Source organism: Carassius gibelio, chromosome B16 (genome assembly GCF_023724105.1).
Source record: "Carassius gibelio isolate Cgi1373 ecotype wild population from Czech Republic chromosome B16, carGib1.2-hapl.c, whole genome shotgun sequence".
NCBI lineage: Eukaryota > Metazoa > Chordata > Actinopteri > Cypriniformes > Cyprinidae > Carassius > Carassius gibelio.
Window position 1 is genome coordinate 6,990,002 of NC_068411.1, and position 126,514 is coordinate 7,116,515.

Sequence of the window (126,514 nt, forward strand, 5' to 3'; positions counted from 1 at the left end):
CTCCCAAAAAAGGAAAAGAAAATATTGTACCCGACCCGCTTCCTGACCGCATTTTTTAGAAGTAAATGCTCATCATAGCGTCATTTGGCCATAGACATAGTCAATATGCTCATAATTTGTTCTAAAATAGTCTAGTCTGGCTATGTCTATTTTGATGTTTCTGTTCAGCAGACAGTGAGGTTCCGTTTGTTCTGATCAGAGCTCGTGAGCGGAGACTGGATTTCTCCAGATATGCTCCACTCACTCATTCCGTGGGGTCTCGCTCAACCCAGAATGGCCTACTGGTTCGAAAATATGCAAGGAGACATTTAATTGTTTAGTAATAAACTGGTGCAAAGATGAAGTTGACCATGCAGACTCGCCACGCCAGAGAGAAATGCACATTTCATATGGATTACATAATCAGAGAGTTATTTTGGTTTTAATATATTTTTTTAAAGTAGACATTTCAAGCTTTCTGTAATATATAGCCTATATTTCTCAAATCTGAGAGGCACAAGCTGAGTTTCGGCGCCCTCCAGTTCACATGCAATGCAAGTGATCCTGCCGGCGCCTTATTACATTGTCTGCTATATATTTGCTTCTTATTTATAAAATAATTGATTGATAAAACATTGATCAAAATTAAGATACAATTTATACAAAAGAAAATCTTTTTAAAAGAGTTTTCTATAAAACAAAACTTAATGAAGTCGTCAAAATCATGTTTTACCAAAAACAGCGTCTTCACCTTTTCTCTTTCCGCCTCCATCTGTACCTGCAGACTGAGCTTGTGCATCATCTTCGCACCAGTTATTCAGCCAATAAAGTGTAGGCCTGTGTATTTCAAAATTGTGTCTAGTACTATATTAATTACAAAGGTTTAATTGGCATCTTCATTTCAAACGACCCGACCGTCCGCGACCCGAATATCATTTAAAATATTTTTGATGACTCGTAACCGCGGGCAACCGCAGGTGACCGCAGGCACCCACTCATTTTGGATCAACCCACGCATCACTGATTGTTACTAGTAAAAATGCAATTATGACGAGTAATGCTTGGGATATTTTAAGATAAAACGGCTTGCCATACAACACCCTAGCACTGTGTCTGTAGGTTTTTAGTTTTTGTTGTTGTTGTTGTTGTTGTTTGTTTGTTTTTTACGGTGAAGAGCTAAAAAACGTAAAAAAGTAAAATCAAGATTTGCTGTATGCATGCAGTTAATTTTTAAATAGCAAATATGAAAATTCATCACAGTTCTGATATTCAAATTTTAAGCTTATTGGTTTTCTTTTAGATAAATGTAGTTAAAAATGTATAAGCTTTTGTCCTGGTGATCAAAAGCATCCAACTCCTTTCTTCAGTTTCTGCTGAAAACGTTTGTGCACAAAGCCACCTCCTGTTGAAAAGAGAGATGAGAAATGATGTTCTCTTCCAGGCAAATGAAAATGACTCCACCTGAAGTGAGAATGTTTAGGCTGCCCTTTGATCAGCTTGAAACGCTGCCATTTATGTGACATCCACAAGCACTAAATGACAGTGACAAATGAGACATACAGATAAAAAGGTGGTGGATGATTGCCATGCTTGCAGAGAGACGATAATAGTATGTCATTTCAACATGCTCTTTACATCAAAGAAGACGAAAAGTACACTGGATATTGAATTCTGCGGCCCAATAAATTGAATGAATTACAGCTCTCTTGGTGGCTTAGGCTGTTTTCTTAACTGAGTAGTCTTCAGTATCAATAAATTATTTTAGGTGAACACAGTAATGCGATGTTGCCTTTAGCCGTGCACATTATATTGCAGAAAATGAGATATGCTCCGACACTTTCGGTTCCTTTATTTCATCGGTTCTTTTAGCGTCTGAATTGAGGAAGACTTGTCACTTCTAATGACTGTCAATAAATGTTATCTTTCACTTGTGCAAAGACTACACACGATATTCATCCATCTCAGCAGACTGCTACTGATAATTTCATAGTAAACCTCTCCTATTGTTCTCTCCTATTCCAAATTCATGCTGGGAATAGAGGAAAGATGCGGGGTAATGGCTTCTCATCACTCATGTATATGAACTTGGGATTCCCATGATGGTTCTTCTGATTGTTCCCTACGAAGCAGTGTGTTTCAGCCCAACACACTGCCCAACTGTGCTAAACAACTGAAATAGGCTTACATTTTAGAGGGTGTTGTTCACTATACATGACGTCCATTCTTACACACCATGACTAAGGTTGTTGATTCAACTCAAGAAAGAGTTAGTATGGAGTATAAACGTGAATTTGAAGACTGCTCAGATGCTTCTTTGTGAGGTTCTGGTCACAGCCGTAATTTCAAACGCTCACAGCAGAAGAGAATTTTCATTATGAACTTCCAAGAATTCAGACAGGACTGGATTTGAATCGCCAGGAGCTCATTGCTAGTTCTCTAACATGCTAATTTCATGTACAGTACACAACTGCTGACCTATTTCAGAGCACCAATAACCCCGACTGATGCTGAGGCATACTGTATGTGAGAAACCTGCTTATTTCACAAAGTCACAAGCACCTCAAAATATAAAGGAATATTTCACACCAAAACTTGTGAACTTGCAAAGGAAAGCAATGGTCGCTGCCGCAATTTTACTGTAAAACTGCTTAAATATTCGGGAGGGGGGGGGGGGTTCTCGGGTTGACTGGGCACTTAAATGATGATCAGCAAGCTGCATGGTAATAGGATCAATCTTCTTTTAATTAATTAAAATTTTCCAGGTATTATCAACAGGCTGGAGTTTTGTGACCTTCATGATCATACAGGCTTACAGCATGTTAAGTACAGATGAGACAGACTATATGCAGCTTATTAACAGCATCTGTCTATAGTTAAAGCAACAGTTCACCCAAACATTTTAATTCTGTTAGCATTTACTCACCTTCAAGTTGTTCCAAACCTGAGTTTCATACTTCTGCTGAACGTAAAAGAAGACATTTTGAATATATTTTGTCAATGACCAAGCACAGTGTGAAAAAAGTACAAGAAAAACAAAAATGCTATCAAAGTCACTTGCAACTATTTAGTTGCCATCAGAGTTCCTGTGAAATCAAACAGCGGTTCAGAGGAAATGATGAATCACCAAGGCAGCGGCAGTTTGCAAAGGTTAAGTGGATTTCATTTATTTGCCATATAGTCCGTTAAAGATTGTGGGAAAATTTGATCTCCATGATCTCCAAAATCAACATAGAGTACAGCACAGGAACCAATAGTAACATCATTTTCGCTTTATGAGATTAAATTAATTTCAGGTGAAAAATGATAATGACCTGTATACTGCAGTGCCATTGAATTTATCAGGACACATTTTTCTTATTTAATATGAACTTCAGAAAATCTTAGTACCATGTCCCAGCTACTAGGGTTGCATAAATCTTTCAATTACTGACATGAATTAGTGGGAATCATGGTGGCTATAACAGTTTTTTGCAATATTTACTTATACTTTTATTTTGACATCATGTTACTAATTAGTTTACCATCACAAGTTCAAGATTAATTACATAAACCTGGGTTCTTACACAAACAGACTCATTCTCACACACTATGGAGAACTGAGAAACTGGTAAATAAATGTAAAACTAGTTTGCCAAACTGAACCAACAGAAAAAAGAGGTGGAATGGGAATTGGAAAACCACACTACAAGTGTACACATTGCAGTAACAAAAACTTTAGCTTTTAACTTTTTGTTTAGAACCTCTTGAAGATTCACTCTTAAAAATAAAGGTTCTTTATTGGAACTGATGGTTCCACCCAAAGTTCACCCAAAAAGGAAAATGATGTCATTAATAACTCACTCTCATGTCGTTCCAAACATGTAAGACCTCCTTTTATCTTCAGAACACAGTTTAAGATATTTTAGATTAAGTCCGAGAGCTCTCAGTCCCTCCATTGAAGCTGTGTGTCCGGTCTACTGTCCATGTCCAGAAAGGTAGAAAAACATCATCAAAGTAGTCCATGTGACATCAGAGGGTCCGTTAGAATATTTTGAAGCATCGAAAATACATTTTGGTCCAAAAATAACAAAAACGACGACTTTATTCAGCATTGTCTTCTCTTCAGGTCTGTTGTGAGCACGTTCACTGCAGTGTGTAGTGATATCTGGTTCGCGAACGAATCACTCAATGTTATTGGATCTTTTTTAACAAGTTCACTAAATCAAACTGAATAGTTTGAAACTTGTTTAAAAAACCTTTTTAATAAAGGTTCTTTGGGGAACCCAAAATGTTTCTAATATTGCATCGCTGCACAGTAAAAATTAGTAGCCTTCAACTGTTACCTTGAAAAGGTTATTTCTACCCCCAAAATTGAATAAAACCAGATGCTAACATTTTTAGGTTACCATTTTTTTTTTTTTTTTTTTTGTGCAAAAATGCTATTTTGGAATCTTTATTTTTAGCTTATTGTTCCAGGGCTTCAAAATAAGGCTATTTAGATTGCAGGAGACAAACCCCAGCCACCAGTCGACCCTTGTCAAGGTCATCGCCTGATGCACAGCCTGCTGCACACAGTAATGACCATCTCAGCTGAGAATGAGATGCCTACGCTGACTTTTCTTGCATGGCATGATCATGATTCTATGCAGCATGATATAACCTGCTGCTTACAGGACTCAGATTCCAATCTGTCGATCAAACCATGTGGACAGAACACACCTGAACCCAACAGCGGCTCATCAGAGTGAGTCGCACCAGTCCCAACGACTGTCCAATGCTGGTTTCTGCAACGACAATCTCGGTACAGCAAGCACTCATGATAACAATATCTCCAGTGTCTGTTTCCATGACAACCGATTAGCATCAGCACTGACATACCTGCCTGCACCTGTTCGCTGTGCACTTTCACATCACACATGATCCGTGATCAACCTCTCTCCAGCACATGATATCTCTGTTGAGTCCACATTAAGCTACCGTAGTTGGATTATTTTCGATACTCAGTTCATTTCAATGTGTGACTAAGAAGGCTACAGTGGCAACCTTGTTCTTGTTTTAGCTGCTAACAGGTTTGAACACAAACGTGATTCTGAAAGATACCTCTGATAATGAAGACACAGAAGGAACTACTGATGATTATTGACCAATGGGGCCAGTTTAATTTAGCGTCTCTTAATTAGTTTTCAGTGGCATTTTGTACAGAAGCAACGGTGTGTAATTTTAATATACATTCTGATTGGTCAGTTTAATAAGGATAGGTGGTTCCTGTTAGATTGCTCTTGTGAACTGATTAAAACTCAAGACTTTATTTATTTCAAGTTTTTGATGTTTCACTATTGGTCATTTATTGGTCTAAACGGCTGATTTTACTTCAGGTTTTAAGCATGAAACCATAAAACAATACACCTTTACAAGACTAGTGAACTGAAATGAAATGATCAGCTGCACACACATCTGCTGTGACTTGAACCGTGGTCTCGCGCTGATGACATAACATCCAGGTACACAGAAGGTTATGATCGGTCGATCAACAGGCTCAAATCTGACTGGCTAAGAGTGTCCCGCATGGGATGAGTTCACTGCCAGGAAAGTCCAAAAAATTTACACACAAATCAAAGGTGATTCACACATTCACAGTCCATGAAGAACTCCTGAATTTTTTTTTTTTTTTTATGTTTGTACACAGTACATCTGTGAACTGTGGAATGATATTCTAATTGAGTTGTATCTGGATATTGATGATTGATTTTACAGTTTTAGGAGTTACAGTTTTAGACAAACAGACTCACCATCAGATTCTGTTCCCCCTATGTTTCATTCATGAAATTATTATTACATTATTATACATTATTATTACATTATAATGTTTATTATATATTTAGGTATTGATCAAAGGATAGATTGAAGATTTAGTTGTTTTGGCCAAAGTTCTGTGTATGCATGAAATATGAATTTAAATAAATATAAAATGTTTATATCTATGTGTTTCTGTGTTGTGTGTGAGTGTGTCCTTTTCAATTTATTGGCATGACTGTTTACATACATAATGTGTGTGTGTGTGTGTGTGTATGTGTGTGTGTGTGTGTGTGGCTCTGCACACTCTCTGCGTTGCAGGAAGGCTAAACTAACTGAAAACATAGGAACAGACTTCGACACAACACCTGCATATAAAAACGTGTTACAGATTATGTTTAGCTGGACAATAAGTTATTGGATTTATGTGATGGTACAATGTTTAGAAATGCCAGATCAACCGTTTTGCTAGGCCTAGCTAGCTATTGTTGTCCTCAACAGAGTTTATATAGTCAGAGCAATGTTTTGTCACTGAGACCAAGACAAATTGGCATTTTATCTGGCATTATAGATTTTATTTTCAGGGATGCAAGAAACCTGGTAAGCAACACTACAACTTGTGTATACTGGAATAAGATGGAATGAAGATAATGAACATTTGAAGAGGATAAATGGTTAAAATCGTTAAACCTCATTGACCATATAGTCATTGTTGTTGTTGTTTTTTCTGTATTTCTCCAGTTTTAAGTAAAACATCCTTACTTCTGGTAGTTTAATTAAATAGCCTATACTGATTTAAGAAGGATATGTAAAAAAAAAAAAAATAATAAAAATAATAATAGGAAACAGTATCCGGTGCATTTGATCATATTGAGAATTGTGTACAAACAGCACATTTCAGCAGTTTGCTCAGTTTTCACGCTGCAGAAATAGTGTGAGCACTGTGTTATTTTGGACAGCTCTGTTCAGTTATGAAGAGCAACACAAGCTGTTTAAGATAACTTATGGATCATAGCCAGGTTTGGATCATATGCTTTTACTGCCCTCTTGTGTTCATTATAATAGAGGAAGCACCTCTGTAAAAATGCATATAGTGTTGGTGTGATGGGGGTTTTATGTTATTGGGAATGCATTTCATTTATCATATTATCAACTTTTAATGTCAGGCTTAAAAAACCTGAATGTAATCATACTGTGTGTGAGATTTTGTGAATGCAAAACATCATAAGAGCATAGTTAATAGTTAGTTGGCCTGTTAATCATGGATCAGAAAGTTAATTCTGAGAAGAAAAAAAAACTCTAGGTTCATTTTGATTTTATATGTTACATCTAATGTAGTGACAAGCAGAGTGTAACAATGGCTACTTGTGATTAGTTTACTTCAAGGTTCTGCTGACTTTCTCCTGATGGAGCAAACGCTGCAGGTCCAGCCTCTCCTCGGATGTCTCTGTGTGCCGGCGGGGGTCAGCGGGGAAACTCATCTCTGTTTGCTGTAGCTCATTGCCCCGCTGTAATATCAGCGCCGGTGACACCTGGGCCCGCTGACACAGGACCTCAGAGAGAGCAGTGGACTGGCAACCCCCAGTGATTGCTTTCTCCAGCATCCGGAACTGCTCTCAGTACACACCATTAACCTGTGGCTCACGGAGCAGGGCATATTAGTAACCTCACTCATAATAACTTCCGCAACGAGTCAGTAAAGCACAGAAAAAGAAAAAGGCACTGATTTTTTTTTTTTTTTTTGCTTTGTCTTGGAGCAACCAAGTGGAGCTAATCGCCAATGTAACATTGGTGACAATAAAATAATGGCAAGGCATTGCATTGCACGTGTTAAAAGGGTGCTAAAGTTTTATGATTCATTTTCTTTATAGGTCTCTATAATGGGGTGTATGTAAACAACAACATGTATCAGTCAATAATGAAACAAAACGATGGTATGCACATTATATACAATACCATACAATTAATCATAAATGCTTACTCTGATTAAACCAGATTACATAAAAAAAAAATATTATGAAAATAATAATTAAATAAATCAATAAATAAAAGTATTAAGCAGTAATAATTGCACAGTTCGTTAAAATAATCTGTATACCCAGAATCAATGCATGTGTAAAACACAAAACATTACAGGTTAAGACCACTGAGGGAAAACCTATGAGACAGGAGAAAACCCTTACGTAAGCATTCCTTTTTCTGTATTTTGATACTTATCACTCTTTCTTCAATTGCTTTCATAAAGAACATTATGTAATAATCATAAAATATGATATACTGTATGTTCATAAAAACACCTCCCACATTTCTTTTAGACTTGTTTCGCAACCATAAATGTAAATTCATCACCCATTTATGAATGAAATTATGCAATGAGAGGTTGGAAAAGACTTTGATGTGCTTATTTCAAGTAGTTACTTTTATTACTTATTTGTTAATTGTCAGTTGGTTATCAGTATGGAACATCATATATTTTTTGCTTTTTGTCTTTGATGTGAATATGCAGTTTATGTTATATCCTGGTAAATTCCCAACAACATCAATAATTATAATAATAATAAGTCTTGCCTAAAAATACAATGTTAAAGTACTGAGAATCTAATCTTATCTGATCTTATCTAATATGTTATATTTAATATATATATTTATATCATGGTAATTTACAGTATGAGGGGAAATGTGCTTTACTATCATGAAATAAAACAAAAACACAAACCTTTGTTTTCTAATCAGTACTAATAGTGCCAAAAGGACAAAACAATATAATACAAAATAGACAATAGGAAGTGAATAAGGTGCTGGAAACAGAAATACGGGAACTGAAAATATGAAAATGAAAATGAAATTTAAACAAATATATGTATATATGTTTAAAAGGAAATGAATTAAAAATATGAATATTAAAATAACAATGTGGCCGTTTGTTAGTATTGACTGGAAGAGTCTCTCGCTCGCTCTCTTCCGGGAGAGAAACAGGTCGAGTTACCTGGATCAGGAAGTAGAAGAGGAAAGGTGTTACATTAAAACACGTCACACCACACAAGATCACTACTTTCTAGAAAACACACACACACACACTCACACACGCGCGCGCGTTACAGATCACCGGACTCATCATTGAGAGAATATGGTAGGTCGAAGTTATTCTGTTTTATTCTGTTAACGTTTGTATAAAACGTTTATTGTGGAACAGCTGAGACAGGCATTTACACTCTGTCAGTATTTTATATTAGAGTAACGCTTTATCATTATTACTTCAGAACTACAACTGGTTTGTAAGTTTCTCTAGTACTTTAGCCGGGGTCCACAGGACTGAGGCTCAGTGGAGGTCAAGGCTGTAACGTTACACTTTATAGAGTTTAGTCGTGTAGTTTGGATTCTAGCCCTGTGTCTGTAGGAGTTTAAATACACTCTATATGCTATCTTATGCAATCAGTGAATCAGGAACTTTTCGTGGAAAGTGTTGTAAAAGCAGGGGAAGTGTATGTGTCATTTATTAACCATGTAATTTAACCAATGACACCTGGAATGTACTATTTAAAAACACAGATGCTCACTACTTCGTGAGTAAAAAGAATTACATTGAATGCCTTTAATGTAAATATTGCAGCAATTAGTAAAAGCAAATGCAAATTAGTAGAACATCAATAAAGATTAAAACTAAGGCTGGTATAAACCTTTATAGACTGATTTTGTTTATCAAATACATTGGAGTACATGTTGCAATTATTTAAAAATGATGCTAGGCCACTTGGACAGTCTGAAAACGGATTTAAAGCCATTACCAACTTATTTTTGTAAAATAGCAAGTCATTGCTGGGTTCATCTCTATGTATATTTTGCATGCACTGGACCATTTTCACATGCCTAAAAAAAAGTCCTTTACCCTCAGATAAATAATTCGGACACTACTGCAAATAAATATCAACCTTCAGAGTCAACTCAGAAACAACACAAAAACATATGTAACCTCTGAAGGACAGATAACCCTTTATATTTACTGTATTCTGATATGTATTCTAAATTACAAAACAAAAACGTTATTATTGTTATTAGTTTTTTTTTTTTCTTTTTTTTTTGGCAATATCCTTGCTTGTAATTGTTTATTATTTTTGGGAGGAGGTTGGTGGAGAATTGAATTGCACTTATTCATAAATGATATTGTCACTGTAATTGTGTTGTTCGTGAATGAATGAATGATTGAATGTATGAAGATCAAATCATGTAATGCATAAAATGTGTATGGGTAAAGATATTACTGTAAAAAGTATAACCTTGTTGTACTGTTTACATTTTATGTATTATGTTTTTTTAAGGTAAATCTAAAAAATGTAATTGCACTTTCTAACTTGCATTGTTATGGCTTGTGTTTTATTTACTATTTATCTGTCTATGTTTCAGCCTTATTCAGAAGCAAGAGCAACATGTCAGAGCAGCATATGGACGACACAGCAGCTCTTGCACTGAAAACCCCGAGAACATCAAACATCCAACATACGGCGGGATGCAGTCCAGGTGTTACCATCAACCCGCTGGCCTGGGCCAAGATGGACCTGACCACCATGACCTGCAGATGAAGGTCGACTTCTTTCGTAAGCTGGGATACTCTCCACAAGAGGTGAAGGCCGCCCTGAGGAAGCTCGGCATGGGGACGGACACTAACGCGGTGCTGGGGGAGCTGGTGCGTTCAGGGGCCAAGGCTGTGCCCTCCTCTAGCTCTGACAGCGATGATGGTGGGTTCAGTTTGTCCCATCGGGGAGGAAGCTCATCTAGGACACAGGGCTCAACGCTGGAGGACACCTCTGAACCAGAAAGTGACCTGAAGCCTATTGTTATTGATGGGAGCAACGTGGCCATGAGGTGAGGTCTTGGTACTACTGGCTTAGTTCTCCTTATGTGATTCTTCAATGGAAAGATAATGGTGATTGAAAAATATGCTGGAGTTTTGAGTCTTTGCCAGATTAACAAGTGTCAACAAGTTGCCGTTACAAGGGGGAATTCATGACAGCTGTGCTCTACTTTGTGAATAAACTCTTCCCAAATTATACAAGGCTTTTAATAATGGCACAAATACAGATTTGTTGATCGCTCTTTATTTGGAAGAAACATCAATTGATTAATAATTAATTAATTAATTTTCAAGTGGTAACTAGTGCATTCAGTGGAATATTGCTTACCGTTTCCCATAGTGAATTGCTCATATTGCCTTTGGGCTTAAACTTAGACCTGGTTCTTTTGAAAAGGTTTGTACTTCCCCTTTTGTCCATGCTTCTCTGTTCTCCAATATGCAAATAACATACACTGTTTAAACCATTTCGTTTCCAAGAGACCAAGACCTCATGTTCAACACACTCCGCAACATTTCTGGTCATGCATAGGGAATTCTGAGAAAGACATTCTTCCTTGAAAGGAAGGGTTTAGAAGTAGTCTAAGAGAGTTAGTCACAACACTTAACACTCATTGTGTGTGAAAGCCAAATGATGCATTTATATTTGCGATGACGTCATGGAAATGGCTGTTGTTCTTTCGTGTGTTTTGTTGGATGTAGCTTCCCAGTAGTGCTGTAGCTTATCAATTCTTTTGGTAATCGAGTATTCTACAGATTATTCCATCTATTAATCGAGCAATCGAATAAGAAGTTATTTTTCATTGTTAAAGAGCAATACTAAATATCCAAAAGATAAATAGATAGATCTCTTAAAATAAACAACTAATTTGTTTTCTTTTTAGAAAAAATAAGATTTTTGTATTGCTGAAATTGCATACATTAATAACCAAACCTGTTTTACAAAGCAAACAATTCTGTCATCATTTCTGTCTCTCATTTCTTTGTTTTATTTATTTATAAAAAAAATTATCAGTAATACTATAAACATGTCTGAAATGCATCTTTCAACAACTACAGTTTACATTCCAGTTGTTTTGCTGTTATGCATATCAGGTTGCGTTTTAGCATGCCTTTTAGTAGCATTATTGCTATAAATGAATCCAAGTTCCACATGTGAAAAAAGCTATAATAATTGCGATGGATCAAATTTTAGTTTTGGGTTCTGAATCAAACCTTGGAATTCAATATACTTAAAAAAAATGTAAGAATTAATAATTTGACATGTGGCATGCCATTAAGGAACATTACATTAATGGCGTAAGATGCTGAAAAAGCGACATAACCACCGAAGGCTTAACATTTATATGGACCAGTGGTTTTTGGCATGCACATTCACTGATTTACTCATTTGCCAAACTAATTTCTCTCTCTTTTTTAATGTCTCTCTTGTTCTCTTTCAGTCATGGGAACAAGGAAGTGTTTTCTTGCCGTGGGATTGAGCTGGCAGTTAATTACTTCCTTGACCGAGGACACAGAAATATCACTGTGTTTGTGCCTTCCTGGAGAAAAGAGCAGCCCAGGCCTGACGTACCTATTTCAGGTAGAGACACTCCCTCAGCACTTTTGGTAAAAATGAGTCATCACAGACAGGTTTGTCTGAAAAGTGAGAACGCCCATCTGACTGCACAAACGCAGATAAGCCTATACTTCACCCTGCAAAGAAATCCTTTTCTTCAGCACTATTTTTGTCAGGCTTTTCAGTAAACTCACACTACTGTTCAAAAGTTTGGGGTCAGTAAGATTTTATTTTAAGAAACAAATGCTTTTGTTCGGCAAGGACGCAGTTTATCAAAAGAGACAGTGAAGACATTTATATGGTTACAAAAGATGTACATTTTAAATGTATGTTCTATTGATCAAAGAATAATAAAAAAAAAAAAAGATGTAAAGAAAATTTAAAAAATATGAAGCAGCAGTTTTCAACAATGATAATAAAATAAAAATGTTTACTGGTTTCTGAAGGGTCATGTGACACCAAAGACTAGAGTAATGATGCTGAAAATTCAGCTTTGGATTGCAGGAATTAGATTTAAAAATCTATTTAAAACAAAGAAAACTTATTTTGAATGGTCATATTAAAAAACATTACACCTTTCACTGAATTTTTGGTTAAATAAATGCAGTCATGGTGCAAAACCATTGAAGAAATCTTACTAACATCAATACATTAATGAAAAGCTTTAGACTCATGCATTACACAAAATATTGTGTTTTCACTTTCCAATAATTGACAGGGTCTTTGAAATTGAAACGGTTTAATTAAAAAATGTAACTGTTTGCTATTCATTAGTTTGTGGTTGCAAAACAGTCCCTATGTGCTGGTACTAGTACAACATTACCTTTGTTTCAGGACTTCAGAAACATTCAGGTTCAGTGATTTGGAGATAAAATCTCAGTTGTTTATGTCCCTGGACTGTGTCTCTTTTGTTGTTAACACCCCTGCTCAGATTCCTCAAATCAATTCGAGCAAGAACAGTAATAACAAAACATGAAGAATAAGGAAGAGTTAAGTTTCCTGCAGGTCTCACTGGGAATTCCCCACCAGGAAGTTCAAGAGTTTCCTTATCACCTACAGTTTCCCTGTGAATCTTTAATCGAGTCTGGTGCGGTGTCATAAATTATTGCCTCTTTCCTGTTTCACAGATGACGGTTTGGGTTCTTTGGAATCTTTTCGTTTACCACCTGCCCAAAGAAGCATTTGGTGGATATTAAATGCTAATTTGGGAGAAAACCATTTGTTTTGTATAGAGGTCGAACGATATAGAATTTTGACAATACCGATAGCTAGGTTGGACCACACTGGCCGATACCAATTAATTAACTGATAGTTTTTTAAAATGGAGATTGAAAAAAATAAATAAATAGTGCTTTATTTACAAAAAAAAATAATAATAATTGTACTGAACCATACTAATAGTAGTAGTAGTAATAAAAGTAATAATAACATTAAAAGTACTATTACATTTTGAAATTACCACACTCTAATAGGGCCCTATGAAATCGGTTTAATTTTTTCCTAAATTCCATTTTATTAATTTCCAAATTTCCCTTTATTTAATTTTTCTGGATTATTATTTTTTTTATTTTTTTTACTCCACTCCTTTTTAATAGTTAAACTAAACTTTATTAATAATAAAGCAAGTCTAATTAATTAAAATCATGAAACGTATACATTTTCAAATCAATTTAATAAAAGTTTACCAAAAATTACATGATTAGGGCTTCATGAAACGTTTTATTTTTCTCACCATATTTTTATTGTTACCAAAATTCTGTTTTAGCATTGATGATTGAAACATTAATTTTATTTGTCCTTTAATTACTTAAAATTAAGCAAACTTTTTCGGCAATCAAAGGGGATTTACTATTCAAAATCAAACATGGAAGAAATGTTGTGTGAATAATTGCTAAAAAATGATGATGGTTTCATTATAGTAGTAGCAGGCTATGTACATTCTACTGAAAAATAGACTTCAAAACCGGACTTTTAATTTGACAGTGTTCTGTGCATGTGATATGATGCTTTTGCTCAAATCAAACAGTCAGAATCAGATGCTCATGAAGTGACTCTCACAGCAGTCTGGAGATGTTCTTCATGTGTTTTCATCCTCATTTAGTTAGATGGCAGACGCTGAAGTCACCGCGAGTGTAAAAAAACGGAGCAAACGGAAAGATCTATCTATATGATAGCTCTATAAATGAAGCATACAGACTTTATTAGAGCCACAGAAAGACAAACGTTACATTCAAAATGCTCCATATACAATTTATTTTGTACATTACCAACGATTCGTGGCGAATATAATGTAATTTATTGGAGAACTTGCATGGAGCGGCAAGATTTTCTGTCTGAAGTTTCTTGCTCTTCAGCGTGCAGCGTCATGTGTCTGAACAAACAGCATGTGCTGTCAGTGATTTCAGCCTCTTTCGTGCTGTACAATGAAAACAGAGCCTGTCTCAGCCATTCCAGCAATGGACACAAGCCAGAAAACTATCAGCCGCTCCAGCGAGGGACGAAACATGGAAAAACTATCGGCATGGATTTTGCCAATAACCGATTGTTCCAGCAATCAGCTATCGGTGCCAATTAATCGGCAAAACCGATAAATCTGTCGACCTCTAGTTTTGTATATGTAATGTAAAAAAACACGGGTAATTGCTTAAAACATTAGTTAAGCTTAAAGATGTTGTTCTATAATAATTGTCAAATTATTTAAATTTGATATCTGTCATGGTCCATTTATTCTATCAGCAATTGGTAAATAATGTCTCATGGCAATAAGAAAGACTTCATTCCAAACTCATGCTAAAAATTAACAAACAATGAAAAATAAAAAAAATGTTTGTCTTTGTTTCCAGATCAGCATATTTTGGAAGAGCTGGAAAGGAAGAAGATTCTTGTGTTTACACCTTCACGAAGGGTCGGAGGAAAGCGTGTAGTTTGCTATGATGATCGCTTTATTGTCAAATTAGCTCATGATCTGGATGGCATTATAGTGTCCAACGACACATATCGTGACCTGCAAAGTGAACGTCCGGAGTGGAAGCGTTGCATTGAGGAGAGATTGCTCATGTACTCCTTTGTTAATGACAAGTACGTTTTTACAACCACTCTTTAGGAGCTGTTAATGCCTTTTGAAATGCCTGTTCTTATTCCTATTCATTTAACTAACCATCAACATGACCCTCTTCGACAGGTTCATGCCACCCGATGACCCTCTCGGCCGTCATGGACCTAATTTAGATAATTTTCTTCGTAAAAAAGCGATGTTGCCTGACCACAAGCGACAACTCTGTCCATATGGTAAGTACTTATCAGTTTATATCACTGTATGCCATATAAGCCTCAAACTAATTGAAATACATTTCTAGGACTACCAATTTAACGTGTTAATTCATTGCAATTAATTACAAAAATGTAGCCCAATAAAAAAAATGGACCTCATTATAATGTCCAATGACTGATTTCGTAATAATGGATTTCCCTGCCATCAGAGACACTCACAGCCAGAAATAACACACTGTAGGCCAATGATAAGCTCATGGTCAATAACAAGAAAACAAAACAAAAATGTATTATGACTTCTCAAACAACTGTAAAGTCTGCTTTCAACTGACACATTAATTGTTTAATGTCTTTACATTTTCTAAGCAAACACTGATATATGTGATTTGATGGTAATTAAATTGATTGAGGTTTCCCATATTATGCTAATTTACAATTTCATAAATGTAATTTTTTGGGTCTTCTAGAAAATGGTTACATAATTTAAAGTTAAAAAAGCACATTATTTTACTAATACTGCACATTGCAGCAACTCTTTTCAACCTATGCCTGAAATGTTTTTTTGAAGGATGTCTTTCTGAAACTGGCCCAGTCTGTTGTGATTAGTCAGCCATTTAAAGAGTGTAACAAAAATGTAACGCCCCTTACCGTAATTGGGTTTCAGACTCAACCGTAATCAAACAGTCCTGAAAAAGCTAATCAAGATTACAAGGTTAAGTCAAGGTTTACTAGAAAGCTACAGCTGAGATTTTATCAAGGTTGGAGCGAAACTATGCAGGATTGTGGTTCTCCAGGACACCTCTGAAGTAGACCAAAGATCTGGCAAATCTGGTCTTGGAAGGCACCTGTCCTGCAGAATTTAGTTAGATCCCTAATCAAACACACCTGAAAAATCTAGCCTATGTGTCCAGGCTTGCTAAAAATGGACAGACCGGTGTTATAGATGGAACTAAACTCAGTACCACAACCATCTAGGACCGATGTTTCACATCCCTGAAGTATACCTTTATAACACATTTGTCTTTTTTACTCTTCAGGAAAAAAGTGCACATATGGGATCAAGTGTAAGTTCTACCACCCAGAGCGCACAAACCAGTCACAGCGTTCTCTAGCCGATGAGCTTCGAGAGAATGCCAGACTGTCTGGTTCAAAAGGGGAAAGCAGAGTAACTGGGCCACTAAGGGGCATGTATCAAAGAAATGACCCTGGTTTTGGGTCCAACTCACCCTCCTTGGAGCAAGAACTGGAACAAAAGCTTAACTTGGATCCCAAGAGCTCTGACAGCAGGGATGTTATGTTCCAGTACTGGGATGACATTTTGTCCACCAAAAAGCCCTTAAATTCAACCACAGTGGAACAACGCAGTGCTTTGGTAGACAGAGCCAGTCTGCAAGCACCTTACCCAACAAACCCTTCATCCATTTTCAGTTATGACTCAGGGCTTGGATCCTACCAAAGCCAGTTTTCAGACCCATCCCAGAGCATTGATGATTTACACAGGATGAGATCCAATCATCCACCAATGTCTGGTAACCCTGGTGTACCTACAGGTGGCCAGCACTACTATGACAACATGAGTTCTTTATCTAACTATCAGCCAAACTTTGGTGCCTACAACTCCCTTCCTGTGCCCAACACCGTCCAGCGGTACAGTCTTCCTGCTTACGGTGCCTGGTCTTACCCTTACTTCTTACCACAAGCAACCAGTTTACCTGAACCTTTACCCTGTCCTAGCTCACACAGGTCTCCTGATGTCTACGGAAACCAGCAGCACTTAGCCATGCCACAGTCAAATGCTTTCCAGGAAGAAAGAGAGGAGGTCAGGAAGAAGCTTCATGCGATTTTTAACCCGCATCATGTAAACAAAGTTATGGAAATGTTCCCACAGCTGAAAGATGCGCAGCAGCTGGCGGCAGAGATTCTCAAACTCAAGTCCAGAGGAGAGTTCTTCTAATTCGTGAACCTTTGGGACAATGGCATGCCAAGTTTCTCAAAAGAAATGAGCTCTACACTCTCAGAAAAAAAAATTGCAAACATTGTACCTTTGGGGGTACTTTTTTACCCTTAAAAAGTTTGTAGTAGTGCTTTAAAAGTACCCATTTCCCCTTTTAGGGGGAGATAAGGTACAAACTTTTCGAATTAGGGTACAACAATAGCTCCCTGAACTTTGTACCTTTTTACCCTTAAAAATTTCATAGTGGTATTTCAAAGGTACCTATTACTAAGATGCACCTTCGAGGGGTAGATAAGGTACAATCTTGTCCTTTTAAGGGTGCTGCCCCATTGACACGCTTTTGTACCTCTAAAGCAATGCAATTGTATTTTTTTTTTCTTTCCTTTGTAGCTCTTTTCTGTCTTGTGCTCTTTAAAGTCTCAGAAACCTGAATGACTTATCACATAGTACATGTGGTAACTATGTATGACTGCAAAGTCAATTGTGTGTCAAGTTGTTTTTTAAGGGGTTGATGCACATTGCATCAATGGTTGCTCCTAACGTGTAGCAAACTGTACAGTACCTTGGCTCGAAGACTAAAGATTTGGTTTTGGACAGAAGCTTAAATGTAATTTTGAGTGTTCAAATTATAGTTGTAATTGCTGTCATTAAGGAACCACCCTGTTTTCAATGTTCAGAGTAATTTTCTAGTTAGTGCGTCTGCTGCTAATTGTTCATTCAAATCCGCTCCACCACAGAATGACTTCAAATAGTAGAAGGCGTGATTCCTTGTGTCTTGCAGTCTTTTTGTTGTATTTCTTTGTTTCAATTATTGTGGGTGGCAATACAAATGTTTTATTTTAAGTATATATATATATATATTACGTCAATTACTGTAATTAGCATTTTTGAAACTTACCACAGTACTGTAAATCATATTTAATTGTGCTTCAATGTTACATGTTTCATATCAGGTTGGTTCTGCTGTGTAACTCCGAGCTTGTTGATTTTGACGATATGAATGTACAAAGGACATCTCACATCTTTTCTTTTATGCAAAATTGATTTGCGCCATCTCATTGTTCGGACATCTGCTCTCAAACAAGAGAAGAGCAAATTCTTTGCACTAAGAAGTTATGATTTGCGTGTCAAAGTATGTCAAAGAGTTGACATAATGGTGTATATTATACAATGAATATCACAAAAAAATTGTAAGCTTTAGATGAAAGTTTTTATTATAATATATTATGCTGATGTTTTATCCACTGTTTTCAAATGAGCATATAGGTATTTGTGTTATCACAACCCACTTGTATGTCTTCTAATATCTATATTAATGTGAACAAATTCAAAGACACCGTAAGTGAGTATGAGTTTGTACAGTTTGATGTTTTCTCTTTAGAGGAGACAGTCTTAGCAGATTTTTAATTATAGCATCTGTTTGCAAAGATGTTCCATAGACATTATATTTTAAGCTTTTGCCGTTGTTATTTTTCAGTTCTTAAGATGTTATAAAATCAGCCATACAATTAAAGCCTTTATGTATAATACATTAAAGGTATTCATAATGTAAATTGTAATGCATTGTTTTTCAGAAAAATAATTGTAACCAATTTAAAAAGCATTGTGATATTTATGTTTGTCTTGTGTTTGAATGCATTATACTTTCTAAACATGCAACAGCGAGTTTTTAAGTAATATGATGTATTATAACTGTGGTAAGTCTGGTAACAATTATTCATTTGTTCATACAATTCATTATAAAGTGTATTACAAGACATAATTATAACTACTTTTAATGCATTATATATAAAGGCTTTAAGTAAAGTGTTACTAAATGATCTGCTTTAACATAGTTAGGTTCGTTAGTTCATGGTGTCCAAGTAGCAACTTGCAACATGTTTATATCCTGCCAGTGCATTATAATCATTAATGTGAACAGGAAATAAGTTCTCAATGTTGTATTGGCAAATGCAATGAAAAAGAAAAGACCTTCTTTCTCTTTGTCCTTTAAACGGTAATAAAAAAAAATAATAAAAAAGATAAATGTGGATGTGGCAGTTTTTTGTGTCTCAATACCCTCACTAATTAAAATGCTATAATTAAAGGTAAAATAATTAATAAAATTGAAAATGACAATAATAACAGAACCACAGTAAGTAGTAAAAAAGCTCAACATTTTTGAAGCTGTGAAAAATAGTGTGTTGGTATACATACAGAGACTTTTCCCATGAAACCAGTGGGCACCATAATTAATATCTGACAAACACAACCTTCACAAGTTTTTTATAAACATAGTATAATATAATATAATATAAATGGATACACATATTTCTTTTCGGTTTTATTATAACTTGTAAAGTTGAAATAATCCTGCATTCAGTATTTTGCAATCCTGTTTTTAAATAAACAAATGGTCTCTTGATTAATATCTGAACAACTGGCATCTGAAACTACAGTGCATTACTTCAACATTCAACACAAAATCTTCTGTGCTATTTATTACTTTATTAAATTGTATTAATATAACTATTGCTTTTCAAAGAACTGTTTATCTTTTTTCCATTTGTTAATGTTATTTTTGCTTTTACTGCTAAGAAGCCGGTTGCAATGAGAGATTATGAAGCTCTGTTATATAAATATAATAACTAAACATTTTGTGACATGAACAGTTTTACATAGAATGACCTATGTCCAGTATTTACAAAAGGATGTAGAGTATGACAGTTTTTATTATTTGAATAGTAAATCTGGGGAGATTTTGTGTCATCATTCAGTTTCCAATTATGTATACATTTCTCTCTCTTTCTTTCTCTCTCTCTGTCCTTCCCTCCCTTTTTGACAATAAATTTATCTGTTTAAATCTACAAGGAAGAAGGAAGCACCAAAAAAGACTCATGAAAATGCAAAACAGCTCCCAGTAATTCATGTGATCATTGTTTATTTCCTTGTCTTAATCCATAGGAATGTGATTTGCTTTCTTTGTAAGAGGAAGTTCAGTGAAAAAAAAAAGCCCCAGCAAACATTTAGCTTAAGACGTGTGTAACATTATTACATTTGGTAAAATGAGCATTATCATTTCTCTTTGAGAAGTCTGTGGGTTAACATGTTCGATACAAAAAAATCATCTTAATTTCCATGAATGGGGTATAACTTTGTCATGCACTGGTCCAGTCTCTTTCCTGAAACATCAGAACACATCCTTCAGTAAACAGGGAAAATCTTTTTATAAGTGCATCTGGAGAACACACCTGGCCTCTTGGGAATATTTTGGACCTTATCCTGAATAGGTGACTGGTTTCTACCTCAGATCGCTGTTTAAAAATCCTCTTTATCCATATTCAATAGAGTGTATCCTTCATTTGCATTAACGGATATTGGCAATAAGCAGACATGCATGGAATGCGTCAACAGAATTCCACAGAATTTGACCAGCCATCATCACTCTTTTACACAACTTTTCCTTGTATGGAAATATTTTGGATAATTTGATCGGTTTAACCGACTGATATGAGTATTTCTATCTCAAATGTGCTGATATTTTAGTATATATTTGAAATGCAGAATTTCCCCAACAGTCATAAATAAATATGAAAAAGTGTAGATTCCAAAACAATCTCATGACAATACCTAAGGCTACGTCCACACGAAGCCAGAGCTTTCCCTATCCAATCTTTTTTTTTTGGACTATGCGCTTAAACCTTGCACACAGTTTACAAACCAACATGTAACAAAACATTTATTAATCTTGAGTTAATATCAGTTAATAAAAAGACAATTTTTCAGTGTTTGTTCATGTTTTTATTTCTGTTACGTGACGGTGTCTGACTAGGGGTGAGCCGTGGGCTGATGATGTCATTGTTTCATAAAATATATGGATCCGCTGTCCAGACGAAAGCACAAGGGGGGCATTTTGTGATTTATCCAGTCTGGGACCCGATTTCAAAAAATGTCAGTTTCACTCCCAAAACGCCTACATGATACAAAATTTACGCGTATACTGCTAAACTCGTCTCTGTGTGGACGGGGCCTAACTAAATTTACATTTATATCTACATACATGCAGAATTGATTGCTAATTTGTCATTTGTTTGTACGATCTGTTTATGTCCCTTTGAGGTTAGGGTTAGGGTGTACCTTCATGCTTACTTATTGTCTGAAAAATCATGTTTTCAGACAAATCACATGATCACGTGTGATTTCTTGGTAAAAATGACAGATTATTAACAGACAGAGACACCAAGTAGCTAATACATTCATTGGTTGATGCCACTTTCAAAACATAGCTATACCATATTCATCCAATGGTACAATATTGGGGTGAGATTAATTGTTTTTGCCTTTACATTTGGTGTCACTAGTGGCGCAGAAATCACCCTTTTCACCTTTATGGTAACATATAAGGTCACCTGTCTGCCAGTTATTGTTCTACTATAGTAGAGTTATACTATACACAAATAGTCCTGCAGGCATGATGTGTTTTTGTAGGCCAAACCTGGAAAAAGTTTATTTTAGCCCCTCCGGTTCCATCGTCCTAAAGATTTTTATTTTATTTTTTTGAATGGTTTTTTGGTTAAATGCCTAAAGTGGTGAACACAGGCCATTCTATGACCCCTGAGTGTTTGTTGCTTTTGCTTGAACTGATAAAGGCAGTTGCTAACAAGTAACTAAATGGGACTACAGAGGTTATGGGACATTAAATGTGTTCAGACTGAACAGGTAAACTCATCTACTCATTAACCAGTTTCACAGCCTCATTGTGTTTATAACCATGCTATTGCATACTATTAAAACTCCAACTTTCATGGAAAATTTATTAAATAATATTTTTGATAAGTAATATTGGTGACATTGAAGTCATGTGACCATGTTTACTTAGCTTTTTACTATTTTTGCATAATTTCTGCAATAATCCAAAAGCCTGTTGTGTTTTTGGTGTAGGGAATGTTAACTTCTGGGTTGGCCTATAAAAATACTTCATCATTGCTGCGCTCAGATCTATCCAACAAACTGTTCCAAGAGTGCCTTTGAGTGGCCTGAAGAGTCTTCACTTCAGTGTTCCAAAAAGAGCATCTACTCCCAAGCCATTAACAATTTACTGAATGTTACAAACGCGCCACGTCCAGGGTCACTGAAGAGAAAGAGGAAATTAAAAAAGAATTATCAGAATGTCTGAAGAGCATTGAAAATAATGTATTTCCAAAACAATATTACTCAAAATGCAGCAGTCACATGGATGTGAAAAGGCTGATTCAATGATTGTGTCACCTTGTCAGCTGTGATACCTTCATCAACTTGAAGGCAGCGCTGATGTATCTTTCACTGACTTTTATATCCCACTATGCCGTGCATTTTCTGTGACAGCTAAACTAATGCTGGCACCTGAAAGTTTTGTTTGGTGGTCACTTTTTCCACTTTTGATGTCATTTCTAGCAAGAATTAAATAAGCATTGTGGTAATTAAATATTTGCTTAGTTATCACCAAAGTTTTCTCTATTTTGTTGTAGATCACTTAACTTTTATGCTGCCTCAGAAGTCTGTGTGAAATCAGTTTGGGAAGGTTCACAAATGCTGCCTGCAAAGTCATTGTCTGATTGGGCATCAAGGCAACAAGTCAGCTGCATATGCTTTCAGACACAGCCAGTATCACTGACATTAATGGGTCCTACTTGTTTTCGATACGACCTGTTGCACCATCCTTATCTGATGTAGACAAGGTGTTAAACCTGCCTGTTTACACCAATGCGACTAGACGAGATGGTTTTTCATTTCCAAGTAACACTTTACTTAAGTGTTTGTTTCTGTAGCCCAAGACACAGAATCCAGACACATATCAAAACTGATATCCCTAAACAAACCAGAAATTTAAGATACATCCTTTGGCTTTTATCCTTACTCTTGTTTTCCATTGTAAAAATAATATTTATAGGGTCTGTGTTTGCTGATATACTGTTCCTTCTGATAAATATATATATATATATTTTTATAATGATAAAATTCCCATTGTCCAGTCAAATAAAATGTGTTATTTGCCATTGAATGACACACTTCTTTAGTGATTAAAGGGACTGTGGAGATTCTTATCTGGTCTTTCTATGAAGGTTTAATCTGAAAAATGATCATACCAGTGAAAGTAGCGCTGTCCTTCATGGGTGCCGTCATGCTGTCCATTATCAGCCAGCTCCAGTTCTACGCCAAGATGGTATTCGGGAGAGTTTTGAATGTTGCCCAGGTAGCGTAAGGTACCGGTGCTGATCCGTCCAGAGGGTAACATGATTCGGACCCTGTGCCCAATCTTCAGGTCCATGGGGGAGTGGGGCACAAACACTCGATGAGGTCCCCCTCCACTCCACCAAGACCTCACACTGAACAAAGAGGTAATACAAGCACAAGTCTGGTGTTTAGATTGGACATGAAGTTTAAGTTTGGAATTGTAATGTAACACAAACTGTAACACTTTATGAAAATATACTCATATGAAAATAGAAATGATTTGATGATTTATTCATTTTTAAACAGCCCTCTGGAATATGTGTTTCTGATTGCTCAGTACACTGCATTCCACAGTCAGATTTGTCTGTTTATAACCCAGTTCTCTGGAAAACTGTATTGTGACAGCACTTTCCAGTGACAGGAGCAGGGCATGCATGAACATGTCCAGCTTGAAACCCTGTCAGTGATACCTGATGTTAGACATGACAGAAGTGGCTCTGGAGTCGGATGGGCAGCAGCTTGGACTGCCACCATCTCCTTTTTGCTGGTGTCTGAGTCCACCTGTGCAAAGTTGAAAGAGATGAACTCATTTTTTCAAATATATTTAATTTCAATTATGCTCAGACGAGGGCAGTTTTGCCATCCAGCCAGTCCACCAAAGGAAGCTCTTACTAGAACATTCCTGCTCCTTCTCCTCAGGATTAGGTCCATTCTCCAAGCCAGACTCTAGAAAGACTTCATTTGCGTCTTCTGAATCAGTATCTCTGTACAGTGTTCCAGTCCTTACCAGAATCTCAGACGTCAGCTGAAAAGATCACGCAATTCAGCCCATTGCAACATCTGGGTGGGGAAATCTTTCACCTTCACATAAAAATTCTTCAAATCTTTAAGGTGCAAAACTGATGCTATGAAACTGAGCTTATCTGCCATGATAGACACTAGTGGCATTTAGTGATAAACTGAGATGCCACCGAGTCATTACACCGAGCATTGTTTAATACTGCAACCCATAAGCATTGCTAATCCTAAATAATCAAGCAAAAAAAGCATGCATACATTTTGTATTTAGAAAAAGAGCCAGGCAGTCACAGCAGCGATGCAGAAGAAGCAATAGTGTAAAAGGTTTATTATAATGAATTTATGAGTTTCATTTCTGAAATATTATTAGACCCGCATACCTGTTCTCTTAGATTGTGTTGTCTCTTTTGCAGCTCCACAAACCGCATCTCCCATGATGCTCTCTGATTGGCGATCTCTATCTTCAGTTCTTGAATCTCCCCCTCAGCCTTCAGCAGTCTCTTGAACAGACCACTTGTGCGTTCAGGCTGAACACAGGTTTCTGCTTTGACCTTCTTCTCTGAGTCTGCATTTACATCTGTCTTTGCCAGATGCTTGACATCCTGGACAACTGCAGATTTATAAAAGACTTTAGTATTAAAACTTTGGCAAGTGCTGATGCTGTTTTGATATGGATAATGGAGTACACTTAATAAGACTGTATAAGTTGACCCAAAAAGGAAAAATATTAATAAAGATTTTGTGTGACATTAGGGTGTCTAATCAATGAAAGATTGTCAATTTTTGATAAAAAAAAAAAAAAAATCAAATTAATAAAACCGATATAAACTATATTGCTCTAGTTTAAAAAGGTTCTTAATTTGGAGGTTTAAGCAAGTTGCAATTGTGAGACTGACAGACTATTTCTTATTTCACAAAACTAGCCTGCCATCTATTGGACAGGTATGAACATCACATTTACATCGAAATTGAAAGACGGTCCACAAACATTGCTTCCTTTGCATAATAATTGATAATTGAGTTTACCTGGGGACAGTTGGGATGGTAATTTATGCTCAGTGTCAGCTGCATGCTGTTTTAATGGTGCAGATTTTAGAGCACAATATGGGCTGACCTATAATATAAATAAATAATATTTGATTTGATTAATCAGTGATTTGTATAGCGATACGGTAAAACTTGAATATATTGATTGAATGTATTAACATGAAGAGGACATAATTACCCAGAAAAACCTCCATGTGCACAACAGGCCCTTGAGAGTCCAGACAACTGCTGACCACAGTACATAAGTAGCCATTTTATGAAGATTTCACATGGTGCTCTATTGCCTGCAACATATACTGTAAGTGAAATACAAGAGATTTAAGACTCAGCACCAGAGTAGCAACCGCTGTGGCTTTGAGAGAAAGAGCAATCTATAATGCTATATTTATTTTCTTAAAAACATTTGAAACAGGTAAATACCTTGACACACTGACTGGTTGAATGCTTCAATAGCCGAATCCAGAGCCTTGTTGAACTTCAGTGGCTAAGAATTAACCTGTTGGTTTGTTTCTCTTCGCTTGGTTATCCGATGGCATGTTCACAGACCAACCTGTTCCTACCAAACCTGCTGAAGACGCTTCGAGCGTCCAGAGACATAATCCTGTCTAATCTCATTAGTGACTGGGTTACATTGCGCCCCGTCACATACTAATTCTGGTACCTGATCCTATTTTTCCCAAGTAGTGATCAGGGACGAAACATACTCAGATTCCTCTAAAACAAGCCAAATCTAGCAAGATGTTTGTATTTTTCGAAAAAAACAATCGCATCCCTCAACAAGTATCAAGTGTTTTAATATGTCATTTGCAACAAACTACACAACCGTATATTGATTATAGATGACTATTTAAAGATGTATAACTACTAATTCATTCATAAAATAAACTGTTAACTATTTTTTCTAAATTACAAGATAAGAGAATACACAATAGACTAAATATGTGTGTCTAGATTATTATAGCCATAAATGATTTAGATTTCAGTGGATGTATGAGGTTCTCCTCAATCTCATTCACTACAGTATATGAACATGTTCTACTGAAGGTTGACAACCTCTTTAATGCAGTGACATACAGACATTTTTTGAGTCTGGTCGAGTGTTTTTGGGGCAGATGCCTCAGTCCTGCCACTAGGTGGCAGAAGTATCTATTTCTTGATTTTAAACTAAAAATAGTAATGAGCTCTGATATTCACAAGATGTCCACTTTTTTTTCAGATGCTGTCTTTATCACAGTTTCCGTTAATAAACAGATACATGGGAATCATGGAATGATAATGGATGTATGGATTAAATATATGGTATTCTCAAAGACAAGTTGTTTGTGTTAAGCAGGTCCTTTTTGGTAATAGTAATATGTTACTGTAATTTAAGAATATATTTCTATATCAGCATACTTTTACAAATACACACTGATCAAGTTCAGACAATTAAACTTTACTTATTATAAGTATTTAGAAAAGAAACAGTTGAAATACCATATTTTTGTATTATACAAATTGCCTGATTTCACCAACTCATACAGGAAAATAGTTAAAAAATAAAAAAGTGGAAAATTTACTCACCCTCAGGCCATCCATGATGTAGGCCTTAATCAGATTTGAAGAAATGTGGCATTACAGCTTGCTCAACAATGGATCCTGTCAGAATATAATAATAATTTAAAAACCATTACCTCTCGTTCATAATAACACTTATTTCTATGAAAAAGTCCATCCCTTGTTGTCCTCTAACATCACAATCCACCCACATTCTTGTTTTGAAATATTTTGGCTTGTAAACAAGTTTTTTTCCCAGGAGAAATCAATAGCTGAAAAAAGAGAGTCTTAATGATGGATTTGTTTTTTTACAAACACACAGGTTTTGGCTTCACAAGATGTTAACTGATGGACTGGAGTCGTATGGATATCTTGTGGATTATTGTGATGTTTTTATCAGTTTGGACTCTCATTCTGACGGCACCTATTCACTGCAGAGCATCCATTGGTGAACAAGTGATAGAATGCTACAGTTCTCCAAATCTGATTAAAAAAAAAAAATGTAAGCTTTGAAGGAATGACTGATCCAAACCAACGTATAAAGAGTTACAGTAGTCTAGTCTAGATGTTATAAAAGCATGAATTACACTTTCAAACTCCTTACCTGGCAGGTAGGGCTTGACTTAAGCCAACAGTTTCAGTTGAAAGAAATTGGCTTTTACAACAGAACTAATCTGTTTTTCAAATTTAAAAGCACTGTCAAAAATCACACAGAGATTCTTGGTAAATGGACGAACATACAAACCTAAATTACCAAGTGCATCTACACTTAAATCCCTAGGATGACCAAACACAACAATCTGAGTCTTATTTTAATTAAGACAAAGAAAGTTCTGATACAGCCATATTTTTAAATCTCTCAGGCAATTAAGTAGACAGAAATGAAACTGTAATTTGTTTTGACAGAAAAATAAATTTGTACATCATCTGCAGAACAGTGGAAGGAGATATTGTGCTTTCTAAAAATATACCCCAAGGTGCAGCATATACAAAGAAAACAACATAGGGCCCAATACTGACCCTTGGGGGATGCCACAAAAAAGAGGGGCAGCAGATGATGAAAATTCACCAAGGTGAACAGAAAAACTTCTGTCTGTCAAATATGATTGAAACCATTTAAGGTCTATGCCCTTAATGCCGACACACTGTTTAAGTCTAGATAAAAGAATAGGGTGGTTGACCGTATCAAAGGCCGCAGTCAAACCAAACTGACCCAGCTCTCTGTTCCTAGCTCTATCTGTCAGTGGATCACCAGCTTTCTGAAAGATAGGCAACAGTTAGTGAGACTGGGGAAATTCACATCAAACAGGTGCTCCACCAACACTGGTGCCCCTCAGGGATGTGTTCTCTCCCCTCTGCTCTTCTCCCTGTACACCAACGACTGCACCTCTAAAGACCCCTCTGTCAAGCTCCTAAAGTTTGCAGACGACACTACAGTCATCGGCCTCATCCAGGACGGTGATGAGTCTGCTTACAGACAAGAGGTTGAGCAGCTGGCTGTCTGGTGCAGTCTTAACAACCTGGAGCTGAACACGCTCAAAACAGTGGAGATGATCGTGGACTTCAGGAGAAACCCCCCTGCACTTTCCCCACTCACCATCATGAACAGCCCTGTGACTGCAGTGGAGTCATTCAGATTCCTGGGAACCACCATCTCTCAGGACCTGAAGTGGGACATTCACATTGACTCCATTGTTAAAAAGGCCCAGCAAAGGTTGTATTTCCTTCGCCAGCTGAGGAAGTTTGACCTGCCACAGGAGCTGCTGAAACAGTTCTACTCAGCCGTCATTGAGTCTGTCCTCTGTACTTCAATAACTGTCTGGTTTGGTTCAGCAACAAAATCAGACATCAGAAGACTACAGAGAACTGTTCGGACTGCTGAAAGGATTATTGGTGCTCCCCTGCCCACCCTTCAAGAACTGTATACATCCAGAGTGAGGAAAAGGGCTCAGAAAATCACTCTGGATCCCTCACATCCAAGTCACCCCATCTTTGAACTTTTGCCATCTGGCCGGCGCCTCAGAGCCGCAAACACCAGAACAGCAAGGCACAAGAACAGTTTCTTCCCCCAGGCAATCTACCTCATGAACAGTTAAATGTTCCCTACTTATGATAATAAACGTGCAATATCCTTATATTTATTTGTTAACCCTCCATCCTAGAACATTCCCGCATCTCACTCAATCCTATTCCATTATCATTTATAGCACAATTGTTTATACACTTATTTATTTGTCAATTTGTAAATCTCTTTTTTCTTTTTTTTTTTTTCTTTTTTTTTTCTTTTTCTGTGTGTTGTTGTCTCTGTGTACTGGAAGCTTATGTCACTAAAACAAATTCCTTGTATGCGTAAGCATACTTGCCAATAAAGCTCTTTCTGATTCTGATTCTGATTCTGAAATCCAAAAGGACTAAAACAGTTACTAGAGTCCACAGTTAAAAGAAGATCATTAGAAACTGTTGAACAGTTTCTGTATTGTGAGTGGGCTGAGGGTTAGTTATTTTCTGAAAATGTTAATTTTTGGGTGAACTATATCTATAATAAAAACTGTACATTTATGTCTGTGCTATTGTTAATTATGTCACAATTATGTCACTTCTTAATGTCACTTACCAAAACTTTTGACACGGTCAGTCAGAGAAAATGATTCTAGCAAAAGCCTATTGGAAAAGCTCCAGGTGAGATGAAAGCTGCCAAACGTTTGACTGATGACAGTTATTTCCAAGCATGCAAATTACTCGTCTGCTAGTGATGTTCACATTTTGAATTGAAAATATGTCCGTTAGAGTATGTGATTCCTAATGTAGTTTATAGTAGTGACTATAAAAAGTAAAGACAACAAACAAAAACATTAGCTGAATAGTTTTCAGCACATTTACAATACATTTGAGAGTTTATAACATCATTACAGCCTTAAGTTAAACAAATATTACAGAAGTCTAAAAGGATGGAAAATAATATTAAGGAAAGAAAGAACCTAAATAATTTTTTTGTATTATTATTATTATTATTATTATTATTATATTAAACATAATAAGACAAATAATAAAAACATGATAATCCAGTACAGCATACTCATATTTTCCACTGAAAATGTAATATAGGACCCACTCAGTTATGTTTCCTTTAGAATTTCATTGTCCCAAATATCTCAGCTTTGGTTTCATAGCTTGTTTGTCTGCGAGTATTTCATCCATCATTCCAGACACATTAGTTTGTCCATGGTAAAATACAAAGTGCGTCGTGATTTAACTTTTGTTTGAACATATCCGATAGCATGTCGCAAAGAAAGGCTAATTTTCCATTCAGTGTGAATTCTAATGTTGATCCGGAGCTTTCAAATGAAATCTGAGCTTAATATGACGGCGGCTGATTGTTCTGTGTCAATAGTCAGCTGTGTATTTTTGGATTGTCAGAGTTATGTGACGGATGGAAAATTGTGGCCTGGTGTAAACAGCAGTTTAATGTTACCATAAAAACACTTATCTGTCTTAAAGACACAGTTCACCCGAAAAAGAACATTTCATGCCGTTTCAAACTCACATTATTTTCCTACATTTGTGGAACACAAAATATGCATTTTTGAAGATTATCTGTCAAGCTCCACGATTATCAGTAAATAACTGCATATTTTAGTCTGTCAGACATGTGCACTTAACCTAAAAATAGTCACATCTAAATAAACTGCTTTTATTCAAGTCAGAAATATTAGACTATTTAACATGACTGAATCAACCCAAATAATCTTCTTTAGGTTGTCCTTCAGTATTTCACCTTTTCGGTTCCACAAAGTAAACTAGCTCCGAATTCTTCAAAATCTGGCCTGTAAATCGCTGTGCTTTCATAATGTATCTGATTTTAAAGTGCTGTTAGCTGTCGAGCAGCATCTGGACTCTCGTGGGTTTCATTAGCACGCTCTCCGAGCACCTGTCCACTGAGAAAACAACAGGCCATACAGCTTTCTGAATTCAGATGCAAGCATCTTAATGAGGGTTCTTACCGGGTCACGTCCCCCCATTCACTTCACTTATCAATTACCTGCATTTATAGTTAGAGTTATAAATGACGGGGCATTTCCATTCATTTCTTTCAAAGCTATTTACAGTGTTTGTACAGTGTTGTTTCCCTGTCTGCCAGTAAAACATTTCAGTAGTGGCCGTACCATGGTATCAGATACTGTATTTTCTTGTAAAACCCACTCCAAGAAAAATTAATAAAACATTTTTTTTACAGTGCACTTAACATGAATGCAATGTCCAGTAAAGTGCTTTATGTTAAATGAAAATATACATTTACAGTTACTATCCATTTTCATTTTTTGTTGCTATATTTATTTAATGAACAACGTATCGAATAAAGTTAGATGGAAAATGATTTGCCTGTGTCTTGGACATGACCTTATCATTTGATTATAGTTTTACTTCAGCTCAACAGCATGCATTTGTCCCAAACTCAAGTGTGGTAATTATGAAAATGAGACGTGCGATGCAAACACGTCCCCTGGTCGCGAATGGAAATGCAAAGCCACATATTTGAGAACAAAATTGAACAGATGACAGAAACATTCTTTTTCCTCCTGCTTACTACGAAGGTTCCCTGCTCTTGGAACTATTGTTTCTTCTGTTGATCTTTAATATTTGATAAAGTGCTTGACAAAATAATATGTATGTATTTATTTGGGAGGAATCCAGAATGACTTTTTAATTTTTTATGTTTAATATGCATAAAATGTGCCATAACTGTGTATTTTCTGTGCTGCTTTTTTACAATATGTATTGTGAAAAGCACTATAGGCTACAAACACACACACACAAAAATAATAATTCCCCCAAATTGAGTAGACCTGATTTGAAGTGAACTGAATAATGTTTTCCTCTAGTCAGGGAGAAAAGAGGCACAAATGAATCCACTTAATTTGATTCCATGATGCCTTCAATCAATTAATCTCAGTAAAGTCATGACTACATTCTTCAAGCAGGTCAGTATAATAGAGTTCTGATAAAGAGATATGTTAAATGCTTATCATTTTTAAGAGGGGTAACATCTGTTTTATCCTGTGACTGGCACTATATATTAAAAAAATATGTATGTCTGCTTACAATGGGAAAAAAATCTGCAATGCCAAACTGTAATGAATTTAACTAAAATCAAACAAGAAAAATCCATCATAAAGCACGTTTAATCATGCTTAATCTTGTTTAATATTAAGAATATTTTAGTGTACTGACACAGTTTAGGTTTGCCATAGCTATGATAAAGTCTTGGTATAAAAGTTAAATAAAGTTTACAAAAAGATCCTTAATCGGGCTAAGATAAGAATTTATTACTGTATTGTTATGTTGCTTCATCCAAATTCTTAAAAAATAAAAATAAATTTAAAAAAAAGAATCCTTGATAATTTACTTTAGCAAATAAGTTTCTCTCTAAGAAATTTGACCTTCGTTTCACACTTTGTCGACAAGAAACATTTCCTGGTTTTGAATGCAAAACTCAGTCTCTATAATTTGTTAAGCAACTTGCACTGTTTACCCAGAAGCATCTGGCATTCTGCACCCAGAGCTTTGGAGAGAAAAAATTAATAATTAATGGCCAGTCTTTTTATAGATACATGATATGCACAGGATACAGTTATACATTTGATTTGACATACAACTCATTGCAACTGTCTGTAAGGCATAAAAGCATAAAAACCATTGCTAAAAGAAGTATAATGACAGATGTCATTGCTCCTGTAAAGTACTTTGACACATCTGAAGAAAAATGGTGTTTTGTTTGCAATAGAAGTGAAAGAGTATACGACCCTGGAGACGACTCATTTGTTTTGGGTCTCGTCTATGGTCTCCTCTGCTGACACATCTGCTTCCCCTTCTGTGGTGAGCATCATTGCACTCAATGGACGAGGAGTTGCAGGAACTGATGGATCTTGTAGCGTAACTGAATGCAAATAATGAAAGCCTGTGTCAACCTTCAAGTAGCTCTACAAACACCATCTGTGACACCTGAAGCAGTTGGTGTTGGTGCTCCTCTGACTGAATGATTTGTTTGTTGTTTTGTGCCAAGGAAATGAAGCTGCCCGAAGTTTAACCTCAAGGGTCTGAGCTGGGTGAGCTTGAGGGAAACTTTTGCAGGGAATGTGACGGCAACCTGCCTCCTGTCATCTTCCTCTATTTCAGTTCCACTTTCAGCTGGGGACAGGCATCTCATCCAAACCGCAGATCAGACAGCTAGTCTTTATCAGACTGCAGAGCCACTATGTGTTGGCTCAGGTGTGGTTCTGTATTTCGGTTAATATCTCCTGAATGTCTCCTAGTCATCGTGATTGGTGGAATTCAAGAGCCTTGCTTGTCACACACAGCTACATTGTATCTTCTTTTACAGAGAGCTATCCTTTAGCTCAGGGGTGTCAAAACCTGTTCCTGGAGGGCCACTGTCTTTAGCCCCAACCCTAATTAAACACTCCTGACCCAAAGTAAGGGTTAAGGTCTTCAGACTCACTAGAAACTTCCAGGTTAATGTGTTAGGGTTACTGAAGCTAAACTCTGGCCCTCCAGGAGCAGGATTGGACACCCCTGCTCTAGCTCAAATCCTAAATATCGCACCTGAGTAAGCTTATCAAAGCCTTCGGGATAACTTTAAACTTTGGTTGTGTGTTGGGGCAGGCTGGAGCTGAAGCCTGCAGGACATTGTCTCTCCAGGAGCAGGACTGGACACCCCTGGGTCATATGATGTCAAGCTTGATGGTTGGTTGTCAAAGACAGTCTTGGTGGGTTATGTGCTTAAGTCCCTAGTGTCTTGGGGTTTGGGGGCCCTTAATGAGCTGGCAATCCTTCTACAGTGGTGTCTGAACTTGTAGCCCCAAGATAGGGGTTTCCAGTCCTGCTCCTGGAGAGACAATGTCCTGCAAGTTTAGCTCCAACTCTCCTCCCCTCTTCTCTTAAACTTAGAGGCTCATCGTAAAGGACATGTACCAAATGGCACACTTTATGCGCTCTTGCAGCCTTGCAGATGTACAATAGCCGCCACGTGGGTGTGTCCGTTAAGTCCATGAGACCACAGGGTGACCCATTTGTCGTTTTAGCTTCCGGAAAGGTGCTTGTGAGTGTGCCCTTTGTCAGTGAAGTCTTATACTGCTTCTCTTGTTGCCCTCCGACTCAAAATTACAAGCAAACGTCACACAATCCTATCAGTATTTTATTTTCTGAGTTGTGTATTCTGGGTTGTGTAGCGGTAAAAAGTGCCATTAGCTCGCCGAGTGCAAACATTTGACGTCATCAACACAGAATCTGCTGTGCACATAAAATAATGGCGCCCCCCATAGTTTAAAAACTATGATTTTTTAGAAACAGATTTTCTAAATAACATAAAACTATGATTAAAAAAAAAATAAGATTTTTTAAATAACATCTTTCATGGGTTTTCTACTACATTTTTCAATAAGAGACATCATTTATGTTGTATTAAGCTATACGTGTCTTAATACCCAGGGATCCCTTTAAAGCATTCAAGTGCAAAAAGATGTGAAAGTATTTAATTCAGTACTAGCATACTGTGTTCTGTGTGCCTACAGATAGCCACGTCTCGCAGCCTGCCACCACAGAATCTCTTCTGTGTCTATATATAAATATAAATATAAAGTGTTTTGCCATTGTTTTGTCCATTTATTCTGTCCCTGATGCTCCTACAGAGAACATGGACAAGGTCCTTGTGGTTTGAGGTCCCTGATGTCTCCACTCAGAGCAGAGTTGGAGCTTTAGATCATCTTCAATCTAACATCTTTGCAGCTTTTTAATGAACTCTGGTGATATCACAACCATCTGTCTGGCCACGGCAGATGCAACAGCTACTGTATCTACAGGTATCTTCTGATACCGTGCAAATCCTTATCAAGGGACAGACAAGTCTGCATGTTGTCTACTGTTTGGCCAACAGCAGGGATTAGAATTAATACTTCAATCGACAGATAATATATATTTTTTTAAATTGTATTTTTCTTTTTTCTTCTTCTTTTTTTATAGAAATTAGAACAGCAACCTTTTCATTTAGTTTCATTAAAATGTTTTTCTACTTCCCGTTGCCTGAATCTTTTAAAACATGTCAAATCAAGTCAAGTCACCTTCATTTATATAGTGCTTTTTACGATACAGATTGTGTCAAAGCAGCTTTAAAGTATTAAACAGGAAAATAGTGTGCCGATAATGCAAAAGGACAGTAAGAAAAACTCAATTTTCAAATTAAAGTCAGATCGTCGTTGATTCATATGTACAACATAATCAAATAATCAAAAGACTAATAACCATCAGACTTCAAAATAATCTTTGAACTGTGCAGCTAACATTCAGACTCGTCTTGACCAAGTTTCAGTTTTGATTTGTTTTGATTTGGTAGTTTAATAGTCGAACACCAGTTTTGCATATAGACCATGCCAACCAGTCAAATTTGTTTTAACTTGAATATATTGTTTTCATAGAGCTTGAATCATACAGGACATCTAGTGCTAAGACCTGACTCTCTTTCCGTTCACCATCAGTTGTGCTTTCAAAGAAACATTTGCATTTCATTTTCAGCATAAGTACTTGCAAAGTTAACTCTTTCTATTTCAAATCATCCATACCCATAAAACACTGTCCAGTGTAGCATGGGTTAAGAAAAAATAGTTTAGAAGAGTGTATAAATTCTGAAAGATTATAGTATTAGGAAGTCCAGACATCCATGTTTGTCATCTGAGCACCCACAATCCTTCAGAGTGGCGGAGCTGGTGCTGCATTTTTGTGATACACACCACTACAATGGGGTAATTGTTGAGGGAAAGTCTTGATTTCACCGGCTGAAATCACCTTCAAAGTCCATCTTACTGCAGTGTGACATGCCACAGTTTCTGCTTCTCTCAACTTGCCCTAAATAGGATCTCCAGACCTTTTCAAGCATGCAGCGAGTTTCTGTTCATTCTGTCAATTCTGTTTCCATGCTTGTGTTCATGATGTCGCATTGTGGTGCCTGTAATAAAAAAAGTATTCATTAGTTCCAGGGAACTATGGCTGTATCAGTTAATAAAAAATAACTGTGATTTGACTATTTAATTTAAATCAATTTTATTTGAACTGTTTTTCTATTCTGCTTGCACTGTTATAGCAATAGATGATCTTTCAACCAACTTCCTGCATTCTGTGATGCATTTTTAATTATTAAATAAAGGAGTCTTCATGCGAGTCGTTTTTAATGTCAACACTCTTTTTTAAATTAAACGTTAGTTTTATTTTATATTATTTATGTACATATCTTTTATTATTATTATTATTATTATTATTATTACATTTTTATTTATTTATTTACATTTTTTGCCAAACATTTTAACTTCTCGTAAACATAGCTCATAATATCAATAGAGAGTTGAATGCATCATTCCAATAAGACATACCCCTTCATTCTAGTTTAAGCACACAATCAGCAGACCAATCCCATCAGAGTTCTCACTAATTAGGAAAACTTCCCTCTGATGTCACCACACTGGAGAAACAAATAGCAACAGAGAGGGAGAGAGAAAGAGAGAGAGGAAGGGATACTTCATCCACAGCTGTTAAAACTCCAGTCCAATCTGTGCTTTCTCACTGCATGGCCAAGGTAAGCAATATTTCCCAATATGCCGTATTAAGATGTTGCAACTGTATAAATAGACTTCTGGGTCCAGCTGTGGGCTATAGGTGTAACTGGACAGATTTTCGCAAGAGATGCTGTTGCGTAGAGAGGATCGTGTTTTCAAGCAGGTGATACAGAGAGTATAGAAAAGACCCGAGATGCTGCATACGGCAGATGCTAAATATTGCATGTGTGTATTTATTGGACTGATATTAATGTCTTTTGTGATTTATTGCTTCATGAATGAGAATGGGAATAAAAACTATGTATTATTTCTTATATATAATTTATAAAAAATATCTTTACAAATATTATAAAGGTTAGTGAGTAATGCCCATTGGATACTATCTAAACAAATAACAATATCAAATCATTAGTAAATGCAGGACATCGTCATCAGTATATTATATATATATATATGTGTGTGTGTGTGTGTGTGTGTGTGTGTGTGTGTGTGTTTGTTTATTTGTAGAAAAAAATGTTGCAGTTTCTTTGCAATTATTTTTGAAATTTACTAGTAATTTCTCAGTGAAAATTGTAAATGCATCACACTTCTGGTTTCTCTTCGGTGCATCTAAGAAAAAACGATGTTTTCATACAAGCCATGGTTTCCATGGTAGTTTCCTGATGGTGTTGATCACCGCCTCATGAGGAAAGGGGTAACAAGCTGTGCTTTGCACTTACGCCCATGGGATTCGCAGAGAACAAACAAGTTGTTAATTGTGTGTGGGCAAGTAGCCTCATAGCAAGGGAACTTTTGTAACTATGAACCGGTGTGTCTGCCAGAGAAATTTAAATGAAGATTCTATTTCTGTGATGTAACATTATTGCAACGTTGATGGCCACACAGAGATGCCGCCTGTTTCAAATTCAAATATATGCGGCGGTGGAAACTGAATCAATGTGGCTCTGTTTCAGCCACACAATTGACATCTATTAGAAGAAATCGTCTCTGATGACATGCTCGACTGCAGATCAAAGCAGAATATCATGCTCAGAGGTCACGAGAGGTTAGGCATGTTCCGCAGTGCCAATTATGACAGGTCAGGTTTGCATAGCTCTCGGTGAAAGTTTGTCTCCAACGTCATGGATGCAAACCACCATTAGAGAATAATTCACAGGCAAAGGGATTTTTCTGATACTGATACATGTCTTGCTTTATATAAATCAGCAATCAAGCTCACCATTAACATTAATAAATGTCAATATTCTTCCTGTTTTTCATCATTATTTCGTGCTTTCAGATGGCGTTGGGAGAAATATGTTTCACTATCGATATAAGCAAGACTCGGAGGTCTTCAAAAACAGGTTTGAAATTGTACCTTTGAATTTTGTTTACAAAAAAAAAATAAAAATAAAAAAAGTATAAAAAATTAAATGGATAGTTCACCCCCCAAAAAATTACAATTCTGTCATCATTTACTCACTCTCATGTCATTTCAGACCTTTCTTTTGTGTAACATAAAATTAAGTAATTAGAAGACTGTTGGTACAAAGATGGTTTAGTTACCAGTGACTTACATTGCATGAACAAAAATACTGAGATGTATCTCAAATTATATGATATGAATTTTATGTGCCATAGTTTGTGTTAGGCCGTTGTAGCATTAATCTTAATGTGTAGCTTAATTAATTTTATATTGAATTAAATAAATATTTATTTCTAATAATACAGTTTGTAATGTCTACTTTATACTGTCTCATGTCAACACAAAAATTGCTTTAAATAATATTTTCTGGGTATTTTCACAGTCAAATTTATTTTGTGATTAATAAAATTAATCAAACTATCATGTAATTAATTCAATTAAAATTGGTCAGACAGACCTAATATACAGTAAATATTAATTTATACCAACAAAACTAATATTTACGAGTGTAAATAGCTCTTTATGGTAACAATTGCAGATTACAACCTTTAACAGAGTGAAGCAGAGGGAACTCTGTGTAAATTGCATGTAAAAAATTATTTGCGTGTAAAGAAATGAATTACAATTTTAATTTGAAATTCTTTCTGCTCGTTTTTCTTGTGTGCATGTTTTTCCATGCATTTCTCAACTGTCCAAGTTACATTTAACCAGGTGCAAATACAGTAAATGACCTAGTTGTCACAGACTTTTGCTGTCATTTATCTGTCTTTCCAACAGGCATCCTGTTTTTTCTTTTATTGCAAATGAGTCTGCTCTCAAAAGTATGGACAACTACCACAATGACTAGTCCAGCAAGCACTCTGACAACAGATGCCATGTCGTCTACAACGTCAGAACTTGTTAGCCACATTTCGACAACTCAATCTGTGGTTTCAGTAAGCGTGCCCTCCTCCATTTCAACTAATCAGACGGCCACATCAGGCTCTACAGTGACAGGAGCTTCATCCACCTTAATGCAGATCACTTCCTCTAACAATGCTACTGTGACCTTTACAGGTATTAAAAAAAGATGAAAAAAAATATTTATTCTTTCTGTATGCCTATATATATATATATATATATATATATATATATATATATATAGATATGTATGTATATATATATATATATCTATATATATATATATATATATATATATATATATATATATATATATATATATAGATATATAGATATATATATATATAGATATATATATATAGATATATTGTTTTTTGTTTGTTTGTTTTTTGAGTGGTTGTGATGTCTATTGACACGTTTCCACCGAAATTACCCGGAACATTTGTACCAGGAACTTTTTCTCCAGCAAGTTTACCCCCTGAGATGTTGCTTTCTGTGTTTCCACCGCGGTGTAAAGTACCGGGAAGATTAGACTGGTGACGTAGGTCTGCGGGCGTTTCTCAATATGCTGATTTTGGATGTGTATCCTCGGTAGTTCAGACTTTGTGCATTCGACTCGGGAGTGTGATGTCCGCGACGACACAAATCCAGTAAATCCGCAAACAGCAGCATACTTAATAACTTCAGTCAGCTGACCAATGCTACTGCAATTTTCCTGACTGAATATATTTACAATAAAACGAAATAGGATATCATAAAACAATAACACTTCCTCCTTTCGTTTTCATTTTTCGTTTTTAATAACAGCTGCAGAAATGTACTTAGTTCAGGGATATGTGTGTTGCCATTACAATGAAACGAAATATTATATAAATTTGCCTTTTTATTTTCATTTTAACATATAGATAAATTGAATACAGACCAAAGATAACCTGTTAGATTTACCCAAAATGAATTATATTTTATATTTAACCACTAAAGAGACATTAGAGCCAGTGGCACACATCAGAAGGTCTAGCCGAGGTGAGGCTGCTCTCAGCGGCTGATCGCGTGGAGATCACCGTCTCCGAAATCGGCAAAACACAATTTTAAATAGGCGCTGTCTTTATAAATAAACCACAGATTTTATTTTTAAACAACTACATTCTAGCCTGAAATACATTTTAAATTATATTTCATGACACAATAACAGTAATATTTTGAAAATGATCAGAATAAATGGTGGTTAAAGTCAACCAATGCGGTGTGAAGTCAACCAATCAGTATGTTTAACGCCCAAGTCCCACCCCCCGAAAGTTCCGGAACTTTGAATAAGTACCATCTTGCCAGCAGGGACTTTCTGAGGGGCATTTTTTTAACTGGAACTTTATTTAGTTCCTGGTTCCTGCGGTGGAAACACACCGAGTACCAGGCCAAAGTCCCTAGTTCCTGGGTAAAGTTCCTGCGATGGAAACGCGGCATAATATGAAGTTCCCATTTACATGCATTTAATCATAACAATAATGGAATAGAATAGAACAGAACAAGAATAGAAAATAATAGAACAGATCGTTATTGTTACTGATTCAAAACCAACAAAAGATGTTTCGCAACAATGGAGAATTGGCAAAATAGAAATAGAATAGACATATAATGAAGAAAGAGATATTATAAACAATAAAGAACAGTAAGCTATTTGTGGCGAGTGGGGCGTGGCCGAGGGATGTGGGAACAAGGAGTGAGGCCGGGGGAATGATTGGGAAATCAGCGACACCTGCGCCCCACTGCCGGTCTCGAGTCCCACGTAGGATATGGAAGGATATAAAACTGGAGCGATGATAGTGAAGGACGGGAGAGGACCAGGCCTGGGATTTTAGTTTATGGTTTGCTTATTATTTATGCTCATCAGTTGTCCGTGAGGGGCTGGTGCACTGTTTTGTTTATTTTGGATTATTAAAGTTTGTCCTGGGGAATGTCCTGGGTGAGATTGGTCTTTGAGGATTTTTTGAGCTTTCATGACGCAGCGAGAACTGTGTAACTCTTCCATAGAGGGGAAGGCACAACCGAATACCTTCTGGGCTGTGGTGATGATCCTCTGGAGTGCTTTCCTTTCTGCAGCAGTGCAGCTGGAAAACCACACACAGATGCAGTTTGTAAAAATGCTCTCAAAAGAACATTGGTAAAAGGACACCAACAGGTTTTGCGCGAACTGGTAATCCCTGAGTATTCGCAGGAAGTGCAGTCTCTGCTGTGCCTTCTTAAAGATAGAAGTGGTGTTGACACTCCAGGTCTAATTGTCCTCTATATGAATGCCCAGAAGTCCGAGACCATCTCCACACAATCACCACTGATGAAAAGAGGCTTAATGTCTTTTTTCCCTTCTATATTAAAATGTACGATTAGCTCCTTAGTATTGGTGGTGTTTAAGATCAAGTTGTTTTCTGTACGCCATACGCCACAATTACACCATAATTATGGTGTTACTGGAGTAGGGGACTCAGCACACAGCCTTAAGGAGAGCCGGTACTGAGGCTGAGGACTGTGGAAATACGAGAACCTATCCTTACCCTCTGTGAGCAATCAGTAAGGAAGTTCTTGATCCAAAGACAAATGGAGTGAGATATTCCCAGATCAGATATTTTAGACACTATTTTGTTGGGGAGGATGGTGTTAAACATAGAGCTAAAGTCTACAAATAACAACCTAGCGTAGCTCCCCTGTAGGTCCAGATGAGACAGAGCAGTGTGGAAGGCCATTGCTATTGCATCCTCTGTGGACCTATAAACACTTTAGGCAAGCTGATATGGGCCGATTCTAGGTAGGAGATTTGAGATGATGTGAGTCTGAACCAGTCTCTCGAAGCACTCATAATAACAGGTGTCAGTGCTATTTGGCGGTAATCATTTAGGCTGCCGATGACAGTCTTCTTCTGAAGTGGGACCATTGTATCAGACTTCAGGCAGAGTGGTACAGCTTCCTGGGACAGGGACTGGTTAAATATCATGGTAAAGGCCCTAACCAGCTGATATGTGTATTCCCTCAGCACCCATCCAGGGATGCCATCGGGTCCCTCAACTTTCACATGTGGCCTCACCTCATGCTCCTGCACTGTGAGGATGTGACTGCTGTGTGCTAGTGAATGAAGTGTGGTATTCTCCGGTGACACCACCTCGAAACGGGTTAAAAAAATGGTCAGCTCCTCTGCTAGCGACAGATCACCACCATCAGCTAAGAGTTTGCTGGGTTTGTAGTTGGTAATATGCCGGACCCCCTTCCACATCTGCCTATAGTTGTTGTTCTGGAAACAACCTTCAATCTTTCCTCTGTGTGCAGCCTAAGCTACTTTGATTCCTCTCTTCAGGTTAGCTCTGGCCACATTATACAACTCCTCATCACCAGCCTTGAATGCAGCGTTCCTCTCCCTGAGCAGGCACTGCACATCTTTTGTCATCCAAGGTTTCTTGTTAGGATCAACCCAGATGCATTTATCCACTGTAACAGAGGCCATGCAGTACCAAATGTACAGCTGTTGTATACAGCTCCAAATCCATGTTCTGGCAGTTCTAAATGTGGTAGGAACACTTTCTCTTAGTGGGTATTAGATGAAGTTAAGAGCAGGGACATGTGGTCTGACTGGCCCGTATGTGGTAGTTGGTTAGCCCTAAAGCCCAGCTTAATGTTAGTGTAGGTATTATCCAATGTGTTTGCTAATATTTCTAGTAGCACATTTAATGTGCTGATGGAATTTAGGGACCACTACCTTTAAATCTGTATGATTAAAGTCCCCTGCAACAATATGAAAAACCTCAGTATACATACTCTGCTGGCTGATAAAGTTGTCATGTGTCCAAGAGCTGAGCTAGCATTAGCATCAAGTGGTATATACACAACAGTTATCAAACAACAGTTAATTCCAGAGGAAGATATATTGGCCTGCATGTAACAGTCATAAACTCCAGGGAGCAGTGGCTGTTTACATTCTTGGTAATAGTACACCAGTTGTTGTACACCGGTGTCTGGTCCTGTCGTAGCAATGCACTGTGTGGCCTTGCTAGCTCGGCCTAGCTCGATAGCGGTATCTGGATTAGATGAATGAAGCCAGGTCAGGAGCAGATATTATTCGACGCACCCTATAGTTTCAGTTCAACCATCTTGTTAGCAAGGGATCTTGCATTGGTAAGGAAAATATTTGGAAGCGGTGGTTTGAGTGCCCACTTCCATAGCCTCATTAGCACGCCGACTCTGCAACTTTGCTTTTGTCTCCTCTCCCTGCACCGCCTTCATCAACTCCCTATGGGGACGGTAATACACGGAATACCCCGGAAGCCTAGCGATATCCACCAGGATATCGTAAGAGCTGAGAAACTAAGTGATCCTATTTCCAGAATATTGTGTTGACTGTAAATGTTATTCACTCAGCATGAAAATGTCAGGACAGATAACACTATAAACAGAAACAACTTAATAGAGCACCGAAAAAGAGAGCACTTAGCTGCTGCTCCTGTGCGTGCCTCCATCTCATACTGAGAGAAAAAAATACCTATAAATGTTCACAGTTTTAATTTGACAATAACTGAATTTTATTTATTTATTTTGTATTATTTATTATTGTCCTGATTGTCTGTTGTTACAGCAAATACATCTTCATCAGAAAATTACACGGCGGTAAGTGATGGGCAAGTACACAAAAAAATAGTGTAGGATTTATTTTGAAACAATTTTCAATCGGAAATTGCTATTAAAGTTCACAGTTAACTGCAAAGAAATGGCAAGTAACACTGAATTATATATGAAATTCTGAAATTCTGAATATATAAATTCCTCCAAAACCTACAACAAAAAGCTTTGATTTATAAATAAGTACATCTTTTCTACTGTAATATATGTGTAACTAGTATTGAACTGCAACTGCTTTTTCCCCCAAAAGCTATCCTGTCCATCATTTGCTTGCACAAAAGATTGTTATGACCAGTTCATGAATACGATGGCGAAGCTCTGCCAATCCAGTGAATATTTCTGTAAGGTCAGTCTGCCGTGCTCCGCTTTCAGATGGGAACCTCCAGTGGAAAGTTATCCATGCAAATAATGTACTGATGCAGGCTTGATTTAAAGAGTTACATCTTGCTCTGTTATGCTCCAGATAATGAAAGAGGACCAAGGTTACTCTGTCAGCTGCAGTGCCTCATGTGGCATGCCCTGTGAGAATGGGACTCTTAGTAATTGCTCTGTCAACTGTTGCAACACAACCAACTGCCTCAACAACACTCTGCTTGCCTTGTTCAATTCACTCAATACCACAGGTAACCTCCAACTCTTTCTCGTATTATCTCTAACATATGTGAGTGGTTATTTTTGAATATTGACCTTTTTATTACTTTATTATCTTGTCATTTGTAGCTACAACAAATCCAACTACTACAACCACAACCACAAAGATCCCAGTTACAACCATCCCAGCAACCAATGTAAGAACGTAAAAAGCTATTTTTCTCTTTTGGACAAAAATGAACATTTTCTTCCTCCTTCTGACCTTTTTTTTCTTACTCCCAAAAGGGCAAGAAGTGTCAAAATTTCAAGTGTGAAGGAACATCGTGTTACAAAACCGCTAGTGTCGCCAGTAATGTCACGCCGTGTCCAGTTGGTCTGGACTACTGCATGGTAAAGTAAAAAAAAAATCTAACATTTATTTGATAATTTAAATCATCTTTTTATTTTTTTTATAAGTGCATTTTTTAGACATTATAATGTTTTTTTTTTTTTTTTTTTTTTATGGGGGCTCGTCCGGGATAATGTCACTTGGGTCTTATGCATATACAATGAAAAAAAAGAAAGGATCAAATTTTTCTGAAAGAAATGGTAAATTTCACAAACAATTACAAAGAAATAGAAAATAACACATAATTAAAGGTGAAAAAATCTTAAAAACACTCCAATTATCTTTGTTTTACAACTTACTATACATAATACTGTACTTACGACTTTTACACAAATAAATCCCCATAATCAGAATCAGAATCAGAAAGCTTTATTACCAGTAAGTTTACACACACAAGGAATTTAACTTGACGACAGGAGCTTCCAGTGCAAAAGATAGTACGGACATACATAGGAATAACAGAGTAGGGATGGAATATAACACTAATATAAGAAGTATAAAAAAAAAAATTTTTTAATTAATGTACAAATATGTTATAAGGGCCAGATATGTTATTTACAAAGTGTGCAGTTTACAATTGTACACATTTTGTATTCTGTGTATAAATATGTCAGTTGTGATGGGCGGTGTATGAGTATGAAAGTTTAATTGTTCAGGCTGAATATAGCCTGTGGATAAAGAAACTGTTCTTGTGCCTGGCTGTTCTGGTTGTCGGTGCTCTGTAGTGCTGACCAGAAGGCAACAGTTCAAGGAGAGAGTGGGCTTGGTGTGAGGGGTTCAAGGTCATTTTCATTAATCTGGAGATGTAAAGATTTTGGAAGCTGGGCAGAGGGGCACTCTTAATCCTCTCAGCAGTCCTGACTGCCAATCTCTTGATGTCTGAATTGTTATCTGAACCAAACCAGACAGTTATGGATGAACACAGTGCGAGCCAGGCCTTAAAATGGGCTGGGTGGGGCTAATAGGTTCGGGCCAGTAGCACAGAGGCCAATAGCTTTGGCCCAAGGTTTTCGTTGGGCCAAAAAAACCTGGCCGTTGGCCCGAGGAAGCACAGACAAGGCACGATCAACCACCGGAAGTCCCAAGAATCTGAATGACTCCACTGCAGCCACAGTGCTATCCATGATGGTGAGTGGAGGGAGTGCAGGGGGGTTTCTCCTGAAATCTATGATCATCTCCACCGTTTTGAGCGTGTTGAGCTCCAGGTTGTTGTGACTGCACCAGACAACCAGCTCTTGAACCTCCTGTCTGTAAGCAGACTCTTCTCTGTCCTTGATGAGGCCAATGACTGTATTGTTGTCCACAAACTTTAAGAGCTTGACAGAGGGGTCCTTTGAAGTGCAGTCATTTGTGTAGAGGGAGAAGAGCAGTTGGGAGAGAATGCAGCCCTGAGGGACGCCAGTGCTGATGGTGATAGGCCTTGATGTGAGTTTGCCCAGCCTCACTAGCTGCTGCCCATCTGTCAGAAAGCTGGTGATCCACTGACAGACAGAGGTGGGAACAGAGAGCTGTGTCAGTTTGTCTGAGGGAAGGTCAGGCCATGTTAAAACAGGCTTGTAAATGCCGCTCTGCTTCAATAGTCCACCTTAAAACAGGTTTAGCTAATTTCAGTTTCTGCCTGTAGGCTGGTATAAGGGTGTTCTCACACTAGGCACGGTTGCCATGAACCGGGCCCGAGTACGATTGTCCCCCCTCCCCACTCCCCCTCTGGCCTGCACTCACATATAGGGTTTCAGCATTCGTGCCGGAGCACGCTTACGTCATTATGGTGCGACGGTTTCGGGATAAACAGGAAGAGCGGCGCTCTCTGAACACAATGGAGTGCATCGCTCTGTTTTCTTTGTGGATAATTTTGTGTTGTTTGGTCCACAGCCTGTTGTTAAACAGATGTGTCGCCTTAGTGGCGCGAAAATGTTCACGTAATCGTGCTGCTCGTATGAGGATGTTTGCAAGGTACCAGCTGAAGTGCAGCAAGGACTTTGCAGTTTTTAGTTTTTATGCGTTTTGCACCTCTGCCGTAGACCAAAGCGACCCTTTCCCTGCCATGTTGGTTTTGGAGTGTCGCAAAACCGTTACGCAACGCGTCCTTTTCCGTGCTCAGGCACGGTTAGCGCTCACACTGCATGCGAACCGCGCCTGAGTCCAACTGAACCGTGCCCTGGCCCACCTCTTCCAAGCGGGCCAGGGCCGGCTAATCGAGCCGCGCCCCGGCACGGGTCGGAGCACTCACACTAGTCAAACGAACCGCGCTTTGGTGGTCAAACGCACTCGGGCACGGTTCAAACTGGCTAGTGTGAGTACACCCTAAGATGTACCAAACAGTGATAAGAGAGCCCCAAAGCTGCTCATGGGACAGAGTGATATGCATCCTTTATTGTGGTGTAACAGTAATCCAATATATTACTCTGGTGGGACATGTAATATGCTGCTTGTATGTTGGCAGTTCACAGGAGAGATTTGATGTGTTAAAATATCAAAGGATGAATAAAATATAGTTTGGGTACGTTTGCTCCATTTCAGTTATTTATTCGGCCAGCTGTTGCATCGCCGTGCTCACGCACGCGTCCAGAGAAATGTACACATTCACAAAAGTGAAAGAGGAAAACTCCCATGGCAAGTGGAAAGGTTTAAGGTTTATGAAGAATGCCTCTTAATTTATTACAGAATAGCTTTTACGATATTGTTATATCTGAACACCAACTTTCATTGATGTAGAAACCCAATCCACCACCTCTCTCTCTGAACAGCTGGTAGCCCGGCAGATGCACTATATTAATGATAAATATTAAATGAAAGCAAATCATTGTCTCAATTTCTAGCTACAAAAGACAACATCTGGCACCACGGAGAATTGGCATGCGGGTTGCAGTACAGATTGCAGAAAGATGACAGTTTGTTCAAGCACCAGTACTGCCTGTTACTTGGAGTGCTGCAATGCCACCACCACCACCTCATGCCTCAAACTGACAGGTGAAGTGAACATGCCCAGCTCCGCCACCAGGGGTCCACACTGTCCCACACTGCTCATGGGCTGTCTGCTGCTCTTCTGGATAGTCAAAGTCTTAAACTGAGCATAACAAAGTCACATTTAATATGCAATTCATTCTGTTAGGAGAGTGTATGCGTGTTTTAAACCTGATTGTACTTCTTTTACTGTCACTTTTACATTCTTTGTGATGTAAGCAAATCAAGGTGAGTGTGTGGATGTGTGTCTATAAGATCAGCATGAGAAGCAGAATGTGTGTATATATATATATAGATGCCAAATAAGCTTTACCATTGGCATCTGCAGAGAGCTACATCAAGTGGGAACATGTTGGATTCTTATATCACAGAGTTAGACAGAACGATCCACAGAGGAATATATTAACAATGCAATGACAAATATGAGGTTTGCTTCCTTTCATGAGTTGTGAATGTTTGATTAATTCTTGCTCTTTTTTGCCATTAATCTACACTGTAAGAAAAAAGAAATATGTAGAAAATGGACTCTGTCCACTGTCTTTTCTGTTAAGATCGAGGACATTCCTTCAACTCTAACACAATGTGCAACTTGTAAAACATCTGTGAAAATTCAGTACATATTATCATGGTACACTGGGCTGTATTTTCATGGAATTTTCTTACAGTTTACGCATGTCTGAATTTTGATTACAGTCAATCATAGTTATCTGAAGCTTATTTTCTTACTCATATTTTGTGTGGTGTACACTGTACACAGGTTTTGTGCTTTCTAAAAAAGCAATGTCCTATTCTATATTACTCAAAATATTCCAAAGAATATTATTAGAATGCTCAGATAATCCTTTTTTTCTGATACTAATTATATGAAATATAAAATGGATTTTCCAATCAGGCAGATTTCCCCCAGTCTGAGTGCAAAAATAATAGTTATGTACAAACCTGCTAACATCAAACAAATGGATATGCACTTTTTACGTATCTAAATAGAAATTAGACCATGTGAAATATCTTGTGACCCTGGCGTGAAAACCCAGCTAAAGGTTTTTTTTTTTTTTTATTCATTGTTTTCTACATAAAATCCCCCTTTATAAGGTAAAGAACATTCTGTAACCTTCATATCTTTAATATTGACTCAGTAAGGCCATGTCGAAGATTGTAATCAATATGAAATGAATGGTTGAAATGCAAGTCATCTCATAATGTCATAATGTTGGGGTCACTTCATCTACAGCGATATCATTGACTTGATTGTAAATAAATGCACAGACACTATTTAAACTGAACAGAGATGACATCACTGAATTCAGTGATGAACTGCCTTTAACTGTCATTTTGCATTATTGACACACTGTTTTCCTAATGAATGTTGTTCAGTGCTTTGACGCAATGTATTTTGTTTAAAGCGCTATATAAATAAAGGTGATTGATTGATTGATAATAACATTTTAAGCCTGGGATTACACAGAAAGGGTTACATTTATAAAGCATTTATAATATTGGTCATATGGATGCTTGTACTCATAAATATAAAGCTTTATTTTTTTCCAAAAAAAAATGTGTTTATTAAAATATAAGTGTACAGATCTAAGAGTATATGGGCTATGCTAATTTTCTTGAATAACATTTGAATTCGTAAATTCTGTCAGCGTAAGATTTCTGATAAACGTCATGATTAGGATCCGATTTTGACAGCTCGGTTGATAAAGGTTGCACTGATGTTTATTGCTCTGTACTGCTTTAATCTGACAGCAAGAAATAGATCTTGATTGCTTTTGAAATTAATAAATAAATACTTTATCTTCTCAGCACCTAGTCTACTATTTATTTGTACATTTCCTTGTTCTTTACATTCTCCTAAAATGCGTCCCATTTCTTGAACTACTGTATTAGATCAACAAGCAGTCTGTTTTATCTCGTGTTTCAGTCACATTAATTAACTGATTACACATGATGCAGGTTTGGGGATTTAGTGTACAGACAAATGAAAGATTGTGAGCAGGTAGTGTATAATCAGATGTGGGTAAAAGAACACTAAAATACAACTATTACTATACTATTCATTTTTGTTTTTGCAGTATTCAGTATGTTTAGTATATGCAAATTTTAAATGGAATACCTGAGAAAACGTAGGCTTTATTGAAAGAACTGTTGGGTCACAGGCAGCTCTTAATCACTGAATGCAGGTGTTTCAATCAGACCCATTGACACAGGTGTATAAAATCAAGCACCTAAGGGAACATAAGTAAGGGAAATGTTCTTTCTGAAGAGCTCGATGAATTGAAGAGTCACACTGGGATAGGATGGCACCTTTGCAATTTCATCTCTGCTACATATTCTGCATCAACTGTAAGTGGTGAGCAGCTGCATGCAAGACTCTCACAGCAAGCATCAGATGGAGTGCTGTAAAGCAGCCACCACTGGACTCTGGAGCAGTGGAAAACCTCTTAATACTTCAGCAAACCAAGGCATTTTGGATGTGCTATGATTACAACTTTGTAGGAATAGTTTATGGAAGGCACTTTTATATGCCAGCATGACTGTGCCCCAGTGCACAAAGCAAGGTCCATAAAGATAGTTGGATTAGTTTTGATGTGTAGATGTCACAAGGTGACGATCTTTAGGGGCGGAACCAAAATTCGGGAAGTTTGGTTCCGCCCGGAAGTGCTTCCGCCCGGACCGGAAAAACAGAACACCGGAACTTCCGGTAGCGCCGTAAGAGGGAAAATCAGGGAATTCGATGCACCTGTGCCTAGTTAGGGACAGCGGTTGGTGATTGGAGGATACGCTGGACAAGGCAGTACTTAAGGCCAAGTTATTTCACAGTCTGGGAGCTCTTTCTGGTGTGTGTGAAGCACTGTGTCGTGACCGTCTTGGTGCGCTGCTGGTGGCTGTCTAACTCTCTCTCTCTCTCTCTTCCTCAGGCTGGAATTGTATGATTGTGAAGACATCGCGAACCTTAAAGGTGGAGAAGTGAACGGATTATACGGCGAATTGAGACGACGTGGAAAAGGGGATTGGAAGCGGCATTGATGTGAGTACTAAGAGCAAGCCGAAAGTGCCCTGTATATTGACCTGGCGTTGTGTAGATCTCTCCAGGAGGAGGAGGGTGGCCCTACCCCTAATATAGCGTGGTGGGAGAGCCGAAGGAATACTTATTGAAGTAGTCACAACGACGACATCACTAGCTAGGCCGCATATTCCATCGCCAGATCCGAACCAAGCGAAGTGAAGGAAGACGGGTGTCCTTTTCGTACACTGAGTGTGGTGGGTGAGTCTTCGTGCTGTGAAAACCTATAATTTTGACGTGGTGCTGTATATTGCTGTGGGGTGCCTGTGTATTGCCGTGTGTCCTGTCAGATAAACCCCCGCCTTCACGCACTTCGTCGCGGGAGGACAAGGAGACTGCTGGTTCTAGCCTAGTTCAGTACAGTATATGTTGTGAGCGTGCTTCAGATCTCGGGAGATAGCACGGTACGCTGTGTCCAGCCCAGAGGTGAGAGCCATCCAAAGCAGAGTAACTGTGCTTTGTGTCCAAGTTGATACCTGTGGAGAGGAAAGGAAAGAGAGAGTGAGTAACACAAGGAGAAACAGAGGAAACCTGTACTTACAGTACGCTGTGTTCAGCCCAGAGGTGAGAGCCATTCAAAGCAAACTAACTGTGCTATTGTGCCCAAGTGGATACCTGTGGAGAGTGAAGGAAAGAGAGAGTGAGTAACGCAAGGAGAAACAGAGGAAACCTGTACGTACAGTACGCTGTGTCCAGCCCAGAGGTGAGAGCCATCCAAAGCAGAGTAACTGTGTTTTGTGTCCAAGTTGATACCTGTAGAGAGGAGGAGAGAGAGTGGATAACGCGAGGAGAAATAGAGCGAAACCTGTACTTACAGTACGCTGTGTCCAGCCCAGAGGTGAGAGCCATTCAAAGCAAACTAACTGTGCTATTGTGCCCAAGTTGATACCTGTGGAGAGAAAAGGAGAGAGAGTGGGTAACACGAGGAGAGACCGAGGAAACCTGTACTTACGCTGCTGCCTGTGGAGAAAGAGAAAGCGAGTGAGCACCCAAGGAACGAACTGTGTGGACCAGTACTTACTGTGAGCTGCAATCAGCGAAGAGGTGAGAGCAAAACCAAGCCGAATTAACTGTGCCTTTGTGTCCCAGCCGTTGCCTGTGGAGGAAGAGAAAGAGAGTGAGCACCCCGAGAACGAACTGTGTGAACCAGTACTTACCGTGAGTTGTATTCAGCGAAGAGGAGGAAGAAGGAGGGCGCTACGGATACCTAAGACTCTGGCCGGGCCCCGAGTCCCACGCCCCGGATCCCCGTGGCCCCCCTTGCTCCCTGACCTCTTCCCGGCCATAGCCCATCTGGAGGGCCGAGTCAGAGTTTAGTTTTAATTGCCCTTTCCCTATTCCCCAAGCTATTTTTAAATATTTAAATAAAGATTGTTTTATCACTTACTTGTTCTCGTGTTGTTTGGTCATTGGGTTGGCTTGGGGACCTCCTCGAGGTGGAAGTTGAGAAGGGGTGTGGCTTAGTCAAAGCATAGCCCGCCCCTGGGTGTGACAGATTTGGCGTAGTCGGCAGGGTTTCCACCTCGAGTTGAGTAACCAGGGTCGTCCAATGACCGACAACGCGGGGCCTTCAGCCCCACCCCGTGCTATGCCCGTTTTTATGGGGAGCCCCTGGATCCAAAAATATGGGGGGACAGAATCTGAGGTACGATTGTCTGAATGGAAGGCCCAACTAGAGTACCTGGCCGACCTACAGGGCCTTAGTGCAGCCCAGCGGCTTCAATTTGTGTTAAACTCCCTGGATGGAGAAGCGCGGCGAGAGGTGCATGCCGCCCCCGAAGCCGTTAGAGCCAACGCCCAAACCGTGTTCCAGTTCCTCACTGAACAGTATGGTGACCACACCCCCGTAGCTGTCCTTCGCTCCCAGTTCTTCAATTGTAAGCAGGGCCCCCGTCAACCGATTAGAGCTTTCGCCCTGAGGTTGCGAGAGCAATTCGCCCGACTACAGACCCGTCAGGACCACGGGTTGGGAGATGGAGAGAGTCTATTGCGGGACCAGTTTCTTCTGGGGCTGAAGGAGGGTCCGGTGAGACAGAGCCTACGTATCCAGTTTCGAAGTGACCCGGGTCTTACGTTCGAAGATCTGAAGAAAGAGGCACTGGCCCTGGAAGGTGATGAGACTGAGGTGAGTGGTCCCCCAGTGTGTGCGGCCGTCAGTGAAGTAGCACCAGCACAACCCAGAGGCCCTGACTGGAAGCAAGCACTGAAGGCTGAACTTTTGAAAGATGTCCGCGATCAGATGTCTGAACTGTCTAAAGCCCTCGTAGGAGAATTGCGCCAAGGACGGGCGCGGGAGGAACCACGGCCGGCGCCCCGAGACCGAGTGTACTCAGAGGGAGGCCGAGAGCCGTTCAGGCGCCCGAACCACTTTAATCGGCCCCGTTTTGAATGGGACGAGCAAGGGCGACCCATCTGCAACCGCTGTGGCAAACCAGGTCACTATAGCCGCCAGTGTGGGCCCCGCAGGGCGTCAGAAGGGGGTTTTTAGGTCGGCCGGCCACTGTGGGTCGTGTGGCCGGGACCCCTCGAGAAGACCCTGGAAGAGGATATGGCTCTAGGAGCCAGATGATTGGGCGTAGCCCCGTGGCGAAGGTGAGAGTGTGCGGCAAGGAGATTCAATGCCTGGTAGACACAGGCTCCCAAGTGACGTTATTTGCTGAGAGTTTATCCGAAGAAGTGTTAGGGAAACAAGGGGCACCAGGGGCGGAGGCCCCCTGGCTTACTCTGAAGGGCGCAAACGCCCTCGACATCCCATATATTGGCTACCGATTGATGGACCTAGAGGTTCACGGAGTGATGGTCCCCCAGAAAGGTGTGATTATCGTGCAAGACCATTGTCTGGGTGCACATCGAGCCCTGTTGGGCATGAATGTCCTCGCTGATTGCTGGGAAGAGCTATTTCGGGCTAGGCCCGTATCGAAGATACCACCTGCAGAGAGGCCCAAGTGGGAGTGTGTGGTAGCTGACTGTCGAAGGGTGCAAATGAGCCAAGTCCGCAGAGAACAGGAAGAGGTAGGAAGAGTGATGTGTCGTTTTGCTTTGTCTGTCCCCGCAAAAAGTGAGGCTGTTGTGTGGGCGCGAGTACCGCCCCGAAGAGCGGGCCCAGAAGAGTGGGTGCTGGTGGAGCCCCATGTGGATTGTCCACAAGTGGAAGTGGCACGAGGACTAGCGACGGTCCGGCGGGGGAGAGTCCCCGTGAGGATACGGAATGTACACCCATACGCGGTGCAACTACATCGGCACCAACGATTAGCCCGTCTGACAACGGTTACACCCCACCAAGTAAGGGAAGAGAGGGATATTAGTTTTCGTCAGGTGTGCCCCACTGTCATCGAGGTGGCCGTGACACAAGTAGACACCCCATGGGGTGGTATGGAGAGGAGTGTGCCGAGCCACCTGGCGGGTGAGTCATTACAAGGGGAGGATTTAGAACAAGCACAGACACAGAAGTTACAGGCCCTCCTTCGGAGATGGCAGCATGTGTTCGCCACCCACGATGAAGACTACGGATGCACCCAGGTGGTACAACATCATATACCTACCGGGGATGCAGGGCCCAGCCGGGAGAGGTATCGCCCAATTCCGCCCACTTTGTATACCGAGGTACGTACACTCCTGCAAGGCATGCTGAAGCAAGGAGTTGTCAGGGAAAGCAGCAGCCCGTGGGCGGCCCCCATAGTGCTGGTGCAAAAGAAGACGGGGGCTTGGAGATTCTGCGTGGACTACCGTAAGCTGAACCTCGTGACTAAGAAAGACGCTTTCCCTTTGCCGCGGATCGAAGATTCGCTTGCCAGCCTCACGCAGTCGGCATGGTACTCTACCCTAGATTTGGCCAGTGGCTACTGGCAGGTGCAGGTGGCCGAAGCAGACCGGGAGAAGACTGCCTTTACAACCCCGTTTGGACTATTTGAATGGGACCGGATGCCTTTCGGGCTCTGTAACGCTCCGGCCACCTTCCAGCGGCTGATGCAGCGGTGCTTGGGAGGTCAGTTAATGGAGTCAGTATTAGTTTACCTGGATGATGTGATTGTCTACTCCCCAGATTTTGATTCACACCTGAGGCACCTCGAGGAAGTCTTTCGGGCCATGGAGAAGTACGGATTGAAACTACAGCCCAATAAGTGTCACTTACTACGGAGAGAAGTCAACTTTCTGGGCCACGTGGTCAGTGCGGCTGGAGTGTCCGTAGATCCTGGAAAGGTATCGGCCGTGAAAGACTGGAAGGCCCCGAGGACAGTGAGGCAAGTGCGATCCTTTTTAGGATTTGTGGGATACTATAGGCGTTTCATAAAGGACTTTTCAAAAATTGCTAAACCCCTTAATCAGTTGCTGGTTGGCACAGGTCGTAACCGGGGCCGGGGGTCGCCCAACGTAGACTGGGATGCAAATTGTGAGTCGGCGTTCCAGACATTGAAGCAGGAGCTGCTACAGGCCCCTATCTTGGCATACGCAGATTTCACAAAACCATTCCTTTTGTATACAGATGCCAGCAATCTCGGGCTGGGAGCGGTGTTGGCTCAACGGCAGGACGGAGTCGAGAGGGTCATCGCGTACGCCAGCCGGAGCCTCCACCCAGCCGAGAGGAACGATGCGAACTATAGTTCTTTCAAATTGGAGCTGCTGGCATTGAAGTGGGCCCTAAGTGAGAAATTTAAAGACTACCTCTGGGGTGCCAAGGTGACGATCATTACAGACAATAACCCATTAGTACACTTACAGACGGCGAAGCTGGGAGCCGTGGAGCAGCGGTGGGTGGCCCAACTGGCCAACTTTGACTATCAACTACAGTACCGACCAGGGCGTGAACACACGAACGCGGACGTCCTCTCAAGGCTGCCCGAAGCGGAAAGCCCCGGAGGGGCCAGCCCGGAGGAGGGCTATATGGTAGGAGCAGTAGAGGCACCAGGCAGCAGACAAGAGGCCGTGCCTGAGAACTGGGGATGGGATCCCCGTCGGTGGAGGGAGAGACAGGCCAGGGATCAAGATGTGCGGCTGGTAAGAGAATGGCTGGAACAGGGCCGACGGCTGACGCCAGCGGAGAGGTTAGCCCAGACGGATACTGGTAGGAGGCTGCACGGGCAATGGGACAGGCTGGAGCTGAGAGATGGCGTTCTGTGCAGAAGGGTCAGTGACCCGAAGTTGGGCGAAGAAGTACGCCAGATCGTGGTACCCGCAGATGAGGTACTGGCGTTAGTTTCGGCGTACCACAACCAGTTGGGGCACCAGGGACAGGAGAGGACCGTGTCCCTGCTTAGGAGATTCTTCTTTTGGCCCGGGCTAGAGGCATCGGTGCACGCCCTAATTCAAGCTTGCCCGAGATGCATATTGTTTAAGTCCAGACGGGAGGTCCGAGCGCCAATGGTACCCATCCATGCGAAGGCCCCCCTTCATATCATGGCTATGGACTTCTTGACACTGGGCCGGCCACGAGATCGCTACCAGAACATCTTGGTAATAACGGATTTGTTCACAAAGTACGCTTGGGCTATCCCCACCCTCGACCAGACTGCAACCACCACCGCTACAGTTTTATGGCGGGCCGTCTTCCAGACGTTCGGATGCCCGGAGTTTCTGCACTCCGATCAAGGAGCCAACTTTGAGTCCAGGGTAATTAGAGAACTATGCCAGTTGTACGGTTGCACGAAAACTCACACCACTTCGTATCATCCTCAGGGGAACGGCGGCTGTGAGAGATTCAATCAGACCCTATTGGGGCTGCTGGGGACCTTGGACCAACAACGGCAGGACGATTGGGTGAGTGCATTGCCAAACCTCCTACAGGCCTATAACAACAGTATACATAGTACTACGGGTTACGCCCCCACGTACCTGATGTTTGGCAGACACATACGAATGCCTACTGACCTGGTCCTAGGAGTGACAGCCGACCAAGAGGAAGCAAGTGTAACGGAGTGGGTGGGGCGCCATCACCAGCGCTTGCATTTTGCCTACGAGCAGGTGTCGAAAAGGATACAGACGGCAGGAGAGAAAAGTAAGCGGTTGTATGATCGGACTGCTAGAGAAGCCCCTCTACTGCCAGGAGAGAGGGTGTTGGTGAGAGATAATCAGCGGCAGGGGAAGGGGAAACTGAGTGACCGTTGGGAGGCCACCCCTTATGTAGTCTGCCGGCAGCAGAGGCCGGGACAGCCGGTCTATACCATCCGGCCAGAAGGGAAGTCAGGCCCCGACCGTGTGGTGCACCGGAACATGATTCGCCCATGCCCTAACTACCCTGAAGCCGTGGAAGAAGTCCTCACGGAACCTGTACCAGCGGCCCCCTGGATTGAAGGTTGGGCTGTGGTACCAGGGAGACCCGTGGTGGCACCACCCCCGATCGCCCCGAGAGAACCAGAAGCAGCCCCTGAACAAGCTGAGCCCGATTCACCAGTGAGACGATCCCAGCGAGAGAACCGAGGCCGACCCCCTGCCCGCTATGGTGAGTGGACAGCCCGAGGACGTTCTAGGGACTAGAACGGATTGGCGGGGGAGGATGTCACAAGGTGACGATCTTTAGGGGCGGAACCAAAATTCGGGAAGTTTGGTTCCGCCCGGAAGTGTTTCCGCCCGGACCGGAAAAACAGAACACCGGAACTTCCGGTAGCGCCGTAAGAGGGAAAATCAGGGAATTCGATGCACCTGTGCCTAGTTAGGGACAGCGGTTGGTGATTGGAGGATACGCTGGACAAGGCAGTACTTAAGGCCAAGTTATTTCACAGTCTGGGAGCTCTTTCTGGTGTGTGTGAAGCACTGTGTCGTGCCCGTCTTGGTGCGCTGCTGGTGGCTGTCTAACTCTCTCTCTCCCTCAGGCTGGAATTGTATGATTGTGAAGACATCGCGAACCTTAAAGGTGGAGAAGTGAACGGATTATACGGCGAATTGAGACGACGTGGAAAAGGGGATTGGAAGCGGCATTGATGTGAGTACTAAGAGCAAGCCGAAAGTGCCCTGTATATTGACCTGGCGTTGTGTAGATCTCTCCAGGAGGAGGAGGGCGGCCCTACCCCTAATATAGCGTGGTGGGAGAGCCGAAGGAATACTTATTGAAGTAGTCACAACGACGACATCACTAGCTAGGCCGCATATTCCATCGCCAGATCCGAACCAAGCGAAGTGAAGGAAGACGGGTGTCCTTTTCGTACACTGAGTGTGGTGGGTGAGTCTTCGTGCTGTGAAAACCTATAATTTTGACGTGGTGCTGTATATTGCTGTGGGGTGCCTGTGTATTGCCGTGTGTCCTGTCAGATAAACCCCCGCCTTCACGCACTTTGTCGCGGGAGGACAAGGAGACTGCTGGTTCTAGCCTAGTTCAGTACAGTATATGTTGTGAGCGTGCTTCAGATCTCGGGAGATAGCACGGTACGCTGTGTCCAGCCCAGAGGTGAGAGCCATCCAAAGCAGAGTAACTGTGCTTTGTGTCCAAGTTGATACCTGTGGAGAGGAAAGGAAAGAGAGAGTGAGTAACACAAGGAGAAACAGAGGAAACCTGTACTTACAGTACGCTGTGTTCAGCCCAGAGGTGAGAGCCATTCAAAGCAAACTAACTGTGCTATTGTGCCCAAGTTGATACCTGTGGAGAGAAAAGGAGAGAGAGTGAATAACACGAGGAGGAATAGAGCGAACCCTGTACTTACAGTACGTTGTGTCCAGCCCAGAGGTGAAAGCCATCCAAAGCAGAGTAACTGTGTTTTGTGTCCAAGTTGATACCTGTAGAGAGGAGGAGAGAGAGTGGATAACGCGAGGAGAAATAGAGCGAAACCTGTACTTACAGTACGCTGTGTCCAGCCCAGAGGTGAGAGCCATTCAAAGCAAACTAACTGTGCTATTGTGCCCAAGTTGATACCTGTGGAGAGAAAAGGAGAGAGAGTGGGTAACACGAGGAGAGATCGAGGAAGCCTGTACTTACGCCGCTGCCTGTGGAGAAAGAGAAAGCGAGTGAGCACCCAAGGAACGAACTGTGTGGACCAGTACTTACTGTGAGCTGCAATCAGCGAAGAGGTGAGAGCAAAACCAAGCCGAATTAACTGTGCCTTTGTGTCCCAGCCGTTGCCTGTGGAGGAAGAGAAAGAGAGTGAGCACCCCGAGAACGAACTGTGTGAACCAGTACTTACCGTGAGTTGTATTCAGCGAAGAGGAGGAAGAAGGAGGGCGCTACGGATACCTAAGACTCTGGCCGGGCCCCGAGTCCCACGCCCCGGATCCCCGTGGCCCCCCTTGCTCCCTGACCTCTTCCCGGCCATAGCCCATCTGGAGGGCCGAGTCAGAGTTTAGTTTTAATTGCCCTTTCCCTATACCCCAAGCTATTTTTAAATATTTAAATAAAGATTGTTTTATCACTTACTTGTTCTCGTGTTGTTTGGCCATTGGGTTGGCTTTGGGGACCTCCTCGAGGTGGAAGTTGAGAAGGGGTGTGGCTTAGTCAAAGCATAGCCCGCCCCTGGGTGTGACATAAGAACCACACAGAGCTCTGACCTCAAACCCATCAAACATCTTTGAAATAAACTGAAACAGATATTTTCATACAACATCAGTATCTATAAAAGAAATTCCACAGAAACCATCCAAAATGTTGTGGAAAGGCTTACCGGAAAACTGAAAGCTGTTCCAGCTACAAAGAGGGGATCAACTCCATTCGTGTCTATGTATTTACAGTGCAATGTCAATAAAGTCACTGTTGGTGTAATGGTCAGGTGTTTCAATACTTCTGTTCACACATACGTTTACTTCACTATCTAAATTGGGAGATTCCATAGCCGTATTCTGTACAAACTGTATTTTCTATCACCCTACACCAAACCTACACCTAAACATACCCCTTACAGGAAACTTTCTGCATTTTTACAATAAAAAAAGCTAAATAAAACTTTGTTGTATACCTTAATTTGTATACCAGTATATATATATATATATATATGTGAGTAAAGTGACATTCAGCCAAGTATGGTGACCCATACTCAGAATTTGTGCTCTGCATTTAACCCATCCGAAATGCACACACACAGAGCAGTGAACACACACACACACACACACAGTGAGCACACACCCGGAGCAGTGGGCAGCCATTTATGCTGCGGCGCCCGGGGAGCAGTTGGGGGTTCGATCCCTTGCTCAAGGGCACCTACGTCATGGTATTGAAGGTGGAGAGAGAACTGTACATGCACTCCCCCCACCCACAATTCCTGTCGGCCCGAGACTCAAACTCACAACCCTCTGATTCCAAGTCCGACTCTCTAACCATTAGGCCACGACATCCCCATATCAGTTATTTCTATTTTTTTCTTTAGTGTGTCAGTAGGAAATATCAGTTTACAATTCCAAACATTAATTTTGCCATTAATTGTAATAATCCTGTGAGATTCCTGTCGGACATCAGTCAGTGCTCCACGCAGAGATCTGATCTCATCATCATCATCAGTCCGTCTGGAATGACATGAAGAAACAGAACAAACTGAGACAAAGTAGAAACAAACTCCAGTAGAACACACACACACACACACACACACACATAGTACACTAGCGATAACAAAATTGGTACAGTATTTTGAAAGTAGTACATATGTATTACATACCAAACACAGCCTATGTGGTGTGCATGCAGTGTTATTTCCTATAAATTGTATTTTTTTTTATGTAGTTTAATTTACACTTATTTCATTTAAGCCATTCGGACCCTGCGTCCATTATAATGGACATCACATGTCAGCCCCTTTTTTTTTTTTTTTTTTACTTTTGGAGCATTTCACCTAGTTTAAAGTCTGGAGTCCATGAGATTGGATGTTTGTCTTCCAATCAAATGGCAGTAAAACTTTGCATGTGGTAATAGAAAAAAAAAACCTACATTGAAGAGAAGCATGGCAGCACTTAACTCCAAACTCAGAAGCAAGAAGAATTTTCTATGGTTTTATTTAAAACAATTATATGTTTGCCAGTATTTCATAGTTTGTATGTAAAATAGAAGGATTGAACTTATTATTTAATGTTTAAAATCGATCGTAGAATTGCACGTTTTAAATCAGGATTTTTTCAAATGTGTCTGTCCATTTGAATGGACAGTGGGTTCAAATGTCTGTTACTGAAATCACATGTCCAGTAATGCTGATTGAAGGGCATGGGAGGGGTGGACAAGCTTGATCAGCTAATCAGCATTTACAGGATTGATATCAAGTCTCGCAAATGGCCACTGCGCATGATTACTCATGTTTTTGATGTTGCTGTAGTGAACAGCTGGCTTGAGTTTCACAGGGGACAATGAATACAAAGGAACTTAGCCACAGAAAATCATGGATCTCCTTGAATTCAAAATGAATGTGGCCAAAGTGCTTGTGCGTTCTGGGAAGCCACAGGGTTAAAAAAAAAAATGAGAGAGGCCAAGCAATTCTAATGCAGCAGTACCTCTCAAACTACACACGATGAAGCTGGACAACATGCAGAGGCAAGGGAATGCCAGCCAGTTCTTGAAGTCAAAAAAGATATGGTGGACCACCTGCCAAATTATGATACAAAAAAAAGAAGCAACAAGATGCAAATTGGAAGTTTGTTCTGGGAAAACACACGTCTTCTGTGATAAGTGCAAGGTGCACTACTGCTTTGTGTAACAGAGAAATTGTTTCAAAGATGCACACAGGAAATGACTCTAATGTGACTTGATTTATTCCATTTTGTTTTGAATAAACAAATGTGCAATCTATAAAGCAAAAACCTTACAATTAAGTTGAAATGTTATAATGTTCAAGTGTTTGATAAAAAAAGATGCACACAGAAAATGACTCTAAAATGACCATATTGATTGATTTTAAGATATTTCATTTGTTACAAAAATTATGCAATGCAAACGGTAAAACAAAAACCTCAAAATTAAGGTTGAATATATACTGAAATGTTATTCAAGTTTTTGACCTTGAGAGGAAGCTTAAAGTATACAGCAGACCAACAATTTATGTTTATTATTGTATTTCATAATGGTACATTTTTGTGAAGCACCCCTGTTTTGACCTGACGTCCATTGAAATGGACAAAAAAATTACATTTAAAGAGTATTGAAATGTGTAATATTTTAATTTGGCCTCATTTATAGAAGCCTCATGAGCTGGGAAAATGTACTTTTATATTTTTTCAGAAACTTGAAATATAATTCAGGTCTGAAGGGGTTAATTGAAATACATTTTAAAATTTTCACGTTTTTAATGAGGTATTATTATTATTATTACTTTTCAAGACTTTCATCTAATATTTATATTTATTTTATTTAATATTTATTTCAATTACCGATTTATTATTATTATTATTATTGTTAATATTACTGTTGTGCTGTAGACTACTCAGAAATTACACTAGTATTCCATACGAAACATTCTATCCGTAAAGAAATTTTCCATACTACGAAAAGTATACATTAGTAAGACAAACCATGCTGTTCAAAGCATTCCAAATGCAAACGAGAGCGCCACCTAGTGCCTGTGTCGTGAAGGAGTAGTGGGTGGGATCGAGTCCAGTCTGCCAAGTTTGGAGTCTCTGCAGTCTCTGACGCCACTTCTTGGCCAGAAGAAAAGTAATACGTCTAAAGAAGAGAAAATCAGAAGTGGCTCTGTTAGCGTGTCTGATGAGACTCTATATTACCGATTACAGACGCTATGATAAAACTTTGATTTAAACGCGGAGCATGAAGTCTTGAATCTGCTGCGTGGCATTATCGGACGGGAAGTCACTGCCCTCGCGGAGGAAACCACTTCACACCGTTATCTGGCACACTTTGAACCTCTCGTCTGTTGATGTGAAAGGATCGTAAATGTCACCTCTTGCGTGCGAAGTATCCGGCGCAGACTCGCTGTGAATAATGGATCAGTCCGTGGCGATTCAAGAGACTTTGGCCAAAGGAGAAAACTGCACCATAGTATCCTCTCAGCGCTCATCTGAAACCGTGACTGCATTGCAAACGTTTATTTCTGTTCAAAGTAAAGCCGTGATTCTGAAACAGACTGCATGTTTTCTTACATATGAACTTAAGATTGTTGCGCAACTTTGCACTTTCTTAACATAGCCTACTATATGTATGCCTATAAGAAATATATTTAGATTATAGTGAATGTCACGTAGTTAATATTCTCTACAATTCTGTTTACAGTGTATCTTACTAAACACACACAGTTTTTTTCTATTGTTTTATCGAGCATGCCCAGTTTCAATGGGAAAAGGAGATTCCAGTGCGTCAATCCTGTCGTGTCCGCTAGATGTCGCCAGTGTACGCTGCTATAAATGGCTCTTATAAATTGTTATCAGTCATCTAATATCTCGATCGATAGAAATGTAATGAATTGTTTTAGTTATCCTTAGCAGCCCAACACATGCTGTGGAGTGTGTTTCACTGCTGAATGATGTGAGAGAGAGCAAACTGATCGGACTGGTGCAGCAGAACAACGAACATGCGTGAGTTTATGGACTTTAAAAAACAACAAATTAAATAATTTTAAATCAATAGCGTCAATATACATTACTTCATAAACTACAATTATACATTTGTAGGGTTTAATCAATGTAGTTGAGACTAACATCTAAATCTGTATAAATCATTTAGTAGGTACCTGGCTGATGAACAAACATTCTTCCATTAACGATAATAGAATGTTCGTTTGATTTTATACTTCATGAATAATGATCTCAAATCGTTAGCACAAAAACATTATTTTTACATTGTTCACGGAACTTTTTAAAAATGTTAAATCTAAATCTAAAACTCACTAATTACATTTACATTTAGTCATTTAGCACACACAAAAGAGCAATGATAAAGATGGAATAGATGTGTGTTTAGTCAATTCTTTAAGATGGCTAAGGCTGCTTGGATTAAGTTGGATAGATCTTTCCATCAGGAGGGAACATTTTATGTAACCGTCTGTTAAAGTGATATTGTGCCTCTGGGATGGTATAATAAAGTGATGTTCACTTTCAGAACACAAGCTTCTAGAGGTACATATGTCTGAAGTAATGAATTAAGGTAAAGGGGTGCAGAGCCAGTGGTGGTTTGGTAGGCAAACATTAACGCCTTGAATTTTATGCAAGCAGCTATTGGTAGCCAGTGCAAAATGACAAAGAGAGGTGTAACATGGATTATTTTTGACTAATTAAACAATGATCTTGCTGCCGCATTCTGGATAAATTTGAATTAATTGTAAAGGTTTGATAAAACTGTCTGTAATAGCTGCCAAGAGAGCATTGCAATCATAAAGCCTGGATAGAACAAGAACTTGAACAAGGAGTTGTGAAGCATGTTCCCGAAAGAAAAGGGCCTGATCTTCTTGATGTTGAATAAAGCAAATCTGCAGTGCAGTTTTAGCAATGTGGTCTGAGTAAAAATCAGATGATCATTAATCATAACTCCAAGGTTTCTGGCTGTCTTTAAAGGAGTTATGAATGATGTGACTAACTGGATGGTGAAATTGTGATGAAACAATCACAAGAAGTTCTATCTTGGAAGTTGAGTTGAAGGTGATGGTCCATCATCCAGCAATAAATGTCTGTTAGACATGCTGAGATGTGAGCAGCTATTGTCAGATCATTAGGATGGAATGAGAGATAGAGTTGAGCGTCATCAGCACTGCAGTGATATGAAAAGTCATGTTTCTGAATGACAGAACCTAGTTATGCCATGCAGACAGAGAAGAGAAGTGGTCCAAGGACAGAGCCCTGAGGCATCCCAGTAGTTAGATGTTGTGACTTGTGACACTCACCTCTTCAAGATACCTTGAAGTAGAGCTGAAGATCTTTGCCCGAACCCGATGGGACCCGACGGGTTCAGTCGGGTTCGGGCTTAATTTCTGTCATCTTACACGGGCTCGGGCCGGGCTCGGGCTTGCGCTCCGGTTTGCGAGGTAAAGGAGCGGTCATGTCATGTGTTTCGATTAGCGCGAGAAAGATGCGAAAATTAATTCTGAGCAGGTGTAACGGAGGCTTGCCTCTGGTGATTACGTTTTGGTTGCACCAGCAACTAAAGCAAACTCTGAGGTGTGGAAAAGTTTTGACCATGTTTATAATGAGAATAATGAGTGAATAATGACGCACTATTAGTGAGCGCAGGAGCGCGGTGAAGACATCTACAGTGGATTCAATCATTTTCCTCCACAAAAACATGTAGACCTAGCCTAATCTCTGTGAGTAAAGGTTTTTCAAATGATAACTAAATATTCACCGAGTCTTAAATGCATAATGTTGACAGAGTATTTACGCTAATGTTGGCATTATTCTTTTATTAAATAAAGCAAATCCGGCGGAGCCTTTATCTTAATTTCATTATTGCCAAATACCCATCTTAATTTAAGATTTATCTTAATTTTTTTTTTTTTTTAAATGACTCGTTTTTATTGGTGCGTTGGTCTATTTATAGGTTAAATGAGCCTATGTCTAGAATGCTGAGATGTTACGATGTCACAGAAGACTTATTTTATTTCTTTATTCCAACTTCCAAGTGGTCTAGTCTACGTTAGTTATGAGTAAATTATGTTAAAACATGAATAAACTATTAATTACTATTGTTGACAAAAGGCAAAAGAGCTGTGTGCGTGCGCACATTTGAATAATGTCGGGCTGTAAACGGGTTCGGGCTTTAAAAAAGCTGTCAATCAAAATGTACTTGTCGGGCTCTGGCCGAAACCTGTCGAACTTAACCAAAACCCTAACTTTTAAGGCCCGATTACAGCTCTACCTTGAAGGACCTATCTGATAGGTAAGACTCAGACCACTGAAGTACGGTTCCTGAGATTCCCTTTGTCAGTAGGGTTAACAGGAGGATATGGTGGTTAACTGTGTCAAAAGTAGCGGACAGATCCTGCAAGATTTGGAAGCTTCTCTTGTCAGTCTTAGTCAGCAAGGCCGTCTCAGTTGAATGTCCATTTCTGAATCCAGATTGGTTGCTGTCATTGAGATGTTCTGTATGAGAAAGGCAGAGACCTGGTTGGACACAGCTCATTCAATTGTTTTAGCAATGAATGGAAGAAGGGAAACCGGTCCATAGTTCTCTAAAAGAGATTGATTAAGGGTGGGTCTCTTAAGTAATGGGGTCATACGAGCCTGTCTAAATGTTGAGGGAAAAACACCAGTGTGGAGGGATGTGTTGATGATGTGAGTGAGTGCAGGTATAAATTCAGGAGAAATAGCTTGAAGGAGATGAGATGGAATAGGATCAAGCAGACAAGAAGTAGGATGATTAGAAAGGATGAGTTTGGAGACTTCTGCCTCAGAGAGTAAAGAGAAGGGTGTGAACATATCTTTGCCGGCAACTTGTGCTTGACAGATTTTGGTGCTGGCCTGGAAGACAAGGGGCAGACAGTGCCTAAACAAGATTTAAGAGTGGAGCAGAAAGTATCTGTAGCACTGTCAGCATCAAGAGATGGTAAATGTTTAGGGGGAGGAAGCGGAGATGAAACCATACAGATACCCGGGAGGGTGACCGTGAGGGTAGGTTACGTCGAAAGATGACATGTGTAGGGGTATGTGTTGAGCTGGAACCATGTTGAGGTTAAAAGTGAGGAGGAAGTGATACAAGATGTGCAGTGGAGTAACCAGTACATGATCAGTAGAGCAGTGTCATGTGTTAATAAGGTCCGGTTGGTTGCCTGATTGTTGAGTAGCAGTAGTTGACACTCGGTTGAGATCAAAAAGAGGAAAACAGAGTGTGGAAATCAGCATACAGAGGTTTATCTAGGCGCATGTTGAAATCTCCAAGCATGACTAGGGGAGTACCATCCTCAGGTAAGGTTGAGTGATGTAATGAGATCGGCTTTGTTTACAGCAGACTGGCAATTCCAGAGTCCAACAGAAATAGAAAGTAGTGTATTAGCAGACATAGGCAAAGTGTGCAGGTTGTTAGGATTGTGCTGCCTATAGTGTGTGATGTGTGGTTTGTGAGTGCTAGTAATAGTAGGGATCTGGAAGCACATAGTAAGAGTTGGTCATTAAAACTGAAACAGAAGTGAAGCAAGGTGTAGAAAACAGGATGAGTCAGAAGTGATACTTATGTCCCTTGCTGATGTCCCTGCACAGTGGAGTCGCACGGTAGAGTCGATGGGTCTCACGCGAGGGCTGATGTGATATACTAACCTTTTTTATACCGCTTGACAAAACGGAAATTGAATTCAGCTGAACACACTTTATTGTTTATCACAACAAATGGCTAAGCAAGCACACGACACTGATAAGGTATGTGATACAGTACGAGACTAAACGCAGCTTCAGCAGGTGTCAACACAGTAAACAAAACAAGGGTTTCCTAGCAACAACAACTGCGCAACCATAAGCTAGGGTTAGCATTCCCATAATGTTGCAAAATGATCACATTTATGTTCACATAACTAAGAAAAAAAATGGGAATGTTTGCAAAATAGACCATATTTCTTACCTGGGTATATACATTTAAATTGCTCTTCTGGAAAACAACCCAAAATAAAAGGTTTTATGAATTATTATTTTTATTATGTTACTGACTTTTATCAACAGCATGTTACAAAATCTAAAAGACAATAAGTTTATAAAACTAATGTTGTGTTGCAGCCTTTCAATATGTTCTATTCCTTTTATTTCTCAGGTTATTCATATATTCCCATCGAAGAATGGCCATCACTGGTGATGATGTCAGACTGGATGAAATCATACCCATTTCTTATGACTTCTCAGTTGTTGAAGGTAAATGTTGAAGGAATTATTTAGTTAATATTAAGTGAAAGCATGCTTTCATGTTGAATTGATTTAATGGATCTATCTGATATCTTCACAGTTTCATCTCCAGATGAGCTTGCTGTTGTTGGTGAGCATTTATATGATAGATCAACAGCTGCAGTAGTGTTTGCATCAAAGTTAAAGTACATCTCAATGCATCAATGTTCAGTGTATCTCAGGACTGTTTTAATAGCTAGTTCACATGTTATTACAAAGGTGCAGATACTCGGGTACGAGTGACTTTTTTGGAAGAGGAGTTGGAGCTGAAGTTACCCTTTGGTTCTCAAACCCGTCTCTTCCTCAGCGAAGTCAATCGGGCATGGAGTGGTAAGATACACATAGCTTTGGGTCAGTCAAATATTTTTTTACTTATGCTGTAGTCATCATAGAAACATCACGGTTTTCACAAAAATCATCAAAACTGAGTTGAATATTACTAATAAAAAATCAAATGTAATGCTTCTGGAGTAATGGCTGCTGAAAATTCAGCTTTGCCAACACAAGAATAAATTCAGTTTTAAAATACATTCAAATGGGGAATAATATTATTTAAATTTGTAATAATATTTCACTATATTATTGATTTCACAGTATTTTAAATCAGATAAATAAAGCCTTGGTGAGCAGAAAATACTTATTTCAAAAACATAAAAAAATCTTACTGACCCCAATACTTTTGCATGAGAACACATTTAGTCATACTTCGATGGTTTTGTGTAGAGCTATGTGGTTCTTCGTGTTGAGTAGAAGGGGAATCCACATGGCAGTGATGCAGAAGATAAAGTTCCATTGATACCATCCATAGCAAACCTGCCAAACATGTTCCCATTCATGCTAACAAAATTCTGAAATCCATTCAGACCGAGCAAAGCTGTTTGAAAGTGAAAGACATTAGCTGATTGGTAAATACTGGTACTTTGGGAATCATTGCGTAGTAACAAGGAAGCCCAGCTGTACAACCTGCAAGTGCTATATCTATCTATCTATCTATCTATCTATATATATATATATATATATATATATATATATCTTCACAAAATAAACTGAGATCTGAAGAAGCTAAGCAGCCAGTTTGCTCAACTCTCAGACAACAGCTAAATCTAACAAATAAGGAAGACACGAGGGAGAGAGACTAAGATTGCGGAACAGAAGAAGGTGTGAGAGGCGGAGTTTGAGTTCAAAATAGAAGGTTGTCTGCTTCTGTCCAGTTTGTGGCTTTTAACATACAGAATGAGCAGCTGTTTGTTATTTGTGATAAGGATTTGTGGATCTACGGTGCGTTTTCATGATTTAAAGATGAACGCTTGAAAGTAATTTCATCAGACATCTCGAACTGAAATCAACAAGGTCTGAAGAGGAAATATGCTCGGGCTAAGTGATGGTTAACGAATGCCACAAGGACCTTCATCACTTGAGCGCTGATGGCGAGTATCAGGGGCTCAGCAGATGTGCTTATTAACCGGAGGAATATTAGAAATTTGCAAGGTAAGCGGCAAAACGGTTGTAGATCATTTGTGGTCATATAGAAACTCAAACACCAGTAGGCACTTGCTTGCAAAGGGAAGTTAGAGATCGTCTGTGTGATTAGATGTTGAAGTCAGTGTGAAATTTGTGGCTAATAGTTTTGAGAGAGAGAACGGCTGCAAAGGAAAGGAGAAAAAAAAAACAGTTCCTCTTTGCCTTTCTCTGAATATACATTGAAATGAATGATGTTCTAGTTCCTGTGGCTCAGTGGTAGAGCATTGTGTTTGCAGCGCAAGAGGTCGTGGGTTCAATTCCCAGGAAATACACATACTGGTAAAAAATAAAGAAAAGAAAATGTATAGCCTATAAGTCGATTTGGATGAAATGTTCTTAGAAGAGTGAGATACATGTATTTGTATCATTATTTTTCTATGTATTTATCACTTATGTTTTATCCTGAAACTGGAAGTTTAATTAACCTATGCAAAAGAAGAATTTAAGAAATAAATGAGTCTTTTAAAATTTCAGATGTCTGTGAGCAGTATCCGAAGGACGAACCGAAATTTGACTGGCTAACTAAATACCGTAAGATGTCAAAAGGAGCTCGATCACTAAGAAAGTCAATTGCATCGACGACTGTCAAGATGAGTCAAATGAAGAAATCAGGTAAGCATTGCATTTAGCCACCACAGGAATTACCCTCATAAAAAAGCTTTACAGAAATAGCAGTTGCACATGTTCAGGACATGATGTACTGCCACTCATATCCTGAGAAGATGGTGCAAAGACTCTTATTTAGATGTTTTTGTGTAGAGCTGGTCATTTTAAATCGGGTAAGCTTTGCATTCTTCCAATGTAACACATCATTGCAAATTAATATGCCTGTTTTACAAACTCCACAAGAAGAAAAGTATTTTTTGGGAAAACGTTACAAAAGTCCACAAAGCAGGTTTGACATGGACCTGTGGTATGTCTCTGCTCTGTGTTAATTGGTTATAAAAACTGTATATTTGCTTACTCTACAGTGGTCTCTATGAATCATCCAAACACTGAAACCCTTAAAGGCCCTTTCACCTAACGCTAAAAATATAGTTCTAAAATGATTCTCAATATTAAAGAATAGTAGAGTCCAAACCACAACTATAACGATAAAGGCACAGAGGAACAATGTCATTGGAGTCATTTTCAGAATGTTTTTTTTCCCAGTTGATGAACGATACTAATATTTACAGCCAATCACAATCCATCCTGCTGTAAAGAGCTGGAGAATTTCAATCTTGGTGTGAACAGGGCTTTACAGAAGTGACATGGCCTTCGCTCTTTCAGTTTTCATGAAGCTGTTTTAGTAAACAGACCAGTACATCCACATGCCAGCACTGCGTCATCAGCTCTGTTTTATTACCTCAGCGAAACCATGAGCTTGTGAGATCATTAATAATCATCTGTATCTCCTGGAGAAATCTCAGAAATCATCCTTTTATTAACCATTAACAGTGTTGCTCTAACATTGCTTACATATTAATATAGTTTTCATATTTTGAATTTATATTTTGTTAGAATTTTAGTTTGTTTTACCCATTTTTATGTTTTTGTCATTTATAGCTTTATTTTATACTATTTTAGTATTGCATTTGATCATATTTCAGAATTTTTTCAATTAACAAAAATAGTTTTTGGTAGTTTTAATAAAAGTTTTAGATGACAGTAACAGCACTGTCCTCCTTGTTCTCAGAATTCATATTTGCATTATAGTTGTATTACAGTTGGAAGGAAGTTAGCACTGGATATATTGTTGGGCTGGAATCTCGGTGTTGTTTATTATGAATAGCATTGTCTTTACATTATGTTATTGTATAAAAGTTGTGAAAATATTATTAGCTTGTCGAGTCTAATTCTCAATCGATTGCTTTGTGTTAGACCGCTCTAGTCTGCAAGCTTCGTCATGACGAATGCTACTGTGGCGAAGGCTGTGCTCATGAATAATAATTGAAATGGGACGTCACGCCAACGGCCTTATTTGATTGGCTGCAAAGCTGACGTTGTTAATTAAGCGCTTGTGAAGACTCGTGTGGCTGGACGCTAGGGGAAGTTTACGAGGCGACGTCAGGATGACGGCATTAATATTCATGACTTTCAGCATAGTAGCGCTCTGTGCCAAAAGCTATTTAGTGTCAAATGAACTGGAATCGGTCCGTGACGGTGTAACTACAGTCAGAATGCAAAAAACAGGTTGATGTCTCATACGACTGGATTAAATGGTAAGAAAAGTGTTCTCGGTTAGATTATAAATTTAAACAAAGTAAACCGACAACGTTATAGATATGTATGTATGTATGTAACGTATATAAATACAAACGTCTTTTCTGTTGTATGACAGGAACACTCCGAGTAGACATAAAATAACTCGGGTTCATCTGATTTGTCTCAGTGAAGTGTGTTTTGTTGTGATTGACTCAAACCCTAGTGAGCTGCCTACCTAGAGAGCACTTCTGGACGGTGAGAATCTGACTCCTAAAGCAACAAAAATACTCGAATATTCTTACATTAAGAAAACTTTAACTGCTCAGAAATGCTGACTAGTTAGGATTTGAAATAGAAACATAAAGGAATTGATCATGTGTACTGTATGGATGTAGAGGTGATAGCCTGGCAGGGTTATAAAGTGTTAATCTCTGTATTTGCTAATATCTTTATTTGTTTCTGCTTATCTGCTTGTTAATCACTAACACTATTAAGTATTATGGGGTAGTTGACTGTAGTGGCCTGCTTTGTGACATCATTCCACACATGTGAAAGTATTTTATTTATTATTATTATTTTATCATATATTTTTTATATTAAACATCTGTCTAATTTTGTAATATTTGCAACTTTCACTCAATATTTGTTGTCACACCACAGGGAAAAAAATAAAAATAATTAATTAATTAAAAACCAATTACATCCCACAAAATCTTCAAAATCTGGTTTTTATTTCAGATTCTGCATTGTTTATAGGTCACAAAGTAAATAAGATTTAATTTAAATCCATTTCTAGTTCCCATTGATGCTCAAGATACTCTTGTAAATTGTTCCATTCAACTTTGAAATTGTTCTGTTCGTATTTTAACTTATTATGATATACATTTTTGTAATGAAAATGTATCAAATAAAATATAATTTTTACAGTCTTTGTGAGATATTTACAATATAATACTGGATACATTTTTTTTTTACTTAAAATCTTTGTTAGAACGTGTAATTACAGTGGTGTGTAAAAGTGTTTGCCCCCTTCTGATTTCTTTTTTTTTTCCATGTTTGTCACACTTTAATGTTTCAGATCATGATACAAATTTACATTTTAGGCAAAGATGACACAAGTAAATACAAGTTTTTAAATGAAGGTTTTTATTATTAAGGGGAAACAAAATCCAAAACTACATGGGCCTGTGTGAAGAAGTTTGCCCCCTAAACCTAATAACTGGTCGGGCCACCCTTAGCAGCAACAACTGCAATCAAGCGCTTGCGATAACATGCAATGAGTCTGTTACAGCGCTGAGGAGGAATTTTTGTCCACTCATCTATGCAGAAGTGTTGTAATTCACCCACACTGGAGGTTTTTCGAGCATGAACCGCCTTTTTAAGCATCTCAATAGGATTCAGATCAGACTTTGACTAGGCCACTCCAAAGTCTTCATTTAGTTTTTCTTCAGCCATTCAGAGGTGGACTAGCTGGTGTATTTTGGATCATTGTCCTGCTGCAGATCACAAGTTTGCTCCAGCTTGAGGTCATGAACAGATGGCCGGATTCTCCTTCAGGATTTTTTGGTGAACAGCAGAATTCATGGTTCCAATTATTTCAGCAAAACAGCCCCAGACTATCACACGTATGATGTTCTTTTTCTGAAATGCGGTGTTACTTTTACGCCAGACGTAATGGGACACATGCCTTCCAAAAAGTAAAACTTTTGTCTCGTCAGTCCACAGAGTATTTTCCAAAAAGTCTTGGGGATCATCAAGATGTTTTCTGGTAATACTGAGACGAGCCTTTATGTTCTTTTTGCTCAGCAGCAGTTTTCGTCTTGGATCTCTGCCATGCAGACCATTTTTGCCCAGTCTCTTTCTTATGATGGGGTCATGAACACTGACTTTAACTGAGGCAAGGGAGGCCTGCAGGTCTTTGGATGTTTTTGTGGGGTCTTCTATGACCTCTTGGATGAGTCGTCGCTGTGCTCTTGGGGTAATTTTGGTCAGCTGGTCACTCCTGGGAAGATCATCCACTGTTCCATGTTTTTGCCATTTGTGTATAATGGCTTTCACTGTGTCCCAAAGCTTTAGAAATGGCTTTATAGCCTTTTCCAGACTGATAGATCTCAATTACTTTCTTTTTCATTTGTTTCTGAATTTTTTTGGATCTTGGCATGATGTCTAGCTTTTGAGGATCTTTTGGTCTGCTTCACTTTGTCAGTCAGATCCTATTTAAGAGATTTATTGATTGTGAACTATCAACGATAGTCAGAGATATCGACATAAGCAGATGTCTCTGTCAATAGTCAAAACGATATTAGGCTCATTCTCCTATTAATGTATTAAATTATAATAATAATAATTATTATTATTATTTTTATTAGGCAGCCTATTATATTTCGGCTATCAATGACAGTATTTTATATTTAACATTAGTTTATCAGTATGTTTGAAGGTATTTTTTTAGATTATTGGTGATTCCATAGGCTCCCTCTCGCCCACCTGCGTGTTTAAAAAACCAAATAGTTCTGCTATGACAAGAACAACAAGTCTCTCTCTTACTCCACTCATGCACAATAATTTTGTGTATCGTTGTTCTCAGGGGCTGACCATATGACGATTTGAAAAATGACCATATCGCCCAACACTATTGTGAACAGGTGTGACAGTAATCAGGCCTGGGTGTGGCTAGAGAAACTGAACTCAGGTGTGATAAACCACAGTTTTAACAAGGGGGCAAATACTTCTTCATACGGGGCCATGTAGTTTTGGATTTTGTTTTCCCTTAATAAAAACCTTCATTTAAAATCTGCATGTTGTGTTTACTTGTGTTATCTCTGACTAATATTTAAAATTGTTTGATGATCTGAAGCATTAAAGTGTGACAAACAAGCAAATAATTAAGAAATCAGAAGGGGGGAACACTTTTTCACACCACTGTATGTGTGTGTGTGTGTACATATATATATATATATATATATATATATATATATATATATAAGTTTATTTTATTTTTTATTTTTTTGGACTGATGTCTCACTTTCTATAGGTGCCAGTCATATAATTAGAATATCATCAAGAAGTTGATTTATTTCACTAATTCCATTCAAAAAGTGAAACTTGTATATTATATTCATTCATTACACACAGTCTGATATATTTCAAATGTTTATTTCTTTAATTTTGATGATTATACCTGACAACTAAGGAAAATCCAAAATTCAGTATCTATAGTGGCCTTCAGCTCTTCTGCATTCTTGGGTCCGGCATATCGCATCTTCCTCTTCACAGTAAGGTCAGACGAGGTTGCTGGCCAATCAAGAACAGGGATACCATGGACTTTAAACCAGGTACTGGAAGCTTTAGCACTGTGTGCAGGTGCCAAGTCCTGTTGGAAAATGAAATATGCATCTCCATAAAGTTGGTCAGCAGCAGGAAGCATGAAGTGCTCTAAAACTTCCTGGTATACGGCTGTGTTGACCTTGGACCTCAGAAAACACAGTGGACCAAGACCAGCAGATGACATGGCACCCCAAACTATAACTAACTGTGGATACTTTACACTGGACCTCAAGCAACGTGGATTGTGTGCCTCTCCTCTCTTCCTCCAGACTCTGGGACCCTGATTTCCAAAGGAAATGTAAAATTTACTTTCATCAGAGAACATAACTGTGGACCACGAGACGCTCCTGATGCTGTCTGTTGTTCAAGAGTGGCTTGACACAAGGAATGCGAAGCTGAAACCCATGTCTTGCATACGTCTGTGTGTAGTGGTTCTTGAAGCACTGACTCCAGCTGCAGTCCACTGTGAATCTCCCCCACATTTTTGAATGGGTTTTGTTCCACAATCCTCTCCAGGGTGCGTTTATCCCTATTGCTTATACACTTTTTTTGACCACATCTTTTCCTTCCCTTCGCCTCTCTATTAATGTGCTTGGACACAGAGCTCTGTGAACAGCCAGACTCTTTTGCAATGACCTTTTGTTTCCTGCCCTTGTGCAAGGTGTCAATGATTGTCTTTTGGACAACTGTCAAGTCAGCAGTCTTCCCCATGATTGTGTAGCCTACAGAACTAGACTGAGAGACCATTTAAAGGCTTTGCAGGTGTTTTGAGTTAATTAGCTGATTAGAGTGTGACACCAGGTGTCTTCAATATTGAACCTTTTCACAATATTCTAATTTTCTGAGATACTGATATTTGGGATTTTCCTTAGTTGTCAGTTATAATCATCAAAATGAAAAGAAATAAACATTTGAAATATATCATCCTGTGTGTAATGAATGAATATAATATACAAGTTTAACTTTTTGAATGGAATTAGTGAAATAAATCAACTTTTTAATGATATTCTAATAATATGACCAGCACTTGTACTTCATGAATGCCTTTTTGAAATTTAAGCAGGGTTTTCTAGTCCATTCCAAGGACAAAAAAAACAACAACAATGCATTCATCAGAAATACATTTATAATATCCAAGTGTTTAAGCAAATACCTAATGTGCAGGTGTGTCTATTTAGTTATTTATTTAGTATTATAATTGCAATGAAACAGAAGTAGCTACAGATCTTGTATATTTCTTCTATATTTGGACATTCGAGTGTAATAGATCATTTCAACAAAAGGTCCAGTTATGACATTTAGATTAAACATTACACAGTAAAAAAAAAAAAAAAAAAAGGAACTTATGCACAAATAAATTGTACTGTAAATTTTCATTTCATGCTGACTTTAATCAAGTCTTCATGTTTCTGGCTATGTCTTTCTTCATTAGCATTGAAACATGTAGCTCGGGCGCTAACATAGTGCAGTGTGCTGCCCACAGGCCAATATTAGCCAGTCAAAGCTCTATAAAGGATTTGTTACCAAACTTTATTGTGTTAATGCAGAAACCATTGTTGCCAAACCTTTCCTTTGAGATTTCCTGCCCGGGATGAAATAGTTTTGAGGAAGCTTATGTTTGTTTTGGTTCCTCCTACATTCATCTTTTCTGCAGCCTCATGACTTCTGATTCATGATTGAGCCGAGGAACTTTGACCTGTTCTGCTCCGCTTGTTATCAGAGGAGATTTCTGACAAACTGCTGTAACAAACTCCCTTTTGATACGATCAGGAATTTGAGTGCTAGTAAAGAGCTGTAGGTCTCTCCCCTGAAATGATGAGATATCTGACTTGAGTTTTAAGTGCTGTTTATGCAATGCTGTAGACTAATCTGAGTTGAGCTTTGTCTGTGAAATCTGTCTCCACCTTTGCAGAAAGAGCACACGCAGCCAACAACAGCGGACATAAGAAAGAGGACGAGCGGACCAGAGACAGCGTGCATGACAGGTACATTCCCCACTTTAATGCAGACACAGTTAGCTCAGCTCATTTTTATGTTGTTTTCATAAATAAACACACACTATATGTAGTTCTTCTCACAGTTCTGCTTCTCCTGGCTGTTCCTGATTTAAACCAGGCCTGTCAGCTGTCTGCCTGTAGGCCAGACGAAAGCTCGTTGAACAGTTTCAGTAGACTGTCCTATTGATTTTGACCAAATCACTGCTGCCTGATACCAGAAACCAAACTAGCTACTAGACTTACAGTATATTTTCAGTTAAAGTAAATATTTTTTCAGAACATGAATTGGCACAGTTAATTGTCTTTTTTTAATGTATAAAGAAAGGGTCAAAGTACGCACATCCAAAAACGTCTTGGCCAGGTGCAAGATCAAAAGGTACATCAAATAATAGAGAAAAGACAGCAACTGTGCATTTGCCGGACGAAGGTCTTCGACCAAAACGTTCATTTTTTAAATATTTTTTTTTAATAAAGGGAGAATAACAGTGTGCAGATCTTTTTCAGTTATTTGATTTAATGTGTAGTCATTCATGGCGACAATTTGCAGACAAATTTTCAGTCATAAAATGTGATCACAACACAACAAACAGTGTCAACAACGTCACAACAATTAAAACGGTGTGATGTCAGCTCACATCTACAAAGATGTGTCATATTTTATCAAAGAGACATTTTATTCTCTTTTAGCATTATTTTAAACATTCTTACCCAGTATAAAATTATCACTATGGTTTTGTTTTTCGAAGTAAAGTTAATAAAATTCTGTTTGTTAGTTAATTAAAACATAATTAAAAGTGTGAGTTGTGAGTAGAGAGTGTGAAGTCATTTAACCAAAAATCTTAATACTGTACATTAAAATAATACTTTCACATTGTGTTTATTTTAGTGCTGTCAAAATAGCTTGCTAATGTATGTGATCACTTTTTTCAGTTTAAAGCGTTAAAAATATTTAATGCAATTAACGCAGGGGCAGGTTTGGCCACATCTCTCACAAATGCTGCCTCTTGTCTCTTTTTTTTCTTGGCATGAAGTGCATTTATTAAGGCAGAATGTTAAGGTAGAATGTATTTATGATCACATGAAATGGGAGACGTTTCAGACGCGGACTCCAACTTTACTTCACTTCAGGCATTAGTCAACCGAGTGCAGAAGCAATACTGTGCTCATAGCACGTGCTCTTCAGTTGCATGCACAATGGTGCTTCAGTCATAAAAAAGATAGCATTAAACATGTATTAAAAATATATTGTCTTTATGTTGTTTGTACATTGATCTGAATACCGAATGTGAAATTATTGCAGTGTGAAAGTATTTAATTCAAAGGTGGGATTAATCGCGATTAATTTAGGAAAAAAATCTTAATTACCCCGTATTTTTATGAAAAAAATTGTGACTTATGGTCTGGAAAATACGGTAGTAATTTTTTCAATTGATTGACAGCACTGGTTTATATGCATTAATTGACATTACTTTTTATTTGCATTTTTTTATTTTATATAAAATATTGTTTGTTTCATCATATGGGTGGAAGAAAAAAATCTCTTCACATATGAATTGCAGTTTTGTCTTCTACTTATTTTACAAATGTAAATTTTACGTTTTATATTTTTTTACTTTGCTGTACTACTGAATGATATTGGTTTTTAGATTATTAAAGAAACATACTTGAATGAGAAATTAAAGAATGGGATGTGTGTGATGGTAAAATCAGCTACTGTACTCAGTACAATAAGCATCAATAAAGTCGACACGCATACAGAAAGGCGGCTCTCTCAGACAACATGCGATCCCAAATCAACTTTTTGTGCTTGAATGTTCAAATACAGACACAGTTATGCCAAAATGTGCCATTGGCTAGAGCCTCTCATGTTCTATGTGAATGTAAACAGTTAGGAGAAAATTGTATGTTTATCAGGATATTAGATCAGATATTAGGCATTTGTTCTTAAAGTGACAGCAGCCTAAAAAACTGTTGCTGTCTGTTTTATTAATATTTTTTCATTAATGCATCAAACAACAAAAAAAAAAGAGTAAATCACTCACTATTTCTGAATGATTGACTTAATTCTATGTGGTATTTTTAAATTTGATTGTTCAGTTTAGTATTTACTACGTTAAACCTGGGCTACTGGCCTAAAAAGTGTAATATTTTATGTATTTGAGGTCTGAGATGTGATGAATGGTGAAGAGTGAGAGAGCAAACATTTTTCATTTTAGATCAGCTTTTCCGTCTAATCAGCCAGTGCTGTCTTAAATACTCTGCTTAGCACTTCATCTTTTATAACATGGGATTTTGACCAAATATATTCTATCTTGATTTTTGTAAAATGTTGCAACACAATGTTGTTGTCTTTTTTTCCAGTTTTCCACTTATAAAAAATGACCTCAATCCATGCAGTGTTCTCACCTATTTCCCCCGCACCTGTTTGCATTTTTAAGAAAACAGTTTGATTAACAATTTGACACCGTATTAACATCTCTTTGGAAGAAGTCTCTTATGCTCTCCAAGGCTCCATTTATTTGATAAAAAATACAGTAAACACAGAAATATTGTGAAATATTATTACAATTTAAAGTAACAGTCTTCTATGTGAATATATTAAAAAGTAACTCATTCCCGTGATCAAAGCTGAATTTTCAGCATCAGTTCGATGTGCTGCTGAATATTTTTATGGAAACCTTGATCCTTTTTTTTCAGTATTCTTCGATTAATAGAAAGTAAAGAACAACATTTATTTGAAATATAAACTTTTTTCAACATTATACATGCCTTTATTGGTCCTTTGATTAATTTAATGCATCCTAACTGAATAAAAGTATTAGTATTTCTGTCTTAAAGCACTTTGTTGGTTTTGTTTCAGTCAGGAGAGAGTGAAAAGTGAGGTGAGAGATGACCTGATCCGAAACTCGCAGCCCATCCTGGCAAATAAATCCCAGATGCTCGGCATGCCCCAGTTCGGCCTGCGGGATAACCTCATCAAGTGTGAGCTCCTGAAGAACGAGGACGCCTACACCTACATCAAGACCTACAGGTGCGGTGGGGTGCCAGTCGTGCTGGATGTTAACATTTGCCTGTTATGTCATGCTGCATGCACTGATTTTAACATTTGCATCTTCTGCTTTTCGGAGGCCTCTGTGGTCCCATGTGGCCTACATTTCACAATATGCAAACAGAAATGGCATTTCGGGAGTTATTGAAGTGTCATATTGTTAATTAGAGCCCTGCAGTTCAGCCTGAGGCCACTGGGGCCCGACATTTTTATGCCTCTAATTGCATTTTTATATTAGTTATACATTATTAGTGTTTTGATTTACATTTCTAGATTTCAATTCAATGTATTTTTAAGGACAGTTACAGCACTGTGTCAGTGGTGCCCCCTTTTGGATGGAAACCTGTCCTACAGCTGCACATGCATGAACACTATTCATACACACATAGTGATGTTGTTTCCACTTGCAATCATAAGCATAGCCATTTCAAAATAAAACTTTGTTATATACAGTCTCATTGCTTTTTTGTATGCCTGTTTCATTTTGATCTTTGTAGAAGTTCTCTCAGGCTGATTGGGAGGTTTCAGTATGTGAGATGATTCTTAATTTATACTGACAGCTTCTCTCTTTCTCTCTCATTGTATGCCAACAGCTTCTTCTTGGGCACTTACAATGTGAATGGGCAGAATCCAAAGGAAAGTCTCAGTCCATGGCTGGCGTCCACAGCCACTCCTCCAGACTTTTACCTCGTGGGGTAAGACTCCACATTATTGTATTTATATGAACCTAAACAGTAATGAAGTTGAACAGATCAGTGTTTCTGAGTCCCTGCTGTTTTCCATCTGTAGTTTCCAGGAGCTGGATCTGAGTAAAGAGGCGTTTCTCTTCAATGACACTCCTAAAGAACCCGAGTGGATGTTAGCCGTCTACAAGGGCCTCCATCCAGGTGCCAAATACGCTTTAGTAAGGACTTCCTCTGCCCTCTCACCCATGACCTAGTGTGCACTAATGTCCTTAAAGGGGGGGTGAAATGCTATTTCATGCATACTGAGTTTTTTACACTATTAAAGAGTTGGATTCCCATGCTAAACATGGACAAAGTTTCAAAAATTAAGTTGTACGTTTGAAGGATTATTTCTGTTCCAAAAATACTACTTCCGGTTTGTCACAAGTTTCGGAAAAGTTTTTTTCGAGTATGGCTCTGTGTGACGTTAGATGGAGCGTAAATTCCTTATATGGGTCCTGAGGCACTTCTCCCGGAAGAGTGCGCTCCCGTATAGCAGAGCACTGAGAGCACAACAGACTTCACTGATCAGAGCGAGAGCGTCGCGAAATGTCACAAAAGAAGTGTGTTTCTGGTTGCCAGGGCAAGACAACCCTGCACAGATTACCAAAAAAAAAAAAAAGAAACAGCATTAAGGGACCAGTGGATGGAGTTTATTTTTACAGAGCATCAACGGAGTTGTGCAACTGTTTTTGTTTGTTCCCTGCATTTCGAAGATGCTTGTTTTACAAACAAGGCCCAGTTTGACGCCGGGTTTGCACATCATTTATTTCTTAAGGTGTCAGGGTTTTGGTAAGGGAGGAACTCAGGTGCAGACAGGAATCGGGTACACACAGGATTTATTTGACAAAAAGGGAAAACAAAAACCCACGAGGGGGAAAACAATACCTAGGGTAAGGACTAAATAACCAAACAAGACAGGGCTGACCAGATAAAGACACTAAACACTAACTATAAACAAACACTCACGGAATACAGGATACAATCACAGTCACCAGTGTGGAACACATCTGAGAAACACATAAGTAACACAATGAACCGACGCAAGACAGAGCACACTAGGAGATCTAAATAGGGGGAACAATTAAGACACGACAGGTGACACAGATAGGGCAATCACGGCAAGACTGGGATAATAAGGGGGGCGGGGCAAGGGAACGAGACAACACAAGCACATGGCCCAAAGACAAGGCCATGCGCTTGTACACAAAACAAGGGTCTGTCATGATCCTGCCTCAAGACTAGGAAAAATCAAGGACACGAGGGCAGGATCATGACATAAGGATAATGCAGTCCCAATGAAAAAGGGTCACGATCCGCATGCGGTGAGTAAAACTGCTTCAAATATCTCTGTGTTGTTAACTTAGCTATCGGCGTGTAAGCACATCAAGTAAACAACATGCGATGTTGTCATCAAACTGCACTTTCCACATGTACAGCTTAAAAAAAAAAAAGACGACATAAAGTGGAACTTAGTCATTTTCCAAAACCGCTAAGCAAATATATACAGTTTTAGTACATGCCACATAGAGACGTCGTTTCTGATGCTGCTCTTGTTAAATTTCAGCCTCTGGATCTGTGTCACAGCTTCCAAACTCTCTCAACGCAAAAGCCTACTGGGGCTCATGATTCTTTAGCTCCGCCCACACGTCACGTTTTTCCGGGAAAAATCGGTACAGACTATCTTTCTCTTATGAATATGATAAACATAAAGACTTTTTGGAGTTATGAATGATGCAGTACTACTCTATAGGTACTCAAGATTAACAGGATATTGAGTGAAAACGAGCATTTCACCCCCCCTTTAATCCAGATGCTGCTGATATGGATGGGTTATAATTACTGTATTTTCCGGACAATAAGTCGCACTTTTTTTCATAGTTTGGCTGGTCCTGCGACTTATAGTCAGGTGCGACTTATTTATCAAAATTAATTTGACATGAACCGAGAGAAATTAACAGTAAGCACAAAATTGAAAAGTGCTAATGGTCATCAGTGCCTTGGTCAGTTCTGATCATTTGTGCTTTGCAGGTGAAGCTGGTGCGGTTGGTGGGCATCATGCTGTTGTTCTATGTGAAGGCGGAGCATGCGGCACACATCTCTGAGATGGAGGTTGAGACCGTCGGCACAGGCGTCATGGGGCGGATGGTGAGTGGTTATTATCAAAAGCAGTAGTAGTGTATTAGTAATAGTATTGTTGTGTAGTCTTATTGAATGTGTTCCAAAAACCACAGTCATGACTCTCACTATGTTACTGAATTCTCTCATAATTGATAAAGGGAACACTTTATTTCAAGGTGACTTACAAGTTGCATAGACTTACTTTAGTAATAACAGTAACTTATGCCTAATTAAAAACAACTTACCCTAAACCAAACCTTTAACCTTAACCCTTTAAGAAGTAATTGAAAGTGAAAGTGACGTGACATCCAGCCAAGTATGGTGACCCATACTCAGAATTTGTGCTCTGCATTTAACCCATTCAAAGTGCACACACACACAGAGCAGTGAACACACACACACACTGTGAACACACACCCGGAGCAGTGGGCAGCCATATATGTTGCGGCGCCCGGTGAGCAGTTCGGGGTTCAGTGCCTTGCTCAAGGGCACCCAAGGGCACCTAAGTCGTGGTATTGAAGGTGGAGGGAGAACTGTAAATGCACTCCTCCCACCCACAATTCCTGCCGGCCCGAGACTCTAACTCACAACCTTTCGATTGCAAGTCCGACTCTCTAACCATTAGGCCACTACTTCCTAAGATAATATAGTGTAATCCTGATACAAGCCTACTTGTGCATGTTATGTGCTTGCATACATATCATCATCTCTGAAAAGTAGACCATTTAGAACCTAGAAACTAAAATAGGCAGTTCTTACATATTACATTTCTGTGGACTGGACAATTCTAAAACAAAATGCAATCTTCAAATGCAAGGTGTCTTTTTTTTCTTACTTTTAAAAAAAACATATTACAGTGTTTTGTTACAACAAAATGACAGTTATTGACTATTGACTATTGTTTGTTGAGAGTTTGTAAAAAGATTTCAAAAAAAAAAGTTTAAATGAATTAGACTTTTGTTATTTTATTTAAAACAACTCAAAAAAGCCTGACACTGGATTTCACAGTTTTCACTCAGGAGACTTTTTTTGTGTGCATATGCACATGCACAGGTGCAAATTCACTAATACAAACATAAAAACTCAGACACAGCGCATGCCAAGATGTTGTTCTGGCAAGTCCTGCTGCCTCCTCCCATATCTCATCAGAAATCATCACAGTTGCATCTTGCTTTGGTGTGATGGTTATGACACAGCCAGTTTAATTGGGTTAACTTTACATTTTTTTTATTAGGAGCACAGTAAAAAATAGAGCCTTGTTATTGGTGCGTTCAAAAACCCCTGTTTCTCGTTTAGGGTAATAAAGGTGCAGTGGCAGTCCGCTTCCAATTTCACAACTCCGACATCTGTGTGGTGAACTCTCACCTCGCCGCACACACGGAAGAGTTTGAAAGACGCAATCAGGACTTCAAGGACATTTGTCGCAGGATTCAGTTCAGACAGGACGACCCCACACTACCACCCCTCACCATCATGAAACACAAGTATGAGCCACACTCCACAGCCAGCCAGTTTAACTGGAGTCCAATTCTCCCCGTTTAAATCTTTCACCATCATGGTTCTCTCTTCATTTCCAGTGTTGTGTTGTGGCTGGGAGATCTAAACTACCGAATCAGTGACCTTGAAGTTGATCATGTGAAGGACTTGATAGCTAAAAAGGATTTTGAGGCCCTGTATAATCACGACCAGGTAAGACAGAACAGCAGTGGTTTGTCTGAAGAGTGTTGAGTTAGATGGCAGTATAAATGACCGTGGATGTGCATGTGTTTCAGCTGAAACAGCAGATGGATGAGGAGGTTGTGTTTGTGGGCTTCACGGAGGGAGAGATTGATTTCCAACCAACATATAAATACGACACTGGCTCAGATCAGTGGGATACAAGGTCAGAAAGCACCATCACACACACACTATTTCCTCTGACACTTTTTCTATAAAATATATTCTCCACAACACAGTTGTTTTGTTGCAAAAATTTGATGTAATATAGAAACATACTGCAAGTCGTTCCAAAAAGACCATAGGAAACAATAACTGTTAACTTGGGCACATAATTAATTTTGTGCTATGCATACAAATAAATATTTCAGTTCATGGTGAGCTGTCATGTTTCTAAGTGATCAGACCTGTGTTTTTCTCTGGGGTTTTTTTGAAAACCATATTTAGTCACCAGAATAATTTAGAGGCTCTCTTGACCAATGAACAAACACATATGAATGTGCTAAAACCCCACTCATAGCGCTTTAGCAATGACACACTAATGTCTTTGCACGAAACATTTACTAACATTATACATGGTCTAGGGCTGCATGATATCTGAAATAAAATCTATATCTATATATGGGAGGTTGTTAAGGGAAGTTTACAAATGAATATGTGAATGAATTAATTATATGAATGTGCCTCTAAAGTTTAAATATTGAAAAACAGGTTGCATTGTCCATGGAGGTTATGGGAAGCGGCTGTAATTCTGCTGTTCCATAAGCGCCACCTGGTGACAGAGAGTGGATTTACAGAGAGTTACATTTTTATTCAGCCTGTGTGCAGTTTTTCTATGGGCAAAAAAGGACTGAATTTGCATGCCCTGCTTTTGACCGGTTGATGAAAAACATACTTGTGTTCTGCACATTTAATCAATTCGAATAAGCTATCTAGAATTATTTCTGGACCAGATAAAATACATATAATCATTTATTAATCAGTTATCATTTTGAAATGACTTATATATATATATATATATATATATATATATATATATAAATGGTTTACTATTTTATAAAACTTTTTCAAATCTTTATCTGAACATTTCGTAAATGTTATTAGACAAACTGTTGTCAGTGATGTTGTCATCAGTCATATTGAATAAGACAATTACAGTGGTTTAGATGCCATCTGATGAAAATTCCTGTATTTTGGATATTGCATTATATAACAGAACAACTTAATAGAGACTTTTTGCCCCTCTGTATCATTCAGTCCTAAAGTGGACTAAAAAACAAACAAAAACTGAAACATTAAGTATAATCAAATGTTTTACAAGTAGGAAATGGCAAGGGTTTGCAAAGGTCATTAGTAATCTGATCACTTCATCTAATCAGTGTGGTTTTGTTTATGCAGTGAGAAGTGCCGAGTTCCAGCATGGTGTGACCGCATCCTGTGGAGGGGAAAGAACATTAAACAGCTTCATTACCAGAGTCACATGACCCTGAAGACCAGTGACCACAAACCCGTCAGCTCTCTGCTAGAGATCGGGGTGAGAACAGCAGCCGTGATCATGCACCCTTCAGCCAGTCCTCCTTCTCTGTCCCCTTACTGACATCTGCTGTTACAGATCAAGGTCGTGAACGAGGAGTCCTACAAACGGAAGTTCGAAGAGATTGTGAGACACATTGACAGAATGGAGAATGATTGTATTCCTTCAGTTACTCTGTCTCAAAGAGAGGTTAGCAGTCTTCCATAATTCAACCACTGACTTTTACATTTTACACTTAAATTCAAAAGTTTAGGGTCAGTAAGTTTTGGAAAGACATTAATACTTTCTTCAGCAAGGATGCATTTAATTGTTCAAAAGTTATAATGTTACAAAAGATTTCTATTTCAAATAAATGTGGTTCTTTTGAACTTTCTATTGATTAAAGAATTCTATAAAACTTTTAAAATGCTGTGCATATTCATTATTGGGATATATCGCATATTACAGAAAACCAGCACATGTCTAATAAATAGAATAAATACTGAAGAATCATGTGACACTCGAGACTGGAATAATGATGCTGAAAATTCAGCTCTGATCACAGGAATAATTTACATAGATTACAATGTATTAAAATAGAAAAACGGTTATTTATAATGATAATGTTATTTGATAATAATACTGTTTTTACTGTATTTTTGATCAAATAAATGCTGTCTTGGTAAGCATATGTAGTTAAAAACATAAAAAAAAAAAAAAGAAATTGACTGACTCCAGACTTGTGAACAGTATTGTGAAAATGTAATGCTCATTTAAATGCAAAATGAATGCATTGTATTTCCTTTTGGTTTCTTTCTGTAGTTCCTCTTCCAGGATGTGAAGTTCATGCAGCATCAGGCAAAGACTGTGACCGTTTATAATGATGGACAGGTGCCGTGTCAGTTTGAGTTCATTCCCAAGCTAGAAGAGCCCACCTACTGCAAGCCCTGGTTAACAGCAAACCCTGCTAAAGGCTTCTTGGCTCAAGGTCAGAGGGATTCACTGAGACACTTACATTCGCCACAGTGTTGGTGTTTATTCGACGTAGATAGAGTGACATCTATTTAATACTAGTTCTAAAACAACCAGCTGTTTTATTGAGATGGACTGGCTGTTACATGCCCTCTTGTTAAAGCAACTCAGAACATACTTGATGTGTAATATGCAGCTCCATGAAGCAATTCTTCATCATCAGTACAGAAAATGTGTACGGACTACACTGTGCTGTCACTATTCACAATTAAAACTTGAACAGATAGTTCACCCATGAATAAAAATTCTGTCAGCATTTACTCAATAGAAATCGTTGACATTAGCCATTGACTTCTGTTATAGTCTTTTTTTCATACTATGTAAGTCGATGTCTGTTTGTGCTCAACAGAAGAAAGAAACTCATTAAGGTTAGAAGGCTGTGTAAATGATGACTTTTTTTGATTTATTGTTATATTTGCCCTGGTACATTTATTCCCAGGGGCAATTTCTTCTGTCCTTATTAGATGTATCATCTTTTATATCGAACTCTTACATTCAATCAATAATTAATTCACTGAGAGTAATAAGACACTATAAGGCTGTTTCCAGGCAAATTAAATCATTATCATTATAGATTCTGACATCTGCAACTGAAGTGGCATTTGGATGTATTTACACTTGTGCATTGTTCAAATTCACTACCCTTTCGTTATGTTCTCATTTAAACTGCTGTAAAAAATTTCACATTTTCACAAAAAAAAATTCACATTTCTTTTGCATAAATCTACTAATCAACCTCAGTCCTGATCAAAACAAAAAAATACAATTTACAAAACACAAGATTTTAAATCTTTAATTGCCAAGCTCATAAATGATGTCACTGATTTGAAAAAAATAAAATAATAATTACTTATTTTCGAATATAAAAGTAATCGTGGTTGGATTTTTTTTTTTTTTCTTTTATCACAGTCTTGGGCATGTCACAGATTAGTAACATCACCGGCTTTGATGCATTTTTAGTTTTTGTGCAGCATTAGATTTACATTTTTCCTCCCTCATTTATTGTTCGTGGCTGTTTTTGCCCCATTGACTTCCATTATAACAACTTTTTTTGATTGCAAAGCCATGACACCATAAAATCATGCATTCTTGATGGTCTTTTGGGAAGAGGTAAAATTTGTTATTTTTACAGTTGATCACTAGGTGGGACCATTAACCCTTTAGATGGGCCTGTGCAAAAAAAGGCTTAGTTTCTGGCTTGTATATGGAGTTATATGGGGTGTAACAGCAAATTATAGTGTTTGTGTGTGAGAGAGAGAGTTTGATTTTGAACGTTTTCAAAGCATTTTCCCAAAATATGTGTCAAAATAAGATTTCTCACCAAAAATCATTCCATTTGCTGAAACAGAGAAAGTTGTGGCCAAAATAAGACTCAACTTTACCCCCTAGTGGACGAAAAAGTCCCAAACAACGCATAATGGTTAATGCAGCGCAGAGAAAAAAAAAGTTTTTACAGCTCACTTGAGGTGTTTTTTGTCTTGTGACAAAAACACACGTGTTCATGTGAATAATGGGAGATGGAAATACATTTGCAGAATAAATTCCTCCATGCTCATCAAAATATTAATGTGACTTTCTCATTGCTGAGATTGCTGACTGATCTTATTGCATCTTAAATGTTGTTATTGTCATTTTGAAATGCATCAGGGGAAAATTTGTCATCTAAGAATTTCTGGGTAACACTTTAGAATAAGGTTCCATTAGTTAATGTTAGTGTATTAATTAACCTGAACAAACAATTAACAATACATTTATTATTGTTTTTATTAATCTTTCTTAATGTTAGTTAATGAAAAAACAGTTATTTATTGTTAGTTCATGCTTATTCACAGTGCATTAACTAATATTAACAAGCACAACTTTTAATTTAAGTAATGCATTAGTAAATGTTGAAATGAACATGAACTAAGATTAATAATCGCTGTAGAAGTATTGTTCTTGCTTAGTTCGTGTTAACTACAGTAGTTAACTAACATGGAAGCTTATTATAAAGTGTTTCTGTATTATTGCCTTCCAGAACTGTTAAAAACTGTATTCCTGACCAGCAGGCATCCACATTGTGTTTCGTCTGCTTGCTCTGAGCCAAAAGTCATATGAAAATGATTACATTCAGAGGCTTCTCCCACGTTCTCATCATGATATTTTGTGATTTGTTTTTTCCTCTTTGACACATCGGATGGAAATAGTGCTTATTTGCAAATGTTTGAATGTGACATTCTAATTTTGAGCACAAGTTAAGCTTTGGATGGAAACCTGGCTAGTGAAATACTATGAATATCAGCTTGCACATTGTTAACAAATAATTATATTATAACAAACGTTACACTAATGCACATAAATCCAAACCTTCTTGCCAATGTTTTTTATCTGTAACATCCATCAGTCTGTATTGGTGCAGATCAGAGAAGAGTTTTAATCAGTCGATGTGGTCTCTGTGTAGGTGCCAGCGTGGACATCGATCTGGAGGTGTTTGTGAACCGTTCTACAGCTCCAGAGCTGAACTCAGGCCAGCAGCAGCTGGAGGACATCCTGGTTCTGCATCTGGACAGGGGGAAAGACTACTTCATCTCCGTCACGGGCAACTACCTGCCCAGCTGCTTCGGCTCGTCTCTCAGTACCCTGTGTCTGCTGAGAGAGCCCATCCAGGACATGCCCCTGGAGACCGTCAGAGAGCTGGTGAGAGCCTGCCGTTACAAACTCTGGGGTCTTTATAAGAGCTCTGCCATTTCTGACAGATTATATTCTTGAACCATGCTTCTAGCTGCTTTAAAACCTTCCTGCTGCCTAAATAGAGTTTCTGAGGCAGTGACTGCCCTCCTCACATGATGCACACGGGAGACTCTACTCACGACTGACTGCAATATATCATGACATAAGTCTGCTGCTACTTCATTAAGCCGAAATGACATAAGACTCAAATATTTGTTGATATCTCATAGTCCATTACCGTTTTATAGTTTGTGGTCAGTTAAGATGTTTTGAAGTCTCAGCAAGGCTGCATTTATGCTGCATTTATTTGATCCCAAAAAAACAGTAAGAACAGTAATATTGTGAAAATATTAAAATAACTGTGAATATATTTTGAAATCGTATTTATTCTTGAATTTACTGGCGCCGATAGCATTGTGGGCAGTGTGTCGATACATAGAGGTGTTGTGCTTCAGGCGTCCCGAGTTCGCTTCCTGGCTCAAGGACCTTTCCCAATCCCATCCACCCTCCTCTTCTACTTCACCTCAGCTCTACTGTCCTGTCCTCATAAAAAAAAAGAAAAAAGAAAGCTGAATTTTCAGCATCATTCCTCCAGGCTTCAGTGTCACATGATCTTCAGAAATCATTTTAATATACTGATTTATTGCTCGAGAAATATTTCTTATATTTGTGAAAACCATTATGCATTTTATGTTCCTGTGGCTCAGTGGTAGAGCATTGTGTTAGCAGCACAAAAGGTTGTGGGATCGAGTCCCAGGGAACACGTTAGGTAAAAAATGTTAGCACTTTCAGTCACTTTAAATAAAAGCGTCTGCTAAATGCATTCATTTTTTTCTGCTAATACATACAATTTTCTTTTATAAATAGAAAGCTCAAAAGATCAGTATTTATTTAAAATTGAATTTCTGTACTGTCACTTTTGTTCAATTTAAATCATCTTTATTTAATAATAGTAATAATTTCTTTTTTTTTTTTAAATGTTACTGACCCCGAACTGTTAAACGGTTGTGTACATAAAGGCAACATTTTTCACAACTCATAATTTTTCCTGCCAGTTGCTGTCAGTCATTATGGTTTGTCTTCACTGTGAAGGATACTTGCATTTAATGAATATTCTATACATAGATCAAAACTTGGTTACAAGCTGTAATTATCTGCTAATGTTTAACCTGTCTCATAATTTTAATTTGTTGCATCAGAGTATGAAGTCAAATAGCCAAGAGAGTAACCCAGAGACTGAAAAACCTCAAGAAATCCCCAAGGAGATATGGATGATGGTGGACCATCTCTTCCGTTACGCAAGAAAACAGGTCAGGACTGCCCTTTTCTCCTCTATTATTGTGTTGAAGCTTGCTTAAACTTTTCCCAGTCTTAAAACATTTAAGCTTTGCTTTTGTAATTTTGTGCTGCTAAAAGCTGTGTGTCTTTTTTATGGCCGAGCCATTGAGCTCCTCTCTGTAGCAACACCAGCACTAAAGCAGGAATCTGCTGAGGAAATTCACTCCTTAGGAGCTGTTTCAGTAACCCGAAACAAGAAGTTAAAGCTTCCCCAAACCATTCCTTGCTTTTCAGAAATCTGCTACACAATTAAAGATGTGATTCATCAACTGATGAAACGTTGAAGCACAATGCCTGGAGAAAGCAGTCGTAGTGAAATAGTTGACACTGTCTGTTACAGGAAGAGCTCTTTCAGCAGCCCGGCCTGCGCAGCGAGTTCGAGGAGATTCGGGATTGCTTGGACACGGGCAGCTTAGACACTCTCCGTATCCTTTCACACGGTCACTGCATGATTCATGTCTGCGGTGTGAGCTGACTCAACCTGATCCCGAGTTTGCATTAACTGGAAGCTTTTAGCATTTCTAGATGATTCCAGAAATTAAAATACTTTCCTTTATTTTTCCCCAGCAAAAACAGACCAGGAGAAAAACACGCTATTCCAAGCATAGCCTACAGGAATAATTCATGGCATATTGTGTGGGAGGCCATGTTCTCTTTTTCACTTTGCAGGACCAGAATAAAAATAAAAACCGAGAATATAACAGAGGACTAAAAGAGTTCTCGCTTTCTTATTGTTGTATCAAAACATTTTATAAAAAAATAATAAGCAAAACTAAAATATAAAAACAGTTGTAAACTTTTAAAATCAAATATAATAATAATATCCTCGGTCTTGCTAATGTAAGTCATTTGCAGGTCATTTGAGGTTTTTGTGTTATTGACAGTTTTTTTTTATTTAGGTGTTTATAGATCCATAAATAATGTCTCAAACTGCATTATATACAAACATAAATTATTGCAAGTAATGTAAAAATGAGACGTCATAGCTGGGCTACTAGCTGATTTGCTTAACTGTAAAATGAATTATAATTTCTCAATAATGAGATCTGTATATATAACAGACTAAATACAATCATGTGCATGGAAAGCATACAGTGGCAGCCAGAGGTTTAGGATGGTTAAGATTTTTCAGTGTTTTTGAAATCAATACATTTTTATTGATATTGAGTAGGATTGAATAAATTTCAGAAGCATTCAAATGTTTGGGGTCAGGATTTTTATTTTTATGTTTTTTCCTGCCGAACAGAGTCCTTACACATCTTCAAGAATTGGCTAAAAACACATCTCTTCCATGTTTATTTGATCATCTCACTCTAGCTCTCTCTATTCTAATTCTATTCTTTTAAAAAATGCCTCTTTTAGACTTGAACTCTATTCATTGCTAACATACTAACTGCTTGTTTTTCTTAAAAAACAACAACACTAGCTTCTCTATTTTTTTCTGCTTGTTTTCTTTTTATTATACAATTAACAGAAAGCAAAAAAAGCTCTATTATTTTTTTATTCAATCTGTTTTCTTTTTATTGTATAATAAAAAAAACCTTGCTATGTGCACTGTGTTAAGCTAACTGGGACTAGTTATAGCACTTGCATGTCTTTACTCTTTTGTTGATTTTAAATTCTTGCATTGTCCAAGTCACTTTGGATAAAAGCGTCTGCTAAATGTAAATGTAAGTCTTGTCTACTCGCCAAGGTTGCATTTATCTAATCAAAAATACAGTAATATTGTGTATTTTCAGCATCATAACTCCAGTCTTTAGTGTCACATGATCCGTCAGAAATCATCCTGATGTGCTAAAATCATTCGAATATGCAGCTTTGCTAAGTTTTTCTCGGTTCTACTTGACTGTTGAGTGCCCTTGACCTGAAGCTGTTTTAGCTGGCAGTAACCACTCTGTGGCTGAAGCCCTGCTCCTGTTCCTCGATGCTCTTCCTGAACCGGTGATCCCCTTCTCCTTCTACCCACAGTGCTTGGACTGCAGCTCAGACAGCAGCCAGTGTAGACAGGTCTGGGTCTTCAATACGCCTCTTTCACTGCAGTCTCCATTTCTTTGAAACTAGATGAATAAATAACTTGTTTCCTTTCTCTTTCTGTCCACAGATCATTTCTGTGCTACCTCAGTGCCATAAAAACGTTTTTAACTATTTGACGGCATTTCTTCAAGAGCTGTTGAAGCACTCTGCACACAACCGGCTGGATGTCAGTATTTTAGGTAAGTTGACAGTCCACTTTCAGTATTTGTTTTTGGGTACTTTGTCTTCAGATTTGGAGAGTACAGGCCAGTTTCAATGAGAAAATGGGTTATTATTAAAAACAGATTGGTTGCATAGTTCAGACGTCTACTCGTGCACTTGGTTTAGAAATGAAAAAGTCTCAAGTTTTGGCATCTGTTTTGATTTTGCATGTTGTTTACAGACATCAGGGAGGTTGATGTGGAAGTGACTTTGGAAGCGGCTCGACTGACTCATTTGTGTTTTGTTTACAGCCCCGATCTTCGCTGGCCTTTTGCTCAGGTCACCCACAAAGCAAGATCTCACCGAGAAAAGAAAAGTGAAGGAGTTTTTCCAGCATTTCTTGGTCCAGACGCCCTCTGACAGAGACATTGACGATAAATTACAGGAATAATGTACTGCATGGTGTTGCCTTTATTATTTCACATGCCTAGTTTTTCCAGGTATCAGCAGAATTATGTCGATAAACTTTGTAGTTGCCATTTAATTCAAAGCATTTTAAACCGATATTGAAGCTAATTTTGTTTTATTGCGAAAACAAATGAGAGTTTGTTATTTAATTAAATATATTTGTATTTTGATGTTTGTATATAAAAAAACAGTTGTTCTTTTATATTAAATCTCAACAATGACAACACACTCTAGTGTTTGCCTTTTTCTTTAGTTTTCTTTGAAATAATTTCTCATATTATTTAGATGCAAAATAATCTAAAGAATGTAATTTACATTTTGTAGTATAGTATAATAGCTGTTATATATTTGTCTTTTTATTTTCGTGCTGATTTTCAACATTTTTACCCTTTTAAAGATATTTCATACAAAGAAATTGTAAATATGTTGGTAAAAGGTTTATTCGTATTTTTATAAGTATTTCAAAGTGCTTATTCAATATTACAATATTGAGCATTTATTTTGCTCAACAAGCATGATTTGTAATGAAAAGAAAATGCTGGAAGCATTATCTCAGACTTGATTTGTTAGTTAATATTTAAATATACTCTGTCACACTTCACAATCGAGTCCCATTAGTTGATAGTTAATGCATTAATTATCAATGAGCAATACATTTGTTGCCATATTTACAATCTTTATTAATGTTAGTAACTCATTGTTCATGTTACCTCAAGATCTTATTTTTTTATTTTATTAATGAATTGGTAAATGTTGGAATTAACATCAGCAAAGTATTTTCAGTGTTAGTTCATTTTAACTAAAGTAGTTAACTAATGTGAATAAATGGAACTTTATTGTAAAGTGTCACCATAAATACTTAATAAATACTTTTAAAATACTTAAAAACCAAAGAATGTCTTTATGTATTTATGTGCAATATATTTTTCCGGCATTTATTTTTTATTTATTATATTTTAAATGTGTTAGTAAATATAAAAAGAATCATTAACTAAGAAATACTGCAGAAGTAGTGTTTATTGTTCAGGTTAACACTCTCTCTCTCTCTCTCTCTCTCTCTCTCTCTCTCTATATATATATATATATATATATATATATATACAAATAACTATCTTAAGTTGCAAGGTGATATTTGAAGCAATAGGCAAAAATACATTGTATTGGGTCAAAATTATACATTTTTCTTTTATGCCAAAAATAATATAAAGTAAACTTAACACTTAAGACTGGTTTTGTGGTCCAGGGTCACAGAGTAGTTAACTAATATTAATGAGGCCTTATTGTAAAGTGTTAACTAGTCTACTACTAGTCATTCGTATTACATAAAACTCACGAGTATTACAGAGTCTGTTAAAAACTCGTGTTCTAAAATGACAGTAAAGCTGACCTTGATATATATATTAAGATATGTTTGGTGCATGTTTAGTACTAGCAAGTTTTTGAGGAGCGATGCACTGAATCTGTCAGAGATGTGATGTGATGCTGTAGTGAAGTGAACTGATCTGGAGTCTGTACACTGAATCTGTCAGAGATGTGATGTGATGTGATGCTGTAGTGAAGTGAACTGATCTGGAGTCTGTACGCTGAATCTGTCAGAGATGTGATGTGATGTGATGCTGTAGTGAAGTGAACTGATCTGGAGTCTGTACGCTGAATCTGTCAGAGATGTGATGTGATGTGATGCTGTAGTGAAGTGAACTGATCTGGAGTCTGTATGCTGAATCTGTCAGAGATGTGATGTGATGCTGTAGTGAAGTGATCTGATCTGGAGTCTGTACACTGAATCTGTCAGTGATGTGATGCTGTAGTGAAGGGAACTGATCTGGAGTCTGTACGCTGAATCTGTCAGAGATGTGCTGCGATGCTGTAGTGAAGTGATCTGATCTGGAGTCTGTACGCTGAATCTGTCAGAGATGTGATGTGATGTGATGCTGTAGTGAAGTGATCTGATCTGGAGTCTGAACGCTGAATCTGTCAGAGATGTGATGCGATGCTGTAGTGAAGTGATCTGATCTTGAGTCTGAACGCTGAATCTGTCAGAGATGTGATGCGATGCTGTAGTGAAGTGATCTGATCTTGAGTCTGAACGCTGAATCTGTCAGAGATGTGATGTGATGCTGTAGTGAAGTGAGCTGATCTGGAGTCTGAATGCTGAACCTGTCAGAGATGTGATGTGATGCTGTAGTGAAGTGATCTGATCTTGAGTCTGAACGCTGAATCTGTCAGAGATGTGATGCGATGCTGTAGTGAAGTGATCTGATCTTGAGTCTGAACGCTGAATCTGTCAGAGATGTGATGTGATGTGATGCTGTAGTGAAGTGATCTGATCTTGAGTCTGAACGCTGAATCTGTCAGAGATGTGATGTGATGCTGTAGTGACGTGAGCTGATCTGGAGTCTGTATGCTGAATCTGTCAGAGATTTGATGTGATGCTGTAGTGAAGTGTACTGATCTGGAGTCTGTACACTGAATCTGTCAGAGATGTGATGTGATGTGATGCTGTAGTGAAGTGAGCTGATCTGGAGTCTGTACGCTGAATCTGTCAGAGATGTGTTGTGATGCTGTAGTGAAGTGAACTGATCTGGAGTCTGTACGCTGAATCTGTCAGAGATGTGATGTGATGTGATGCTGTAGTGAAGTGAGCTGATCTGGAGTCTGTACGCTGAATCTGTCAGAGATGTGATATGATGTGATGTGATGCTGTAGTGAAGTGATCTGATCTGGAGTCTGTACACTGAATCTGTCAGAGATGTGATGTGATGTGATGTGATGATGTAGTGAAGTGATCTGATCTGGAGTCTGTACACTGAATCTGTCAGAGATGTGATGTGATGCTGTAGTGAACTGATCTGGAGTCTGAATGCTGAATCTGTCAGAGATGTGATGTGATGTGATGCTGTAGTGAAGTGAACTGATCTGGAGTCTGTACACTTAACCTGTCAGAGATGTGATGCGATGCGATGTGATGCTGTAGTGAAGTGAGCTGATCTGGAGTCTGAACGCTGAATCTGTCAGAGATGTGATGTGATGTGATGCTGTAGTGAAGTGAACTGATCTGGAGTCTGTACGCTGAATCTGTCAGAGAGGTGATGTGATGCTGTAGTGAAGTGATCTGATCTGGAGTCTGTACACTGAATCTGTCAGAGATGTGATGTGATGCTTTAGTGAAGTGAACTGATCTGGAGTCTGTACACTGAATCTGTCAGAGAGGTGATGTGATGCTGTAGTGAAGTGATCTGATCTGGAGTCTGTACGCTGAATCTGTCAGAGATGTGATGTGATGCTGTAGTGAAGTGATCTGATCTGGAGTCTGTACGCTGAATCTGTCAGAGATGTGATGTGATGCTGTAGTGAAGTGATCTGATCTGGAGTCTGAATGCTGAATCTGTCAGAGATGTGATGTGATGTGATGCTGTAGTGAAGTGATCTGATCTGGAGTCTGTATGCTGAATCTGTCAGAGATGTGATGTGATTTGATGCTGTAGTGAAGTGAACTGATCTGGAGTCTGTACGCTGAATCTGTCAGAGATGTGATGTGATGTGATGCTGTAGTGAAGTGAGCTGATCTGGAGTCTGTACGCTGAATCTGTCAGAGATGTGATGTGATGCTGTAGTGAAGTGAACTGATCTGGAGTCTGTACACTGAATCTGTCAGAGATGTGATGCGATGTGATGCTGTAGTGAAGTGAGCTGATCTGGAGTCTGTACGCTGAATCTGTCAGAGATGTGATGCGATGTGATGCTGTAGTGAAGTGATCTGATCTGGAGTCTGTACGCTGAATCTGTCAGAGATGTGATGTGATGTGATGCTGTAGTTAAGTGATCTGATCTGGAGTCTGTACACTGAATCTGTCAGAGATGTGATGCGATGTGATGCTGTAGTGAAGTGAGCTGATCTGGAGTCTGTACGCTGAATCTGTCATAGATGTGATGTGATGCTGTAGTGAAGTGATCTGGAGTCTGTACACTGAATCTGTCAGAGATGTGATGTGATGTGATGCTGTAGTGAAGTGAACTGATCTGGAGTCTGTACGCTGAATCTGTCAGAGATGTGGTGTGATGCTGTAGTGAAGTGATCTGATCTGGAGTCTGTATGCTGAACCTTTCAGAGATGTGATGCGATCCTATAGTGAAGTGATGCGATCCTATAGTGAAGTGAGCTGATCTGGAGTCTGTACTCTGAATCTGTCAGAGGTGTGATGTGATCTGATGCTACTGATCTGGACCCTGAATCTGTCAGAGATGTGATGTGCTGCTGTAGTGAAGTGAACTGATGTGGAGTCTGTACACTGAATCTGTCAGAGAGGTGATGTGATGCGATGCGATGTGATGCTGTAGTGAAGTGATCTGATCTGGAGTCTGTACGCTGAATCTGTCAGTGATGTGATGCTGTAGTGAAGTGAACTGATCTGGAGTCTGAACGCTGAATCTGTCAGTGATGTGATGAGATGCTGTAGTGAAGTGAACTGATCTGGAGTCTGTATGCGCTGCTGTTCATGATGGTGCCGCTGGGGAGGAATGAAGAGAGGACCCGATACACAACATTACAGAGGTCTCTAGCGTCTTTATAGCACTGGTAAATGTATTCAGTTATTTTAATCTGTTTTATTTGGGGGTTTAAAAGAGTGTCGTCGTCGTTCAGATGTTTTAATGGCTTGTCTGGGTTTCATTAGCGTTTTTCTTCAATGCTAACGGGATAAATCTGTTAGCATACATCAACCCTACATGCTTTAACTATCACATATTTAACGTGTTCAGAATATTTAACATTTGAATCGGTTAAAACGTCAAATTAAGTGCGTTTGTGTCCCAACGACACCGGTTAATGTGATCTAAAAACTAGTGTTAATGGCGCGCTAATGAAGCTAACGCCTGTCAACGGAGCCACTGCTAGCACTTTAGCCTGTTAGCTTCTCTCTGCATTCTTAATAAAACACGACCGCTTTAAGTGATTATATATGTGTTGCTTAATTATTTCAGTCGTTTTGTCTTCGGGATATTAATTATGTTGACCGGACAGAAGCAGATGAACTAATGACTGGAGCTTCAATACACAGGTGAGCTAACAGTTAACGTTAGCAGTACTGACATGCCAGTTTGGTTTTATATAAATTATTTCCAGTTTAAGCTGAGTATGATACGTTTATGACTTCCCGACATTAAAGACTGCATGTTTTTAATGTCTCTCTGTGTGTTTGTTCAAAATGATACATGTGAATATTTTCGTGCTTGACTTGTGATTGTCATCAATGTCAAAGTGAACATGGAAACTTCCAGAAAGTGTCCAGAATGACAGAAGCCTCGCCTGCTTTAAGACTCATTGTGTTATATTATTATATTTGGTGTTTTGTTGTCACAGTGTGTTCACTTCTTTGAGACATAATGTCCTCTTTGTAACTGTGCATTATTATGAGAAATGCATTCATAGTCTGTCTTCACATGCCTTCTCAGTCAGCTGTCTTTCTAGACAGCATTTATGGTTATTATGACCTAGTACAGTCTCTTCCTAGATAACATCATAATCTTAAAAATGTATTGACATTTTCCGGCATCAAAGGTGTAGACTCGGAACATAATGTTGTCTAAAGTGTTGTCTATCTAGTCAGCTTGCTCTGTTTTGCCACACAGCCGTGTGTCTGGATCATTTGTGTTTTAGGTTGACCATTGTGTGTGTATTTCTCATAGTTTCGTGGCAACGGGGGTTTCAGTTTACAAATGCACCTTTACCCTGATTGTTTTGTAGTTACTCTAACATCAGCCCAAAATAGTTCCCTGCATTGTCCTAGTTTCTCGTGACATTGTGCTGTTCTACCAAGACATTACGTTGTTATTTATATTAGAAAACCTCTGATTCTAACAATACTGTAAAACGGATATGTTGATGTACCGTTATACTGATTTATGTGAATGATTTATGTAAATGTACCTACATTTACAATTTAGCGTTTTTAAAACTTTTTTTTCTTCTTGATGATAATGCGCACCTTACATTGTCATAGATCTTGACTTATTTCCTCATTGTTCGTTATTTAATCATTATAATAACCTGAGGGATGGTTATAACGATGAGTAATGATGATTTTTTAGTGCTAATTATATACTATCATAACATTTATTAATTGTGATATAACTTTATATATTTTCGTTTTTTTTTTTCATTTTAGTAGCTTTTTTCACTGTTTAATTTTAATTTCTTTTTATTAAAAGTTTTACAAATTTTAGTACCCGCATAACACATTTATTTAGGTTAGCTGCCAAGTTTTTCGTCTGATGTTTATATAATTTTATTTAAACTTTAGTTCATTTACCGTAAATATTTCTAAATACGTTTTTCATCTGACATTTCTCTTATTTTAGTTCATCTTTTTTATTTACTAAAAACAATTATTTATTCATAATTTTTTTTATGTGATATATTATTTTAGTGTAGCTTTATTTCAGATATTGAGAACAATTTGTAAGTTGTTTTTTGTTCTTCTTTGATATTTATCTTATTTTATTTCAGCTTTATATTTGTTGTTGTTTTCATTTGTTTTCATTTCATTTACTGAAAAAATCTTTAATCTTTAAAAAAAAAAAAAAACGGAGTCTATGATTGAGGCCTATAAATCCTGTTTTCAGTTTGATTACCTGACACCGTGTACTATGAGTATTGTCTTTAAATCTTTTTAAACTTATTTCAGCCGCAACAGAAGCAAGCACGAGGACACACGCCCAGGACTGAGCTCCTCCATCAGGATCATGGGAGAGAATGGCCCTCTCACGGTGACAGCCATGCTCTTTGAGGACGAGGAAGAGGATGTGGACAAACTGGGACATGAGGAGGAAGATGAGGACAAGATGGCCGACTATGACAAAGACGACGACATAATCTCGGGACCCTCGTCCTCCTCGGGGAGGGTCTACGATCGCACCACCGTGCTCATCGAGCAGGACCCCATCCGCCTGGACGAGGAGGGCGAGGAGGACGGCATGTCCTTCCTGCAGGAGGGAGAGTGTGAGGGGGACGAGGGCTCTCTGGCCTTCATGGGGGACCCGGATGGCATGTCGCAGGGATACATACACCACACCATCTCTGCGGACCAGATACAGTTCATAATCAACCCGGGGTCCACCCCTATGCCGCGAAACATCGAGGGCGCTACGCTGACGCTACACTCCGAGTGCCCCGAGACCAAGCAGAGAGAGGTGAGCAGCTACATACACAGCACTGCTCTCAGTGACGACCCTCATGTTTGGTTTGTTAAAGCTGGTTGTTCCGGTCAGATCTGCTTGTTCAGTGAAAGCTGATCAGATAAGCTGGGATGGGGATGGGTGTAGTTCATCCCCTCAGGATCTGTGTTTCCACATGATTTCACAGCAGCGCTCTGGACCCAGGTGTCATCGGCTCTTACTTCCTCTGACCCAGAGCTCACACTGGCCCTAACCACATGCTACACGTCCAGTCTGGAAGTCAGTCAGATGTTAGTGCACTGAGTGCTTGGATTTAAACCTGGTTTAAACTGATTATAGGGCCCTATAAAATTCCATTTTCAGTTTTCCTAAATTATTCATTTTGGTTTTTTTCCCCAAATTCTGTGTTTTCCATTTTTAGGTTTTTTTTTAATTTTATTTTGATGGTTTAATTAAATGTTAATAATGAACAAATTTATTACAATTTCAACAATAATAGTGTCCCAAATTCAGATTTCTGTTCTATTTTTAGTCTTAAAAAAAAAATCTATTCAAAAGGATATAACAATCTAAAAATGTATTCAAAAAATAGTGCCCTTTGAAATCGGTTTTATTTTGTCTCAAATTCTATTCCAAGTTCTGTTTCAATGGTTTAAATAAATTTCAGTCATAAAATAGCATGTGCGTACTTATTTTTTTTAAATGTTAACAATAGTGCCCTATGAAATGCATTTTATTTTTTACTAAATTCTATGTTAATGTTCATAATAAAAAAGTTCAATTAAATAAATTCCTATAACAAAACAATTTAAATTGAACAATTATAGGGCCATATACAGTGTTTTTATTCTTAAAGTCAGTTTTTTTTATGAAATCTGTTTTATGATTTAATACAAATTTATTAAAATAATAATCAAATGAATGCCTTAAGCTTTAACAATGTAATTAATCTTTTAAAATTTTATAAAAATTAACAATACTTCTTTTTTGGCAGAGGTTTACTGTTTAAAGTTAATTTTAAAGATTCATTTTAAAGGATTTTTTTTTCTTTTTCTTTTTTTCCCAAAGAAGCTGTGTAAAAACCTAAGCTAAAATAAAAGTTTTAGATAATGAAATGGAAATAAAGTTTGGAGAATTAAATTCAGTTGGTTCTTTGGCATTGAACCAATTCATTACTCAATAGCTCACTATTTCAGTTAAACAGATTGAACATCTTGCTTCTGTAGCATCATGTTTGATTAGAGTTGAAGTGTGTTCACACTGCTGACAGTGTTTACGCAGTCATCAGAAAGTGGATACCGGTACTTTTCAAGCCCTTAAAAACTGCTGTGGCTGCCCAAAATTTGGTGCATCACTAGCAGATCTTTAAACTCAAGCAGTGTGTTTTTGGGAGGACTGGGCTAATTGTGCCACATTCATTATGTTCTGTGATTAATGATGATGACTCAGTCTGAACACTAAATGCTCTGCCAGTGTGATGTGTAGTGTTGAGGCTGACGTTCAGATGACGTACACAGAGGTGATCATGATCACAATTTCTCATTTGACTTTCTGCTGTGTTTTATTAATATTCCCAACCTGGCAACCAATGTGTGCGCTCTCTCGCTGTGTTGTTGAGCTCAAAGCACTGGCAAACATATACAGTAGAGTTAAGCATTCTCTAATGAGATATTCTACTCAAATAAAAGGTCGTTTTTGCTGTTTGAGCGACTAAACCTGCTTGATTCTCTTGAAAGTGCAATAATTCTGATTAGATGAAATGACTGAGTCGTAATTATATATTTTGAGTAAAATAATCTTGATGAACTGTTTAATCATTGTCTTATTTCCAATCCTACCAAGAGGCCTAATGTGGTCATTATAAAGACATTTAGTCTCAGAGAGTATATGTGATTGGCTATTAAGCTGAAAGATATTATGTAACCTGTGTAATGATGTGATGCTGAACAACAGGCTGATGATGCAAACACAAAGCGTTCAAATATTGTCATAATGTAGTATTTCTCATGTTGAATGGCCACCGCGAAGCAGAAATAGAATCATTTGGCTGCAACAAATGGCTCCAGGTGGTTTATTTGCATTACACAGACTTGCAAATGACCGGCTTTTACTGCCTGTTGTACTGCCCACACACACATATTGAAAGGTCATTCATCACATCTACATCTACACAGCTTTGTCTCATAATAACCCTAAATACTTGGATATGTTTGTAGTTGTGTTTTCTGTGTGTTACATGAGATTGTTGTTCCTGCCGTTGTGTTCAGAGAATGATTGATGATGTTGATCATTCGTGTGAGAGCACAGCTACATTCACAGTGTTAGCCGCAGCACCCAGTTACGCTCAGATTATGCTCAAATCCCATGTTTTCATGAATTCGTTTTTTTTTTCATGGCCTTTTTAACATGACCCATCTGTGCCATTGCTCTGAATGTCTGAATGCACAAGACATATTCATTTTTGCTACTGTCTAAAAGTTTTTGGCTAGTAAGATGTTTTAATGTTTCTGTAAGAAGTTTCTTGTGCTGACCAAGGCTGTATTTAGACCTAATTATTTTCTTTAAAAAAACTATAATATTATCAAATATTATTAAAATGTAAAATATGCTCTATAAACATTTCTGATTATTATCAATGTTGAAAACTATGGAAGCCTATTTCCGCCACTGAATAAAAAATAAAACATGGTAATTGCGACTTTTTATCTCACAATTCTGACTTTTTTTCTCAAAATTGTGAGTTCATGTTTTCACGTCCGACTTTATAACACCCAAAGGTGAGTTATAAAGTCAGAATTAAAAGAGATAAAATCGCAGTTGCGAGTTATTCATTTTTTTTGCGCAATTTGCGAGTTTACTGTAGATCTTTATCTTGCATCTTTTTTTCTCAGAATTGCGTGTTATAAAGTCAGAAATGAAGTATCTCAGAGCAGCTGGAGTTTATATCCGTGTATTCATATCATCATTGAGACGGCAGAAGCTGAAAACACTGCAAGCGTCATCCACGCTATAGTATGTGTGTACGTTAGTAAACAAAATCATGGCGCCAGGCGTGATATCAAATGCATCTGCAGATTTATAGTATTCCTATAGCATTTCACCTGAGCATTGCGAATCACTCGTATGGCTTTGTTCTTGATTCTCATCAACTGTATCTTCGCCATGATAAGCGCCGAATGAATGATAGTTTTTCCATTGTAACATCACGCAAGGTAAATAAGGGTGACATCCAGTGGAGAAGAGTAATGATAAGATTCATGTTTATCAGATCTTGTTTTAAATGTGTGCTGATCGAAAAGATCGATTCGTGGCTTTTGAGAATCAATATAGAATCAACGTCATTTAAAAAAACGATTAATCAAAAAAGCGTTGATGTTTTTGCCCATCCCTATTTATATCTCACAGTTCTGACTAGCAATTGCATGTTATAAAGTCAGAATTGTGAGATAAAATGTTTCAATTACCTTGTTCTATTTTTTATTTAGTGGCAGAAACGGGCTTCCATAGCAAACAGATTTGCTGCTTCAAGGTTTTGTGGAAATTTATTTATTTTCTTCATTCAGGCCAAAAGCTTGCACGAAAACACGAGCTGGGATTTGTCGTGCAAAGTCAAACCAATCACATCCCATCATAACTGATCATATCCAATTATAGCACGATGGAGGCGTCCCCCATTCATCTCAGTTACCCCCCAGTTAAGACATGGCACGCTGTGGGGTCTCTGTTGAAAGTCAATGGGTTGAGGGAAGGCAAGCCCCGCTGTGGTGGTCGCTGTTAGACAGTGTTACTTTAGAAAAGCGAGTGACTTTTATACTTTTAATCTCATATTTACTAATATTTGTGTTCTTTTATTTTTGTAATATTATTTTCTCATCAGTTATTTGAGGAGACACTGCCTCCCTTGCTTCTTCAGCGGAAATGCCCCTGGTTTTAAATATGAAGTGTAGCATTAAAAGAGCACAGAGATGACGTGGTCAGAAGCAAATGATGTGATGCATCATTAAAGTTCAATACTAGGACAAATAGATTGCAGTAGACCATATGAGGATCAAAATGACAACTGTAGACTTAAAGTGGGCATGCCATTTCCAGAACAAATGAAGTAAGGTGTGTTTTTCTAGTAATTGTTGTTTAATGTAGTTTGTTTTGTGTGCTTGTCTGTTAAGAGCAGAGAGAGATCAGCATTATCTCACAGCCTGATGTTCTGTGCTCACTGGAACAGCGTTGTCTGCATCTAAAGATATTTCTGCTGAATACTGATCAGTGACTTGATGTGAAAGAGAGTCTGTTTGCTGTAGAAACACACACACACACACACGAGTCATTCAGGGCCACATGTAAACCGCTCAGAATAGAGCTCAGTGTTTCCCTAACACAGCAGGACACGCTTTATTGATCCATGTTTTGATATAAGCAGCTTATGGGACATTTGAGCAGAATTCTGCACACAGAATAAAATAATAACTCCTGATATTGTAATCTTGGTTGGTAATTATGTTGATTTATATAACTTATATTATTAAGAGCAAATGCATGTTATACATTTTTTAGATTACACACAAAAAACTGTTAATACAGCAAGTCTAGACCAGAGATGATGAAACCAGGTCCGTTTTGCCAGAGTTGACCCTTTATGCTCTTTGAAGTATTCTGAAATACATTAAAACTCATTTCTTATAGGCTTTATGGACAGATAAGTTGAGAGTGTCTCCTGAAGGACCAGCACCACATCCTCTTGATTTGATTCTTCCTCTTGAATTGATCTTCCAGAATCTGGCAGCAAGATTTAGGAGCTCATTTTTAGTCAGTCTTGAGACAGACTTTTCAGGATAGGAGATGGAATAAAAATGAGCTCCTAAAACTTACTTAAACCATTCTTATATACCGATTTATTGCTCAGGAAACATTTTCCTTGTTGAAATCAGTGTTGAAATGTGCTGCTTCATATTTTAGTAAAAAAAAAATGGACAAAGTTTAAAAGAGCATCATGAAATCAAAACATGCTACCATTCGGATTGGCAAGCAACTGTGACTGTGTTAGAAAGCTCACATCACACTAGAAATGAAAGGTCAATACAACTGTGAGATAATGTCAGTGTTGCATGCAGTGTGATCTTTTGTGTGAAAAAATAAAATAGAATTGCACACGTCTAATATGCACAGAATGCATTTGCAGAAGTCATATGAGTTGTATAGCAATCATTGGCCAATATTATGATAGGAAATGAAGAGAAAAGAAGTGGATGGATTGGGAAATGTCATGTCATGTCATGTTGAACACATGAGCACCACGGGTAGCACCATGTGAGTTAACCACTTGGTTACGTATCTGACCCATACGCCACCTAAAGAAATAGTACAATTAAAAATGTAAATCTACTCAGGCTATCCAAAAGTTTGTTTCTTTATCGGACACATTTAGAGAAATGTAGCATTACATCACTTGCTCACCAATGAATCCTCTGCAGTGAATGGGTGCCGTCAGATTAAGAGTCTGAACCGTAATCCAAACCACTCCTTGTGGTCTTGTTTTGTGAAGCAAAAAGCTGCATATGTTTTTTTTTTTTTTTTTTTTATCCATCATTAATAGTTCTCTGTCCATAATTTAGTTTTCTCTTTAGTGGAAAAAGTCACCTTGTCTGAATCAGGAGAGAAATATGCACAGATCAAGCTCTGTTTAAAAGCCAAAACAACTCTAAAGAAATATTTTTTGTTTTTGAGATGGACTTTTTCTTTGGAGGAAGCGTTATAAAGGATCATAAAGCATCATAACGATGGATTTGTTTCCTACAACAACAGCTTTTCTTTAATTGATAGACTGTGGTTGTGTGGATTACTTGTAATGTTTTTATCAGCTGTTTGAACTCATTTTGACAGCACCCATTCACTACAGAGGATCAATTGTTGAGCAATGATGGAATGATGAATTTCTTCAAATAAGCAGATAAATTAAGAAACATTTGTCATTCCACTCTATGGATATTTTAGAAAATATCTATTTTGTTCAATGTATAGCCTGGCTTCTCTGGGAAACTGTTGTCTGTGGTAGTTTGACACACAGGGAACATTTTGTTCATCTGATAGATGCCTGTTGTTCTCCACTGGAGACTGTTATTCCCAATCTCTCTTTGTGACCATTGGCTCTTTCTGTCCATCTCTCAGGTTAAGCGATACCAGTGCATGTTCGAGGGCTGTACGCGCACCTACAGCACGGCGGGAAACCTGCGCACGCATCAGAAAACACACCGCGGTGAATATACGTTTGTGTGCAACCAGCAGGGCTGCGGCAAAGCCTTCCTCACGTCCTACAGCCTGAAGATCCACGTCCGCGTCCACACGAAAGAGAAGCCCTTTGAGTGTGACGTGCAGGGCTGTGAGAAAGCCTTCAACACACTCTACAGGTGAATATGAGGAAGAACAGGGGGCAAGGAACTCGACCGGAAGTTGAAGTCGGCTGGGGGCTGCCATCTTGTAGCAGAACTTCACTTGCGTTAGCATTCCCATTCACTCCCATTCATTTTGGCGTCACTTTGACAGCGAATAACTTTACATCTGAGGCGGTTAAAGACTCCGATTGTCCATTATTTATTTCTAAAGATACACGACAATGTATAAAGGGCTCAATTACCTTCTATGTTACATTATGGCCCCGTATAAACAGTTTTTGTAAAAAATAGGCTAACGATTGCGTCATAACCACTCGACTCTCTGTCGCATTACCGTACAGACAGGAGGAGAAGCTCGCAGGCAATTAACTTAATATGGCGTACTGGCGTTACATTTTAAAATACTATACAAATAATACTATAAAAAAATACTATATATATACTAAATACTAAAAATACTAATAAAAAAATACTATATAAATACTTACTCCTGCTCACTCACGTCAAAGAACTCCCCGCTCAAGCTCGCCGTCTCTGCAAGATTAACGATGGCAGTTTGCACGCACAGCTACTAGAAGATTTACATCTGTCAGACAGGTTGCTGACGTCGTCAAGCTTCGTTTGAGTCTGCGCGTCAGAAACGGAAGTGCTAAAAAACGCTAAAAATGGGCTTCACTTGTCTCAATTGAGTTCCAATGGGGTCGCTGTGTCCATTTCTTTTACTGTCTATGAGGAAGAAGCACTGGTTTGACATGTACATGCTTCAGTAGCTGCTCCTGCCCTCCTGTGGGCTGTGTTGTTACTGGGGTCTGACAGAAGCTCATGCTCATGTGACTGCTAGCCAGAAGCCACAATTCAATATTTTTTTTAATTATTATTATTATTTATTTTTTTCTCATGATTATTGGTTGGCTGGCATGCTACAGGTAATTTTTAGTAAAGTTTTGCAGACAAAACTTGTACAGAAAACAACACACACTAAAAAAAATCTTTGGATCTAAGAATTGATATAAGTGAAGCTTTTTTTCAACCCAGCCCTTCTTCATCGGTGGAAACTTGGTGCTTTGCATCTAGTTAAATCGATGTGGTCACTTAAAAATTAAACATTTGCCATTATTCATTTACCCATACATAATTGATTGATTTGTATTTTGTATGAAGGCATGTGCTCACTGACTAAACCGATGATTATTGTGTTGCTCTGGTCAGACTGAAAGCACACCAGAGGCTGCACACTGGCAAGACATTTAACTGTGAATCAGAGGGATGCACCAAGTACTTCACCACACTCAGTGACCTGAGGAAGCACATCCGCACACACACGGGCGAAAAACCATTCCGGTGAGGAAATCTGTTTCAGCGCTCACATTGACAGTAATGAGTTGATCTTGAATGTGCAGCCAGTACACACATAACAAATTTGAATGTGGTACTTTTGCATATTAGTAACGATTGAAGCACTATTGTGTTTGTGTCTGCAGGTGTGATCATGACGGCTGTGGTAAGGCTTTCGCTGCTAGTCATCACCTGAAAACACACGTACGGACACACACTGGTAAGCCACAGGCAGTCTGCCCCATGAATGATCTCAAAATGAAAGCAATGCACTGAAAAAGTCTTAACTTATTTACCCTATAAACCCTACTTTGTCATATTTGGTATGCAATTTCTAAGGCCTCTAAATTTAAAAAAAATCTAAATTTTGCCTAAAAACCTGTTGCACATTCTACTAAGTGCCTTCTATTGTCTGACTGGTATTTTATAAGTTTGAGCAAGTAAAAGGTCTTTTAGTCTGATTATAGAGATGTCATCCTTCAGCTTGTTGTCTTCAGTCCTTACTGATTTCTATCAAATAAAAATAAAAAATGTATTGTTAGTAATATTTCAACTTACTGAACCAGGGCTTAAAGTTCTCCGGCACCGTGCCAGATTTTCAGCGTGCAGCGTTTGGCTGTGGAAAAAAATATTCCTACATTTTAAAAAAATCTTGTTGATATCACTTCCCAGTCCATGAGTTCACCTACCAATGGAATGAGAGGAGCAGCTTTCACTCTCAACCAAACTAACATTACTAGCCAATCAGAATGTTTGGCTCTTATAAACATGAGATGTGCTTAATAGTATCCAATTGCAGAGTCACAGTCCTGATGAATGGAGAAGCTCAACAAAAAAAGCTTTTGCTTAAATAAAATGAAAACAATAAAAATCTAATTTAAACTAATTATTCATCATAAATACTAACCCAGAATCCTTTATTTTTAATTCATAGATAGATAGATGGATGGATGATTGGATGGATGGATGGATGATTGGATGGATGGATGGATGATTGGATGTTTGGATGGATGGATGATTGGATGGATGATTGGGTGGATGGATGATGGGATGATTGGATGGATGGATGATTGGATGGATGGATGGATGATGGGATGATTGGATGGATGGATGGATGGATGGATGGTTGATGGGATGATTGGATGGATGGATGGATGGATGGATGATTGGATGGATGGATGGATGGATGATTTGATGGATGGATGATTGGATGGATGGATGGATGATAGGATGATTGGATGGATGGATGGATGGATGGATGGTTGATGGGATGATTGGATGGATGGATGGATGGATGGATGATTGGATGGATGGATGGATGGATGGATGATTTGATGGATGGATGATTGGATGGATGGATGGATGGATGATTGTATGGATGGATGGATGGATGATTGGATGGATGGATGGATGATGGGATGATTGGATGGATGGATGGATGGATGATTGGATGGATGGATGATTGGATGGATGGATGGATGGATGATTGGATGGATGGATGGATGGATGGATGATGGGATGGATGGATGGATGGATGGATGGATGATTGTTTGGATGGATGGATGATTGTATGGATGGATGATTGGATGGATGGATGGATGGATGATTGGATGGATGGATGATGGGATGATTGGATGGATGGATGATTGGATGGATGGATGGATGGATGGATGATGGGATGATTGGATGGATGGATGGATGGATGGATGATTGGATGGATGGATGGATGATTGGATGGATGGATGGATGGATGATTGGATGGATGGATGGATGGGCGGACTGACGAACAGACAGACCTTATGTAGATGAGAGAACCTGTCCGGTTCTTCTCTTATAGTCTCTTTTTCTGTTCTAGGAGAGAAGCCGTTTTTCTGTCCGAGCGATGGCTGTGAGAAGACCTTCAGCTCTCAGTACAGCCTGAAGAGTCACATTCGGGGTCATGATAAAGGTCCAGCGTTCACCATGAGCAGTCACCCGCTGTCAGAGGTGCGCACTCACATAATCACAGCCCTGTCTGGCTGCTTTGTTACATGGCCACTTCAGGACCGTCGACTTAATTGGTACTGTTGTACTTGTTCAACTGCAGGATGCGAATCACTCGCTGTGCCTCAGTGATTTGAGCCTCATTTCCACAGACTCTGAGCTCCAGGAGAACCACAATGTGAGTGATGTCCTCATTTACACAGAGCTGTTTTCAGTCGTCTCTCAGATACGAGTTCATCTCAGCACATGTTCATGTCTCAGTCTCAGGGTTTGGATCTGAACAGCGTCACCCCCATACGAATCTTTGAGCTGATGTTCCAGAGTCCTGAGAACAGTGTCAGCCCGGACGACCCTAAACCCACAGGCAAGAACTTGAGAGATTGCTGTGTTCAAATACACTGGGTCACTCTTATGCAGTACGGTTTGAATAAATTAGTGCTGGGCAGCCATTCAATTGTTCATCCCGATTAATCACATTGTTATGCATACAATTCAATAAGGAGTTCAAAAGTAAAGTGTATTGCACAATTTTTCATTTAGAAGTACTGAAATATGAATAACATTTTGTTTGCAAATTCTTTAAACAAATTAGGTTGATTTTTTTACTGCAGTAATTATTTTACATAGGCTAGTTGAAGTTAAAATATTAATTGTAAATCTCAGCTTAAACATTAATCACAGTTTACAAAACGATGCACTCCACTGTGCTGAGCGAGGGCGCTTCTCTGCTGTCTTCACGTGCTCACTTGTGAAGTCGTGATTACGAGCTCGTGGCAATCTTTACAGTAAACAGTGGTTTGTGAATGTTGATGCTTTGCCTTAATAATTTTATCAAGAGCATCCATGTGAGCGCTACTGCAGTCTTAGGCCTTCCCCGAATGCTCTCATTGGTTGAGACATGTGATAACGCTCATCCCAAGCCAGTACTGATCAACATCCCACCCCTCCTGTGACCCATAGTTTTTTTGTAGGCTATGTGTATTCAGAGCCATTGAGCAATGGGCTTTCAAAATAATAGTAATAATTGAAATGACAAAACACTGCGTAAATGCATGCTAAAATAATTGTCAGTGTTAATTAATTAAAGCGTTAAAGTGACCACATGAACGTGATAATAACACTTGAACTTGCCCAGCCCTAGAATAAATATATATACAGTGCCCTCCATAAGTATTGGGACAGCAATGACAAAATTGGTTTGTTTGCTTTGTAGTTAAGACATTTGCAAATATAATTAAAAGAAATATATAAGACAAAACTACAGAATATCATGTTTTATTATTAGCTGTTTCAACACATACATGTTTTACCAATTAAAAAGGACAGCACTTTTAGGGTTTAGCCCACTATTTTATGTGAGCATAAGTATTTGGGACAGTTGAACTTGTGGCAGATGTAAAAGATCAAAAGCTAATATTTATTTGCAGAATCCTTGCGTGCAATCAGTTAATGACGTTAAAATGTTTAAAAAACATTAGACGTACAAACCTGTGTTAAAAACCTGTTAACAACGTCAAAACATGCAGTATATTAAAACATGTTAACAACATTTTACTAAAAATTTATTAAGATGTTAAGATATGTTAGCACTTGTGTTAAAACATGGTAACAATGTGTATTAGCAATATGTTAAAACATGTTAGAAACATTTGCAAGGTTATTGTGTTAAATTATAATAGGAACATGGTATCACTTTGTTAAAACATGCAAGCAACATGAAAAAAATGTTAGGAACAGGTTGACAAGGTAAAACATGTTAGAAAACATGGTAAAACATGTTAGAAAATAATGGTAATATGCTTAAAACATGTTACAACGTCACTCGCACATTACTTGCTAGAAAATGGCTTGGTGTACAAGTATGCAAATTGGGACGTCACCTTCTGATACTTTGTAGCAAAATGCTAGAAACATGCAGTGAACAGCGTGCTAAAAATTTACTAAAAGTTCACTTATTGATAATATTTTACTGACATGATTTCCATGTTTAACATTTCAACCAGCATATTTATGACAAAATGTACTGCATAGTAGGAGTGAGCCATCACACATATCCTGTGTCTCAATCTGACGTCCAGCCTCTGTCTCTCTAGAGAACCCAGCGGAGTCTTTTGGCCTTGAGCCGTCACCTCAGACAGCTGCTGTAGACGTGTCCACTCAGCCCCCTTCATCCACCTCTTCCCCATCCTGCTCCATCACGAACCCTGATGTGGAGGCTCAGACTCCGCCTACGACACGCCCCTCTCAGCAGGCCCCGCCCCCTCCCGCTGTCAGCAGCTCATTACTGACCTCCAGTTTCCCCTGTGCTCCGCCCACCTCATCACACTCACCCGAAGTGCCCGCTCCATCTGCACCCTCAGTCACCCAGCACTACGTGACACTGACCTCTACGGCTCCACCGTCCTCCAGCACGCCGGCCGTGACCACTGAGGTGACGGCAGCAGTAACACACACGGTGCCTGTGGCTCCTCCTCCTCCTACGATCACCATCGCCCCCACACTCGGCCTGCAGCCCAGCATCGTCATGTCTGATCAGAACCTGCAGTGGATCCTCAGCAGTGCCGCCAGCGCACAGCAAAACTCTGAACAACAGGTCCAGCAGTCTACCGTTTTTTCTATCTTATGTTTTGTCTTAATTTATTAAGCTGGAATTAAGCTGCACTTAAAGGGATAGTCAGCTAAAAATGAAAGTTTTGTCATTATTTACTCGCCCTTGTGTTGTTTCCAAACCCATAAGACTTTTATTTCCATGCGATATACAAATGAAGGTATTTTTAATTAAGCCTGGGAGTATCGCTCTATTACAAATACAGTACAACAAATCATCAAAAAGTTAATAAAGATATAAAAGAAATTGTGAAAGTTAAATATTTATTTTATAATGTCTTCATGAACATTTTTATAAGCTTGAAAGTTTTAGTGAAAAAAAAACTGAATTGAAGAAAAAATTACTTCATTTGTTTTTCGAACATTTATGGAAATCTTATGGGTTTGGAATGACATGTACCTGATGACAGAAATTTCATTGTTTGGTCAACTATACTAGCATCATATTAGAAACATGTTAGGAATGTGTTAAAACATGGTAGAAACATATTAAAACATGTTAGAAAACATGCAAACAACATGTTAAAAATCTATCTGGCATCATCATATTGTTTAAAGTGCAGTTTTTCTAGCTGCATGTTGTAGTTTATTAAAGTAGTTTGTTCTGGTCAAGAATTAGCCACTGTTTCAGGAAGCAGGACGACATTCAAAGATTTGATGCTATGAACCTCACAATGTTTCTCAAATCCAGCAGCTAATTCATCCTCAAAGGCACACATCGTAGCAGCTTGACAAATTTAAAACACAAAGTTGACCTGAAAGTAAATTGTTAAAACCATTCAGTAATAGTTTCTTATTGCCATTGCTATTGCTATTTAGCATCATGTGTGTTTGGTTTTGTTTTTAAGTTAGCTATTTCACTGCTTGCTTTTGCTTTTACAAACATGCTATGTATGAATTATGTTGTTCTAACAGTAGTTATGGTCTTAATAATTGTGTAGTTCAGGTTTGAATTAATTGCATACATTTATTTATTCTTCTCAGTTTTTGACATTACTACTGCTTTTATTTTCAGGGCCCAAAAGTAGAGAAGGTCTTTTTTACAACAGCCATTCCAGTCAGTGGACATTCAGGTACGATTGAATTTATATTGATTTAAAAACAGAATAAAGCTACATGTTTATTTTTTTAATTGCAATTCCAGCTTCTGATTATCTTGATAGATTAACCATAATTGTCTATGATATTGACTGACTGGTTATTTATCCTTAAAACTTTTTTTTCCATTGACATTGTCTTGCACTGCTTAATCTTCTCAATCTGGTGACCATGCATCACCACACCACGAGTAAATGCTGTCAACAGCAAGAAAGAGAATAATTGTTTTTAGTATTGGTAAATGATGTATAAAATCAGGCAAATTATGTATCAACAAATCCCAGTAAAAACCTTCAGAATATGTTTAGGAAAAAATGGTAAAGTTTGGTTTATGCAAGTGAAAACAGCCTTTGCAGATTAGTGTTTGAAATCTACTGATGTCGATAGAAAAAGTGCAATAAAATGTGTATAATTATTATTTTTAGATGGTTTCTTTCCGCTATACTGAAACAACACATTATGAAAAGCCAAACAGTCTATAATCAAAAAATTGATATATATATATATATATATATATATATATATATATATATTTCTGGTGGACTTTCTGGTGTTAATATTAGGAATTTTACTGTTTTAGCTATTGGGAGAAGTTTATAGTTCAAACTGTTTTCATAATTTAGAAAAAAAAAAGTTAATTTATATGACACATATATATGTTGTTGTTCTGATATAATGGAAAATTCTGATATAATGGAAAAAGAAGATCATCACTATTATATTTTTGCCAAACAAAAATGACTGAAGTTTGACATTCCTGTATTAGATTCTGTTCTGTTTTTAATCTAAATAGACAACGGTTTTATTCAGACTGATTTATTGTCAAATGCATCACCTGAATGTATGTTAGTATAAGTGTCTCGTGTAGATTTGCCGGCGTCTCTCACAGGTGGTTGTGGTGTTGTTTCAGGGAACGCAGTGCAGCAGATCGGTCTGAGTCTGCCGGTCATCATCATAAAGCAGGAGGAGTCCTGTCAGTGTCAGTGTGCCTGCAGAGACTCGGCTAAAGACAAGAGCGCTGCTTCCTCGCTGGAGAAGCCGAAGAACACATCACCTCCTCCTCCTCCTCCTCCTCCTGCTGCTGCGCCTCCTCCAGCTCCTCCTGCCCTCCCCGAAGAGCCTCCCTCCTGCTGCCCATCCAAACAGAGCCCCGCTCAGACCCAGCAGGACAGCCTGGCCGCCCCGGTGACCCCCAACACCCCCAGCGATGGCCTGGCCGGCATAGATGTCTCCGATCTGCTCAGTCCAGACACCACAGCAAACATAGAGGCTCTGCTGATGGTGGCGGATGAGTTCAGCATGAGCGATGGAGGCGGCAGCAGCGCCCCCTAGAGGCTCAGGCCTCGCTCTACATCTGTACCGTGTACAGATGGGTATCTCACACACACCTGTACCTCTCTCCCCAGACCTGTGTGATCAGGTCCCCAGTGAGTGGGTTTTGGTGCACTTTTAAGGGCGAGTAGCAGGTGGAGCAGTTTAGGGCACCAGGAGAAGTAGCTTAGTCGCTTCTCAAAATGATTTGAGTCTCTGTAGTGTGTTAACCCCGCTGTCTTGGTAGATTATTTCAGAGCTTGTTTAAAGATCTAAATCTGCTAAATCTGAGATTCTCCGTATTAAACCAGATGAGTTTGGGCCCGGCCACATGCTGTGCTTGAGTTTAGACTTGAAACCCCCTGGATTGATTCACTGGTGTGTCTGAGACTTCAACACAAAGCCCTGCGTCACAGATTGTGGCTAATGAAGTCATCTACGGAAACGTTGAAGTATTTTATGTCTAATTTATTAGAAAGGCTGCAGTGCTCGAAATGATAATAATAATGTGATTTGTTGAGATTTTATTTTACCGTTTGTCACTCTTGATAAACTGCGGTCAACATTTACCTGCCTTTTAAACGTAATTTAGGATTGTTTGGCTGCCTATAACTTAGTATTTAATTTATGTATGTTAATTTATGAAAATACTCAATTGTTGGATAAATGTAACTCTTTTTCCCTACTTTTTACTATATATTTCTAGATTTTCCCCAAACTAAGTGAATCTCACGAAACCCATTTGGGTCATATTTCCCACAATCAAAAATATATATAAAATGGTCATTTTTGCCTAAAGAAAATTAACCCTATTTTACTACTACTTTTTTGTATTATTATTCATGACAATTTCATTCTTCCAATTTTCATTATAGTAATGTAAAAATAATATAAACAATAAATAAATATGAATATATTATTTAAACTGAATTGAATTTAGACTATTTTAATATATATATATATATATATATATATATATATATATATATATATATATATATATACATTAAGAATTAGGTGTTCATTCCCATAGCAATGTTTTTTTTTCTTGTAACATGATTTACTAATTTGTTTTAATAATATAATGGCCATGATTTAGTACGAGGAATCAAATTTACTGTATCATGGCCACAATTTATAAGTTCACTCCCTTATTGTAGTAAATTGTGGCTACTATTTACTGAATCAGTCCCTTGTTTTGGTTGAATTGGTATGTGGCCATGACTTGTTAAATCAGAGGGACAAATTAGTAAATTGTGGAAATGAATTAACAAGTCATGGGAAGAAGTTCTTAAAGGGACAGTTCACACAAAATAAAAAATGCGGGGTGAACTACCCCTTTAATTTGTAGCCACAATATATAGTCTTTTCCTTTTTTTCCCCCTCTTGAATTTTGGATGAAATATGATCACTCTTGAATATTCTGTGATGAAATCAGACACTTTAGCTGTTGTGATAGGCATGTGGTTGGGTTTCCTTTAGGGTTTTTTCCCCATCAGATGTCGCGGATCTCTCTTCCCCTTCTTTTATCAGTGTCTCCCTGCACTTTTTCTTTCGTGAACCCCGTTTCTAAACCCGCGTGAGTCTCTTGTGACCCGCTCAGGGATACAGAAAAACAAGCAGCAGTATATTCTGAGATGATAAGTGTGTGTGTTTGTGTGTGACCAGATAAGCAGACACGACTCATCTGACCTGTTGTTTTGAACCTGCTTGTAGTGCACTACCCAGCCACGGTTCAGCCGAACCACTGCTGTATAGAGGCTCTGAAGAGCTGACGACATGTAAATACATAGTACCTTTGAGATGATACATGTTTAAGCCTTTAGATTGTATTTGTATTTTTGTATAGAACTGTGGGTGTGAGATGAGATGAGATGAGAGACGTGACTCTGCACTGCCTTTACTGTCACCTGTGCATCTCTTATGCAGTATGTAGTTCTCCACAGATCCTTGTGTTTCAGACTCAAGTAGGACAGGTATCGCCTTACATCTCATGATAGTCATTTCATTTCAGCGTGGACTAAACATGAAGAATTTGAATCGGATAGATATTACCGAGCGAGCCTTTTCCGATCCTGTGCCAAATGAAACGGTGGACTGACAGTGATGCTTCATTGCGCTGGTAGCTCTGTGTACATCGCTCCTAAAATCTTAAGCAGTTGCTTTATTTATCCACTACATTTTCTTTTAAATATCTATTAATGGGACCTGTGCAAACCTAGTACTAGAACATTATCATGCGATCTGTCTGAACAACAGTTTTTCACTAATAAATGCACGCACTTTGGGGTCCAGCCAATATAATGATCAACCGTACCTTAATAATAATAATAATAATAATGCACAATCTTTCCGACCTTATTGTTCTGTTTGAATATTTTGCGTATGAGTTTGGACAAGTTACTTAACATGAAAGATTCATTTTGACTGAAGGCAGTTATTAATCATCACCTATCTAAAATAAGTAACTATGCAATGTCAGAGCATATAGAAAAAACTTCAAATCACTCCATCTGTACATGTTCATAAGCAAGATATCATGTGTCAGCATTCAGTGATCATTAGTTATTATTTAAAGAAATGGCCGTATTTCAAGTTTAAAGCCTTTTTTTTGGATCACTTAAGTCTCATTTATTAAAATGTTTGTTGTGTACAGTTATGTTTGGCGTGATGTAATCAGTTTTGTTTTGTATCTGGGCATTGCAATGTTATATATGTATATTGTTTCCTGTTGAAAATTATTGCTGCTTCGATGTATTTTATTTTATTGACCCGTACCTAACATGAAAATCTTGCATTTGTTTTAATGTTAGAAAAATACTGTTGAAATAACTACTTGCTTGCCTGTCAACCCTTCTGCTTTCGTTCTTGCTCAAGGTTGTTTTTTCTTCTCCACCTTCATCCGGTGCCATCATCATCATCATGTTTTCATTCACATGGGTCTTTTTCAGCCATTAACTTATGATTTAATACAACAAATTAGCTTAATAAACAATTGCTTTTGGTTCTTCTGGTTCAGGCTGGTGTTGGTCGAGTCTCAGAAGCTTGAGGTAAAGAGGAAACTAATGCTTCCATGAGGACTGCTTTTGATACCCGAAGTGTGAGGAAACTGTAAAGAGCTGTATTTTTGAAGAATGTATAATGTGAAATTTTTTCTCATATGCTTGTTTTGTACAAAGTATTATGGCAAAGTAATAACTTTTTGAATCAAAAAGCAATACAATACCAGTAAAATCCTGTCGAGTGGTTACATTATTTGACACTGTTTGTAAAGAAATAGCTCTATCCAGACACATTCACATCAAGATTTTATTTATATATAAATACTTGTAGATTTCAAATACCGAAAGGAAACGGTTCAGTTATCCAGTTCTCGGAGTGATGCATTTTCAAGGCCTCTTTCCTACCAAAATAAACTGAATGAGTAGCTCTGCAAATAGCATTTTAGAAGCACATCTACACAGAATATTAAACACCTACAGCAACTATTCTCTGAACTTCCTGCAGGTCATTCAGGATCATGGTGCAGAGCTCGATCTGCTCGTGCATGTCAGAGACTTTCCCATCAAGAGCCTCCAGATGTCTCTCAGAAGGGCACTGTTTGAGAAATTAATCAGTTATTATAATATATATATATATATATATATATATATTATTAATGACAATTTCATATTTTATATATATATATATACACACAGAAGCATGCAATTTACCTGATCTGCAGGAAGAGCTTTTATCTGGGTATTTGATTCTTCAGTGTTTTCTGAAGTATTAATAATAATAATAAAAAATCAGTCTATGAAATTTATCCTTTAAATTACGAAAATATCTTACCTGTAACTGACGCCATTTTTAGTTTTGTTTGTAAAACGGTAATGCTGGGATTGTTAGATCTTAATTATATTATTTAGTAATTAGTCCTAATTAATTACATGTGCAGGTTAATTATTTTGATTGGATTTTAACTAGATGCAGCTGGTTTGTTTACTCGGAATTTGTTGTTCATGCACGACTTTTTTTGTTTGTTTAATGAAAGCACTTTTATTTTGAAGTGCTGCACTTCGGTTTATGAAAGGCAGGGCACGCTGTTGGACTTCAACGAGCCGAGCTCGAGCTGTTTATGGTCCTCTCTTCAGTTTAAAGTCGTTCACACTAGCTGGGCCGTTTAGGACTGTCAGTGTCTGCATGTGTAAAGAGCAGAAGACGAGAGTCCTGCGGTTATCAGCACTGAGCTCCGGGGATCTGACGTCACAGCAGCAGGGTAAGAGCCCTGAGTGATATATGGCCATTTGTGCTCTCGAATGTGCTCATTAGTCGAGAAACAAACACTGTCATCTACAGCATACGCTCCGGTTTCATATTTCTAGCCTTTTACTCTCATTTTACTCTAGGAATTTTGGGTTTCCATGAGCTGTATGCCAAAGTCATCAGTATTAAAACAATGAAAGACCTGAAATATTTCAGTTGGTGTGCAATGAATCAAAAATATATGAAAGTTTAATTTTTATCATTACATTATGGAAAATAATGAACTTTTTCACAATATGCTAATGTTTTGAGAAGGACCTGTATAACATTACCTTTAATGGTGCATGCAATTCATTTAAGAAAGATTGTATTTAAAGGGGGGGTGAAATGCTCGTTTTCACTCAATATCCTGTTAATCTTGAGTACATATAGAGTAGTACTGCATCCTTCATAAATCCAAAAAGTCTTTAGTTTTATTATATTCATAAGAGAAAGATAGTCTGTACCGATTTTTCCCGGAAAAACACGAGTGGCTGGAGGCGTGACGTGTGGGCGGAGCTAAAGAATCACGAGCGCGAATAGGCTTTTGCGTTGAGAGCATGTGGAAGCTGTGACATTACCGTGAGGAAAAAACCAACCAAAACAAACCATGGCTTACCAGGGCCGCGGGAAGTAATTTTGAACAGGGGGTGCTGTGAATTTTTTTTTTGACAAAAAACCTATGAGCCTATAGGCCTATTTAAAATACATTTTAAAAATAAATACATTGAGATTTACTACTTTATTGTCATATACACTTCAGTGCACAGGGTCTGAAACACACAGACATCAGTTCTCAGATATGCGCAATGCCTTATTAATCTGAAGCAGAATCAGAAATAATAGTTTAATAATCGAAAGAAAACGAAATAATTACTTTCATTACAATTTCAGATAGCCTATACATACATGCAACTTATTTAGATACAACAAATAATATTACAACAAAATATAATATTAATCAAACTTCACAATAACGCTAAAACAATGCAATCGATTTGGGAAGCTGGCTTGAGTCACTGCACGTTTATGTCACACGCAACTCTATTAACTCCAAAATCTTTTTACGCACACCACAAGGAAATAATCTCTGACTATTTAAGCAATTTGTTTATTGAACAGTTCTCCACATCCATTACGCAAAAAGCACACGCACAGAATAAAGCTTTCTGTCTCCATCTCCAACCTTTTTACACAAACCACAAGGAAATAATCTCCGACTATGTAAACGTTATTTAACATTTCTCCACAACCATTACGCAAAGAACACACGAACGAAATAATACTCTCCATCCCCACCACCTTCCAGAAATACTATAGTATACTACTTACAATTGCTTGGCTAGTCAAAGCTGATCCCACACTTGTTGCCAAAAAAATAAATGTTACAAGCGCGGCAGCACAATGCTCTTACCTGAGCTACATGCAGGCGGGGTGCCCTGGTTACAGGTGTACAAATGTCGAGGTGCGCTGTATTAAATAAAGATGAATGTATTCTGCGTGGAACGAGCGGGAAACCTCGTTACTCGGCGACCAAACCTGCCTGCCTGACGTTGACAACGTAACTTCCGAACATGTGTTGATTAGGCCTCAAAATATGAAATTAAAATCCAAAATATACGTAATAGACTGCGTGTGTCAAAATCATTTTCTAAAATATTCATAAGGAATTTATAAATTGTGCAAAATATTTTAATAGGCCTACATTTTTTTTTATCTCCCTCTCGTCACTAGGGGGTGCTGCAGCACCCCCAGCACCCCCACTTCCCGCGGCCATGTGGCTTACAGTCAGATTCAGCCGTTTATTTATGATCCAGAATCAGATCCAGAAGCTGAAACTGAACGAAAGCAGCAGCCGCAACGACTCGGTCCGAGCGGGGCTCGAACCCGAGTCTCCGATGGGAGGCGGACACACTAACAAGGAGGCAGAGATATTTGAAGCAGTTTTACTCACCGCCTGCGGTTCCAACACACGATCGTGACCCTTTTTCCTTGGGATTGCATCATCCTTAAGAAATAAACGATCTGCAAATACGGCGTCAAACTGGGCCTTGTTTGTAAAACAAGCATCTTCGAAATGCAGGGAACAAACAAAAACACTTGCACAACTCCGTTGATGCTCTGTAAAAATAAACTCCATCCACTGGTCCCTTAATGCAGTTTTTTTTTTGGTAATCTGTGCAGGGTTGTCTTGCCCTGGCAACCAAAAACACACTTCTTTTGTGACTTTTCGCGACGCTCTCGCTCTGATCTGCGAATCACTCTGATCAGTGAAGTCTGTTGTGCTCTCAGTGCTCTGCTATACAAGAGCGCGCTCTCTTCCGGCAGAAGTGCGTCAGGACCCATATAAGGAAATTCCGCTCCATCTAACGTCACACAGAGCCATACTCGAAAAAAACTTTCCGAAACTTGTGACAAACCGGAAGGAGTATTTTGGGAACAAAAATACTCCTTCAAATGTACAACTTAATTTTTGAAACTTTGTCCATGTTTAGCATGGGAATCCAACTCTTTAACAGTGTAAAAAACTCAGTATGCATGAAATAGCATTTCACCCCCCCTTTAAGAGTTATGATATGAATATGAATGTCATCACACAGTCTCTGTAGGGCACAATAGATGCAGTGTCTCTAAAATTGAAAAGGATAACTTCGTTATTTGATGTGGAATCAGTGAATTATTGCAGGTGGTGAGCGACTCATTTTAATAACTGCATCGTTAACTGAATACCAAAACCCTTTAAATACCAGTGAATTGTAAATGTGTAATTGGTTAGGCAAGAGAAAAGCGAAATGGAATGAAATCAAATAACTTCAAAACATTAAGAACATTTTCTAGAGAAATATACAAAACTTTTTTTGTTTGGCACGTTGTAATTTTACATGTGAATGCTTCCCTTTGAGATTACTTTTGGAGCAATAAACAATTCTAAGCAATTAGTTTTTCCTTATTTAAGACGTAAAGAATGTTTATATAAATATATATAATAAATGCTTATTCAAATCTAATAAAATGTATGACTGTTAGTGTTGGTTTGAATTAATTATTTTTTTAGATTTCAATACTGTCCTCTGTTTTTGTCTGTGCTTGAAGACCCAGCGTGTAATATGTGTTCTGCAGCTCATATTGTGGTATATACCATAACTAGGGTGGTGAGTAACTCCCAGAACAAATTCATAAAGACATTTTGATTCCTAATATTTCCTAGATTATATTTCACTTACGGGTTAATTTCCTAGAAAAAAATATAACGAGTTATACCTTTTCAAGAAGCTAATGTACAGTACAAGTGTACGTTTTAGACTAGAGGGTTTTCCTTTTCTTTGTGTCAGAATGCAATTTTTCAGTTTGGAAGTTGAGTGCTCTCCAAAGGCTGGATTTCTATCTGCAAACTTGAACACATGATGATCTTTCACAGCGGGCCACAACCACACTGAGATCTCTTTCACACTGTCTTGAGCTGGAATAGATTAAAATAACTTTAATGTTTAAACTGACAAGACTTAAAACGTGTGAGAATGATAAACTCTCTGGAGGAATCAGCACTGGCCTGATTCTTCAGATTGGTGAATCGTTTTAGAGGGCTGAGACCACAAATAATGTGGCTAAACCCCCCTAAAAAGGGTCTAGAACCTCCCCTGGTTCATAATGTGTCAGCTAGCAATAAGACCCAAAAGGTTGTGGAAAGAGAATTAGTTAATATTTACGTACAATAATATCTCTGTCAATATAAACAGCCTCACTGACTAGCTTGAAAATATTCATCAAATACTTGTCTCTAAAATGATTGCTTTCTTTAAATTATATTAATGATTAGTACTGCAAGTAAATGGGCAATAAACATTATTCAAGACTGCAAATGTTTAGCTGCTGCTTGATTAATTATTAAATTAATATAAGCCACAGAAGAGGAGCATATTTTGCAATAAATTATCCAAAGGGGGAAAAAAATACACAGCAGCAATTAACATTTGGACAGGGCCTCTGGTAAATTACATTCTGTTTTTAGTTGTCTGTTAATGAGTCTTTGTAGAATCGTGATCTCTATTTGAAACAAATTGTCATGTTATTAACATAATTTACAAGGTCCTATAATTAAAAAGTGCTCCTGCTGTTGGTGTGGGTGTTCACACTCAGTGTCTGTATTCATATATATTCTCTTCTCTGTCACAATTGCTAACTAAAGTTCACAAAAGTACATTGTACACTTTTACATGTAGATATTGATCATATTAAATGTAATAAATAATTGATTACATTTACATTTAAAAAATGGTAACCGGGTTGACATTGCATAACCCCCATTAGAGAGTAACATGTTTGTGTTTTAAGTGTAGGAGTCCTGCTTGAGAGATGGTGGAACCTCATAGAAGGATGTCACTTGAATGTACATTATTTTACAAGGGTTTTTTTGATGAGGGTAATGGGGCTAACATGAAATCAGTGGACACCAGTAAAATGATTTATATTTTACAGAAAAAAATGCACACTTATGCCAAAAACATTGCTTAACAATGAGACTGTATTTGGATAATATGCAAATTTGGTAAAAAAAAAAAAAAAAATTGTATATATATATATATATTATTTTATTATTATTATTTTTTTTAATTGGACTTAATTTTGCTAATTAAAAGATCAAAAAAAGAAAAGTCGTGGTGAGGGACATGCCAAAAACCTTAGCCTTATCAGCATAAATTCTATTTAATTTATTTAAAATAATGTTGAATTGACTTTTCATGTAATATTGATGAAAGAGTACATAGTTGGTATGTTTTTAAATTGCAAATGTATTTGTTGTCACATTAAATCTATGTTTGATTTTCTTAGAAATGCAAAATGCACTGATTTCATGAAATGACCCACAAAATTTCAGGATTGATTGTTATTGTTAGACTGTAATGTGATTGTTTTGTTTTTCAGAATCAATCAGTCAGTTACTGAAATAGTAATCTTATTCTCTCATTTTTGAAACAGAGAAACTTCCTTCACATTCTACCCAGACAGCAAGCAACCACTGCAACAAAGTTAAGTCAATGTTAATGCATCAACACAAACTGCATTGAATAAATGTTACAACGCAGTGTTGTTTCAACATCACTTGCACCTGCAGGTGATCCCCACTGTTGAAACAATGGGGATATTTTGGCAAAAGCCTCGAATGCAAAGGAATAGAAAAATAATAAATTAGATGCATTGTTTTTTACAACTGGAACAGAGAAGTTGTGCATCCTATGTTAGGAGATTCAGCAAACAAGACTTCTGTATAGGATGCACCATTTTCTCTTTGATGTAGAAGCATGAGTTATACTACTGAGAAGTTCACATGCCGCATTGAACTCAGAGCTTCTTGATTCATGGGAATTTCCATATAGTTTTTTTTAGCTGCTTTACTCAATGACCCACCCCTAAACTAAAGAACAAATCAGCTAAAGCACCTTAAAAATCACCAGAATTCTTTAGAGATATACTTTCATGATGTTGTAGTTCATCAGCATCAAATCATTGTCAGTATACATGTCCCCATCCCTGTGTGTGCTGTTGGCTTTCATTAAATTTTCAATGCTGATTCAAGATACTTTGAATATTGAAATGTCAACCTCCACCAAGATGATGATGATGATTCGGATTAAAACTCAACATTGTATCAATGTCACCTTGCTATCTGGTTAGGCACACTAGTTCAGCATGGTCTTGGTTCTTGATGTTGCCATGCAAAAATATCAAACTCTCTCCCCTGAACACATGCATTTTCCTGCAAGTGTAGCAAGGTTATAGCCTTCTCTCAGTTTCTAGAACCAGCTGGTTTCCACTAAACAAGGAAGCTGGTCAAAGCCCTGCCTGCAGAGTTTAGCAGAGTCCCTCACTACATAGCTTCTTTCTGCTATGTGCAGCAGGTCAGTAGTTTTGGAGCAGAAGATCTGAGGAACAACATCTGTGAAAAATCATCAAACCACATCATCTGTCTGTACAGAGAAGCTCATTAAATAAATCACATAAGATAGACTTCAACACAACTGCAGTCAGAAAGTTCAGTTCCCTTTCTGGTACTGCTTCTTGCTAGACACACATTGGAAAAATATTTTTTCTTTTGAACAAAGCCTTTCTTCATTCACACAGTGAAACTGCATGGCCAGTGGATTGTGCAGTGTATTAAGATACAAACCAATGGCTAGTCAGCAAAGCTGCATAAGCCTGTGTCAACGAAGCACACCAAGCTTGCCAAAGTCCGCCAGAATGGACACGAGGCGTCTCACTTCATAAGCAGGCATTCGTCTCAGGATTCTCAGATTTCTTCTCTTTCAGCAATGACTCTACACTCATCCCTGATCCTGAAAGCCTGGTCACCATGAACACGCCTTCGCAGCTGGGATTGGGACTTGACCTGCTTCTCCGAAGCTATGGCGACGCAGCAGTTCCGGTCCATTACCCCTGCTGCCATCTGCGATTCTGAAATATCTTGTAATCTTGAGTGTGGCCCGTGAAGGGAAACAGATGCAGAAGAGCAATGAGTATGTCATCTGTCTGAGCGATCTCACACCAACAAAGATCACGTAAGGATGAGTGCCCCTCTTTACATTGAGCCTACTAAGTAGATCGGAGCAGATTCTGCCACCGGGCAGCTTCAAATTTATGTGAGTGTCACTATAGCTGTGCTCACAAACACGGTCTGCTTTTACCGCTGCTTTCTTCCTCACAGTCCTAAAAGGGCACCATGTGCTCATCCCTCGCTCGCTTAGAGCAGCACATATACTGGTCAAATTTAACCAAGGAGAGGATATGTTATTCAATGTCCCCTCTAAGGTGTGGACACTCCATCCACAGACAGTTCAGAGGATCTGGGAGATCTTCGGCAAGGCCTAAGTCGACCACTTCGCCTCAGAAGATAAATCTCACTGCCCAATTTATTTCTCAAAGATCAAGGATTAGATGGCCTGTGACTGGCCCAACGTCCTCCTTTAACTTCCACAGGTAATCAGGCGAGTAAGGGAACAGAAACACACAGTTCTCCTGGTGGTCCCCCTTTGGAGGAACCCGCTGTGGCTATCAGAGCTAACTCAGTTTTTGATAGTTGCCCCTTGGCCTATTCCACTAAGACAGAATCTCCTCTCTCAAGTGAACAGGACAATATGGCACCTTCAGCCCGTCTGGAAGGCCCTGATTTGACAGAACTATTGTCACTTCCGAAATCTCTGTGTAAACAATGAGTGATGAACACGCATGAGAGATTACTTC

At 38.5% G+C, this 126,514-nt stretch overlaps 5 protein-coding genes and 1 long non-coding RNA gene across 15 annotated transcripts; 5 read left to right on the plus strand and 1 right to left on the minus strand.

Moving 5' to 3' along the window:
- The first annotated feature begins 8,549 nt into the window (after nucleotides 1-8,549).
- LOC127974261 (endoribonuclease ZC3H12A) lies at nucleotides 8,550-19,405 on the plus strand. The gene is made up of 6 exons (XM_052577435.1): nucleotides 8,550-8,881; nucleotides 10,153-10,611; nucleotides 12,040-12,179; nucleotides 14,999-15,233; nucleotides 15,337-15,443; nucleotides 16,463-19,405. Exons 2-6 carry the CDS (start codon nucleotides 10,256-10,258, stop codon nucleotides 17,377-17,379), a joined length of 1,755 nt encoding a protein of 584 aa, XP_052433395.1. The 5' UTR covers nucleotides 8,550-8,881; nucleotides 10,153-10,255; the 3' UTR covers nucleotides 17,380-19,405.
- Nucleotides 19,406-20,273: 868 nt separating this feature from the next.
- On the minus strand, nucleotides 20,274-26,206 carry LOC127974481 (uncharacterized). 3 transcript variants are annotated; one of them, XM_052577813.1, is made up of 8 exons: nucleotides 25,837-26,206; nucleotides 25,595-25,712; nucleotides 25,396-25,483; nucleotides 24,750-24,979; nucleotides 24,244-24,364; nucleotides 24,042-24,132; nucleotides 23,484-23,723; nucleotides 20,274-22,489 (listed from the first exon to the last, which is right to left on the minus strand). In XM_052577813.1, exons 2-8 carry the CDS (start codon nucleotides 25,667-25,669, stop codon nucleotides 22,432-22,434), a joined length of 903 nt encoding a protein of 300 aa, XP_052433773.1. In that variant the 5' UTR covers nucleotides 25,670-25,712; nucleotides 25,837-26,206; the 3' UTR covers nucleotides 20,274-22,431. The 3 variants fall into 3 exon arrangements, with proteins under 3 accessions (XP_052433773.1, XP_052433772.1, XP_052433771.1); XM_052577812.1 differs by having other exon boundaries at nucleotides 24,244-24,376; nucleotides 25,595-25,700; nucleotides 25,837-26,204; XM_052577811.1 differs by having other exon boundaries at nucleotides 24,244-24,376; nucleotides 25,837-26,198.
- A 10,286-nt stretch (nucleotides 26,207-36,492) lies between these two features.
- Nucleotides 36,493-47,897, plus strand: LOC127974715 (uncharacterized). The gene is made up of 9 exons (XM_052578187.1): nucleotides 36,493-36,571; nucleotides 37,831-37,894; nucleotides 38,734-39,012; nucleotides 43,469-43,500; nucleotides 43,763-43,858; nucleotides 43,976-44,135; nucleotides 44,233-44,300; nucleotides 44,389-44,493; nucleotides 47,311-47,897. The coding sequence occupies exons 1-9, from the start codon at nucleotides 36,563-36,565 to the stop codon at nucleotides 47,560-47,562; spliced, it is 1,065 nt and encodes a 354-aa protein (XP_052434147.1). The 5' UTR covers nucleotides 36,493-36,562; the 3' UTR covers nucleotides 47,563-47,897.
- Nucleotides 47,898-50,118: 2,221 nt separating this feature from the next.
- Nucleotides 50,119-51,548, plus strand: LOC127974716 (uncharacterized). Its single transcript, XR_008157355.1, has 3 exons — nucleotides 50,119-50,295; nucleotides 50,377-51,086; nucleotides 51,361-51,548. It is a non-coding gene; the product is annotated as an uncharacterized LOC127974716 (long non-coding RNA).
- A 10,427-nt stretch (nucleotides 51,549-61,975) lies between these two features.
- LOC127974714 (type II inositol 1,4,5-trisphosphate 5-phosphatase-like) lies at nucleotides 61,976-93,324 on the plus strand. 6 transcript variants are annotated; one of them, XM_052578181.1, is made up of 23 exons: nucleotides 61,976-62,757; nucleotides 62,840-62,942; nucleotides 67,093-67,190; nucleotides 67,282-67,311; nucleotides 67,440-67,550; nucleotides 69,216-69,353; nucleotides 76,168-76,240; nucleotides 79,113-79,283; nucleotides 79,895-79,996; nucleotides 80,091-80,205; nucleotides 82,058-82,174; nucleotides 83,444-83,631; nucleotides 83,725-83,836; nucleotides 83,920-84,029; nucleotides 85,262-85,397; nucleotides 85,476-85,586; nucleotides 86,199-86,364; nucleotides 88,849-89,084; nucleotides 90,317-90,427; nucleotides 90,796-90,880; nucleotides 92,335-92,462; nucleotides 92,557-92,668; nucleotides 92,942-93,324. In XM_052578181.1, exons 1-23 carry the CDS (start codon nucleotides 62,688-62,690, stop codon nucleotides 93,079-93,081), a joined length of 2,763 nt encoding a protein of 920 aa, XP_052434141.1. In that variant the 5' UTR covers nucleotides 61,976-62,687; the 3' UTR covers nucleotides 93,082-93,324. The 6 variants fall into 6 exon arrangements, with proteins under 6 accessions (XP_052434141.1, XP_052434142.1, XP_052434143.1 ...); XM_052578182.1 differs by having other exon boundaries at nucleotides 67,446-67,550; XM_052578183.1 differs by having other exon boundaries at nucleotides 61,976-62,409; nucleotides 62,863-62,942.
- A 4,211-nt stretch (nucleotides 93,325-97,535) lies between these two features.
- On the plus strand, nucleotides 97,536-118,230 carry mtf1 (metal-regulatory transcription factor 1). Of its 3 annotated transcripts, XM_052578886.1 has the most exons (12): nucleotides 97,554-97,674; nucleotides 98,079-98,155; nucleotides 99,782-100,286; nucleotides 106,434-106,672; nucleotides 107,867-107,998; nucleotides 108,139-108,212; nucleotides 109,848-109,978; nucleotides 110,079-110,153; nucleotides 110,237-110,339; nucleotides 112,069-112,568; nucleotides 113,598-113,655; nucleotides 114,591-118,230. In XM_052578886.1, exons 2-12 carry the CDS (start codon nucleotides 98,133-98,135, stop codon nucleotides 115,010-115,012), a joined length of 2,262 nt encoding a protein of 753 aa, XP_052434846.1. In that variant the 5' UTR covers nucleotides 97,554-97,674; nucleotides 98,079-98,132; the 3' UTR covers nucleotides 115,013-118,230. The 3 variants fall into 3 exon arrangements, with proteins under 3 accessions (XP_052434847.1, XP_052434846.1, XP_052434845.1); XM_052578887.1 differs by lacking the exon at nucleotides 98,079-98,155 and having other exon boundaries at nucleotides 97,536-97,674; XM_052578885.1 differs by lacking the exon at nucleotides 98,079-98,155 and having other exon boundaries at nucleotides 97,598-97,650.
- Nucleotides 118,231-126,514: the final 8,284 nt, after the last annotated feature.

What these genes read in the sequence shown, in the direction of transcription:
- LOC127974715 (XM_052578187.1), top strand. An exon ending in TCGGAGGTCTTCAAAAACAG is followed by an intron (nt 37,895 to 38,733) that starts GTTTGAAATTGT and finishes TCTTTCCAACAG; the next exon opens with GCATCCTGTTTTTTCTTTTA. An exon ending in TTGGTCTGGACTACTGCATG is followed by an intron (nt 44,494 to 47,310) that starts GTAAAGTAAAAA and finishes CTCAATTTCTAG; the next exon opens with CTACAAAAGACAACATCTGG.
- LOC127974714 (XM_052578181.1), top strand. Translation starts at nt 62,688, where the DNA reads ATGCCCAGTTTCAATGGGAAAAGGAGATTCCAGTGCGTCAATCCTGTC. An exon ending in TCAGATCAGTGGGATACAAG is followed by an intron (nt 84,030 to 85,261) that starts GTCAGAAAGCAC and finishes TTGTTTATGCAG; the next exon opens with TGAGAAGTGCCGAGTTCCAG. An exon ending in TTACTCTGTCTCAAAGAGAG is followed by an intron (nt 85,587 to 86,198) that starts GTTAGCAGTCTT and finishes TTCTTTCTGTAG; the next exon opens with TTCCTCTTCCAGGATGTGAA.
- mtf1 (XM_052578885.1), top strand. Translation starts at nt 97,598, where the DNA reads ATGGTGCCGCTGGGGAGGAATGAAGAGAGGACCCGATACACAACATTA. An exon ending in CCGAGACCAAGCAGAGAGAG is followed by an intron (nt 100,287 to 106,433) that starts GTGAGCAGCTAC and finishes TCCATCTCTCAG; the next exon opens with GTTAAGCGATACCAGTGCAT. An exon ending in ACGGGCGAAAAACCATTCCG is followed by an intron (nt 107,999 to 108,138) that starts GTGAGGAAATCT and finishes TTGTGTCTGCAG; the next exon opens with GTGTGATCATGACGGCTGTG.
- LOC127974261 (XM_052577435.1), top strand. Translation starts at nt 10,256, where the DNA reads ATGCAGTCCAGGTGTTACCATCAACCCGCTGGCCTGGGCCAAGATGGA. An exon ending in GCCTGACGTACCTATTTCAG is followed by an intron (nt 12,180 to 14,998) that starts GTAGAGACACTC and finishes CTTTGTTTCCAG; the next exon opens with ATCAGCATATTTTGGAAGAG. An exon ending in GCGACAACTCTGTCCATATG is followed by an intron (nt 15,444 to 16,462) that starts GTAAGTACTTAT and finishes TTTACTCTTCAG; the next exon opens with GAAAAAAGTGCACATATGGG.
- LOC127974481 (XM_052577812.1), bottom strand. Translation starts at nt 25,669, where the DNA reads ATGGCTACTTATGTACTGTGGTCAGCAGTTGTCTGGACTCTCAAGGGC. An exon ending in AACACAATCTAAGAGAACAG is followed by an intron (nt 24,377 to 24,749) that starts GTATGCGGGTCT and finishes TGATCTTTTCAG; the next exon opens with CTGACGTCTGAGATTCTGGT. An exon ending in TCTGTCATGTCTAACATCAG is followed by an intron (nt 23,724 to 24,041) that starts GTATCACTGACA and finishes CTCTTTGTTCAG; the next exon opens with TGTGAGGTCTTGGTGGAGTG.